Raw genomic sequence first — 103,522 nt, forward strand, 5'->3', positions numbered from 1 at the left:
AGAGACTTTTCTTTTAACTCAGTCGGGTGTCCACATTTCAGTTATTTTTATTTCTGTTGGCTCTACACTAAACTCCTTGCACCAAGTAATTAATTTCAGACATTCTTTCTGAAATTTTTTATGCATTGAGAGTCAGTCAAATGGAGCCGCGGAACAGAAGAATTCAGCAGTGACGCAGAACACCAGAGCCCGTTACCCAGAAAGAGTGGCGGAATTCAACGTTAACAGTAAAGCTCCAGCCCACAATGAACCCACAGAATAGTGGGTTGACACTTGCAGCTGCAGAATATATATGGAATTTCTGCTTATACTGTTACTACAAAACAGGTTCTACTGCAAAGATCTATTCAAGACTGCAGGAAGGGCTTTTGGAAAAGCACTCAGTCCCCTAGAGTCCTACGAGACCTCAGGATACAAATCATTTCAAGATAAGTCAGGACAATGTTTGCATTGTTGAAAATAAAAACCAGCTGCAGGAGACAGCTTCAGCAAAACCTATTGCTCAAGTTTTGAAGGAGTCAACAATTTTGTAACAGATTATAAGTACCAGTAAGGAAAAGGAAAGCTTGCATTTCTATAGCGCCTTTTACGACCACCGGACGTCCCAAAGCACTTTATAGCCAATTAAGTACTTTTTGGAGTGTAGTCACTGTTGTAGGAAACACGGCAGCCAATTTGCACACAACAAGCTCCCACAAACAGCAATGTAAAAATGACCAGATAATCTGTTTTAGTGATGTTGATTGAGGGATAAATCTTTGACCAGGACACTGGGTCTAACCCCCCCTGCTCTTCTTCGAAATAATGCCATGGGATCTTTTACATCCACCTGAGAGAGCAGACAGGGCCTTGGTTTAACATCTCATCTGAAAGACAGCATTTCTGACAGTGCAGCACTCCCTCAGTACTGCACTGAAGTGTCAGCCTAGATTTTTGTGCTCAAGTCCCTAAAGTGGGACTTGAACCCAGAAACTTCTGACTCAGAGGCGAGGGTGCTACCAACTGAGCCACAGCTGACGGTGGTAAAAGTCAGTGCAGTCCTGGCAGAGGTAAATCGTGCTTGAGCTGCTTTTTTGAGTAGCAAGAGGCCCACAGTTTCTTGGGCCAAAAGATGCTCCGCTAATTATATGCAAGTCACATTATGTGGGTTTAATTCTTGTAATGTCAGCAGCATTTTAAAAAAGGTTTGCGGCAGACTTTGATACAATTATTTCAGAAAAACATAATTACTAACAAAAGGCTTGGGTTTCATTGCCACCATCATGCTTTAGTACTTCAGTTGGCTTTGTTTACCCTGATGGCTAGCAAACACTGGTGCAAAGAAGATGGTGAGGAAAGAAAAAAAGACAAGTGAAGAAAAGCAAATTAAATGAAGAAAAATTAGAAATACAAATCTAATGAGTAGGGCAGTATTCTTAAAGTACCATTTAAAAAAATTAATCCGTTTCAATTTAATTGCTGATTGATGGCCATTTGATTCTATAAACCCAGAAGACTAGCTTGCATGATAACACCATTACCTCAATCTGCATGAAAACATCACATTTTGTTCTGTAGCTCTCAACGCAATTCTCCTGTTAACTCCTGTGCGTCATTCAAGGCAATTATCAGATTACAAAAATGCAACAAAGTTACTGCGCACATTATCAGACACACAGACCCCAACACACATTATCTGGGAGGAATGTTTTATTAAGTTATGAGAATTTTGTAGTAGTCATGGTCTGAAGGTTGGGCTCACTAGAAACTTGTGACTTGCAATTTCCCCCCTCCCCCCAGCTCTTGACTAATGAGCACAACATTCTCAACCCTTGCAAGAAAAAAAAGTGAATGGGCAGCACTTAGCAAAGTGCAGAGATGGAGTTAAAAACAGGGAGCAACTTCACAAGAAAAGGAAGCTGAAAACAAAGTTAAGCTGGAGAAACTAAAGCTCAGTATCCTAATTTAGGGTAATTAGAAAAATCATAGCAATACGTAATTTACGTAGAATTTGTAACTTCATTTATCCCCACTATGGAGGCTCACACTAAGCGTACAGCACAACTTTTTATTTTAAAAGAACATTTTCAAATACTTCTCTTTTTAAAAAAAAACATTTGCAGGCAATCAGGGAAGGGAAAGGGAACAGACAGTAAGTGTACCGTAAAATATGGTGCAATAGTTGCTCCTTTCTACAAGTTGCAGCCTGCAAACATGTGGCTGGTGTTTTGTGGGAGGTTTCCTGTATGTAAAAGTTGTACATGACTAACCATTTAGAATTTACAGGATATTTTGTACATCATATTTCATGAATCACAAGATTTTTTTTAAATGGGTGAAGGATGTGAAAGAAATGGAAAAATGTGTTTTCTGCTTCTGAACAGAATTCCTTGCTAAGATCACGAATACTGTACATTACAAAGAGATTCTGTCAAGCAAAATGGGAAAGAATTCCTGAGGATTAAAAAACCTCTATACGTCACAAAAATAAAAGATGAATGGAAATCCTTTTTCAGCTACTTCACTAAAATGCAACTAACTGTGCTTCATTTTTCAACCCAATTCTTTCCATCTCAGCAAGACCAATCTCACGTAACAAGCCAAGGCAATCCTGGTCTTCTATTTGGGGTTACAAAGGTCAAATTCCATTTCACGAAGCATCCATGTTAGTACAGTGCATCTGCGTTGCTGTTCCTGGGTCGTTTGATTTTCTCAATATTTTTGATGATCATGTCATGTAACGTTACCTGTTGGGGGGGGGGAAAAAGTGATGTTTTAAATTTACAATTTTATTCTTCCCTGCAGACAGTAAGTTGGTATCTTTTAATCTATGGAACCTGGGTGCAAACCGAACCATGACTGCTGGGATGAAAGTCTATCACACATCTACCAACATGAGTTTGGACAGTTACAACTCGGCATGCTTGGAGCAGCAAGCGATCGCATTTTGGCAATCTCATTCATGACGGGAAAAGGACAGCTGGTGTGAGAAGTTGAATAATTCACGCTGACCGATTCAGCGGGAGTCTTTTGAGTTTTAAGTTAAGGCATATTGTTGGGGCAGAGTAGAACAAAGTTGACATCTGACCATAATCTACCTGACCAACGACAATGTATTGCTGACCCTGGTTGCCAGAAAAAGGAAAACCGTCTGTACTAAGAGGCTCACCTTCATGAACAAAAAAAAGCCAGAATGCTTTTAAAAGTTTCTTTTGTGTCCTAAAGTGTGTTCTCAGGCCTTTCTTTGCCTATGTGCTTTCACAGGTGAGCAAGAACAGCCTGGGCTTTCCTCCCAGAAAACATTTGGTATCTGCTTCAGGAATTCACTTGTATGGATGTATCCCACAATTGATGGCATTGCAATTCAGAGATCCTTAGAGTCCAGGAAATTTTATAACCCCCCTCCCCACTCTAAATATCTGCATAACCCAAAAATGTGACTTACCATTAGAGTGCTCTTTTGTTCATTCGACTGAACAAAGCTGCAGGTACCAGAAACTGCAAGTAGCTCACATTTTTGGAGACAAGGACTTCTCGCTGCATTTCCTCTTCAGAGCTATGCACAGAAAGTTGCTTTACATCACCTTGTTTTGGAGAATAAATCAACCAAAACTGTACTTGAATCTTTTAATATCTAGTTTTTTTTTTTAAAAAACTGAACAATATATGAATGCACAAGTTCTAAAACCCAATCTGCATCAATCACGGAATGTGATGTAAGGGAACTTCATAAGCACAGCTCTGCAACAAAACAAAATGGCGTTCCCCCATACTCAAACTCCAGCTCCGTGCAATTTGACACCAGCAGATTTGATTAGACCCAAAAACCTCAGTGGTAAGTGACCTTTCACTCTATCCCCACCCAGCAGAGTGAGGCTATTCTCAAACTGGATGGTATCAACAACATGCATTGTGAGACAGTACAATAAAAGGCATCAACTTACTCATTATAGGAGCAAAAGGTGAAATTATCTTTCCACAACTCTTCCCTCATTTTATGCACGAGTCACAATTTCCAAACCAAATTATTTTGAAACGAATGGGATGGGGCGGGGGTGGAATTAAGGGAGTAGGAGAAAAGCACTCAGACTGTGTGGTTTGGGCTTGCTAGGTTATAAGGATAGAGGAAACTTTCTGGTATCCGGCACTGACGGGACCGAGCTGGTGCTGTACCATCAAAACTGCCGTAGAAACCAGCGCTAATGTTAAAACATACGGAGCTTTTGAGCTCCGGTGAATCAACAAACCCTACAGCTTCAAAACAGTCGGCCGCAGCTTAAAAGCGTCTCTGTAGCTAAGCAACAGCTTCAGCTAGACCTTGCAGAGCCTGACTGGGGAAAAAAAAGCAACGAGAAGTAAAAAAACTTATAGGAAACGGCTCCTGAATTTTGCTGGTAAATAGAGCTTTCCGGACATTTAACCTCCGGTTAAACGAAAGTTTCCTGTACTTCACAGCTTGTTTTGGTCAGTTGGGTGTTTGACATACAGAAAAAAACATCATATGTAGAAGTCTCCAAACCAAACTACTGAGAAGTCTATACAGATAGTTTGCCCAATTTGGAGCACACACTCTCCCTGTAGGGGCCCACCACATTTATCCAAGTCCAGATAGCTTAAGCACAAGCTGGTACATCGTGGCTTAGAGGCCCTGAAGTGTAGTGGGGTAACTGCTGGAGTTTAACCATTTAAAAATCACCATCGGAGAACTGGTAAGCTTCCTGTTGCCTGCCCAGCTAAGACCATCCTACTGGCAAGGGCAATGGTGTGCATGGTTATCTGAAACCAATTGGCAAGAATCCCAACAGGTTTAACCCACCAGGACTGATTGGTGAGCCAGACCGACTAGTCAATCGCCAGCACGCTGGAGATTTGTGAATTTGTTGATCTCGGGTATCGCATTACAGAATCTAAGAGGGTAAACTTGATTCTGAATTTCCACTCGCAGGCATGTGATCTTGAAGCCATCTTAACCTCAAAGAGACCTGCTTATCTCTCTTACCCCCCAGGAGAGTCACTAGTTAGGGGGTCATTACGCAATAGGCAGTGGTAAAAAGAAAAGTAGTTTTCACTTTGCACTTCAATGCTATCAACTGCTGCCATGCATGTATCAGATGTGAGGCAAGGCTTATTCTATACTGCCCGCAACAATGTGACTTTTCCTCAACTTTTGTTGGGAGCCATCTTGCACTGTGCCAAAATGAATTTATGATTTCCTGTACCAGTTATCCTTGGGACTTCTCACATTCAGACTGCAGTGGTTTGATCACCATTAGGAATTGGATTGAAACTGACCATTTCACTTCAGTCTTTAACCGGCAGAGAAGGGATATTCATCCAATCAATCAGTCTGGGTTAAATGTGAACCCAGATCATAAAAACAAAATAACAGTTGTATCATAAATATCCATTTAATTTTCTAACTTAATCGAGGGAGGGATATCGAATGCAGGGTTAGCAACGTTCGTTGAATGCAGTCTTTACATAGGATTTACAGCACAGAAACAGGCCATTCGGCCCAACCAGTCCATGCTAGCGTTTATGCTCCACGCGAGCCTCCTCCCGACTTTCATCTATCAGCATAACCCTCTATTCCCTTCTCCCTCATATTCTTGTCTAGCCTCCCCTTAAATGTATCTATACTATTCGCTTCAACCACTCCCTGTGGTAGCGAGTTCCACATTCTCACCACTTTTTGGGTAAAGAAGTTTCTTCTGAATTCCCTATTGGATTTCTTGGTGACTATCTTATATTGATGGCCTCTAGTTATGCTCTTCCCCACAGGTGGAAACACTCTCTCTGTATTGACTCTATCAAAACCTTTCTTAATTTTAAAGACCTCAATTAGGTTACCCCCTCAGCCTTTTCCCCCCCCACCCCCCAAGAGAAAAGAGACCCAGCCAGTTCACCCTTTCCTGATATGTATACCCTCGCATTTCTGGTATCATCCTTGTAAATCTTCTCTCCACTTTCTCCAGTGCTTCTGTATCCTTTTTATAATATGGCGACCAGCACTGTCTTAGCAATGCATTCGACAAGCTCATAAAGCCAGACTCCCTAATGTAGGAGTTCAGTGTTCTTTACCAATACCATGACCCAGGTTGACAAGCAATAGGTTTTTATATTAAGGGGAGAAAGGGAAAAACGCACTGGCCCTCCCAACATATTGGAGAATTGGAATGCTGATTTGCACCTGCAATTATCCACAGGGCAAATTCCCAATCTCCACTATTAAAGGGAAGCACCCAGCCCACATCAAACAATCCCCACAGGAAAGCCCAGGAAAACGCTATTGGCCCAGAAATTCCGGTCTCCACGGGTGAGTACGCACGGGGTACTCACCCGTAAGCCCAATGGAAGTGCCAGTTTCGTGCATGCACTGCGCAGGAAACCGGCACTTCCGTTCCCCTGAAAGAAGGGGTTCAGAGGTGGAACGCGTGCGCAGGAGAGGCAGCGCGTGCGCATCAAACGTACTTTTTTTTTTTTTTTGCAGGTTTTCCTGGGAGGGTAAGTCTCCAGGAGTTACGCTTTTAAAAAGCAGGCGCAAGGCCTGCTTTTTACAAGGTAAGTGGTGAATTAATTAAAATTAAAACATTTTTTCCACAGGTTTATTATTTTTAAATACTTTAAAGAAAGGTAAGTTTATTTTTAGCCCTGTTAGAAAATGTAATTAATTTTTTCAAAAATTTAAATTATTGTTTAAAAGTTATTTCATGTAATTTATAGTTTATTTTAAAAATGTGATTTAAAAAAAAATTATTTGAAGATTTAGTGATGTTTTGGGGCTTATAGTATTTATAGGTTTGACAGGTCTTCCTGTCAAACTTATGAATGAAGCATTCCCTACTATCATTGGCTCTCCATGGCCCACGTGATCCCAGGGGACGCTTCAAACTAACTGGGCCCCTGGGATACGCAAGCACTGCGCACCGGCAGTTGGAGCAGGCCCAGGATCGGAATCCCACGGGGGCCCACAGCTCAACGGCTGGCGCGGTAGGTAAGTGCAGGTCGGGGGCTTGCACCCGCGGGAAGCCTCCGACCCGAATTTCTGGGCCATTATGTAGTAGCACTCGTTTTTTCTTTTCGGAGCAGCAACACCCTTTTTTGAGGGGGAAAGAAGTGAAAGAGCACGAGATTACTGCCATGCTGAAATAGCATTTTTGAAAGCACAGCTCGAGATATTGAAAAGCAAAAGTGCCGGGAAAAGATTTTTCACTGGATTATTGTAGATCTGGACGGAATTTATTACTTACATATTGATTTCTCAGTTCGGAAACAATTAATCGAAGACTGATGTATTCCTTCTCATCAATTTCAGACACTGTGCGCCGGTAATCTTCCTAAAAACAGAAACGGGTAAATTATTGCTCCAGTTTTTTTTTTAAAAAAGCAATGCTGCAAACTGCGATCAATCCTCAAGTATCCAGCACCTAACGCTACCCACCAATCCTAATATCTTGAATTAGCCAATTTTAGCAGGCTTGGCAACAGTGATACTGCAATTGACCGTAGCATTCTTCGGCGACAGAGGGGAAAGTCAGCCACCATCTCCTGATCACAAAGTGCGCATTGTAGATTAGAGCGGAGGACAGAGTTTGGCTCAGCTGTGAGATACCCCCTCCTCATAGGTGAGGTGCTGTAGGGTATCTGGCAAAGAACCTAGACCCGACAGGAGTTAATGCGAGAGAGAGAGATGGGGACAAAAGAGCCAAAGAATTGCCACAAAAAACCTACTTTGCCCATCTGTGTGGTGTTGGAGAAATTCAAGCCAGTCACCACAGGAAAAAAAATATACCAGCCTTCAACACAAGGAAAATACACAACATTAAGTATTACATGTGGTTCAGTAATATATATGGTGGCATGTAGAACTCTGTTCATCTAGTTAGGGAGGAATGTAAATGAGACAAAATACCTGTGGTAATATTTTTGATGAATTTTGTAGTCCTGGCAGAGTTTAGTGTTGGGAATTTTTATTATTTAAAAAAAATCACTTTTGCACTTAATGTCAGTATCAAACACTCTCAAGTCAGGAACTGCATGGGTTAGATTTGAAGTACAGTTTCTTTTAGTCTGCTCCAACAATGTCATTTAACAACAGCTTCTGAAGGACATCGCGGCTGCCCAGAGTGGGACTGCAATGGACTATCGGCGGGAACAAAGTGGACACTGCCCTAACTCATTCCACTTCAGCTCGGAATATCCCCTCTCAGTTAGTCCGGGCTAGATTTGTACCCAGGCTGCAGAGGCAAAAAAAAAAGTTTTCAAAGCTAGTGCACAAAATTAGCTCCTATCTAATTGGGATTTTATAATGAGTTAATTAGGAGAAGGAATATCAGTGCTGAGTAATGTCAGCTTACAAAATGCTTTTCCTAATGCATACCTCTGCATCTAGCATTTGTGACCAATAGAATGACTTGTTTATAATTTTTTAATTTAAAGATACTATTCAATTGCCTCTGACCACAAGGAACTGAAGCTTCTCTGCACCTTCAATCACCTTTATTTTGAAAATGACTTTCTTTTATTTTAGGGCACACATACCACGCTCCCCCGTAGATCTCTACTTGGCAGTGAAGGTTAAATTTAAGTGGTATTTAGCTTCCACTCCGGGGATCCCAGACAGACTGGCCGAGAGCAAGAAGTCTTTTTTGTTCTCTGCCACAGTATATTACACGGAATTCTTGTTGCCACTACCGTGGATTAAAAAAAATATATACATTAGTAAAATGGACCTTTCTCTTTTCACCATTTTCGGAACAGATCTCTATTCATTTCAATCACAATGTTAGGATAGAATAAATCCTTATCCCGCAATAGCCATTGTGTTAGGAGATCAAAAGGTTTTGTATAAGTCTCGAAAAAAAGAGTGATTAACTATTTGTAATTTTGTAGGGTTTGGCTGCAGGAGCTCGCTAGCCAACTAACTGGCTATGCATGTACAGGAAACTCTGGTATCCGGCACCGACGGGACTGGGATGGTGCCGGTTGATTACAAATTCCGGATGACGGAGGGTTGATGTAATAAAACTCACTACGCACTTGGTTTGAGCATAATGCAAGGCTATAATCAACTTGTTTCAGAACATGGAGGTCTAGTTGTACTTCACTAGTTCCTTGTCTTACAAAATGTCCCTGGCAAGCTGGGGCCAACGCCCGAGTATTTATACTCCTTGGACGGCGCCACCAGCTGGCCATCCAGTGTTATTTCATAGGTAGTTTCTCGATGATGAGATTTATTACAAGGGTTATCTACCGAGGCTATTTTTAACAAAAATAAAAAAATCAAGAAATGTGCAGCATACAGTAATTGGGTACTCACCTACAGAATCCCATAACGCAAGGTGGGGGAGATAATTCACGATAAAGATGGAGAGAGACACAGAAAAATGGCGGATCGGAAGAGACTACCGGCAGCGCGGTAGAGTCAGACTCCTGTTATTGAGGTGTTCAGACTTCCGACAGCGCCAAGAAGCCGAGTAGCGGCAGTTTGGAGAACTACCCCCACTGACCAACTCAGCCACCGCGGGAGACTCGGACTCGGCAACATTGCCGGTTATTGAGGTGTTGTTTTCGGGGTATGAATTTTGCCAGTTAATAGAGAATTCCGGATATTTAGGTGCCGTTTAAACGAGAGTTTCCTGTACTTCAAAACACTTCCCTGCACCTATTGTTAATTTTGATGACATATACTTTCGCATCAAAATAGTTTCATTTCCACTTACCACATGGGGATACTTAGCTACTTTGGACACCAATTTTGCTCTTGTGATGTAGTATCTGGAAACACACAAATATATGGTTTGTTTTAAATCAGGTTTTGTAGGCTTGTAGAACCAGAAAGCGGAGTATGATTTACACCCATAAAACTCAAAGGTAATACAGGTAGACTACCCTTTATCCGAACTTCCGAAAACCGAAACCCTCTAAAAACCGAAGGTTTTTTCGTTCAGCGTAAGTCGTGCGCACGACCCCCCGCGGACCCCCCCCCCGCCGACCCCGGCCCCTGTCGACCCCGACCCCTGTCGACGCCCCCGCGGACCCCCGCCGGCCCCGACCCCCGCCGACTTATGCTGAGCGTCAGCGTAAGTCGTGCGCACGACCCCCCGCCAACCCCGACCCCCGCGCGGACCCCTGCCGACTTACGCTGAGCGTCAGCGTAAGTCGTGCACACGACCCCCCGCGGACCACCCCGCCGACCCCGACCCCCGCCGACCCACCTTCAGAAATCCGAAATTCTCCGAAAACTGAAACACGGCTGGTCCCGAGGTTTTCGGATAAAGGATAGTCTACCTGTACTAGTTATGCTTGGCACATCAACATAATCACTTACTGCTCTGAAGCTTTTAAAAATATCAAAAAGTCAACATTTTAAACAGAATACATGCAAAGCTATTGATGTTTGTACTCTGAAAAGTTCTAGCTAAAATATACTAATGGATAAATCCAGATAATGATTTACACACCAAGATCTGTACCTACCTGGAGATCTGGTCCAAGTATGAAGCGGCTTCACTTTCAACTGTTCGAAGTTCGGCAACAGTCTCTTCCTTTAATTGTAAGGGGGGAGGGAAAACAAAGAGATCGAGCAAGTGCGATGACATTATGACTGCAAAGTTTGTGTAAAGCATTTAAACTTGTTTTGCCAAGTTTGAATCTTCGTTCAGGTTATCTAATATTGTATTAAAAGCACAGTCACCATTGATTTACTCTGAGAAAATCTCCATTTCAAACTGGAAGAGCAACCATAATATGATAGAATTTTATATTGAGTTTGAAAGTGATTTAGTTCAATCCGAAACTAAGGTCTTAAATCTAAACAAAGCAAACTACGTAGGTATGAGGGGCGAGTTGGCTAAGGTAGATTGGGAAACTACATTAAAAGGTATGATGGAGAGAAGCAATGGCTAGCATTTAAAGAATACATAATTTACAACAAATATACATTCCTTTAAGGCACAAAAACCCCACCGGAAAAGTGGTCCAACTGTGATTAACAAGAGAAGTTAAAGATAGTATTAGATCAAAGGAAGGGGCTTATAATGCTGCCAAAAGTAGCAAGCCTGAGGATTTTAGAATTCAGCAAAAGAGGACCAAGAAATTGATAAAGGGAAAATAGAATGAGAGTAAACTAGTGAGAGACATAAAAACAGACTGTAAAAGTTTCTATAGGTATGTAAAAAGGAAAAGATTAGTGAAAGTAAATGTGGGTCCCTTACAGGCTGAGACAGGCAAAATTATAATGGGGGATAAGGAAATGGCAGAGAAATTAAACAAATACTTTGTGTCTGTCTTCATGGAAGATGATGCAAAAAATTTCCTGGAAATAGTAGAGAATCAGGGGTTGAGCAAGAATGAGGAACTGAAAGAAATTATTAGGTAAAAAAAAAAACAGTACCGGAGAAATTAATGGGACTGAAAGACGATAAATCCCCCGGACCTGATGGCCTACATCCTAGGGTTTTGAAAGAGGTGGCTGGAGAGAGAGTGGATGCATTGGTTGTCATTTTCCAACATTCCATAGATTCTAGAACGGTTCCCGTGGATTGGAAGGTAGCAAACGTAACCCCACTATTTAAGAAAGGAGGGAGAGAGAAAACAGGGAACTACAGACCAGCTAGCGTGACATCAGTAGTAGAATCTATTATTAAGGACGTGGAAACAGGGCACTTAGAAAATAATAATAGGATTGGGCAGAGTCAACGCAGATTTAATGAAAGGAACATCATGTTTGATGAATCTGTTATAGCTTTTTGCGGTTGTAACTAGCAGAATAGATAAGGGGGGACCAGTGAATGTGGTGTACAGTATTTGGATTTTCAGAAGGCATTCGATAAGGTGTCACACAAGAGGTTATTAAACAAAATTAGGGTTCATGGGATTGGGGGTAATATACTAGCATGGATTGAGGATTGGTTAAAGGACAGAAAACAGAGAGTAAGAATAAACGGGTCATTTTCGGGTTGGCAGGCTGTAACTAGTGGGGTACCGCAAGGATCAGTGCTTGGGCCTCAGCTATTCACAATCTATATCAATGATTTGGATGAGGGGACCAAATGTAATATATCCAAGTTTGCTGATGATACAAAGCTGGGTGGGAATGTAAGTTGTGAGGAGGAGGCAAAGAGGCTTCAAGGGGATATAGACAAGCTAAGTGAGTGGGCAAGAACATAATGTGGAGAAATGTGAAGTTATCCACTTTGATTGGAAAAATAGAAAAGCAGAATATATTTTAAATGGTGAGAGATTGGGAAATGTTGGTGTTCAGAGGGACCTGGGTGTCCTTGTACACGAATCACTGAAAGTTAACATGCAGGTAAAGCAAGCAATTAAGAAAGCAAATGATATGTTAGCCTTTATTACAAGAGGATTTGAGTACAAGAGTAAAGACGTCTTAGTGCAATTATATAGGGCCCTGGTGAGACCACACCTGGAGTGTTGTGTACAGTTTTGGTCTCCTTACCTAAGGAAGGATGTACTTGCCATAGAGGGAGTGCAACGAAGGGGGGGGGGGGGGGGGGGGGTTTGTCCTATGAGGAGAGATTGAGTAGACTAGGCCTATATTCTCTAGAGTTTAGAAGAATGAGAGGTGATCTCATTGAAACATACAAAATTCTTAGAGGGCTTGTCAGGGTAGATGCAGGGAGGATGTTTCCCCTGGCTGGGGAGTCTATAACCAGGAGTCACAGTCTCAGAGTAAGGGGTCGGCCATTTAGGGCTGAGATGAGGAGAAAGTTCTTCACTCAGAGGGTGGTGAATCTTTGGAATTCTCTACCCCAGAGGGCTGTGGAGGCTCAGTCGTTGAGTATATTCAAGACAGCGATCGATAGATTTTTGGATAGTGCAGGGAAGTGGAGATGAGGTAGAAGATCAGCCATGATCTCACTGAATGGCGGAGCAGGCTCGAGGGGCGAAATGGCCTACTCCTGCTCCTATTTCTTATGCTCTTATGGAAGGGTTAGTCATTTATTCTCCCCACTGCTCCTTTAACTTCCAATACAACTATATGGGCGTGGAAGTTGATGGGTAACTATGGCGGCGGGGGTGGGGGCGGAGGGTGAAGAGAAGAGTGCTTTCAATCTCAAGTAACCCTCCTCTTAAAACATATGTCTAAAAGATAGCCTACATGAAAAGTGGCATTCTTAAGTTCATAGCAGCCTTAGTGAGACTTGCCACATAGGGCTTGTGCCCTGGCCATGATTAAACTTAACTTTTAGTGCCAAGATTGGCATCGAAGAGCAAGAAAAGTTGCCAGTTCCAACTTAAAATGAATGGCAGTCAGTCAGAAACCAGATATGCACCCAATAAGTCTGTTTGGGTTAGAATGTAACATGGTGGGTTCGTGTGTCTGTTCGTACATTTAAACAGCTAAGAAATTTTACAGTTTTACTAATGTTTCTGGGGAGTACTTTGTATTGGAACTTTTACAATGTTCTACACTTGAATAAATAAGTGTAATGTAATAAATCAAGGGGGCACAATCAGCTAGGAACAGCAGAAATCGAAGTGCACTATTAAAAATTTAATCCACACGCGCACATTCATATATACTTTATGATAACAGAATATATACGCACGCAGTTTGCAAAATATGCGATAAGATTAGCAGTCCTATCACCAAGGTTCCCTGTAATTGTTTTTGGGTGCGCGGCCCCTTGACTGTTTTGCGCATGAGCGAATTTTAACATTGAAAAAGCCGATCCCGGGCTGGCTGCGCGGCTTAGAGGGAACGTTGCCCATCACCCCTTTGTTTTCTTAGCACGACAAAGCAGGGAAAGCTGAGGAAACGGCCACATGATGCAGTGCACTGTCAGGCTGCCTTTTCAGATCTGGGACCAGGGTTTGAATGCAGTCCAGATTGAGGGGAAGGAAGCCACACTCTCACGGCAGCAAAGGTAGTGTGTGAAATGAGTTTGGACAATCTCAATGGCATCCTTTGTGGATATGCAATTCCACAGAAGCTAGCTGCAATTCCACAATTGGAATGAGTAAAGTAGGTGGTACTCTGATTGGCTTGCAGCTGTGGCAGAGTGCAGGCAACTTTACCATGTATTTGGTCACACTGCATGAGCTGAGCGCGCTCGCTGCTGACACGTTGCTAGTGTGGAAAGGCACTCCAATTCCAGCTGACAACTCACCGCTTCATCAGCAGAAAAACTCATCCCGAAGTGCAAAATAAATAGCAAAAAGAGGGGTGCAGAAAATAAGTGGGAGCAAATCTAAAATACTACACACGACAAAAGGTATTACCTGAATAGAAACACCAAAGTTGTTGCCATCTTCTATCCTTGGTATCAATAGCTGAACCCACATTTTAACCTAAAGCATGTTCAAAAGAATGGATATTACACAGCGGCACAACCCACATTTACAGGAAATTTAGACAGCATGAAAGAGCAACGATATAAATAAAGCAAAGCTCTCCCATCTGGAGTAATAATTCCCCCCCCCCCTACCGCATAATAATCCCTTATGGGAGGGGAAAGGAAGGAATTAAATGTTCTCTTGGCTTTGCTTACTGACTATTTGCCAATAACCACAGTCTTTGGTTTCTATTATAATCAAAAGTGTGGAAAGGACTGGGGGCGAGTTTTTCTGCAGTCAAATTAATGAATTTTGCTCATTTTTAGTATTCTAAACCAGTGGTTCTCAAACTGGGGTCCGTGACAAGACCACCCACATCATCTCCAGACACCTGCAGCTGGCCATCCGCGACGACGAGGAGCTCAACAAGTTGCTGGGATGGGTGACCATCACTCGGGGCAGGGGGAGGGGAGGGGGGGGTGCCTAATATCCAAGCTGCGCTGCTGCCAAGGAAAACCTACGCTGGGAGCACGAAGAGTGTCCAAGAATGAACCCAATAACCCAAAGGCTCTTTTCATAGCCACATACAGTATCAGAGGAAGAGCTGGTTACTGTCTGAAAGGAGTCAAGAGAGATCGTTGAGTTAATTTACTGATACACTGTCCTGTTTTAGATCAATCCACATGTTTTCAGTTCCCGATCTCGATGCACCATTGCTCGCACATATCCCCCTCTAGTTCGTGAAAAATTTAAAATTAGCGAAGAATCAACTATTTTGAAAATTCTGCCACCTTTGGTTTTGTGAATAATATTTAAGAGTACATCCTGGTGCACGAATGATAACTATATCAAGATATTTGGAGGCGACGAATTAATTTAGTAATAAAAGGGCCGGATTCAATTATGGTCTGTTTTGCCTTTAGATAGTTTGAATGCTGGTTTCTTTTTCGGAAATTCTGGATCCTTTGTTCAGTTAGAATCTAATCCCAGAACATAGAGTAAGTGCGGGAAGGAAGAGGCCACTCTCGGGCTGTGTGTTTCTTTCCTGGTGTCTATTTGTACCGCACCATTCCCAGACTCGTTTTATTTCAGTTCTTTAGCATTGAATTAAAATTGAGGCTTTTTCCAATTTCAAATGGTATTAAAAAAGGTTCATAATTAGAATTCGTAGATGAGCAGTAGTTTTTTTAGGAAGGTACTTAAAATGTGACAAGTAGGAAGGTGAACACCAAGTGCAGCTTTAAATAAATTGTCAAACATCACACCAAGGATAGACAGTGAGAAGCAGGCACACCCATCTCACTGATATCTGTAAGTACTGTAAATGTTTGTTTTCCTAAAAGCATTAGAACACTCTTTACATGCAGCACTTTCATATTGAGTGTTATAATTTAGATGGGAGTTCTGTGATTACTAATCGATTTGAAAGGGGTCCTTCAACCAAAAATGTTTGAGAACCAGTCTTCATGTTGCTGCTTTCATTACAAACACATTAAGCTACTTAAATACACGTTTCAAGTTGTTTATACAGAATTCAGATTCATGTGACTCAGTCCAAATATAATGCACATTATACACCAACTCCAAGCACGTGCATTAAGATTCTTTACCAGAGGAGTCAGATAGTTTAAAAAAAAAATTTATAATAATTTTTCCTAATTGGCATTTCACTGTTTTAGTTTAAAGGGGTAGGATTACACCGAGACAATCAAAAGCTCCTCGGGGGGGATGGTTCTCATTCTTCAGGTAATACATGAAGGCATGGATCACTGGACATGAGAACTGGTCTCAAGATGAACATTCTTCTCAGACTTCCTTATTTATTTTAAGTACTCCTGGGCATCATGCTGTATAGTCGACAGTGAGCATCTTTGCATCATATCCTGCAATGTGCAATTCATGGGGTGCGGGGGAGAGGAGGACCAATGGCATTGCCTACCCATTTTAGCTTCAGGCTGCTCCAGTTCAATCCATATGGAGTGGACCTTTCCTCTGGACTCCTGCCTCTATCATCCATGCTCCTTCCGTGGTGAATCCTATATTTTCATTCTGTATCCGTACAGTGAGCACAGTTCTACGCGTCCGACAGGACATTTGGCAACATTTTTATTTACTGTGGGACCGATTTACTTGTTCTCCTTTTACTTTTCTCCTCTCTGTTCTTGCAGTTGTTGACTCCTCACTGGGGTAGAATTCCTTGGGTGTCAATCACCTTGTAAGTATCTTGTGCTAGTGAATATTGTTTTAGGAGATGTACAAGGCGGAGTTAGGTCATGATATTCCGGATGAAGAGCAAGAAGCTATTGGTGAAACAATTCTGAAAATATTCACTTCCAATTGCCTGGGGCAGGACAATACAAACAATTTTATCATTCATCAGCAATGGAGAGGAGCAAGGAACAATCTAGAGTGGAACTTCCAAACTGGAATAGGGCTAACTTCAATGGGATGCGAAAGGATCTAGCCAGGGTAAAATGGAACCAAAGACTGACAAGAAAAACTGTAACGGAACAATGGGTGATCTTTAAGGAGGAGATGTTCCAAGTACAGGCTAGGTACATTCCAACAAGAGGGAAGGGTAAGGGAATCAAAGCAAGGGCTCCTTGGATGACGAGGTAGATAGAGAAGATGATAAACAAAAAAGAGGGCGTATGATGAATGTCAGATGAATTCTTCAAGGGAGAACCAGACCAAATACAATAAGTTGAGAGGGGAAGTGAAGATGAAAATAAGATTGGCAAAGAGAGAATGAGTGTGTAGAATGGCGGTTAACATAAAAGGGAACCCAAAAATCTTCTACCGGCATGTAAACAGTAAGCGGGTAGCAAGAGACGGGGTAGGGCCTATTAGGGACAGAGAAGGTGATATATGCTTAGAGGCGCAGGGCAAGGTTAGAATACTCAATGAGTACTTTGTATCGGTGTTTACTAAGGAGGTGGATGCTGACAAAATATCAGTAGAAGTGGAAAAGGTAGAAGCATTGGAAGGGGTGAAAATTGATGGAAAGGCTGGGTATGCTTAGAGTGGATAAGTCGCCTGGTCCAGATGGCTTGCATCCCAGGTTGCTAAGGGAATTGGGGGAGGAGATAGCAGAAGGGCTTGCCATAATTTTCCAATCTTCCCTAGATGCGGGGGAAGTGCCAGAGGATTGGAAAGTGGCAAATGTGACACCATTGTTCAAGAAAGGGTGTAAGGACAATCCTAGTAACTACAGGCCAGTCAGTTTAACATCAGTGGTAGATAAAGTTTTAGAAACAATAATCAAGGAAAAAATTAACAGGCACTTGGGAGAGGTTTAAACTAATTAAGGAGAGCCAACACGGATTTGTAAAAGGCAGATCGCGTTTGACTAATCTAATTGAATTTTTTGATGAAGTAATAGGGAGGATTAATGAAGGGAATGCAATGGATGTTGTCTACATGGATTTTAGGAAGGCATTTGACAAAGTGTAACATAGAAGGCTGGTTAACAAAATTGAGGCTCATGGAATAGGTGGGTCAGTGGCAGCTTGGATAAGGAATTGGCTTAAGGACAGAAAACAGCAAGTTGCGGTAAATGGCTGTTTTTCAGAGTGGAGGATGGTAGACAGTGGTGTTCTCCAAGTGTCAGTGCTGGGGCCACATATAAATAAATGACCTGGCTATTGTAATAGAGTAGAATTTCTAAATTTGCTGATGACACCAAACTTGGGGGTGTGGCAAACAGTGAGGATGATACCAATTGACTGCAACAGGACATAGAAAGGCTAGCAGAATGGGCAGACAAGTGGCAGATGGAATTTAACACAGAGAAGTGTGAGGTGATGCATTTTGGCAGAAGGAACAGGGAGAGGCAATATACACTTAATGACACAGTTTTAAAGAGTGTGCAGGGACAGAAGGACCTGGGAGTTAATGTGCATAGCTCCCTGAAGGTGGCAGGACATATTGAGAGAGTGGTTAGCAAAGCATATGGGATCTTGGGCTACATAAATAGATGTATTGAGTACGTGGATAGAGCAGGGTAATGGGGCTGACTGGATTGCTCTACAGAGAGCTGGCGCAACTCGATGGGCCGAATGGCCTCCTCCTGTGCCGCTATGACTATGACTTAGCGTATACCGATTTGTATCGGTTTAGCTTTTGTATCACTAGAGGTCAGTTTCCAGATATATGTTGGAGGGCTGCAGCGAGAACAGCAGCTTCTTCTACCAAAATACGTGAAAAACTAGGTGGCACACACGCTGTGCAAGCTCTGCATAGCTTTTCCAGTTCGACAGCGGTCCTTAAAGGGGCCACCGAGGAAATGGTAGGGAAAAGTATTTTTTACTGGATGTCTGCAACATGTTTTCTCCACAGTTTGGCCAGTAGAGGAAGTGTCTGGCTGCTGGAATTTCTCACCGCCATGGCAAGTTGGTCCTAGTAGGACTGAGCTTGTCTTCATCGAAGAACATAAGAACTTAAGAAATAAGAGGACTAGGCCATATGGCCCCTCGAGCCTGCTCCGCCATTCAATAAGATCATGGCTGATCTTCGACCTCAACACCACTTTCCCTCCCGATTCCCATATCCCTTGATTCTTAGGGCTGGATTTTGATACTTTCGGGGTTGTAGTCCCACCTCCATCGAGTTGTGGCCAACCCACGCGATTTTCACTTGATTGGCTTTGTTGAGCCCGCCCAGCGGGCTCAGCAGGCCAATTAAGGGCCACCCGGCAACAGGCGATATCACAGATTGACATTTCATCTGTCAAAAGCTTTTGACAGATGAAATATCAATGTTTGACAGTTCTTTGAAGTTGTCAAACACTGACGAACTGTACTCCAAGTTAATTCCTTCCTCTCAGGCTGATTTAGAGATCTCTCCAGAACAGAAAGCTGAATGCTGCAGCTTTTGACAGTTCGCGGCCATTCTGCTTTCTGTGCCGGTGAGATGAGGGACTCCCGAGACCTGAAGGCTGTAAAGGTAAGTAAATGGAAGTAAAACTTCTTTAAACACTTTACACACACCAAACACACTTACCTCTGCACTCATGCACCCATCACTCACCTGAACACCGGACATCTCGAACCCTCCAAGCCCTTCAGCCCGACGGTCCGCCTCGCTAACTTGGCGTGGTTTGGAGCCGTTGGGAATCCCACACTTCAGCAATAAAAATAGGGATTAGGCTAAAAACTGCCTGTTAACAGACAGTTAATTGGCACTAATCCCTTTCCCGCCTCGGGGAGGCGGGTCCCAGCACAGGTCGGGTATCCGCCTCCTTTGAAACTGGCATGGAGGCGGGTTGGGGGTGGGATGGGTTCGTGCCCCCGATTTCGAGATTTTAACCCCCCCCCCACGCCTCCAATCCCGCCTCCACGGCCCAATGAAAATCCTGCCCCTAGAGTCCAAAAGTCTATCTCAGCCTTGAATATACTCAACAACTGAGCATCCACAGCCCTCTGGGACAGAGAATTCCAGAGATTCACAACCCTCTGAGTGAAGCAATTCCTCCTCATCTCAGTCTTAAAATGGCCGACCCCTTATCCCGAGACTATGGCCTCTAGTTCTAGACTCTCCAGCCAGGGGAAACAGCCTCTCAGCATCTACTCTGCCAATCCCCCTCAAAATCTTGTTATATGAATCTTATCTGAACTCAACTGCAGGAGTGCAGCACCATACCACAAACAAATTTTAAAATAAATTGTTTGCTAACTGCACAGTGCCCAAGCTGCACTCAAGGTTACAGTCGCACAATATGCCACTTACTGTATTGCATTTCTCCATAAGTGTCCGGATTTCTGGTTTTATTTTCTCAATCATCTCAACCAGCTGCTGGTTGCTCTTCAGCATTCCATTTGGCATAACAAACACCTTTGTACCTGTAATTGCAAATTCAACAAGACCATCAGATCAAGCAGAGGAAAACCATCAGGGTGCGTTGTGCATTTTTCTTTTATAAAAAAAAATATTTTGTTAAATGCATTTTTTTAAATTACCGCACTGTTGTAGCTCTAGCAAAAGTTTTTTTAACTCCCAAAATTAAAAACAGAAGATGCTGCAAACACACAGCAAATCCAACAGCAGCTGGAAAAAAAACCATTAAGCGCTGGACCTTTACTCGAATAGTTCTGATGCGAGAAACAAACAGCTCATCACTGGACAGATTTACTGAAGGTTTCCAGCATCTGGCACTTTTAATTTGAGAATTGCAGCAATTAGTTTTATCTGTACTGTCGGAATCCCAGCGTACGGATGGCTAAACCCCAATTGTGAGCAACCTTGGATGAACTCACTGACAGGGATTTAATTAAGATTGTGTAATGACAGACAAGATGGCCAAAAACAAAAACATGTAATTTCTAAGAAAATTACATCCCAAATGGGCAGTCAAAAGTACTATTATGCAATATAAAGTACTTGAGCTCTCAGTGAAACACTCCAATCAGGTATCCTGTCACATTTTTGCAGTCTCACGTCCATTAACTGTTTTTAAAAGTCGTCTATTTTTTGACATGGCTTCTGTTGTCCTCATCAAGGCAAGGGATGTAATTGCTAGGAAATGAAACATTTTTCTGGCTTCCACCAGAAAATACTCCCACGCGAGATGCACCAAACACTAGATCGAAAGCAAGGCTTCCTCAGCTCTGTCCGAATGCTGTGTATTATCAGGAGTGCTGGCTACTCCATCAGAGACGCACCCACCTCCCAAACTCACTCCTCTTGCGCTTTTATTGAAGGAGATTGTGAATTTGTAGGAAATTATGGGTAGCCCCGCAGTTTGTACTGGCACCCACTAGGAACTGGGTCGTTTGACCAAATGCCTTTCCACATCGGAGAATCTTGCAACTGCCTGAAAGGGGAGATTTGCGCCCAATAAATCAGATTTGCCTTCAACTTCTGGTCGCAGAGATGAAAACGTGCCAATCGTTCTCACAACTCTTGTTTGAATCTCTCCATCAGGTTTCCACCCCTGCCACAGCACTGAAACCAAAGTCACAAATGACCTCCTCTATGACGGTGACCTTAAAACCCACCGCTTCGACCCAAGATTTTGGTCACTCCTCCTAACGAATGGATGAGGACAGGTCAACAACGTGAAACGTTAACTCTTTCTCTCTCCACAGATGCTGCCTGACCTGCTGAGCATTTCCAGTTTTTATTTCTAACATCGTCCTGTTTGGCTCAGCACATACTTTTTTTCCTTCCATTTTCCTGAGGGAGATCTCAATATTACACAATTGGAAAGTGCAATATGCCATACGGGGGGGGGGGGGGGGAAAAGAGATAATAATGCATAGAATTAAATTCCTTTGTGCTAAAGCAGCAGCGCGGACCTGGGAGGGGCGGCTGCGGTAAAAGGAGAGCCCGAGGCGCAGGTAGGCCCCACAGCAGCAGCAGCGGCAGTGCGGTCCTGGGAGGAGTGGTGGCGGCGATAAAAGGCGAGCCCGAGGCGCAGCTAGGCCCCACAGCAGCAGCGGCAGTGCGGACCTGGGAGGAGCAGTGGCAGTGATAAAAGGAAAGCCCGAGGCGCAGGTAGGCCCCACAGCAGCAGCGGCGGCAGTGCGGAGCTGGGAGGAGCGGCGGCGATAAAAGGCGAGCCCGAGGCGCAGGTAGGCTTACCAATCTCAGAGCTCCGAGAGCGGGAGAGAGAAGTAAAAAGTAATCGAAGTGTGATGTCACCAGAAAGCAGGTAAGTGATTGGTTGGTGAGTATTTCTCTCTCTCGTTTTTTCCAAACTTAAATTTTGTGGTTTATAGTTTCTAGGGTCTCTGTTGTGTAGCGGGGATGGCTGTTAAACAAGGGCCCTTGAGTATATCATTTAATTGTAGTGTAATTGGTGGGATTAATTTGATTTAATTTAATTTGAATTAATTACAGGGTAAGTCATGACAGGACAGCTCGGTGCCATGGTATGCTCCTCCTGCACTATGTGGGAAATCAGGGATACTTCCTGTGTCCCTGACGACCATGTGTGCGGGAAGCGTATTCAGCTGCAGCTATTGGCAGACCGCATTGCGGCACTGGAGCATTCGCTATGCTGAGAACGTCGTGGATAGTACATTTAGGGAGTTGGTTGCACCGCAGGTAAAGGATGCACAGGCAGGAAGAGAATGGGTGACCACCAGGCAGGTAGTGCAGGGGTCCCCTGTGGCCATCCCCCTCTCAAACAGATATACCGCTTTGGATATTGGTGAGGGAGATGGCTTATCAGAGGAAGGCAGCAGCAGCCAACTTCCTGGCACCGTGGGTGGTTCTGCTGCACAGGACGGGAGGAAAAAGAGTGGGAGAGCTATAGTGATAGGGGATTCTACTGTTAAGGGGAATAGATGGGCGTTTCTGCGGCCGCAAACGAGACTCCAGGATGGTATGTTGCCTCCCTGGTGCAAGGGTCAAGGATATGTCGGCGTGGCTACAGAGCATTTTGGAAGGGGAGGGTGAACAGCCAGTTGTCATGGTGCATATAGGTACCAACGATATAGGTAAAAAATGGGTTGAGGTCCTAAAAGCTGAATATAGGGAGTTAGGAGGTAAATTAAAAAATAGGACCTCAAAGGTAGTAATCTCAGGATTGCTACCAGTGCCACATGCTAGTCAGAGTAGAAATAGAAGGATATTTCAGATGAATACGTGGCTAGAGGAATGGTGCAAGGGGGAGGGATTCAAATTCCTGGGACATTGGAACCGGTTCTGGGGGAGGTGGGACCAGTACAAAACGGACGGTTTGCACCTGGGCAGGACTGGGACAGAGGTCCTAGGGGGAGTGTTTGCTAGTGCTGTGGGGGAGGGTTTAAACTAAAATGGCAGGGGGTTGGGAACCTGTGCAGTGAGACAGAGGAAAGGGAAACAAGGATAGAAGCAAAAGACAGAAAGGAGAAAAGCAAAAGTAGCAGTCAGAGTAATCAAGGGTTTAAATCAAACATGTCCACAGTAAATAATAATTCTAAAAGGTCTAAGAGTGTTAAAAAAACAAGCCTGAAGGCTTTGTGTCTTAATGCGAGGAGCATTCGTAATAAGGTGGATGAATTAGCTGCGCAAATAGATAAACGGATATGATATGATTGGGATTATGGAAACATGGCTCCAGGGTGACCAGGGCTGGGAACTCAACATCCAGGGGTATTCAATATTCAGGAAAGACAGACAAAAAGGAAAAGGAGGTGGGGTAGCATTGCTGGTTAAAGAGGAGATTAACACAAGTGTAAGGAAGGATATTAGCTCGGAGAATCTGTATGGGTAGAGCTGAGAAATACCAAGGGACAGAAAACATTAGTGGGAGTTGTATACAGACCCCCAAACAGTAATGCGGAGGTTGGGGACAGCATTAAACGGGAAATTAGAGACGCGTGCAATAAGGGCGCTGCAGTTATCATGGGTGACTTTAATCTACATATAGATTGGGCTAACCAAATTAGTAACAATACTGCGGAGGAGAAATTCCTGGAATGTATACGGGATGGTTTCCTGGATCAATATGTCGAGGAACCAACTAGAGATCAGGCCATCTTAGACTGGGTATTATGTAATAAGGAATAATTAGCAATCTTGTTGTGCGAGGCCCCTTGGGATGGAGCGATCATAATATGATAGAATTCTTCATTAAGATGGAGAGTGAAGTATTTGACTCAGAGACTAGGGTCCTGAATTTAAATAAAGGAAACTACGATGGTATAAGGCGCGAGTTGGGTAGGATTGATTGGGGAATGTTACTCAAAGGGTTGACGGTGGATAGGCAATGGCAAACATTTAAAGATCGCATGGATGAACTACAGAATTTATTCATCCCTGTTTGGCATAAAAATAAAACAAAAAATAATAATAATAATAATCAACTTTATTGTCATTGTTAGTGCACAAGTGCAGTACAACTAAATGTAGGCTTGCGGCTCCCGAGAGTGTACATTTAGATTAAGACATTTAAACATTCAACATTCATTTGGCTTGTAATACATTAACATAAACATAATAAAGTGCATTGGCAGATGTGCAGACTTTAGAGTTTATTTGTGGAGTTCAGTAGGATGACAGCCCTGGGAAAGAAGCTGTTCCTAAATCTGGTCGTTCAGGTGCGAATGCATCTGTAGCGTCTCCCAGATGGCAGGAGGGCAAACAGACTGTGGCTGGGGTGGGTAGGGTCTTTGATGATGGTCAGTGACCTCCGTAAACAGCGTTTCTGGTATATGTGCTCTATGGTCGGTAGCCGGGTGCCAGTAATGCGTTGGGCAGCTTTGACTACCCGCTGCAGGGCTTTCCGGTCATAGTAGCTACAGCTGCCATACCATACTGTGATACAGTTCGTCAGGATGCTCTCTATTGTGCAGCGGTAAAAGTTAGAGAGGATCAGGGGTGACAGGTTACATCCCTTCAGCCTCCTTAGGAAATATAGGCACTGCTGGGCCTTCTTCACCAGAGAGGTGAATCAACCGTGGCTAACAAGGGAAATTAGGGATAGCATAAGATCCAAGGAGAGGACATATAAATTGGCCAGAAAAAGCAGTAAACCTGAGGATTGGGAGCAGTTTAGGATTCAACAAAGGAGGACAAAGGGATTAATTAAGAGGGGAAAAATAGAGTACGAGAGTAAGCTTGCAGGGAACATAAAAACTGACTGTAAAAGCTTCTATAGATATGTGAAGAGAAAAAGATTGGTGAAGTCAAGCGTAGGTCCCTTGCAGTCAGAATCAGGGGAATTTATAATGGGGAACAAAGAAATGGCTGACCAATTAAATACATACTTTGGTTCTGTCTTCACAAAGGAGGACACAAATAACCTCCCAGAGATGTCGGGGAACATAGGGTTTAATGAGAGGGAGGAACTGAAAGAAATCAGTATTTGTAGGGAAATGGTGTTAGGGAAATTGACAGGATTGAAGGCCTGATATTCTACATCCTAGGGTACTTAAGGAAGTGGCCCTAGAAATAGTAGATGCATTGCTGGTCATCTTCCAAAATTCTATAGACTCTGGAACAGTTCCCATGGATTGGAGGGTAGCTAATGTTACCCCACTATTCAAAAAAGGTGGTAGAGAGACAACGGGGAATTGTAGACCGGTAAGCCTGACATCGGTAGTGGGGAAAATGCTAGAGTCCATTATAAAAGATGTAATAGCAGAGCACTTGGAAAACAGTGACAGGATCGGACAAAGTCAACATGGATTTACAAAAGGTAAATCGTGCTTGACTAATCTACTGGAATTTTTTAAGGATGTAACTGGTAAAATAGGTAAGGGAGAACAAGTGGATGTGGTGTATTTGGACTTTCAGAAGGCTTTTGATAAGGTTCCGCATAAGAGATTAGCGTGTAAAGTTAAGGCACATGGGATTGGGGGCAAGGTACTGACTTGGATAGAAAACTGGTTGGCAGACAGAAAGCAAAGAGTTGGAATAAACGGGTCTTTTTCCGAGTGGCGGGCAGTGACTAGTGGGGTACCGCAGGGATCGGTCCTAGGACCCTAGCTATTCACAATATATATTAATGATCTAGACGAGGGAACTAGATGTAATATCTCCAAGTTTGCAGACGACACAAAGCTGGGTGGGCGTGTGTGCTGTGAGGAGGATGCAGAGAAACTCCAGTATGATTTGGACAGGTTGGGTGATTGGGCAGATGCAGTATAACGTGGATAAATGCGAGGTTATCCACTTTGGTGTCAAAAACAGGAAGGCAGATTATTATCTGAACAGCAATAGATTGGGAGAAGGGGAAGTGCAACGAGACCTGGGTGTCCTTGTGCACCAGTCGCTGAAGGTAAGCATGCAGGTGCAGCAGGCGGTCAAGAAGACAAATGGTATGTTGGCCTTCGTAGCGAGAGGGTTCGATTACAGGAACAAGGATGTCTTGCTGCAGTTGTACAGGGCCTTGGTGAGACCACATCTTGAGTATTGTGTGCAGTTTTGCTTGCCTTATTTGAGGAAGGATGTTCTTGCCATGGAGGGAGTGCAGCGAAAATTCACCAGACTGATACCTGGGATGGCAGGAATGACATATGAGGAGAGATTGGGTCGATTGGGCTTATACTCGCTGGAGTTTAGAAGAATGAGAGGGGATCTCATTGAAACTTATAACATTCTAACAGGACTAGACAGACTTGATGCAGGAAGGATGTTCCCGATGGTCGGGGAGTCCAGAACCAGGGGTCACAGCCTAAGGATAAGGGGTAAGCCATTTAGGACAGTGATGAGGAGGAATTTCTTCACCCAGAGAGTGGTGAACCTGTGGAATTCTCTACCACAGAAGACAGTTGAGGCCATTCATTAAATATATTCAAGAAGGAGTTAAGATATATTTCTTAAGGCTAAAGGGATCAAGGGATATGGGGAGAAGGCAGGGCCAGGGTACTGAATTTGGATGATCAGCCATGATCTCATTGAATGGCGGAGCAGCCTACTCCTATCTTCTATGTTTAAAATGATTGTATAAACAAGCCATACATATTCAGACAAAAAACGTCAGCAGCTCAGAGTCGTTATAAAACAGACTTTGCCAAATAATGCTTGGAGATAGAAAGGAAACTTTCTTTCCAAAAAGTAATCACACTGCTTTGTACAAACAGTTCAAGATGTTTGTACAGAGCAGCTTCACAGCCTGAAAGTCTGAATGTCACTGGCCTCACACGAAGACTTCCTTTTCTCTCAAAAAATGTTCCTTTAATGAGGGGAAATATTTAACATTCACACACCTTTAAATGGTTTAAACACATTCCCAGACTGGTTCTTGGAAACGATACCATTTTCCTGAACCTCATTAGTGTACACTCGAGCAGCTATTTATTTATTTATTCTGTTTTTGGAACTCGCAAGTTATTTGCAACCTGGATTTTTTTCAGAAACCGCCGGGATGACAGAAGCATCCTTGGACTAAAATGGGGATTATCCAGTCATTTCATTCCTGACTGCAATTCAGTTGAGTCAAGGTGCGAAACCTGGTTGTGTGGGCATCAAATGAAAACAACAAGTACAATGCCCACCACATTTGACTAGCTTGCCGTCACCCAGTATACATGTCCACACACAGAGAATGGCCAGCTACTGGAGGGCTGCTATCGCTCGGGGAACCTGATGCAAGTAACTGCCACCACCATCAGGGGGAGAAAAGGAGAAAGAAATCTCTTCGCCTGGATGTTTAACATTAAGCAGAATGCAGTCTCAGAACAAAGCCATAAGTGTTTAAACAAATGGAAAAGATTACAAACAAAAACATTATTTGGGCCAGAATGCTGCCAACAGTAGAATGAATATAGTCCCACAGGTCAACATCGTTAGTAAAAATACTCGACCAAAATAAGGTCAGAAAACCACGTGATCTTAAAGAGGCCCTTAAATTAAACAAATGCTACATAGAGTCATTGCGCGACAGGAAGCTTCAAGGGTGGTAATCTACAGGTTATTTCCCCAGCCATGCGCTAGAACAGGGAACTCAAAGGCTTGGTGTTAAGAAGAGGGTTTCTGTTTTATGGGGCGTTAGCACCAGTTCTGAGGAAGATGGAAGTTATTCTGGAAGGATGAGCTACATTTGAACAGAAGAACTGGCAAAACGGATGAATAGGGAAGTGAAGTAATTTAAACTAAGGAGGGGAGGAGAAATAAAAGCCATCAGGAAGAGCAAGCAGACAAGGTAGAAATAGGGGAGGTTAATATCACAAACCGAAAAGAATTTAGCAAAAGGGATAGTACGTAGAAGGAATAAAAGGAAGTAAAGGAGAACAATCAGATCGATCAGTTATAAGTAGGGGAAAGACTAAGATAAAGGACGGCTGTTGGGGTGGACAAAGAGTAGCGTTAAATATGCGTTAAAAAGACAAAGTACATGTATTGTAAAGCCCAAAGTGTGGCAAATAAACAGGGAATTAGAAGCAATTACATCACAGTAATGGACTTAATAAAACTAAGAGAAACTTGGCTGTAAACTAGGTGGGAGTGGAAAATAAACAACGGTTATTATATTTTTAGGAAGGACAAAATATGTAAGGAGGAGTGGCAATATTGGTGAAGGAAGGAATACATGTTATAGAGAGGACTGATGTACACAATTAAAAAACGGTTCAGTCAGAGTCAATAACGTTATAATCAGAAGATAAAAAGGGATTGTTAAAATAGTGGTGTTGTACTACATAGCCCTGATTGTGGGAGGGAAATGACAGAAATCTGTAGACAGATCAGGATGATAAGAGTAACAAAATTATTCTCGGAAATTTTAATTACCCACCCAATTGATTGAGACAGGGAGGGAGTAAATGAAAGAAGAAAGGGAATAGGATTCCTGAAATGTGTGCAGGGCTCCTTCTTCAAGCAGTATGCTGGTATGCCGACAAGGGGAGAAAGGAGCTAAGTGTGGGTGAGCATCTTAGGAGCAGTGACCATAATATGGTGAAGTTTAAGCTCCAAAAAGAAATGTAGGATCCTGTAGTGTTAAAACACACAAAATTTCTATTAATCCAGCTAGGATGACCCCTACACTCAGCAAATAAACTAAGACACATTGGGCCGTATATTCCGACCCCTACGGGTGGGTACGGGCTGTGTACACACCCGTATGGACATCGGAAATGCCGGTTTCAGGCATGCCAAGTACATGTGCTGAAAACCGGCAATTCCGAGCCGTCAAGAATGCTCTTAACAGGTCGCATGCCTGCCCTGGAGAAGGGCCTCTGCGGGCGGATAGTTCCGCTTTCTGGAGACCCTCCGCCCACTGAAAACCCTTAGAAATCTTACGCCCGGTAAAGGCGTAAGGCCTGCTTTTACCAGCATAAGAGTTGAAAAATGTAAAAAAAAAAAAAAACATTCACTCATTTATCATTTAAAAATACTTTAAAAAAGATGGCCCTGTAAAAAATGAAGTTTGAGGAAATACCTCAGAGGCATTTTTGTGCTTTATTTCCTCGTCACTATGACCAAGAAATTGCTCTGTAATTTCTACATTGTAGCAACAATTGATTTCTCAAAAGAAAGCTTACTGATTTGCAAGGGCAACAAATCATTAACCAAAAACATCCATTTACATGCAAGTTTCCCTTACCTGGGCAATTACTTTCACCATCTTCCAGCTTTCTCTTCTTAATATTGCGCTGAAATTAGTTAAAGGAATATTTAAAATCAATCTCCAAGATCTGGGAAGGATTAAATGGAAAGTGTAACTGAAGAACAAAAGTAAAGACTTTGCAAAGCCATGGGGACCTAAAGCAAATGTCAAAATAATCTAAAAGGCCAAGTAAAATTACTTTAAAAAAATACAAGGAAACAAAAAGTGAGGAATGGAGAAATACAATAGTTAGTTAAAGTTGATTGAAATGAGCAAAAGGCAGAATATAAATTGAAAGCAAGAGGATTATTGTCTTATGTTTCTTTATTGTCTTTTATTATATGTTCTACTATATTACACTCATGCTCCCTTTTTGCCTTCCCATCAGTTTCTTGGCATTTCTCTGCTCATTCCTGCAGTTCTTCCATCCTATTCCACCCCTGAATATCGCAGAATATTAAGAACTCGCATTTATATAGCGCCTTTCATGACCTCAGGACGTCACAAAGCGTTTCATTTAGTGGGGAGCGTCTGCCTTGCGATGCACTAAGCATCCCAATTAGATGGGATAGACTAGGTGGGCCGGTGGGTCTTTTCCAGTCCGTCAGTTTCGTACCTTCATGGCCAATGAAGTACCTTTTGAAGAGTAGTCACTGTTGTAACAAACAAACGCAGCAGCTCATGCGCACACAGCAAGGTCCCACAAGGAGCAATCATATAAATGACCAGATAATCTATTTTTGTGGTGTTGGCTGAGGGATCAATGTTGGCCAGCATAACAAGAGAACTCTCCCTACTCGTCTATGAATAATGCCATACAACCTCTTGCGTCCACCTAAGAGGCTGGACAGGGCCTCAGTTTGACGTCTCATCCGAAGGACAGCACATCTGACATCCGAAGGACAGCACATCTGACATCCGAAGGACAGCACATCTGACAACACTGCACTGAAATGCCAGCCTAGATAAGATGCTCAAATCTTTAGAATGGAGCTTGAACCCCTGATTGTTTGATCAGAGGGGAGAGTGCTACCACTGAGCCAGAACTTAAAATGCTTTCTTTCTCCTAATGGCTTCCATGAATTCCTTCACCGTGCAGGTTTGTTTTATTCTCTTGTTCTGTCCTTGATTCATTTGCGATATTGGGCCTCTTCGGTGTAAAAATTATCCCAAAGTTTTCATTTCGTCTCACCATCCTTAAACTAGTTCTTCCCATTTTAATTCTTTCAGTCAGGATTTCATCCCTCAAAGCCTGCTCTCCCGAGATCCAAATTCTGAAGAGTTTTTATTTCAGTCCTCATTTCAAGCTTAAAAGTAACAACACTATCATAACTAAACCCAGAAGGTTCCCCTACTTCAACTTGTCTAATTAATTCCTTCTTATTTGGAGCAAATCCCGTATCTTGCCACTTGTGGGTTTCCCACTTGCTGTTTTAAGAAAAGATTCTTAAAAAAAGGACTTTAATAAAGTGCACAGATGTTTCAACTGCAAGTCTCCATCTATATCAGGAAGATTTGAATGCCCAGGATGGTGGAGGCTTTACTGCAGTATGTCGACTTTTTAAATTCTTTTTATGATGGCCAGTATTTGTGCTAATCTCCAATTCCTTCTTTTCAGCAACATATAAACTTTCTTTAAGAAACACTGCCACCTTCCTTTTGCTATCTTACACATCGCCCCACAGATGTCCCTTACTCCTTTCATACTTTAGGCCAATTTCAGCAACTCCTGTTATATCTATTTGCTCCCTATTACATCCAACTTGTCCATTTTGCCTATGTTCCTGACATTCCTAAACATACATCTTAGATCAATCTTAGTCTTCTTTTCCTAGATCTTTCTGATTCATTCCTAAAACTTAGCCCTGTGATTTTCTCTTTCCCCATAGGTACGCAGTTTAAATTTTCCCCAGTCGTTATTACTTATTCGAACAGCCCAGATGAATGTGCCTCCTCAGTTTAGCAGGAGGTTGTCTCAGTGGCTCAGACTTCCCCTGCAAGTGGTCTCAATGAGCCAAGAACTTGATCCCCTCCTTCCTACATTCCATGTTGAATCATACATTGACCTGCCTAACCTGGCACTGTCTAAATCCAGTGCACTGAGCAGTGCATGGGAGTAATCCCAAGATAACTTAAACTTAATTAAACAAAATTAATTCCCATTTCACTCAGCGACCAGCCAGTTCCAAAGCCACTCGCTCCGTCTTATTTCCCTTCAAAAAAACTAACTCCTTGCTCTGCCAAACTTATGGTCTGCTGCAAATTGGAAATATTCTATTCGGCCAAGTTGGCATAAAAGAGAACAGAAAATGCTGAAATACTCAGCCGGTCAGGCAGCATCTGGAGCGAGAGAGAGAGAGAGAGAGAGAGAGAAAAGAGGAGAGAAAGAAAAGAGAGAGAGGGAGAGAGAAAAGAGAGAGAGAGAGAGAGAGTCTGACGAAGGGTCATTGACCTGAAATGTTGACTCTGTTTCTCTCTCCACAGACGCTGCCTGACCTGCTGATTGTTTCCAGCATGTTCTGTTTTTATTTCAGATTGCCAGCCTCCGCAGTGTTTTGTTTTTATAAAAAGAGAACAGTTACTCAAGGCGCAAAGTGATGTTAAAGAGTTCCTAAACCGTAATGTTGCAACTGTTTAAAAACAGTACAAGAAAATGACAGCATAATTTATGCCCATCACTAGCTATTTGTTCTGCAGTTTGCATTATAAAGGGATTATAAACCCAACTAAAGGAGTAGAGTAGATTAAACCTTACATCGTCATTGATAAATAGAAAGGAGCCGTTAAACTTCTAAAACAATCTCAGAGTGCCAGTGTTGCCAAATCATGATTGAACAACTTCCATCACCCCGGTTATTGATAGGCTCCAAGTGCTTCTTCAAATCAATTTCAATTATCTTTGTTCTCATCTTCAAATGCTTCCACAACCTCGTCCCACCCTCCCACTCACTCGCTTCATTTTTCTGACACTGGTCTGCTGCTTGTTCCTTCTCCTCCACGTTCCATCATTGATGGACAGACTCGCAGTATCATAACCCCTACTCCCTGGGCCTCTCACAAAATCCCTCTGCCTTACCCTGTCTCTCCTGTGTGCTACAGCCTTCGGAGGACATTGTTCAGTTGTTATTTGTGCCCCAATTCTGAGGAACACTATATAAATGCACAATCTTGTTGCTAATAAATAGAACAGTAAGAAGCTTCCCGGAGGCGCATTCATTTATCACGACAGTATTAGTATCCTCACATTTCCAAACTGCTTGGATACACAAGTTCAATCATGCAATATGGTTGGGATGTTATATTTTACTTCATGCTTTATAAATGAGTGGAATAACATGGCCTTTGTGCTGAGCACTGGAATGAATCATTAATTCTAGACTCTAATACAGGTAGAATTGTGCCAAGTACTTTGGCTCGAACCCAATCAACTGATGGGATGAAACGTCTCGTCACTCAGATAGCTAGCGGGAATCCAAGTAAAATTAGTCTGGGCAGTCTAAAATCTAGCTCCCATTAGTCGTGAGTCCAATTCACAAAACTGTCAGTAATTCATGCATAAATTTGCAATTATCACTCAAAGAAGCCAAAAGGGTGGCTGGTGTAAGAAATCAAAATGCAGCAGTAGGAGCTGGCCTGAAGCTAGCTGACACTCGGGCGCTTGTTGAAGCAGTGAATAGGAGGAAGCTTTAGTCTGGACTACACCTGACCGGGGAAAGGTCTTGTGCCAAAAGTGGAAAAGCATTCACAGCTCACCTGATGACCAAAAAGTTTAAGAGTGAGGATGGAGCAATTGAGAAGTAACAGAGTACATTTGATTCATTCATGTTCCTCTTGGGATACTGCATCAGTTCCTCTACCACTCCCTGAATGACAATGACAGCTTAAAGTACTAAAAAGGTAGCTCAAGATCCCCAAAAAGCAACACAAGGTCATATAACAGGATGTTTTTGTTAAAAAATTGTTTGCCAGTGTCAAGGATATCAACAATATAATTGTCATAGGGAAAGAGGATGTAGTGGAGATACTGGATGAGATAAAAATTGATAAAGAGGGGGTACAAGAATGGCTGGCTGTACTTAAAGTAGATAAGTCGCCAGGACCGGATGGGCTACATCCTAGGATGCTGAGGGAAGTTAAGGAGGAAATCGCGGAGTTACTGGCCATAATCTTCCAATCCTCCTTAGATACTGGGGTAGTGCCAGAGGACTGGAGAATTGCAAATGTTATACCCTTGTACAAAAAAGGGTGCAAGGATAAACCCAGCAACTACAGGCCAGTCAGTTTAACCTCAGTAGTGGGGAAACTTTTAGAAATAATAATCCAGGACAAAATTAACATTCACTTGGACAAGTGTGGATTAATTAAGGCAAGCCAGCACAAATTTTTAAAGTCAAATTGTGTTTAACTAACTTGATCGAGTTTTTTGATGCGGTAACAGAGAAGGTTGATGAGGGCAATGTGGTTGACGTGGTGTACATGGATTTCCAAAAAGCGTTTGATAAAATGCTACATAATAGGCTTGCCAGCACAGTTGAAGCCCATGGAATAAAAGGGACAGTGGCAGCATGGATACAAAATTGGCTAAGCGACAGGAAATAGAGTCGCGGTTACCTCTTGTTTTTCGGACTGGAGGAAGGTACACAGTGGTGTTCCCCCGGGGTTGGTACTCGGACCCACGGCTCTTCTTGATATATATTAATGACTTGGACTTGGGTGTACAGGGCACAATTTCAAAATTTGCAGATGATACAAAACTTGGAAGTATAGTGAACAGAGAGGAGGATAGTGATAGGTTTCAAGAAGACAGACAGGCTGGTGAAGTGGGCGGACACATGGCAGATGAAATTTAACGCAGAAAAGTGTGAAGTGATACATTTTGGTAGGAAGAACGAGGAGAGGCAATATAAACTAAAGGGTACAATCCCAAAGGGGGTGCATGAACAGAGAGACCCGGGGGTATATGTGCACAAATTGTTGAAGGTAGCGGGGCAGGTCGAAAAGACATTAAAAAACATACAGGATCCTGGGCTTCATAAATAGAGGCACAGCGTACAAAAGTTATGATGAACCTTTATAAAACACTGGTTTGGCCTCAACTGGAGTACTGTGTCTAATTCTGGGCACCGCACTTCAGGAAGGATGTGAAGGCCTTAGAGAGGGTGCAGAAAAGATTTACAAGAATGGTTCCAGGGATGAGGGACTTCAGTTCAGAGCAGAGGTTGAGAGGAGATTTGATAGAGCTGTTCAAAATCACGAGGGTTCTAGACAGGGTAGATAGAGAGAAACTGTTCCCATTGGCGGCAGGGTCGAGAACCAGAGGACACAGATTTAAGGTGATTGGCAGAAGAACCAAAGGCGACATGAGGAAAAATTTGTTTACTCAACGAGTGGTTAGGATCTGGAATGCACTGCCTGAAAGGGTGATGGAGACAGTCTCAATCGTGGCTTTCAAAAGGGAATTGGATAAGTACCTGAAGGAAAATAATTGGCAGGGCTATGGGGAAAGGGCGGGGGAGTAGGACTAACTGAAGTGCTCTTGCAGAGAGCCAGCACGCGCGCAATGGGCCGAATGGCCTCCTTCTGTGCTGTAACCATTCTATGATTCTCTGTGTAAAGCACAGTATGCTTGATGTTGGTTTTAGTTTGTAAGCAGATTATGTTAAAGATGCAGTAGAATTTCTATGCATTACACATTGTGTTGTTATTGATGCAATCTTAAAAATAAAACTCATATCCCAAAAGATAGCATTGGAATAGTGCTAAATTCACAAAGAATTCTATGAGGATTGCTAAAAACAGCGAGAGAGGGGGCAATCACAAGAAAGCTAACCTTCCATTTAAACTGCTGTACACATCTCGACACAAAGAGACCCTCCCATTACAAACACATGCACTGCACTTAAATGTTGACTTGCTCACTGTGACAGGCAGCCAACGTTTACAGCTTTATGCAGACACTCATACACAATGATGTACTGTCCAAGTTGAACTAGACACAATTTGATAGCTTATCCCACATGTGAACTCGAAGCTATAATTTTCAAACTGTAAATTCGGAAGCACTGAAAAAGAGCCAGAGCTCAGGTTTGTCGTCACAAGATATCCGAAGCGTTCAAATTTGGTTCATTTTGGCAGCTTTCAGGGTCAGTTGCTGCTCCCTTCAGTTCACAGTCACAATAATTGTCCCGAGAGAGGCCTCGCATATTCGCTCCTCTTGAAATACTCACTGCACTATCCAAACCATCATGGCTGTTGGTGAGCATTATAGGTTCTGGCACAGGCAAGTTGAGGTCTGAATGAATGGTAGCCAAATCCGAAATATTCAAGAGGGGTTCCTAGAAAGGATATATATTACAGTTAGTTAATTTACAAAAAAAAAAACACATTGACCATATAATTGATCTCGAAGCCAGTCGGAGTGGATATGGCAATAGTGCAAATTCTGTGATAAAAAGCTAGTTCATTTCCATTTGTATTGGCTACAAGCAATAATGAGATATTTTCAAGAAAAAGTCAAAAAGGTTCAACTTTTACATCACTAGTTACAAATTAAAGTGCTCATTACAATACTATACATATATATAGAACAAACCTCTCCAATGTTTCTATTTCAATACGTTCATGGGTTAGTTACATTGCCTAATTCAAGTTATTGCACAATTATTTGTAGCACAAGAAAGACAATTGAGGATTAGACTGTTAATTTTCTTTATTAGGTAATGAAGTCAGGAGAAAACTAACAGAAAATACACGAGTATTTGAAGTACTGGAGGAATTTAAACATAAGTTCATCATTTAAGGACGGCAATTAATGTAGATCCACACAAAGCAATAAATTCTCTGGCCCGGAATTTGTGGTCAACGGTGAAGCAAAGGCTTCCGCCGCTGACCCCGAAGTACGCTTCGCTCAAAGATCTGCGTCGAGAAGTTTGGGTTTTCCGACGTTCAATTTAAATCAACAGGGCATAGTGGGGATCCCCTAGCACGAGCTGCTGTGACGTCAACAAGTTGTCTCAGCAGCCAATCAAAACGTCGCATTCTCAGAGACAGCGAATCAGTAAGTGGGTAAGGTCTTAAAATTCTAACTTTTAAAAAAATGTTACAGACAGCAAAACAAAGATTGGGGGGAAAGGCATACCTAAATAAAGATGAACAAAGTGGACTAAAAATTTAGATTAAAAAAAAAATGGATAAATTTGTTTAGCAGTCAGTATCTGTTAAAACCCCAGTTACGCCTAATCGCTTTGGGTCTAACGTTTAATGGGGAATTTAACAGCGATGTTACTGCGTAAGAGCCGAAGTGTTCGGCAGTTTCCCTGATTTGAGAGATTTCACAGATTGCCGCCTCTGGGGTGGGGGGGGGGGGGGGGGGGGGCGGGGTCGAGGAAGGAGGGAGACAGCGCAGCCTGTGGAGGAGCAGTGAATGGCAGGCAGCAACTTCAGGATTTCTGCATTCAGGTGCGTATGCGCTAAATCCTAAAGTTGCTGCCAGTTCGCCGTCATCAGGAACACAAATTTCAAGCCACAGATTCCCTCATTCCCAGCAGGGAGCCACACTTGAAGGGAGTGCGGCTAAGAGATTCAGCTCTATGACATTAGCATCCTATGCCCTACCCACATGCCTTTTGAGCGCTTCCCACAGGGATTGGTGAATTTATCCTAAAATCAATAACTTATTCACATCCGACAAATGTTTGTGATTCTTACCTTCAGAAAACCATCTAGTTCCAATAACTTCTTTGGAAAGAAACTTGCAACTAAGTCTTCTGCCTAAAGTGCAAGATAAAAATGTAAATCAGAAAAACCCCCCACATGAAATTGACTGTTTCCATAAATACAGCACTACGGGCTGCAAACTGCATAACTAATGCATCCGTAACACACAAATGCCACGGGGCAATTCAACTGCTTTATTATATTCTTTATGGATCTATTATTAAAATCTGCATGCTTAGTTCATACATTCCCAGGTAGAATACGAGCAACAGGCCAACATACTCAGACTGTTAGTTTTGAAATATTTAACCTTTTGAATACGGAAACATTTTTGTATGCAGATACACTTTCACATAAGTAGGCCTTTTTGGTTAACCTGTAAGAGTGACACCGAGTTGTCCCGTGTCGCCGGATGGAACATAAAATATTAAGGCACGTGCCACAAATATGAAGAATAAAAAAATAACTAAATAACAAATGATAGTTAAATCACAATGTCATTGCAAACATCGATTATCCCCTCCAAAACCCAGTCGCGGAAAGAGCTATGGTTAGGAAGAAAATTCATTTTACCTCTAGCACCTAGAGGCTAGCAGAGATGTAAGGGACGAGCCTCCTCCTTATGAGGACTATAAGGATGAAACGGGTTTGGTTGTTTTTAGGGGCAAGGCCATGAAGCCTGTATTCTGGCCATCAGTCATCTTGCATCATGCACCACCTAGTCATGTGGATGGGCAGGCAACCAATCCTAGTCCTCCACCACTGCGGTTCTGAAATGGTCATAAGGCAGCACATAGAAACATAGAAGATAGGAGCAGGAGTAGGCCATTCGGCCCCTCGAGCCTGCTCCGCCATTCAATGCGATCATGACTGATCATCCAAATTCAGTACCCTGTCCCTGCCTTCTCCCCATACCCCTTGATCCCTTTAGCCTTAAGAAATATATCCAACTCCTTCTTGAATATATTTAATGAATTGGCCTCTACTGCCTTCTGTGGTAGAGAATTCCACAGGTTCACCACTCTCTGGGTGAAGGAATTACTCCTCATTTCCATCCTGAATGGCCTACCCCTTATCCTTAGACTGTGACCCCTGGTTCTGGACTCCCCGACCATCAGGAACATCCTTCCTGCATCTAGTCTGTCTAATCCTGTCAGAATTTTATAAGTTTCAATGCGATCTCCCCTCATTCTTCTAAACTCCAGCGAGTACAAGCCCAATCATCCCAATCTCTCCTCATACGTCATTCCTGCCATCCCAGGTATCAGCCCGGTGAATCTTCGCTGAACTCCCTCCATGGCAAGAACATCCTTCCTCAGATAAGGTGACCAAAACTGCACACAATACTCAAGATGTGGTCTCACCAAGGCCCTGTACAACGGCAGCAAGACAGACTTGTTCATTTACTCGAACCCTCTCGCTATGAAGGCCAAAATACCATTTGCCTTCTAAACCACCTGCTGCACCTGCATGCTTACCTTCAGCGACTGGTGCACAAGGACACCCAGGTCTCGTTGCACTTCCCCTTCTCCCAATCTATTGCCATTCAGATAATAATCTGCCTTCCTGTTTTTGCCACCAAAGTGGATAACCTCACATTTATCTACGTTATATTGCATCTGCCATGCTTTTGCCCAATCACCCAACCTGTCCAAATCATCCTGGAGTTTCTCGGCATCCTCCTCACAGCACACACGCCCACCCAGCTTTGTGTTGTCTGCAAATTTGGAGATATTACATCTAGTTCCCTTGTCTAGATCATTAATATATATTGCACATAACAGTATGGACAAATCTCCCATTAACTTTCTTCTACCCGATGGGAGGTGTCCAGCATCCAGTTAGCATTTCTCTACAAATGCAATGCCGACATCAGCAACTAAGTAGGAGGCTGGAGGGAGAAGAAATCTGTCTGCTGCATTGCCGAGAGCCCACAGGACAAAAGAATCAGGTATCTTCCAAATAACCCCAAAGGCCAGGACTGTGATCGTTCTCGTGTGTCTGCTGCCGCATCACAAATGGGCACAAGGGACCTGACCACCTGCATAGTCTGCCAAAAAATGGACTTATGCTCCCAACAGCAATATCCTTCACATTGATAGTTACAGAATAAAACTCAATCAGGCTTATATATAAAATCAGCGAGCAAGTCATCAACTGCTCGTCTCATGTTCCTAGTTGGAGGCTTAAGGCAGGGACCCGGGAGCTGGTCATCTCCTCACCTGGGGTGAATAATGAATGGTACTGGTTGATTGCAAAGACAGAGTGAAAACAATTGAAGGATATAAACAGCCACTTCACGTGCGATTTGTGTTTTCAACATAAATCCTGGTTAAGTGTAAACCAAATTGCTACTTACTTCAGCAGTGACCCGCTCCCGAAAAGCATCGACCTAAACAGAGAAAAAAAGTGTTATTTTATGGCTAGTGCCATTTGAAAAACGTCACGGTATTGCATAGGGTCTAGGGAGCCCTGTTTGAAAACCTATCTGCAAAGATAAGATTTCTATCAATCTTTCATCAGATTTCTGTCAATCAGGCATCAATTCTTTGTTGGATATGTTGAGGTACTAACAATAAATGCATTTGGGTAGCTGATGACATCTTGCAGAAGGGAGTACAATGGATCCCAGGAATACAGCAATATTTGCTTAGGATCACCCATAGATAGATTTAAAAACCACTGCAGTACAGGAAACTTTGTGCTATCCGGCACCGACGGGACCGAGCTGCTGCCGTTCCCTCAAAACTGCCGGACACTCCAGCGCTGATGTTGAAACATACGGAGATTTTCAGCTCCGTGTGAATCAACAAACCCTGTTGCAACAGCTTCTAAACAGTCGGCAAGCGTCTCTGTAGCGTCTCTAGCTGAAGCTGTTGCTTAGCTACAGACCTTGCAGAGCTTGACTGTTGAGAAAAAAGCAACGAAAAGAAAAAAAAACAGCTCCTGATTTTTGCCGGTGGCTCGAGCTTGCCGGACATTTAGCCTCCAGATAACACAAAGTTTCCTGTATATGTAGTATCGTAAAAAGTTGACAGCAATATAAAAAGTACACAATGATGGCATGAATATGACATATCTCAGGGTTTTAGAACAGTTTCGAGTCCAATCTTTATATGGGGGATGGAGCTGGTCCTAGAGTAAGCATGTGACTTCCCCAAGTCTGGGCAATTTATGAATTCTGACGAAGGGTCATCAACCCGAAACGTTAACTGTTTCTCTCTCCATGATGCTGCCTGACCGGCTGAGTGTTTCCAGCATCCTCTGTTGTTGTTTCAGATTTCCAGCATCCGCAGTATTTTGCTATTCAATTTATGAATTAGTGATTTGATATTAAACACTTCTGCAAATTTATACAATGGAACCTAGTTTGGTTACAAAAGCAAGTTAGGGAGCAACAGAATGATCAAAGTGAGAAAAACGACAACCAGTGTTTACAAAAACCAAATGTTAACATTTGAGAGACAAAGTGCTAATGCGGAAGATTTGATATTAGAAATAGATAAGTGAACTATAGGATTGAGTTAAAGATTTATTGTTATCATTTTTTGTGACAGGTCAATAGCTGCAGTTCTTTGAATATTGTTTGGGAATATAACATGTGCACTCTACCACAAAATCCAGAAATGGTGCCATCATCTTTAAGCATGGTATACAAACTACAGTGTACAAGTCATATCCCATATAAACATTATAAAAAGACTAATTTAAATCTAGGTTTTTTCTTGAATGGAGTAGCAATGCAAGCAATTCAACACAAGTTTGTTTGGGTTTATGATGCCAGACGTCTTGAAAAAAGACGAGTCTTAAAGTCTGGGGATCAGGAATGGAGATTGCGGAAAACCCACCATCACAAAATGGGGATTGAGGAAGACCCACCATCACAAAATGCCTTCCCTACACACTGTCTGGCTCTGGCTGACAACGAGCCCTTCGTACATTTCTCTTTCCCATCTTTAGTTTTAAAAATACTAACAAAACCATAAATTATTCATATGAACAAGATTATTTATTGCCTTACAGACCTTCACCTTTAATAACTACGAATTTATCCTATCCCAGTGCCCTCCATCAAAGAATGAACGGTCCTAGCTCCACACATACAGATGATGTATAAAAATGTTACACATCTAGATTCTGGTGAATTTTCATACCATATATTGAACAACTACATTTCCTTGGACACTCCTGAATAACAGCCCTGTATTAAGCAAAATTGAATGCAAATAAACACATTGCTGACTTATAACCTACATATTGGCTTGTTACAGGAAATGGAGAAACTATTTGCTTCTGTACCTCAACCCATTTAAAGTCCCTTTTCCCCCCCACGTTAAATATAAAACAAGTCTAAAATGAAAACAATCAGACATATGCACACACAATATGATGTTTTGCTGGAGTTCCTCAGAAAATGAAGTCCATGTATGCTGGAGTTTACGATAGTGCAGAAAACACACTGGTGGTGGGACAGATTGTGATCAAGGTGTTGCACCATGACAAATAATAAGAATACTGTCAGAGATTCTACACATTGGAAATAAATGAGAGCAATTCAGTATATTATGATTATCTTGGGATCAAATATATAATTTATTTGCAGTTAATTGCCTTTAAAGTTATAGAATTATTACATAGAATCTACAGCACAGAAACAGGCCATTCAGCCCAACTGGTCTATGCCAGTGTTTATGCTCCACACGAGCCTCCTCCAACCCTACTTCATCTAACCGTATCAGCATGTCCTTCTTATCCTTTCTCCCTGTACTTATCTCGCTTCCCTTGCACCGATGCTATTTGCCTCAACTACTCCCTGTGGTAGCAAGTTCCACATTCTAACCACTCTCTGGGTAATGAAGTTTCTCCTGAATACCTTATTGGATTAATAATTACTAACTTTTCTTTTGACCTTGGGCTAAAGATAGTAGAGAGAAAGGATCTAAGCTCTGAAAATCAAGAAGTAGAATCAGTTTGGGTGGAGCTAAGAAACAGCAAGGGGCAGAAAACATTGGTGGGAGTTGTTTATAGGCCCCAAACAGTAGTTGCAATGTAGGGCAGGGTATAAATCAGGAAATTAGAGGCGCATGTAACAAGGGTAATATATAGAAACATAGAAGATAGGAGCAGGAGTAGGCCATTCGGCCCCTCGAGTCTGTTCCGCCATTTAATGAGATCATGGCTGATCATCCAAATTCAGTACCCTGTCCCTGCTTTCTCCCCATATCCCTTGATCCCTTTAGCCTTAAGAAATATATCTAACTCCTTCTTGAATATATTTAATGAATTGGCCTCAACTGCCTTCTGTGGTAGAGAATTCCACAGGTTCACCACTCTCTGGGTGAAAAAATTCCTCCTCATCTCTGTCCTAAATGGCTTACCCCTTATCCTTAGACTGTGACCCCTGGTTCTCATGGGGGACTTTAATCTACATATAGACTGGGCAAACCAAATTTGCAGTAATAGTGTGGAGGATGAATTCATGGAATGTATGCAAGATAGTTTTCTAGATCAGTATGTTGAGAAACCAACTAGGGAACAGGCTATTTTAGATCTAGTATTGTGCAATGAGAAAGGGTTAATTAATAACCTTGTAGTAAAGGGGCCTTTAGAGTGACCATAATATGATAGAATTTTATATTGAGTTTGAAAGTGATTTTGTTAAATCTGAAACTATGTCTTAAATCTAAACAAAGCAAACTACGTAGGTATGAGGGGCGAGTTGGCTAACGTAGATTGGGAAACTACATTAAAAGGTATGATAGTGGAGAAGCAATGGCTAGCATTTAAAGAATTAATATGTAATTAACAACAAATATACATTCCTTTAAAGCACAAAAATCCCACAGCGAAAAAACAAAACAAAGAAAAAGTGGTCCAACTGTGGCTTACAACAGAAGTTAAAGATACAGGAAACTCTTTTTTATCTGGCACCGACGGGACCGGTGTGGTGCCGGTTGATCAAAAAGTCCGGATTACAGAGAGGTATACTTACCAAGGTACGAGAGCCCCGTACACGGCCACAGGTGCAGGAGCACCGGTTACATGGCACTTGTGCAGGAGTCCCGGTTACACGGCCACAGATCCGGGAGTCCCTGTTGCACGGCCACAGGTGCAGGAACCCCGGTTACACGGCCACTAATATATAGTAAAACTTACCTGAACCTACTCCTGAATTTTGCCGGTTAAGAGAGATTTCCGGATATTTAGGTGCCGGTAAAAAGAGAGTTTCCTGTAGTATTAGATCAAAGGAAGAAGCTTATAATGTTACCAAAAAGAGTAGTAAGCCCGAGGATTGGGGGGATTTTAGAATTCAGCAAAGGAGGACCAAGAAATTGATAAAGAAAGGAAAAACAGATTTTGAGAGTAAACTAGCAGGAGACATAACAACAGACTGTAAAAGCTTCTATAGGTATGTAAAAAGGAAAAGATTAGTGAAAGTAAATGTGGGTCCCTTACAGACAGAAATTATAATGGGGAATAAGGAAATGGCAGAGAAATTAAACAAATACTTCGGGGGTGATTTTCACTCAGAAGTCGGGACTGCAACTTTCGGGGTTGTAGTCCCACCTCCATCGAGATGCGGCCAATCCACGCTATTTTAACTTGATTGACCTTGTTGAGCCCGCCCAGCGGGCTCAGCAGGCCAATTAAGGGCCACCCGGCAACAGGCGACGCCACAGACTGAAATTTCATCTGTCAAGATGTTTTGACAGATGAAATATCAGTGTTTCACAGCTGTTTGAAGCTGTCAAACACTGACAGTCTTACTTCTAACCTGAGTCCTTCTACACAGACTCAGTTAGAAATCTCTCCAGCACAGAAAGCTACAGGCTGTCACTTTTGACAGTTCGCAGCCATTTCTGCTTTCTGTGCCGGTGAGATGATGGACTCCCGAAACCTAGAGGAAGGCTAAAAAGGTAAGTACAGGTATTTTAAACTTCTTTACACACTTTAGACACACCAAACACACTTACCTTTGCACTCATGCACACATCACTCACCTGAACACCGACATCTCGACCCCTCCAAGTCCTTCAACCCGACTCCTCTAACCTGGCGTAGTTTGGAGTCGTCGGGAATCCCACAGTTCAAGATTAAAAATGGGGATTAGGCTAAAAACTGCCTGTTAACTACCTGTTAACAGGCAGTTAATTGTCACTAATCCCTTCCCGCCTCGGGTAGGCGGGTCCCAGTGCGGGGCGGGTCCCAGCCTCCTTTGAAACTTACACGGAGGCGGGTTTTGGGCGGGATGGTGTCGGGACCCCCGAATTAGGGGCTTTAACCCCCCGCACGCCTCCAAGGGTCAGTTAAAATCGAGGCCTTCGTGTCTGTATTCACGGAAGACGCAAAAAACTTCCCGGAAATAGTGGACAACCAAGGGTCTAGCGAGAAATTAGTATTAGCATTAGTAAAAAAAAAAAGTACTGGAGAAATTAACGGGACTGAAAGCCGATAAATCCCCTGGACCTGATGGCCTACATCCAAGGGTTTTGAAAGAAGTGGCTATAGAGATAGTGGATACATTGGTTGTCATCTTCCAAAATTCCATAGATTCTAGAATGGTTCCTGCAGATTGGAAGGTAGCAAATGTAACCCCACTATTTAAGAAAGGAGAGAGAAAATGGGGAACTACAGACCAGTTAGCCTGACGTCAGTACAGGTAGACTATCCTTTATCCGAAAACACCTTCGGTTTTTAGAGGGTTTCGGTTTTCGGAAGTTCGGATAAAGGGTAGTCTACCTGTAGTAGGGAAAATGCTAGAATCTATTATTAAGGACATGGTAACAGGGCACTTAGAAAATAATAGGATTGGGCAGAGTCAACACGGATTTAGGTAAGGGAAATTGTGTTTGTCAAATCTGTTAAGAGTTTTTTGAGGTTGTAACTAGAATAGATAAAGGGGAACCAGTGGATGTGGTGTATTTGGATTTTCAGAAGGCATTTGATAAGGTGCCAAACAAGAGGTTATTAAACAAAATTAGGGCTCGTGGGATTGGGGGTAATATACTAGCATGGATTGAGGATTGGTTAACGGACAAAAAACAGAGAGTAGGAATAAACGGGTCATTTTCGGGTTGGCAGGCTGTAACTAGTGGGGTACCGCAAGGATCAGTGCTTGGGCCTCAGCTATTCACAATCTATATCAATGATTTGGATGAGGGGACCAAATGTAATGTATCCAAGTTTGCTGATGATACAAAGCTGGGTGGGAATATAAGTTGTGAGGAGGATGCAGAGAGACTTCAAGGGGATATAGACAGGCTACGTGAACATAAGAAATAGGAGCAGGAATAGGCCATTTGGCCCCTCGAGCCTGCTCCGCCATTCAATATCATAGCTGATCTTGGGCTCAAAGCCACTTCCCAGCCCGCTCCCCATAACCCTTCACTTCCTTATCTTGCAAAAATCTGTCTATCTCCACCTTAAATGTATTTAATGACCCAGCCTCCACAGCTCTCTGGGGCAGAGAATTCCACAGATTTACAACCCTCAGTAGAAATTCCTCCTCATCTCAGTTCTAAAAGGGCGACCCTTTATTCTGAAACTATGCCCCCGTATTCTAGATTACCCCATGAGGGGAAACATCCTCTCTGCATCTACCCTGTCGAGCCCGCTCAGTATCTTATATGTTTTGATAAGATCACCTCTCAGTCTTCTAAATTCCAATGAGTATAGGCCCAACCTTTCCTCATAAGTCAAACCCCTCATCTCTGGAATTAACCTACTGAATTGTCTCTGAATTGCCTCCAATGCAAGTATATCCTTCCTTGAATAAGGAGACCAAAACTGTACGCAGTACTCAAGGTGTGGCCTCACCAATACCTTGTACAGTTGTAGCAGGACTTCCCTGCTTTTATACTCCAACCCCCTTGAAATAAAGGCCAACATTCCATTTGCCTTTTTGATTACTTGCTGTACCTACATGCTAACTTTTTGTGTTTTATGCACAAGGACCCACAGGTCCCTCTGAACTGTAGCATTTTGTAATCTCTCTCCATTTAAATAATAGTTTGCTTTTTTATTTTTCCTGCCAAAGTGGATAACCTCGCACTTTCCCACATTATACTCCATCTGCCAAATGTTTGCCCACTCACCTAGCCTGTCTATATCCCTTTGCAGATTCTTTGAGTCCTCTGCACAACTTGCTTTCCCATCTATCTTTGTATCATCCACAAACTTGGCTACAGTACACTCGATCCCTTCATCCAAGTCATTAATGTAGATTGTAAATAGTTGGGGCCCCAGCACCAATCCTTGTGGCACACCACTAGTTACCGTTTGCCAACCAGAAAATGACTCATTTATCCCGACTCTCTGCTTTCTGTTAGTTAGCCAATTCGCTATCCATGCTAATATATTACCCCCAACTCCGTGAGCTCTTATCTTATGCAGTAACCTTTTATGTGGCACCTTATCGAATGCCTTCTGGAAATCCAAATACACCACATCCACTGGCTCACCCTTGTCCACCCTGCTTGTTACATCCTCAAAGAACTCCAGCAAATTTGTTAAACATGATTTCCCTTTCCTAAAATCATGCTGACTCTGTTTGACTGCAGTGTGTTTTTCTAAATGCCCTGCTACTGCTTCCTTAATGAAGGATTCCAGCAATTTCCTAATGACAGATGTTAGGCTAACTGGTCTATAGTTTCCTGCTTTCTGTCTATTTCCTTTCTTAAATAGGGGTGTTACATTAGCGGTTTTCCAATCCGCTGAGACCTCTCCAGAGTCCAGGGAATTTTGGTATATTGCAACCAATGCATCCACTATCTCTGCAGCCACTTCTTTTACGACCCTGGGATGCAGGCCATCTGGTCCAGGGGACTTGTTGTCTTTTAGTCCCATTATTTTACCAAGTACTATTTCCTTAGTGATAGTGATTGTCTTTAGTTTCCCACTCCCTGTGGCCCCTTGATTATCCATTACTGGGATGTTATTTGTGTCTTCTACAGTGAAGACAGATGCAAAATATTTGTTCAGAGTGGGCAAGAACATGGCAAATGGAATATAATGTGGAGAAATGTGAAATTATTCACTTTGGTGGGAATAGAAAAGCAGAGTATTTTTTAAATGGTGAGAGATTGGGAAATGTTGGCGTTCAGAGGGACCTGGGTGTCCTTGTACACGAATCACTGAAAGTTAACATGCAGGGACAGCAAGCAATTAGGAAAACAAATGGTATGTTGACCTTTATTAAAAAAGGATATGATTGATAGATTTTTGGATATTAAGGGAATCAAGGGATATGGAGATCGGGCAGGAAAGTGGAGTTGAGATAGAAGATCAGCCATGATCTTATTGAATGGCGGAGCAGGCTCGAGGGACCAAATGCCTATTCCTGCTCCTATTTCTTATGTTCTTATGGAAGGGTTAGTCATTTATTCTCCCCACTGCTCCTTTAACTTCCAATACAACGATATGGGCGTGGAAGTTGATGGGTAACTATGGCCGGGGGGTGAAGAGAAAAGAGTGCTTTCAATCTCAAGTAACCCTCCTCTGATCTTATTGAATGGCGGAGCAGGCTCGAGGGCCAAATGGCCTACTCCTGCTCCCATTTCTTATGTTATGTTCTTGTCCCATTCTGCACTTGGCACCCCCTCCACACCTACATTCCAGCTTGCACCCTCCAGCCAACTCCATCATATCCATAGCTCAGCAAGAAGTCAAAACTTACATTCCCTGTGAGCCTGGACAGCGAGTGTCTGCAACAACTTTCATTTATATTATAAACTTGAGGTCATCCAAAACTCGGCTGCCCGTGTCCTAACTCGCACCAAGTCCCGTTCACCCATCACCCCTGTGCTCGCTGACCTACACTGGCTCCCGGTTAAGCAACGCCTCGATTTCAAAATTCTCATCCTGGTTTTCAAATCCCTCCATGGTCTCACTCCTCCCTACCTCTAATCTCCTTCAGCCCTACCCCTTCCTCCCGAGATATCTGCACTCCTCAAATTCTGCCTTCTTGAGCATCCCTGATTACAATCGCTCAGACATCAGTGGCCGTGCCTTCAGCTGCCTAAGCCCTAAGCTCTGGAACTTCCTCTTTAAACCTCTCCACCTCTCTCTTTAAGACGCTCCTTAAAACCTGCCTCTTTGACCAAGCTTTTGGTCACCTGCCCTAATTGCTTATGTGGCTCGGTGTCAAACTTTTGTTTTATACTCCTGTGAAGCACCTTGGGACGTTTTACTACGTTAAAGGCACTATATAAATAGAAGTTGTTGTTGATTTAATGTACCTTATATGGGAGTGGGTTTTGACACTGAGTGGGAAATGGGGGAAAGAGAAGGGAGTTTACTGAAGGCATTGTTAAAGAGTTATACAATAGCAAAATACTGCAGATGCTGGAAATCTGAAACAACAGAAAATGCTGGAAACACTCAGGTCAGGCAGCATCGAGGAGAGAGAAACAGAGTCAACGTTTCAGGTCGAGGATCCTTCATCAGAACCCATTGTTAAAGGGTTACTTTTTGAGGCGACTTCTGAAAGTGGGAGGTGGAGTAACCGTGAGGAAAAAGGAACCCCTACCAATTGTGCAAATCACCATTATGATGAACGAAAAAGTGAAGCATAGTAAAACTGCAAAAAAAAAACCTGCCCTGCATTTAAAGCAGCTTGTGCAGCATGAAGGGCCATATTTAATTCCATGTCTGGTTGACAGCAAGTAGGGCTGAAAAATTAAATTGAATAAACTAGAACTGTGCTGCTGCTCTTTTGTCGATTTTAAAGCCAGTGGTGATGCTGTGGGCTGCTGCAAACACCCCACATGTATCAGGCCGCTCTGCCCCTCCACCACATGTGGGCCCTCGGAAACAAGAGGCCGAGGCCGCCGGTTGAGAACTCCGGGTTAGCGCCGTGGGGAGAGGAGGGGGCGAGAGCGTGCAAGCAAATTCAGCTTTAACTCTCGAGGCTCGGGCACCCCCGACAAATGAAAACCAAGCGAATAAAGTTTAAAATCTAAATAAATATATATTATTTATATTTATTTATATATATATATACATAGGCGCCTGTGTAAGGGATCGGAGGGGGGACACGATGCCCCCACACACAGGGCGGCCTGCCCCCGGGCGGATCGCAGGCCCAGGCCCTACCTTGGTCCGGAGCGCATTGTCCAGCTTCAGCAGCCCCGACATGTTGCAGAGAGAGAGCCGCCGAATCCTCGCGAGCCCAGGCAGCCTGACGTCAGGCGGCTCTCCCGCCCGCCCATTGGCTGCCGCAATGTAGCGAAGCAGCGGCGAGGAAGCCGGAAGTGTTGTCATCACCGACCCCAGGAAAGAAACATCATCGGAGGCGGAAACTGCAGAGCGGAGAAACCCGATTGAGCTTTATGTTGAACCAGGCGGGCTAGAGAGTGAGGTGAGACATGTGAGAAGGGGCTGAGGGTTCAGCAACACCTGGGTAGGAGGGCTGTGCGTCTGTTTCAGTTTCTGCGTGTATGTGTTTGTTTCTTCGTGTCTATTTCTGCGTGAGTTTCTGTGTCTGTTTCTGTTTCTTCATGTCTGTTTCTGTGTGTGTGTGTGTATGTGTCTGTTTCCCTCCACAGGGGCGCCTTCAGCATTCATTGGGCTGAATAGCAAAAGGTGTGTTCCAACTGGCTTTGTGTGGACGCTCTGTTTGTTTTCCGCCACAGTTTATGCTGAGTAGGTCTGTCCCCAATGGCTTTAGGTCTGCAACCCAACTCTTCCCCCCCCCCCCCCCCCCCCACAATTTTATCTTTTATTGGGGAGGGGGAAGCAGTAGGCAATAGTTTAGTCATAAAGAACCAAAATGTTGGCAGTCTCTGAAAGTGAAATCTAGATTAAATGTTTCAGATGGGCTCTTTCACTAGACAAGGGGCTGGGAGAACAGTGGTTAAAGGTCAATAATTTGGGTATGCTAGGTTGATTTAACAACGAATTCTGATGTTGATTGAGCTGTGCATTTCCATCATTTTCTAGTTATATTTTAGAGTTCCAACATTTATAATTTTTTTTCTTTTTACCTTTTAAATAATAGGGATGCAAGGGTGAGGAACAGTACCTTATCTTCGGCACTTTGTAGTCATCTGGCCTTAATAGTAACTTTAATAGCTTCGGACCTTAACTAAAGCTCTCACTTACACTCCATCATCAGAGATTGCTGGTGATGTGGAAGGGTTGTGGTGGTGTTTTGGGCGAGGGAAGGGATGGGTTGGTGCTTAACCTGTTGGAATACCATGCTGGCAGGTGGGTTGGCATCATTGGTATTGGCCTACTTTTCCCCCCCCCCCCCCCCCCCCTATTCCCAAGTTCCTAGGCTGGCAGAGCCTGCTCTGTTTTGCCAGTTTATCCCACTTCTATTTCTATCTGCTTTACCCCCAACTGCCTTAGCTATTTAGATGTTCTCTATGTCTCACAAATGTCTATTATTTCTCTCATTGTGCCTCCTATTGTCTCCTGTTAATATCACTTCAGTCATTTAACCATCTGCTATTTTCCATTAAGCCCTTTATAGGGTGTGTGTGTGTGTGAGCATATACTTTATTCCCTTTCCTTTTCCCTTTGTCCTGTTCATTTTTAAATCCTGTGCATCTGTAATCTCATAGTTCTGATGAAGTGTCTGTTCTCCCCACAGGTACTGACTTGACCTGTTGCGTGCTTCCACCATTTTCTGTTTCAGATATACAGTATCTGCAATTTTTTCCTTTATGTTTTTATGGTTGAATATTCTGTAGCGTTACTTGTTGATTGTAATTAGAGGGAATTCAAGTAGAACTTTCCCACAGATAAATTGGTCAGGGAGAGTGCACAATGGGGAAAATTGTATATGGTCGAGGACGGGATGGGCTTGATGGGCCAAATGGTCTTTTCATATTCCATGCTTTCTCATCTTTTATTTTTGCATAGATATGGAGGGGTCAAAGTCTTCGAGCTCCACCATGCAGGTGAGCTTTGTGTGCCAGCGCTGCAGTCAACCCCTAAAACTGGATACATCCTTCAATGTCTTGGATAAAGTCACAATTCAGGAACTTACAGGTATGCAGTTGTAATAACTTTGCTGTTTCATTATTGCCAGCTGTGGTTCAGCTGAAGGTTGTGGGTTCAAGTCCCACTCCAGAGGCTTGAGCACAAAAATCGAGGCTGACACTCCAGTGCAGTGCTGAGGGAGTGCTGCACTGTCGGAGATGCTGCCTTTCGTACAAGATGTTAAACTGAGGCCCTGTCTGCTCTCTCGGGGACATAAAAGATACCGTGACACTATTTTGAAGAGCAGGGGAGTTATCCCTGGTGTCCTGGCCAATATTTATCCCTCAATCAACATCACTAAAACAGATAATCTGGTCATTTTTACATTGCTGTTTGTGGGTGCTTGCTGTGTGCAAATTGGCTGCCACATTTCCTACATTACAGCAGTGACTACACTTCAAAAGTACTTAATTTGCTGTAAAGTGCTTTGGGCATCCTGAGGTTAAGAAAGATGCTAAATAAATGCAAGTCTTTATTATTGACAATATTACTTATTGGAGCAAAACTGAAGCTCCTTTAAGTTGTAACCTGGAATTAATAGTACAACAGGAACATAGGAACAGGAGTAGCCCATTCAGCCTCTCGAGCCTGAATGAGATCATGGCTGATCTGCGACCTAACTCCACATACCCGCCTTTGGCCCATATCTCAATACCTTTGGTTAATAGAAAGCTATAAATCTCTGGTTTAAAATTAACAATTGATCTAACATCAATTGCAGTTTGCGGAAGAGAGTTCCAAACTTCTACCACCCTTCGTGTGTCGAAGTGTTTCCCAATTTCACTCCTGAAAGGTCTGGCTCTAATTTTTAGACTAAGCCCCTAGTCCTTGAATCCTCAACCAGTGGAAATAGTTGCACAAATGTCAAATGATGCACCGTATACTTTTTTAATGACTTCCCCTCCTCTTGCATCCGTGTATCACCCATTGCCATCCTTTGCCCTTTCTTCCCCCAATCTCCTTTCTTCCATTGCTTAAGATACCCTGCCTCTGATAGTTGAAGGCATTTCAGCCCAAACTACAAGTTTAAAGCTGCCCCTGCAGAGTCTACTGCCCAACCCCCGGCGTGTCTTTGTCCTCAATGAGATCTTTCAACTGCCGGAACTCTGCTGAAACTTGACTTCCATCACTGGATTCCTCGTGAACAGGACTTCGTTGCTCTACTGACTACACGGTTTGACTCCGTGGCTGTGGCTCTGCTCTGCTTTTCAGTAATTTCAAGTCTTAGGCTGCTGAATTCTTTCTTCAAATTGGTTTCCATTTCTCTGGACCTCTGGACCTCTAGATGACGTTTCTGCTTTGAACTCCACTGGATTACACCACTGCGCTTCTGCACTGGGTTACACTGTAAGACTTACCTGCTGTGTCTCTATCTCTGCTGCTAAACGGTTTTTTACCTTTTAAGCTGCAGCTGTGTCTCTGCTGAACTGGTTTTACTGGTTTTTCAGCTCTGCTGGCTTGTAGGTGGCAGCTCCACTTGCTGTCCGGTGACTCGTTCTACCAGTTTTCAGCTTTGTTGTTCGCTGGCTTGTGGTTTTACTTTTTCTCCGCCGCTTTGATCTACGGTGACCACCACCTTGCGTCAGTTTCACCATCATCTTTCTGCATCACTACCGACTCTCTACTACGGCAACAACCTCCGTCCTCGAACTCTCTACCCTTCAAATAGCTTCTGGACTTCTCTCGCCTGCTTTGGACAGCGGTTCGTCGATTCTCCATACCGGCCCCATCCTGCTTACGTCGGCTTGTCCTTCCATGGGACCTCTGACTTTGACCCTGGTCTACCTACTATTGTCTCCAACCTATTCCCTGCTACCAGGAAATGTGTGTCCAATTAATTACTACAGTTCCTCAGGGCAGTGTCCTAGGCCCCAACCATCTTCAGCTGCTTCATCAATGACCTTCTCTCCAACATAAGGTCAGAAATGGGGATGTTTGATGATGACTGCACAGTGTTCAGCGCCATTCACAACCCCTCAGATAATGAAGCAGTCCATGCCCGCATGCAACAAGACCTGGACGACCAAGTTCAGGCTTGGGCTGATAAGTGGCAGGTAACATTCGCACCACACAAGTGCCAGGCAATGACTATCTCCAACAAGCGAGTGTCTAACCACCGTTCCTTGACATTCGACGGCATTACCATCGCCGAATCCCCCACCACCAACATCCTGGGAGTCACCATTGACCAGAAACTTAACTGGACCAGCCACATAAATACTGTGGCAACAAGAGCAGGTCAGAGGCTGGGTATTCTGTGGTGAGTGTCTCACCTCCTGACTCCCCAAAGCCTTTCCACCATCTACAAGGCACAAGTAAGGAGTGTGATGGAATACTCTCCACTTGCCTGGATGAGTGGGGCTTCAACAACACTCAAGAAGCTTGACACCATCCAGGACAAAGCAGCCCGCTTGATTGACACCCCATCCATCACCTTAAACATTCACTCCCGCCACCAATGGCGTACCGTGGCTGCAGTGTGTACCATCTTCAAGATGCACTGCAGCAACTCGCCAAGGCTTCTTCGGCAGCACCTCCCAAACCCGTGACCTCTTCCAGCTAGAAGGACAAGGGCAGCAGGCGCATGGGAACACCACCACCTGCAAGTTCCCCTCCAAGTCACACACCATCCTGACTTGGAAATATATCGCCGATCCTTCATCGTCGCTGGGTCAAAATCCTGGAGCTCCCTCCAGAACAGCACTGTGGGAGTACCTTCACCACATGGACTGCAGTGGTTCAAGAAGGCAGCTCACCGCCACCTTCTCGAGGGCAATTAGGGATGGGCAATAAATGCTGACCCCGTGGACGCTGGCACTGGGGCAGCCATGACCGACCCCCTCTGCATCTCCCTCCAGAATGTCTGTTCACTTGCAAACAAGGTCCTCACCATCCATGAGCTCATCGTGGATGATTGCATCGACATCATGGTCCTGACGGAAACTTGGTTGAGGGGTGATGACACCTTACCCTTAAATGAAGCCTCCCTGCCTGGCTATACCTTCCACCACTTGCCCCGCTCAGACCGCCGTGGTGGCGGTGTGGCTCTTGTCACCAAATCACACCTTGGTCTGTCCCCCCACTCCTCCGACACCTCTCACTTCTCATTTAAAAATCTCGGTCTGTACCGTCCACCCAAGTACCATAAACATTTTATTACTGAGATATTTTAACTGCTTTCCTCCCTGAGCCTCTGCACCGAATGACTTCTCATCCTCGGTGATTTCAACCTCCATCTCAGTTTATCATGCGCGCGCTCTCCTCCGAGTTCACTAGCCTCCTATCCTCCCTTAATCTCTCCCCAACCCAAATCCAGAGCCACCCCCTCGACCTTGCCATCTCTCGTGGCTTTGCTACTCCCATCGTGTCAATTACAGATAAGGCCATCTCTGACCACTTCCTTGTATCGCTTTTCACCCCTGCCCGCCCCCCTCCCCCGAACCCTACTTTCTTCTGTGTCCAACGTGGAAAAAACTTTCTCCCAACTCTCTCACTACCGCACTTATGAAATCTCAACTGTCCAGCCTTTGGCCCTCCATTCACCATGACATTTCTGCAGCTACCAATCTGCTCAACCACACCCTCACCACCACCTTTGATGCCCTAGTCACTATTAAACAATTACTCTCTCTCACCCTGGCCGTTCCCCCGGTACGGCCCTCATCTTCGCTCTCAAGTCCAAGGGATGCAGACTTGAACGGATATGGCGGACAACTGGTTTAGCCATTCACCGCCAGATCTGGCTGGACCACATAAAGCATCATCGGGCCCTGCTCTCGTCTGCCAAAATTACTCACTATTGCAGAATCATTCTGGAAAGCAAAAATAAACCCCGGCTTCTATTCTCCACTGCTAACCGTCTTCTTAAACCCCTCTTCCCCTGTCTCCTCCACCCTCACCTCCGACAACAAGTGTGAGGAGCTCGTGGACTAGATCGAGACCATCCATTCGGCTGCCTCTGCCACTTTTCTCTTCCTTCCCCTAGCCCACCGAGCCAAACCTCCTCTACGGTTCCCCCCTGCCCTAGCCCTGACATTGCATCTTTCTCCAGTTTCTCTCCGATCTCCCCTCATGACCTCTCCGCACTCATCTTGTCCATGAGAGCCACTTCCTGCTCACTCGACCCTATTGCCACCAAAATGCTGACCACCCAACTTCCTTTTCTGGCTCCCATGTTAGCTGACATTGTTAACGGTTCTCTCTCCTCTGGTACTGTCCCCCTCTCCCTCAAATCTGCCGCCATCGTCCCTCTCCTCCAAAAAAAAAAACCCATGCCAACTACCCGCCCCATCTCCAACCTCCCTTTCCTCTCAAGTCCTTGAATGTGTTGTCGCCTCCCAAATCCATGCCCATCTTTCCCACAACTCCATGTTTGAATCCCTCCAATCAGGTTTCCGCCCTTGCCACAGTACTGAAACAGCTCTCAGCAAAGTCACAAATTACATCCTTTATGATTGTGAAAAAGGTAAATTATCCCTACTCCTTCTTGACTTGTCTGTAGCCTTTGACACAGTTGATCACTCCATCCTAGTCTAACGCCTCTCCACTGTCGTCCAGCTGGGTGGGACTGCACTCACCTGGTTCCACTCTCTTTTATCTATAATCGTAGCCAGAGAATCACCTGCAACGGTTTCTCTTCCCGCTCCTGCATCATTACCTCTGGTGTCTCCCAAGGATCTATCCTTGGCCCCCTCCTATTTCTCATCTACATGTTGCTCCTTGGCGACATCATCCGTAAGCACAGCAACAGTTTCCACATGTAGGCTGACGAAACCCAGCTCTGCCTCACTACCCCTCCGCGGTGTCTAAATTGTCAGACTGCATGTCCAACATCCAGTTCTGGATGAGCAGAAATTTTCTTCAATTAGATATTGGGAAGACCGAAGCCATTATTTCCGGTCCCCGTCACAAACTCTGTTCCCTAGCTACTGACTCCATCCCTCTCCTTAACATCTGTCTGAGGCTGAACCACACTGTTCGCAACCTTGGTGTCATATTTGACCCTGAAACGAGCTTCTGACCACATATCCGCAGCATAACTAAGACCGCCTATTTCCACCTCCATAACATCACCCGTCTCTGCCCTTGTCTCAGCTCATCCGCTGCTGAAACCCTCATCCATGCCTTTGTTACCTCTAGACTTGACTATCCCAATGCACTCCTGGCTGGCCTCCCACATTCTACCCTACGTAAACTTGAGGTGATCCAAAACTCGATTGCCTGTGTCCTAATTCGCACCAAGTCCTGTTCACCCATCACCCCTGTGCTCACTGACCTACATTGGCTCCCGGTTAAGCAACGCCTCAATTTCAAAATCGTCATCCTTGTTTTCAAATCCCTCCATGGCCTCGCCCCTCCCAATCTCTGTAATCTCCTTCAGCCCCACAACCCCCCGAGATATCTGCGCTCCTCTAATTCTGCCCTCTTGAGCATCCCTGATTATAATCGCTCAACCATTGGTGGCCGTGCCTTCTGTTGTCTAGGCCCTAAGCTCTGGAATTCCCTGCCTAAACCTCTCCACCTCTTTCCTCCTTTTAAGACGCTCCTTAAAACCTACCTCTTTGACCAAGCTTTTGGGCACCTGCCCTAATTTCTCCTTATGTGGCTCGGTGTCAAATTTTCTGTCTCCTGTGAAGCACCTTTGATGCGTTTTACAACGTTAAAGGCACTATATAAATATACGCTGTTGTTGTTGTTGCATCCAGTTTCATTTGTGTTCTTTGAAAATTGCATTTATATATGTATATAACAGAAAAGTTGCATGACTAAACTTCATCAAACTTAACAATACTCAGCAGTATGTTATAAATAAATAATGTGCTTTTTTTTATAATATACTAATAGATCTGCAATCTCATTGCTCACGGGAATTTGCAGGACATGTTCAGTTTCTAACCTGTTTGTGTTGCTGGTGGTGTTTTTGTGAGTTGGCAGTGTGTTCTCCGTTAGTTTTTCTTTATGTTGATTTAGGCAGGACGAAGTGCGAGTAGAGTTGAATTGAAACCGAAGGCTTGTAATAGCGTGGGAGTGTTACCCAGGAATGGTTGGGATGAGGTGGGCAGGTGGCCGGAGACCATAGACCTGCAATGGCTGGAGAGGCAATTGCCAGGAATGGGTAGAAAGGTTACTGTTGTGATCGGGCCTAAAGTATGGCTGGGAGGGAGAGCAAGGCCTTGTAGCAAAGGTGGAGGAGATGCTAGATGGGAGTGGGTAAACATAGTGTGGTAGTGATTGGGTAATCTTTGTGTGGAAAATTGGTTGCTGGTTGTGAGACTATTGGGAGGTGGGAACAATGGGCGAAAGGGGGAGAGGGCTATGGGATTTAGTAATTCTTCATGAATTTATCCCACATCTTGCCCCTCACCACCACCATCAGCTTAGAATGATGTTTTCCCAGCCCTGAATTGGGAAGACTTTGTTATTTAAAATACTACCCTAAATAACCATACTATCCTCGGAGTCCACATCACGGAAGACCTCTCCTGGTCCCTCAATACCTCCTCTCTGGTGAAGAAGGCCCAGCAGCGCCTATATTTCCTAAGGAGGCTGAAGGGATGTAACCTGTCACCCCTGATCCTCTCTAACTTTTACCGCTGCACAATAGAGAGCATCCTGACAAACTGTATCACAGTATGGTATGGCAGCTGTAGCTACTATGACCGGAAAGCCCTGCAGCGGGTAGTCAAAACTGCCCAACGCATTACCGGCACCCGGCTACCGACCATAGAGCACATATACCAGAAACGCTGTTTATGGAGGTCACGGTCCATCATCAAAGACCCTACCCACCCCAGCCACAGTCTGTTTGCCCTCCTGCCATCTGGGAGACGCTACAGGTGCATTCGCACCCGTACGACCAGATTTAGGAACAGCTTCTTTCCCAGGGCTGTCATCCTACTGAACTCCACAAATAAACTCTAAAGCCTGCACATCTGCCAATGCACTTTATTATGGTTATGTTAATGTATTACAAGCCAAATGTATGTTGAATGTTTAAATGTCTTAATCCAAATGTACACTCTCGGGAGCCGCAAGCCTACATTTCGTTGTACTGCACTTGTGCACTAACAATGTGTGGTAAACCACTTTTATCGTTACACTATAGTTATCACTGTTGTATTGTTATCACCGTTATCACTGTTGTATCACGATACGAGGTCGCCTCTTGTCGCGCTGTTATACCTGGGCTGACCACCTCCGACTCCGCCCATGGCTCCACCTACCTGCCCAGGTATAAAGGTAGTCGACTGGCTGGTATTCCTCCTTGTTGGACCCGATCACCCACGAGGGTGGGCTCTGTTATTTAGTCAATAAAAACCTTTAGTTACGTTCCTAACTCGTCGCTTTTTATTGGACGAATTGATAGGTATATCAATTTTATTGACTAAATTTTAAAGATGTCTACTACTGGCCAGCCAGAAGCCCTCCCAGAAGCACAGCCACAGCAGCTTTCAGACACCGGGCCACACCAGCCGGCTTGGCTGCAAGCCCTCAAACCACCGTACCTGGATCTAAACCCACAGGCAGCAAACTCAGCCCTCAACTTCAAACACTGGCTGGACTGCTTCGAATCCTACCTGGAAGAATCCGGCGCCCCGCAGAGATCCAAACTAAAACTTCTGAACGCCCAAGCGAGCCCGAGAGTATACGCACTCATCCAGGACACGACTACATACGAGGCCGCTATCAACCTACTGAAACAGCAGTACCGCAGCCCGGTAAATTACATGTACACCAGGCACCTCCTAAGATCCCGCCCGCAACAGCCAGGAGAGTCTGTAGCTGAATTTTTACGGGCGCTAAGAGCACTCGGCAGGAACTGTGACTTTAAAGCGGTGACGGCTGTTGAAAATATGGAAGATAATATCCGCGATGCCTTTGTGAAAGGCCTACGGTCCGACTACTCACGGCAAAGACTGCTTGAAGCTAAAGACCTCGACCTGGACAAAGCTGAAGCCCTCGCTCTCTCCCTGGAGGTGGCCCATCAGGACCAGGAGGCGTTTTCCAGGTACTGCTCGCGACCCTGGGACTCGGGCCCGACCCCTACCGCAATACCCTTCGCAGCACCGCCCCCGGGACCTACCTCAGCGTCGGCGTCCCGGACCCGACCGGGCCCGCCACCCCCGGTACCGGCTCCGACATCGGGCACCCGCGATCGGGCCGCCGGCTGCTTCTTTTGCGGCCAGGAGAAGCACCCGAGGTCGCGCTGCCCAGCCAGGAACTCTACCTGCGCAACCTGCAGGAAGAAAGGCCACTTCTCTAAGGCCTGCAGGAGCGGATCTTCAGAGGCCAGCAGTGCCTCATGCGAACTGTGGGGGCGGCCATCTTCTTTCACGGCAACTGAGGCCAGTATCCCCACACGTGAGTCATGGGGGCGGCCATCTTTGATCAAGGCAACCGACCCCAATAGTGCCTCATGTGAGTTATGGGGGCAGCCATCTTCTCCGCCATTTTGTCCTACCTCGTGGGAGACGCCATTTTACCCACCACGCCCGACTGCCACCGGGCCCCCGGACCCGACGACCGCCTCGCCCGCAGACGACAACGACTCGCTTACCTACACACTAGCCTCCGTCACTCTGGATCAAGCCCGCCCACACCACCTGTCCAAGTCAATGATGGACATCAAAGTAAACGGCCACGCCACGACCTGCCTGTTCGACAGCGGAAGCACGGAGAGCTTCATCCACCCAGACACGGTGAGCCACTACTCCCTCCCTGTCCTGCCAACGCGCAACCGAATCTCGATGGCATCGAGGTCCCACGCCACGGACATTAGCGGCTACTGTGCTGTGACCTTGTCGGTTAAGGGTACAGAGTATAAAAACTTTAAACTCCTCGTCCTCCCCCAGCTCTGCGCTGCCGTCCTACTAGGGCTGGACTTCCAATCCCACCTCCAAAGTGTAACCCTAGCATACGGTGGACCCCTCCCCCCACTCACAGTCGACAACCAGCGAAGGTTAAACCGCCCACCGCGTAACACCTGCAGCCTATCCACCCTCAAGGTGCCGCCACCTTCCCTGTTCGCTAACCTCACCCCCGACTGCAAACCCGTCGCTACCAAGAGCAGGCGGTACAGCGCTGGGGACAGAGCTTTCATTAGCTCTGAGGTGCAGCGTCTCCTGAAGGAGGGCATCATCGAGGGGAGCAACAGCCCCTGGCGTGCCCAGGTCGTGGTCGTTAAGACCGGCGATAAAAATCGCCTGGTCATCGACTACAGCCAGACCATAAACAGATACACCCAGCTGGACGCATACCCCCTTCCCCGCATATCTGACATGGTCAATCAGATTGCACAATACCGCGTATTCTCGACCATCGACCTTAAGTCGGCCTACCACCAACTCCCTATCCACCCCGAGGACCGCCAGTACACCGCCTTCGAGGCGAATGGGCGCCTATACCACTTCCTTAGAGTCCCCTTCGGTGTCACCAACGGGGTCTCGGTCTTCCAAAGGGAGATGGACCGGATGGTTGACCAGAACGGACTGCAGGCCACATTCCCCTACCTAGATAACGTCACCATCTGCGGCCGCGACCGGCAGGACCACGACGTGAATCTGGAGAAATTCCTCCGTACAGCCCAACGGCTGAACCTCACCTACAATAAGGAGAAATGTGTGTTTAACACCTCGCGCCTTGCCATCCTTGGCTGTGTAGTAGAGAACGGACTCATCGGCCCCGACCCCGAAAGAATGCGCCCCCTCATGGAGCTACCCCTCCCCCACTGCCCTAAGGCACTTAAGAGAACCCTGGGGCTCTTCGCCTACTATGCCCAATGGGTGCCCAATTATGCGGACAAAGCCAGACCCCTCATGAAGTCCACATCCTTCCCCCTTACGGAGGAAGCGTGCGCAGCCTTCTCCCTCATTAAGGGAGACATTGCCAAGGCCACTATGCACGCAGTGGATGAGTCCATCCCCTTCCAAGTCGAGAGCGATGCATCCGACTTCGCCCTAGCCGCCACCCTTAACCAGGAGGGGAGACCGGTGGCCTTCTTCTCAAGGACCCTACAGGGCCCTGAGATCCGACACTCGTCGGTCGAGAAGGAGGCCCAGGCGATTGTGGAGGCGGTACGACGCTGGAGGCACTACCTGGCAGGCAAACGATTTACCCTCCTTACCGACCAACGTTCGGTCGCTTTTATGTTTAATAACAAGCTGAGGGGCAAAATCAAGAATGACAAGATCTTGAGGTGGAGAATCGAGCTCTCCACCTACGATTATGATATCTTGTACCGGCCAGGTAAGCTGAACGAACCCCCCGATGCTCTGTCACGAATTACATGCGCCAGCGCGCAAAGTGATAGACTTCAGACCCTCCACAACGACCTCTGCCACCCCGGGGTCACCAGACTTTACCACTTCATTAAGGCCCGCAACCTGCCCTACTCCATCGAGGAGGTCAGGACCATAACCAGGAACTGCCAGACCTGTGCCGAGTGCAAACCGCACTACTTTAGGCCGGACAGAGCAAGCCTGATCAAGGCCACCCGCCCCTTCGAGCGCCTGAGCATCGACTTTAAGGGGCCCCTCCCGTCCTCTGACCGTAATGTGTACTTCCTCAACATTGTTGATGAGTACTCCCGTTTCCCCTTTGCCTTCCCCTGCCCAGACATGACCAGTACCACGGTCATTAAATGCCTGAACGACCTCTTCGCCTTGTTCGGGTTCCCAAACTATATACATAGTGACCGGGGCTCCTCTTTCATGAGCGAGGAACTCCGTCAGTTCCTACTAGCGAGAGGTATTGCAGCAAGTAGGACCACCAGCTACAACCCCCGAGGGAACGGCCAGGTGGAAAGAGAGAACGCGACGGTATGGAAGGCCGTCCTCTTAGCCTTAAAGTCTAAGGGCCTCCCAACCTCCCGCTGGCAGGAAGTCCTCCCGACCGCGCTGCACTCCATCCGGTCACTACTTTGCACTGCCGTTAACGCCACCCCCCATGAACGAATGTTTGTTTTCCCCAGGAAGTCGACTACGGGAACCACTCTACCAACCTGGCTGACCTCTCCGGGGCCCGTCTTGCTGCGAAAGCACGTGAGGGCCCATAAAACAGACCCCCTGGTCGAGAGGGTGAACCTCCTGCACGCCAACCCCCAGTACGCCTACGTGGCTTACCCAGACGGGCGGGAGGACACTGTCTCCTTACGAGACCTCGCACCCTCGGGCACTCCGGAGACACCACCTTTACCCCCCCCCCCCCACCACCCCCCCAATTCCAGCCCAGGTAGACGGCATGCCGGAACCCCATGAGCCTTCGCCGACCACGCAGACACCAGCACTAACACCGGATAATGCAGCACCGCCGCTGCGACGATCGGAGAGGCTTACGAGGCCTCCGGACAGACTGACATACCAGAACTGGTAGTACACTTCACCCCGCCGGACTCAAATCTAAACAAGGGGTGAATGTGGTAAACCACTTTTATCGTTACACTATAGTTATCACTGTTGTATTGTTATCACCGTTATCACTGTTGTATCACGATACGAGGTCGCCTCTTGTCGCGCTGTTATACCTGGGCTGACCACCTCCGACTCCGCCCATGGCTCCACCTACCTGCCCAGGTGTAAAGGTAGTCGACTGGCTGGTATTCCTCCTTGTTGGACCCGATCACCCACGAGGGTGGGCTCTGTTATTTAGTCAATAAAAACCTTTAGTTACGTTCCTAACTCGTCGCTTTTTATTGGACGAATTGATAGGTATATCACAATGATAATAAAAAGTTGATTTGATTTGATTTATTCACTTAGTAACAGCAAAAAAATTATATAGTGCTTTTAGCGCAGAAAAATGTCCCAAAGCACTTCACAGAAATATAAGGGACGATGAGCCAAAGGAGAGATTGGTGACAAAAGGTTTGATCAAAGAAGTGGGTTTTAATGAGGGTCTTGGAGGCAAAGAGGGAGATGCAGGGGTTCAGGGAGGGAATTCTAGAGGCTTGGGCCTAGCTGACTAAAGTCAATGGTGGGCGATGTGAGATGGGGTGCACAAGTGGCTGGTATCGGAGGAACAGAAAGTTTGGGGGGGTGGGGTGTGCGCGTAGAGCTGGAGGAGGCTACAGAAATGAGGACGGATGAGACCAGGGAGGGATTTAAACACAAGGATGAGAGTTTTAAATTTGAGGTGCTGGGTGAGTGGAAGCCATTGTAGATCACCGAGGATGGGCGATGGGTGAACAAGACCTGGTATGGGATGGGATACAGGCAGCAGTATTTAGGGTGGGAGTTTGGCAAAGAGAGCATTGAAATAATCGAGTATGGTTGAGGGTTTCAGTGACAGGCTGACGTACGGGTAGATGGCACTATGCTGAACAGTGCCAGCTAGCTTTGAGACGGAGCTGGAAGACTTGAATCAGAGGTAAGGGTAATAAATGGATAAGTTTAAGTGTGATAGAGCAGCATGATAGAAATAGCATTACAGGAAGTAAGTGTTATGCACTGGTTTTCATATTAAACTATCTGAAAAAACTGCTCTACTGAAGCACTGGTCACGACCATAGCAACACTGCCCTGAAAGTAGCTGGTGCTCTGGTAGTTGCTCTGCTTTATGCAAGATTTTTTAGTATATGATGTATATCAGTTTTTTTCCTCCTCAAAAATGTATTCCAAAAATGTATTCCAATCAGTCAAGTATTAGACAATGCCATATGGCTCATTCAAGCTTATCATTGCACATTGAAATAAAAAACAATGTTTAAAAGCATTAAAAGGCCAGTAAGATGAAAATTATGTTTTTTTTCAGCTCCTTTAGTTACAGTTACTCCTGTAAAACCAGAAGAAGGCAGGGTGGAAGATGGCAGCTTACCAGAGGTAAGAACTGAACCAGACATTCATAAATAAATGTCATATCTCAGGTATTTTAATCTAATTCACTGGGCACCTGACAACTATTTAAGTGTTAAATATATTCTGGAATGTTGTGTGTTGCTGAAGCATGTTGAGTGTATCATGTCCTGGGAGTAATCTTGTAGGCAGTTAAACTTATGGATCGTGCCATTTAGAATATGCATTGAGAACGGCATTATGTTGGTATAGTCGTGTTTTGCAGTTTCTTTATGGTGCAACCAGAAATAATAAGTTTCCCATTGCGCTTTCCAGATGTGTACAATACTTGCTTCCTTTTTGTACAGTTGGTACGCTAGGCAAGGGAATACTTTTCAAATTCAAATGCAGAAGAAAAGCTCAAAATAGCTGTAGCTCAAGAGGCGATATTAACTGTTTTGCCAAAAAGAACAGCAGAATGAGAGTGTGCTGCGTTGTTGGCGATGTCATTAAAGATGGCAAATCAAAGTCGGAGAACCCATGCCACTATATGGAGAAGAGCAGGGATTCTCTTGGTGTTCTGGGCTATATTTCTTCCTATATTAACACCACCAGAACAGATGAATGAGTCATTCATCCAGTTGTGTTTTGTGGAATCTCGGTGCATGTAAATTGGTTCACCTACATGACTAACTGCATATTACAGTAGCATTTATTCTACATGTACCTAATTTTATGTCAGTTCCACTAAATATAATTTTTCTTTTAAAACAAATTCCTTGACAAAATGTGCAAACATTTGATCTTCATTTTCACTCTTCAGTTCATTTGAAATGCTTTATTTTTCAGGAAACTTGCACAGAAAATAAGCCAGATGGCGTGTCTAGAAAATACATTCCTCCAGCTCGGTAAGGGTGTGCAGTTTCATTCTTTTAAGAAGTAATTACTTGGCAAACTCTTCTTTTGGTTTATAACGGGCAATTAAAATATTAATAAACTGGCAATGCTGATGGTCTGAATTTGTGTTCTGTGTGCTGTGCCATAAAATGATAGAATTCCCCCCACCCCCACCCCCTCCCACTCGAGCACTTCTTCACAAGAAGGGAGGGAAAATCAGAGGGCAGGTCATATGTCTTGTTCCTGGCTTAAGAACAGCATTCATAGGGGTCTGGAGCTAGTTGGCTTTCTGCCTTCTTGACCAAAGAATGGTGACTTGGGGAAGAAAAATAAATTGAGCAAATTGGTGTTGTGCATTTCTCTGCAGTGTGATAAAATAGTGACTTTTCAAACTATTAGTATTTTAATTGGCATTTATCGTGGATAATCCTCACTTCCAGAATAGCCCTGGTGTTTTATTGAGTAATTGTATTACATTGTGTGGTGCTGAGCTGTAATATGTCAGAAAGTTCCCGGTTTGACACCTATGCTGATCTTGGGCGAGGTGCCAATAGAGATGCTATTTGGTCTCTGCATCCTTGGGATGAGGGAAGGGGTGCCTATGACTGTAAACCAGTGGCCTCTGGTGGAAGTGAGAATATGTTTAAACATGGGCTGAAGACTGGCTATAGCTCTGTTGTGATGTCCACTGCTGTTGACTAGCCATTGTTTGAATTTACTTGTATTTACATAGTGCCTTATCATCTCTATATGGTTCACATACAACAAATTACTTTGAAGTACATTATCTGTTATGTCGGCAAACTATATGTATTCCGGAACTTTGTCCCACCATGAGAAATTGACTTCTCCTTTCCAATTATTCCCTCTAACTATGTACTAGAGAAAGCCTGCTTTCTATGTTAAGAATCTGTAGATTTTCTTGTAACAGTTTGCAATGAATTTATGAAATTATTCAATATTGCCAAATAGATGGAAAATTATAATTTCAAACCATAATTTTTTTTGAATATTTTAACTTTTCTCGATCTGCATAATCTGGTATTTCTTTATCGGGTTGTCTATATTGTAGATGAAAACAATGGCTAGCTATATGTTTATCTTCCTCAGTTCGAGGAACTGCATCTAATGCTGTAATTTTAAAATAGAAAATATAGTTTCCTGAGCTTTGTGATCCTTTGGAGAATTGTTATAGGACTGTAATCTTTTGTAGGATGTTGTCCACAGAAAGTGCTAATAGCTTCACTCTAATTGGAGAAGCTTCTGATGGCGGTACAATGGAAAACCTAAGCCGAAGACTCAAGGTGGGTTTGTACTTTATTTGGCCTGATATATAGATAGATAGATAGATAGATATAGATAAGAATAAAAATAAGATTTGCATTTATATATCGCCTTTCACGACCACCGGATGTCTCAAAGCGCTTTACAGCCAATGAAGTACTTTTGGAGTATAGTCATTGTTGTAATGTGGGATACGCGGCAGCCAATTTGCGCACAGCAAGCTCCCACAAACAGCAATGTGATAATGACCAGATGTTTTGTTATGTTGATTGAGGGATAACTATTGGCCAGGACACCGGGGATAACTCCCCAACTCCTCTTCGAAGTAGTGCCATGGGATCTTTTACGTCCACCTGAGAGAGTAGACGGGGCCTCGGTTTAACATCTCATCTGAAAGACGGCACCTCTGACAGTGCAGCACTCCCTCAGCACTGCACTGAAGTTATATATATTCATAGCTGTTCACTCACTTTTATACAGTAAATATTTTTAAATTGTACTTTTTATAATGTGTTTTACAAGGAAAGTCTACTGTAGGTGAAACCATGCGCATCTCGGTACAATATATATACTGTACTAACAGATCTCATGGTGTTGCTGATGGTGAGGTGAAATAGTGTAGCAGGAAGTAAGTGACACTTGCAAGGAAGTGCACATTGTACTCGAGACTTTCAATATATCGTGTATATTTTTCAGAACCGCTTATTTTTATTTAAATCAATTTATAACACACGAATATTCAGACAAGATCCTCAGTATTGTATTGTTTTATTAATTTCAAAAGGTAGAAATCTGTGAATTTTAGATTCCAGAAACCGTTTTTAAAATTGAACAGTAGCCCATAGTCCAAAAGGGAATATATTTATTCTTCGGACTGATTTCCCATGGTTTGCTCACGGGTAGTCTGGGGTCTGAACATGATTGTGATGTTTAGTCACCAAGATGGAGCTGTTAACCTCATCTTCCCCTGTAAGACCATTGCTCAAGTACTCTAGCGAAGTGATCTAAATGGGCATATCCCGAGTCAGTCTAGTGGATAATGGCTATGGGATGTGTCTCTGAAAAATTAGCATTCTCCAAATGCAATATTGGAGCCATTGTGTGTTACTTGGTATAACACCCCTCGCATCACACCGAACAACATTTTAAAAAGTTGTAAATCCCAATTCCTGGTCTTGGGGAGAGGCCAAGCTATCGAGATCAGAAAAAGCAGCTGGAAATTATGAATGTTCTGTCTCTTTTTTTTGAAAGAGTTGCTCAGTTTGAGTGTGATCAATGTACGTAGGACTTTTTCTATACTAGATGCCCTGTGGTCTTGCTGCTGGTGCGGTTAAGGATACACCGTCATGGGAGTGCTGTCATGTAATGCACAATGGCTCCCATAATACTCTCGGTACTGCTGGAGGAACACTCATTTCTCAGATGCTAAAAGAGAGGAAAACTGGGCGCAGACAGCATTGCCCCAGGATTTCTAGGGCTTTCATTAAGGGCTGGAGTAGAGTCTATATACTTGCAATAGGTATCTGCCCAATGTTGGCATATCAATGAGATTGGGAAGGCTTCTTGGCCCTACCTCAATGTCCTGCCCTTGTGTCCTGGGGTGTCCATTTACATTTCACCTCTTTTCCCCCCCCCACCCCTGCCCCCCCCCCCCACCCCCAAAGAAGCTGGCAGTGGGCTGTGTTCTGGTCATTTCTCAGATTGAGGGCCAGGCAAAAATCTGAAAGATCTCAAATGTTGGTTGCCTACTTCTTTCCTAGGGAGGTCATCTGGCAGCTGTTCTTCAACGGTAGCCAGAAATCTCCCAGCTCCCTGTGACAAAGCCCACAGCTGTTTCTGCCCTTGATTACTGATGCAAGGCCTTGTTGGGGATGCGTCGGGGGTGTGCAGTCAGCTCACTTTACTGACCCGACCTACTAAATTTTAGAACATCTTGGCCTGGCCAGGTGGAGTGCCCTGTTGCTTTCTGCCTGTCCAGTGCTTGGACAAGGTGGGAGCAATATCAGAGGCACAATGTGTTATCAAGGTTACTGACTCATAGAGACTGAATAAGTCAAATTTTGTTCTGTGCAATCAACATTATTACAGGAAGTAAGTGTGACACAGGAAATATGTGCTATACATAAGGTTTATATATATATATGTTCTTGAATTCTGTGGGTACTTGTTTTTATTAGGTGACTAGCGATCTGTTTGACATCATGTCTGGACAGACAGATGTGGACCACCCTCTGTGTGAGGAATGTACAGATACGTTGCTTGACCAGTTAGACCAACAACTGAATGTCACAGAAAACGAATGCCAGAATTACAAGTAGGTTATTAAAACTACTTCTATTATAGCCCCAAATTATACATGGTTTATTATCCCGGTCCATTCCAATTGAAGAATATAAGACCTCCATCAGCAGAACCAAGACTATAAAGTTCCAGACAATGTTGTAATGCAATTAAATATACCCAAGAACATTGTGCTGTAGTGTTTTTTTTAATGTCCTAGAATAACTAACTTTTTCAAAGCTACATTTCTAAAGATGGTTGTACCAGGTTTTGAGTGAAATGTCATGCCTGCTGACTGGAAAGTGTGATGAAGTGTTTATATGTTCTTGATGCAGGAACTGTTTAGAGATACTTGAGCAAATGAATGAGGAAGATGAGGAGCAACTGCTGGAAGAGCTAAAAGCACTGAATTCTGAAGAGGACCATCTAATCCAGGAACTTGAAAATGTAGAAGTGAAACGGAAGAAGGTAGCAGATGATTTGGCCAAGGTTAAGGCAGAGACTGAGAGACTCAATCAAGAAGAAGCCCAGTGAGTAGACCAGTTTAATGCAAAAGTACACCAAAGTATCTTCTCTAACTGACGGCACACTGTATTCATTGCTTTCTCACTAATAGAGGGGGCAGGTAAAACAGTCCTTTTGTCACAAGGTCTTTTATATTCTCGTACCTAAACCTAGTGCTACAGGAGGAGAAAGAGGAGGTATCGGTTGCATATCGGGTAACCAGGTAACCCACTTCGCCTCCCAGCCCAAAAAAAAACCCTGGGCATGATCTTGTCAGCCCTAGGGAGGCGGGACTGCCGGGAAAATGGCAGTCCCAACCCGTCCCCAACCTGCCTCCGTGCCATCTTGCCAGGAGGCGGGTACCTGACCCGCGCCGGATCATGTCTTCTTGGAGGCAGGAAGGGGATTAGTGCCACTTATCAATTCAATTCAATTCAGTTTTTAATAACAGATAGTTGACAGGCAGATAAGAGGATTATCCCCATTTTACCCACTCAAGTGTGGCTTCCCAAAGGCACCGAACCCCGCCAGGGTCACCGAGGCGAGTAGGGGATCGGAGGGGTGCAAAAGTGCGCTGTGAAGGTAAGTGATGGATGCAAGTGTGGAGAGGTGAGTATGTGAGGTAAGTGGAAAGTGATAGAAAAAGTTTACTTACCTTTGTTTCTTCCTGCAGGCTTCAGTCGGTGGGGATGCGGAGAGTCTCGCACCTCCGTGGCAGAGATGACAGATGGCCGTTGCATTCTCCAAAGCAACAACCATCTAATTTCTGTAAAAGAAAGAGGTTTGATGAGGTCTTGAATTCAAGAACTCATCAAACTACAGAGAATGTCAGTGTTTGACAGCTTCGCACAGCTGTTAAACGATGACAATTCATCTGTCAAAAACTTTTGACAGATGAAACGTCATACGCTGACATTCTCTGTAACCGGCTTCCCCTTAATTGGTCTGCTAAGCCCGCTGGGCAGGCTTAACAAGGTCAATCGAGGGAAAATAGCATGGGTTGGCCAGAAGTTGATGGAGGCAGGACTGAAACCCGACAAGTGGGAGTCCCGCCTCCAAAAGCCCCCCATTGGCAAAATCCAGCCCCCTGAAATAAATTCTGATGCATGTATAAGAGTGACCTAAATTTCTAGTCTTTTATAAGTTCATGTATGGTAGCCAAGGATGGATTTGGTCAGAGAGAGAGGCTTACAGAAATTGACCGTTATTTTTATCCCTTTGCATTACATGCACAAATACCGGAGAATCTCGGCATTTTCTCACTACTGCAGTTTATATTTGTTCTAGCCTGAAATCTAGGTTTAGCATAACAGAACAAACTCACTAATTGCAAACTAGTGAAAACGTTTGAGTTTTTGGCACCCTGTGATAAACTATAGTAAGATGCAAGAAATATGCTACACTAAAATTTCTTGTTGTTTTCATATAAAATTCCAATACAGGAAACTTTGTGCTATCCGGCACCGACGGGACCGAGCTGTTGCCGTCCCAGCAAAACTGCCGGACAAACCAGCGCTAATGTTGAAACATACGGAGATTTTGAGCTCCGTATCTGGCAACAAACCCTGTTGCTTAGCAACAGCTTCTAAAGAGTCGGCCATACCTTGCAAGCGTCTCTGTAGCTTAGCAACAGCTTCAGCGAGACCTTGCAGGGCCTGACTGGTGGGGGAAAAAAAAAAGCAACGAAAAGAAAAAAAACCTAACTAAACAGCTCCTGATTTTTGCCGGTGGCTCGAGCATTCCGGACAGTTAACCTCCGGATAAACCAAAGTTTCCTGTAACTTGTAAGAAAGGCTGTGAGTGAATGTGACCCATTCCAAGCTTGTACAGTTAGCACAGTATTTTGTTTGTGCGAAAGGTATCAGAGGGAGTACTCTGAATTCAAAAGACAGCAACTGGAGCTTGATGATGAGTTAAAGAGTGTTGACAACCAAATGCGATATGCTCAGATCCAGCTCGACAAACTCAAGAAAACTAACGTTTTCAATGCTACATTCCACATATGGTAAGAACTAGTCAGCTTTTTCTGTATTTATTAGACTGATAATGAGTTTTGATTGCTACAGTTGTCATCAATGCATTTCCTCTGCTTGGACCAATGTGTTCAGGGACTGCATTCTAATCAATTACAGGAAACTTTGTGATATCCGGCACCAACGGGACTGAGCTGTTGCCGTCCCATCAAAACTGCCAGACAAACCAGCGCTAATGTTAAAACATACGGAGCTTTTGAGCTCCGTATCTAGCAACAAACCCTGTAGCAACAGCTTCTAAACAGTCGGCCGTAGCTTGCAAGCGTCGCTGTAGCTAAGCAACAGCTTTAGCTAGACCATGCAGAGCCTGACTGGTGAAAATAAAAAAGCAACGAAAAGAAAAAAAACTTACTGAACCGACTCCTGAATTTTGCCGGTGGATCGAGCATTCCGGACAGTTAACCTCCGGATAAACCAAAGTTTCCTGTAAACGACTTGAACTTACAAATTAGATGAGTCCACGTTGATGCACTAGTGGCATTCAAGGAGAAGTAGTCTATGCTACTATGACAGGACAGCAGATTCTGCATCATTTTTGACTTGGTTCTGTCTTTATACGTGTTTGTTTGCGTTTACTTGCTGATCATCCAGGAACTGTGGAACACTGGGGCAAGAGGGGAATCTGTTTTTTAATATGGAGCTATATTGACGGACCTAGTGGCAAATCCTTGAATGGAGAAGAGGTCATATGGTCAGGCCACCCACTTCCTCTGGTCAGAAGTAACAAGGAGAGAAAAGCCGATGTTCATGGTCAGTTATCCGGGATAGTCTGCTGAAAGGCATAGGCAGTTTTATAAAAGAAGAACTTGAATTTGTATAGTGCATTTCACATTCTCGGCATATCCCCAGATAATCTGTTTTAGTGGTGTCGGCTGAGAGATAAATGTTAGCCAGGACATTGGTTTAACTTCTCATCTGAAAGACAGAACCTCTGACAGTACAGCACTGCCTCAGTACTGCACATAAGTTTATTGTAAGGTTAGTGAATAGAATAGAAATTTACGGCACAGAAGGAGGCCATTTTGGCCCATTGTGTCTGTGCCGGCCGAAAGAGCTAACCAGCCTAATCCCACTTTCCTACTCTTGGTTCGTAGCCCTGCAGGTTACGACACTTCAAGTGCATATCCAAGTACTTTTTAAATGTGCTGAAGGTTTCTGCCTCTACCACACTTTCAGGCAGTGAGTTCCAGATTCCCTCCACTCTCTGGGTGAAAACATTTCTCCTCAACTCCTGTAATCCTTCTACCAATGACTTTAAATCTATGCCCCTTGGTGCTGACCAAACCCATGTAATACAGAAGCCTAGACTAATAATCCAGAGGACATGAGTTAAAATCCCACTATGGTAGTTTGAGACTTTAAATTTGAGGCTTTTAAAAAATCTAGAAATTTAAAAAAAAAAACAAAAAAAAAAACTGGAATCAGTAAAAGTGGCCACGAAGCTGTCGGATTGCTGTAAAAAACCAACCAATTCACTAATGTCTTTTAGGGAAGGAAAGTTGCAGTCCTTGCATAGTCTGGCCTGTACGTGACTCCAGTCCCACACCAATGTGGTGGATTCTTCACTGCCACTGTTAGCCCACACCACCTACTCAGAGCAACTAGGGATGGGCAATAAATGTTGGCCTTGCCAGCGACGACCCAAGAATGAGTTTAAAAAAGAAAAACCTGTCTGTTTCAATGTTGGACTGGTCCCACAGCAAGGCAGCATTGTTTATTATTTTTCTTGTTCACGGGGAGGGGTTTGAAATTAAGTAAAGTAAGTGAGTTTTAATTCTACCTGTTACTCAACACGTTCATTTCCTGTCTGTAAAAGTAAAGCAGTTTAACAATTTGTATGTGGCCTAATCCCACTGAAGTGTTTTCAGATCACCTACTGAAAGATTGAAGCAGCACGTAGTAAAATGTACAATATCCATTTCAGATCACACGGGTGGGTACAATTGTTAAGCTCCTGGGTTATGCTAAGATTAGCTATTGGGCAGTACAGGCACACTCCTGAACACAAGACGCAGGAACCACTTACGGGAGTGACTTGCACATCTGAACTTGAGAAATCTAAGGCAGACCCAAAATTTGTAAGTCAGAATATAATCATTTCACCTCTGGGATCTGGACATGAATCTAGGATGATGGCATGAAATCCTTTTTTTCCTGTTAAGATCTCAGCCATTTTCCTACAAGGATAGTTAGTATGGGAATGTCTAACTGATGCAGTAGCGCAGGGATATCCGACCTACAGCTCCCAAGCTTTGCAACCTGACTCTCAAAGCCCACGCAACTTGGTTCTATTTGCATTTATATTTATTTACTATCTTTTTGTTTTAAATTTTGTGGGCCTGAAGGTTTGGAAAGGGCTATTTTTAAGCATTGCTTCATTGATACACAAATCCTAAATAAGAAAATAAAGACCTATTCCTATTAGCAACTTGAGATATATACAAATTAATGGGAACATGGATTTTCCACCCTCCCTCTGCCGATATTTCAGCAGGACTGGAGAGGGCAAGGATGGGAAATGGGTCAGGGACCTGTTCTGTTTGATCCACTTTTTATGGCCCTCCCACTTCTCACCAGAAGTGACTCATTACATATAATATGCCCAGCCATCTATGGGCCTATGTATAGAAGTGATGGAAATGCATTATTCAATGAAAGCTGAGCAGTCTTCTCAAGGCAGATTCAAAAACACAATGGAGCATCTTGAATGTGATGCTGTTCACGCCCCATTCAGGTGTCGCATACCCAGGAAACTGCTAGTTGCTGTAGATCAGTGGTTCTCGAACCTTTTTGGCTGAAGGACCCCTTTTTTTCAAATGGATTAGTAATCACGGACACATTCCCCTCCTCCCCCCCCCCCCCCCCCCGCCATCTAAATTATTATTGCCCTTGTATTGATACTGTACCAGGATCTTCTGACAATGAATTGCAATATAGCTATGGTGACATTTACAAAACAGGAATCCCTCAAGTATGTATGTATGTATAAAATGATGATGATTTTAAAGTATTGATTTTTTTTTAAAATTACAAATGCATTGGTTATTCAGTGTATTCCAATGCTGCCCAGATTATTCTGTCAGATTTGCTCCTTGGCCAGCTCTTGACCGTGGACAAGACAGATCTAATGTAATGTGTGGCTTATGGGGCCTGTTCTCTTGGCCCTCTCCCAGTGCTGCTGCAGCCGGCCGATGGTCAGGATGGGATCTTTGTTTACAGACGTTCGGTTCCTTTCCGAACAGCTTTTCCACCTCCGACTCCTGTTGCTGGCGGTGGTATTGTGGCTGCTGCTGGCCCGCAGTCTTTTTCCCCTCCCTCCCTCCTTTTTATTCCTGGAGCGCACAGCCACTGCTGCCATCGCCATGGCAACCATTCACCACCCCGTTCGGCAGCGCCCGGCTGCGCCGCACCAGCTCGCTGTCCGTCACCAATTTTCCGCTGACGTCCTGGAAAGTCTCTACGGACCCCAGTTTGAGACCCACTGCTGTAGACAACAGATCACACGCTCTTCATAAAAACATGGTTTCCACTAATCTGATAAAATAACATCCAAAAAGTTTGGCCTGCTTTCTCTGACAGTTACTGAGGCATCAATGATGGGAGAATTTCTGTGCAATAACCTGTGATGACTGCAGTCAACATTGTGTACTTGATCTACAAGCTTTCAAGTCAAAAGAACAAAGCAAAACAGCACCATAATTTTCCATGTTAAATATCCTAGTGTCCTGGCCTGGCTATAATTAAAATGGAATATGTAAAGTATTAATGTTATAATTTGAAATGTGACTGATACCTGTTTTTGTTGCACAATGTATAATTCCTATGAAATTTCACTCAAGAGGTTGCAAAGGGATTCTTGTTCATTTCTTCCAGCCGGTATTAATACAAACTAACCAATCATTCCTCACCCTCTAAACCCACTTGATATTTGACTCCCCGTGTGTAACACCACGAGACTGACTAGGAGTGCTTTAAAGTCTTTGGGACTAACTCTATTGTGGGCAAGTTCTTTGACGAGACACAATATAAGCATTCACATTTTATGTGCATGCACAAATGTTACATCTTTTCATTCATTTTTTTAAAAAAAAATCAATGTCATCAAATATTTTCCCATCCTTCACTAATTTAAGTTGTATGGCCTTTAGATTAGATTTGAAGCTGGGCTAATCATATCTGGATTTTGTATGTATTTCCATTTTACCTTTATTGTGGTTTAGTTTTTCATTACTGGGCAATATGAATTTCAGGCACAGCGGACAGTTTGGCACGATCAATAACTTCAGATTAGGGCGTCTACCTAGTGTTCCTGTGGAGTGGAATGAGATTAACGCAGCCTGGGGACAGACTGTGCTACTCCTGCACTCTCTGGCCAACAAGATGGAACTCCGATTTCAAAGGTATGCAGTGTGATTGTACACTAACGACTGCATTTAGTTTGCGCGTACTATAAGACGTGTAATGATGAGTTTTGAAGTGAAACCTTTTCGATTAGCACCTTAAACACCAGATAAACAATTATTTACTGAAGAAATTGAGAACAAAATTGGTCTAATTCCTAATAAAGAATTTCAAATATGAGGTAAGAAAATCGGGGCGCAGAGAAAACTGAATCTCGCCCTCGGCCCACTTTTTAAAAATTTAAATACAGGAAACTTTGGTTTATCTGGAGGTTAACTGTCCGGAATGCTCGAGCCACCGGCAAAAATCAGGAGCCGTTTTGTTAGGTTTTTTTTCTTTTCGTTGCTTTTTTTTCACCAGTCAGGCTCTGCAAGGTCTCGCTGAGAGATGCTTGCAAGGTACGGCTGACTGTTTAGAAGCTGTTAAGCAACAGGGTTTGTTGCCAGATACGGAGCTCAAAATCTCCGTATGTTTCAACATTAGCGCTGGTTTGTCCGGCAGTTTGGATGGGACGGCAACAGCTTGGTCCCGTCGGTGTCGGATAGCACAAAGTTTCCTGTATTAATATCCCTCCCCCAATTATTTTTGCTTAAGCAATGTTTGATGCAATTAGGGAACTGAGGATTTACTAATGCCAAGACTGGTAATTAATATATTTAGTGTTTACCTGGAATACGTTGGCGATTCTGTCATTTCACTGTTTAGCTCGGCTTCCTCGTGCTTGATTGGGACACCCCTCCAGCAGAGCTTCCACCTGTTCTTGAGATACCCCCTGGCTCTGGGGTCATTAACATATGGGAGGTGGCCTCCCTGGCTTCTGGGGAGTCTTGCCAGTGTGGTAGGGGGGTCAGAGACTACTTGTGGCAGGCCTGGGGCCTGTGGCAGCTGGAGAGGTGTGGCCGGCCTACTGCCCAATAACACCTTTTTTGCTGCAAAAGTTCTTTTACTTGATGGAGCCTGTGCGGGGCCATCCTCGGAGAGCGCTTACACAGGCCCTCTTCCAGTGTTCCCTCAACTGAGCTCTGAACACTGGGGCCTAACTGGCAGCCCCTGCATAGAGTGTAAATGGCAGCAGAAGCCATGTCTCCCTGATTTGCACGTCTTTACTGAATACCCACCTACACGTGTGGAGCAGTTTCTCCCGAGCAGATCTGCCACTAAACTCAGCAGTGGGTGGTAACGCAAATGATAGTATCCCCAAATTGCTTCCTCCCTTTGACCAACCCAGATCTGCTGAAAACAATGGGGTCAGGGAATGGAAAGCATAGAAACATAGAAGATAGGAGCAAGAGTAGGCCATTCGGCCCCTCGAGCCTGCTCCGCCATTCAATGAGATCATAGCTGATCATCCAAATTCAGTACCCTGTTCCTGCCTTCTCTCCATATCCCTTGATCCCTTTAGCCTTAAGAAATATATCCAACTCCTTCTTGAATATATTTAATGAATTGGCCTCTACTGCCTTCTTTGGCAGAGAATTCCACAGGTTCACCACTCTCTGGGTGAAGAAATTCCTCCTCATCTCTGTCCTAAATGGCTTACCCCTTATCCTCAGACTGTGACCCCTGGTTCTGGACTCCCCGGCCATCGGGAACATCCTTCCAGCATCTAGTCTGTTTAGTCCGGTTAGAATTTTATAAGTTTCAATGAGATCCCCTCATTCTTCTAAACTCCAGCGAGTACAAGCCCAATCGACCCAATCTCTCCTCATACGTCATTCCTGCCATCCCAGGTATCAGCCTGGTGAATCTTCGCTGCATTCCTTCCATGGCAAGAACATCCTTCCTCAGATAAGGCAACCAAAACTGCACACAATACTCAAGATGTGGCCTCACCAAGGCCCTGTACAACTGCAGCAAGACATCCTTGTTCCTGTACTCAAACCCTCCTCGCTACGAAGGCCAACATACCATTTGCCTTCTTAACCGCCTGCTGCACCTGCATGCTTACTTTCAGCGACTGGTGCACAAGGACACCCAGGTCTCGTTGCACTTCCCCTTCTCCCAATCTATTGCCATTTAGATAATCTGCCTTCCTGTTTTTGCCACCAAAGTGGATAACCTCGCATTTATCCACGTTATATTGCATCTGCCATGCTTCTGCCCAATCACCCAACCTGTCCAAATCATACTGGAGTTTCTCGGCATCCTCCTCACTGCACACACGCCCACCCAGCTTTGTGTCATCTGCAAACTTGGAGATATTACATCTAGTTCCCTCGTCCAGATCATTAAGATATATTGTGAATAGCTGGGGTCCCAGGACCGATCCTTGCGGTACCCCACTAGTCACTGCCTGCCACTCGGAAAAAGACCCGTTTATTCCAACTCTTTGCTTTCTGTCTGCCAACCAGTTCTCTATCCAAGTCAATACCTTGCCCCCAATCCCATGTGCCTTAATTTTACACGCTAATCTCTTATGCGGGACCTTATCGAAAGCCTTTTGAAAATCCAATACACCACATCCACTGGTTCTCCCTTATCTATTTTACCAGTTACATCCTCAAAAAATTCCAATAGATTAGTCAAGCACGATTTACCGTTTGTAAAGCCATGTTGACTTTGTCCGATCCGGTCACTTTTTTCCAAGTGCTCTGCTATTACATCCTTTATAATGGACTCTAGCATTTTCCCCACTACTGATGTCAGGCTTACCGGTCTGTAATTCCCCGTTTTCTCTCTACCACCCTTTTTGAACAGTGAGCTAACATTAGCTACCCGCCAATCCATGGGTACTGTTCCAGAGTCTATAGAATTTTGGAAGATGACCAGCAATGCATCTACTATTTCTAGGGCCACTTCCTTAAGTACCCTAGGATGTAGATTATCAGGCCCTGGGGATTTATCGGCCCTCAATCCCATCAATTTCCCTAACACCATTTCCCTACAAAAACTGATTTCTATCAGTTCCTCCCTTTCATTAGACCCTATGTTCCCCGACATCTTTGGGAGGTTATTTGTGTCCTCCTTTGTGAAGACAGAACCAAAGTATGTATTTAATTGGTCTGCCATTTCTTTGTTCTCCATTTATAAATTCCCTTTATTCTGACTGCAAGGGACCTACGCTTGACTTCACCAATCTTTTTCTCTTCACATATCTATAAAAGCTTTTACAGTCAGTTTTTATGTTCCCTACAAGCTTACTCTCATACTCTATTTTCCCCCTCTTAATTAATCCCTTTGTCCTCCTTTGTTAGATCCTAAACTGCTCCCAATCCTCAGGTTTACTGCTTTTTCTGGCCAATTTATATGTCCTCTCCTTGGATCTTATGTTATCCCTAATTTCCCTTGTTAGCCACGGTTGAGTCACCTTTTTTGTTTTATTTTTATGCCAGTAATTCTCAGCCCGTTACTCTTGGTGCTAGTCAGGGTTGTCCTGAAGTGGCTAGTGACATTGAGCAAGGCAGCGCCTACAAATCTGAGGCCTGGTGCTCAAGTTGAAGCAATACTGGGTGGTAGTGGCACTGCGGATTATTCTTCCTATTTATTTACTCCAATATTGCAGAGAAGTGCTGCAGGTTGTCCCACCTGGTGCAGTGAAAAATCTCAACGCTTAATGGAATAATTAGTTTCACCTCTTGTCCTGGCCAATATTTATCCCCCAATCCACATAACAAAAACAGATTATCTGGTCACTATCACATTGCTGTTTGTGGGAGCTTGCTGTGCGCAAATTGGCTGCTGTGTTTCCCACATTACAACAGTGACTACACTCCAAAAAGTACTTCCATTGGCTGTAAAGCACTTTGAGACTTCCAGTGGTTGTGAAAGGCGCTATATAAATGTAAGTCTGTCTTTTTCTCTTGACCAGCAGTGGAGAAAATTTCTCGTGCCCATCTGCTGTTGTGAATACTCGAGCATTTCTTGCAGTGCTTTGAGCTGCTTCTTGAAAGTGTGATTTAGTTTTGACAAACTAAGAAATAAAACATACAATATCAAATGAGACAAAAGTAAGGAATACAACAATAATTTGCATTTGCATAGTGCCTTTAACGTAGTAAAACATCCCAAGGCACCTCACAGGAGCGTAATCAGACAAAATGTGACACCGAGCCAAAGAAGGAGACATTAGGACAGTTGAACAGAGTTAGGCTTTAAGGTGCATCTTAAAGGAGGCGCGGCATAGAGGTTTAGGGAGGCAATTCCAGAGCTTCGGGTCTGGACAATGGACAATGGCTTTGTTCTTCCCAATGAGGAAATTTCAGCTCATCAGGACTGGATGTCGGACAAGCAGTCCGACAACAGAGGCAGTGGAGGGGTTGAGAGAGGTGGTGGTGAGGTAGAACTATCGTCCGCGTATGTGTGGAATCTGGCCTTGTGTTTTCGGGTGATGTTGCCGAAGGGCAGCATGTAGATGAGAAATAGGAGAATGCCATTGATTGTTACCTCTGGAGTCCCCAAGGATCTATGGGTGCGAGAAGAGAAGCCATTGCAGAAGGTTCTCTAGCTATGACTGGATAGGTAAAAGTGGAACCAGGTAAGGGCAGTCCCACTCGGCTGGACAACAGAGGAGTGGCGTTGGAGGATGGTGTAACACATTAGGTAGTAATTATTTATTCAGTGGGGAAAAATGATCTGACACTTCCAGATGTGCCCAGCCTTGTTTGCCACATGGGAATGGGAGGGTCATGTGGGTGACAATCCTTGATGTCTAAAGAGAGATCATTCTGCCATGACTTTCCCCATCAATCAGTTCCAGTTCACCCCAGTGGTGTGTGAAGAATGCCTGAAAATGAAAAATACTTCAATTTTGTTGAGTAAACACATAACTGTCTGCAAAATGTTTTTCCATTTTATAGGTATCGTCTTGTCCCTTATGGAAATCTCTCATACTTGGAATCACTTACAGATAGAGCCAAGGTCTGTACTGCAGTAGTAAAATAACCTTTCATTTTGTTTTGTTAACAGAAAATTACTTTGTGAGAATGTTCAGTACTATTTTCTGCCAATAAATTTGAATTTAAAAGCTGAAATTTTAAATGGAAAAATGTGCAGTTTGTGAAATAGCTTTCAGAAAAAATTATGAGAAAACTTGAAAAGGGGGGGAAAGAAGAACAGGATTAAAGACGGGGTAAAATAACTGATTAGAATACTGGTCTTTCTGCTGTGACTTGGGTTAAGATCCAGTCCAGATTGCTGAGATGAAAGCCTTAGGACTATAAATTAAGTGAACTGGGATCAATTTCAACCCATTTCTATTAGACCAAAGTCCACAGCACCCATCATTTGGCATTAATTGACTGCCTTGTTCAGAGAAGCCACAAGGTGGTGTGTTTATCTTCTAAGGTTGCGATTAAGGTATCTAATTGGGGAAAAAATTTGTTTTAGCCTGCTGTCTATGTTGTACATTATCTAGGGAGTGCCTTAGGCTGACATTAGATCTAAAAATGGAAAATGTTCCATTCCCACTACTGACATGCCTTTTATAGACATATATAAGCATACCGGGTTTATCTTTGGGATAAGACTATCTCAGTAGGTCATTGAACAAATATGAAAGAGCAGCATAACTTTATTATTTTTGGTCTTTTAAATGCACATATTGCACTTGCCCATTTTTTTCTTAAGTTAGTTTTACATGGATTAGTTCATGTGATGCCCTTTCCTATTATTAGTTAGTTTTCTGTTGTGTTGGTTAAATGGATGCCTAATGATTAAAAACAGAATAGTAGTGGTGTCATGGTAATGTAGCACAATGGGCCCATGTATGGTACCATGGAATGCAAGTTTGACTGTTTTTCTCTCCCCACTGATTTCCCAGTTTTAGATTGTGGGAAGGAACTGAATGGAGGTCAGATGCTTCCTTCCAGGGAGGAAGAGTAATCCTTGGGCTCCTCTTGTACCTTTTCAGCAATCTGTTCAAAACAGCATTATCCATATTCTCGGTTGCAGTTGGTTCCGAGAATTGGAGAAGAGGGAGTTTACCATCCAATAAGCAAGATATCAAGCAAAGTGGAGTAGTGCGTTTTAAAAACTTGCATTTTAAAATGTTGTGCCTGCTGTTGTAGGAGCTGCCCTTGTACTGTTCTGGCGGATTGCGATTCTTCTGGGATAACAAATTTGATCATGCTATGGTGGCTTTTCTGGATTGTGTTCAACAATTTAAAGAAGAGGTAGAAAGAGGTGACACTGGCTTCTGCTTGCCATACAGGTACTAAGTAGATTGGTTAACTAGTTAAATCTAATCTTATTTAATATAAGAACAATGGATTACATAGGATATACGGCACAGAAACAGGCCATTCGGCCCAACCAGTCCATGCCGGCGTTTATGCTCCACTCGCGCCTCCTCCCGTCTTTCCTCATCTAAATCTATCAGCATAACCCTCTATTCCCTTCTCCCTCATATGCTTATCTAGCCTCCCTTTAAATGCATCTATACTATTCGCTTTAATCACTCCCTGTGGTTGCGAGTTCCACATTCTCACCACTCTGAGTAAAGAAGTTTCTTCTGAATTCCTTATTGGATTTCTTGGTCACTATCTTATATTGATGGCCTCTCGTTATGCTCTTCCCCACAAGTGGAAACATTCTCTCCCTATCCACGCTATCAAAACCTTTCATAATTTTAAAGACCTCTATATTAGGTCACCCCCTCAGCCTTTTTTCAAGAGAAAAGAGACCCAGCCTGTTCAATGGAACATTTCCGTTCAAAGGAGAACGTTACGCGATGATAAATGTGTATTCATAAATTATCCCTGAGTTTACTTAAAAAATATATATTTTTTAGAAATTGGTATTTAATTGGAGTTATGCGTCTCCATTTTGGGCAACATCTGGAACAGGGCAGAAACACAAGGTCCTTTACTGCACATCCAGTCAGTCATTGTCTGTTAGCAAAATACTGCAGATGTTGGAAATCTGAAATAACAACAGAAAATGCTGGAAAAACTCAGCAGGTCAGGCAACATCCGTGGAGAGAAATTTGAGTTGACGTTTCGGGTCGAACCCTTTTTTTGAAGAAGGGTTCGACCCGAAACGTCAACTCAAATTTCTCTCCACGGATGTTGCCTGACCTGCTGAGTTTTTCCAGCATTTTCTGTTGTTATTTCAGTCATTGTCTGTGTTTGGAAGAGACTGATTCTAGACTGTGCGTGTGTGTATTTAAAAAAAAAAAAAAAAAAAAAAAAAAAAAAACTCCCATCCCTCAAGAAACCAAAAACATTGATGACAGTGATTCCAAGCAAATACTCTGCAAGGGATCTTCCTTAGCTTCCATAACTCTTGCTTGTGTAATCCTTCCTGTGATACCTCCTATTGAGTTGTTTTTTAGTGATATGGACAGGGAACCTGATATTTCTATCGTAGATAAAGGATCAAAAAATGTTAATTTACTGATTTCCAGTATTAGTTAGTCCAGTTTTACAGTTAACATTGTTAACCACCATTTTGGGTGACCAGCATGAGTTGCATCATCCTTATGTCAGCTTTATACATATATGCTACAAACAAATTGCATGCTTACTGTCGTAGGGGAGTCAATATTTGAGTGAAGGATATGCAATATGAAGGAGCTACTTTTCATTGGTCTGGCATCTGATAGGTACTGAAGCTGTAAAAGTAGCACAATTCCTTTGTACAAATGATATATATATATGTATAAAACTGCTGTCCAGGTTGTGTAAAGTGCCCACATAATATGGGTGATGTTGATTTTGATGTATTGTTTTGGAGGGGCTAATCTTTTAATAATTACCCCTGCCCGTTGGAATTTTTCAAAATGACTGCCTTGCTACCCCTCTCCCTGCCTTCAAAGGTCACCTTAAAGCCTAACTCTTTGGTTATATCTTATGGTATCCCAGTTATTGCTTCCTGCATGCCCCACCCTGCCATTGTCAAATTCTTTCAAATGAGTACCATATAAACACAAGTTGTTATGCATGTAGTGTGGTATATTCATTTTATAGTCCAGTTTTACAGTTAACATTGTTAACCACCATTTTGGGTGACCAGCATGAGTTGCATCATCCTTATCCCCACAGGGAGGAAGAGTAACCCCTGTTCACAACTTGTACTCTTATACTATGGTTAATTCAGTAAATCTGACAAAGAAGTAATAATTGAAAGGAACCAAGTTGGCAAAAATACCAAATGGTTTGTGAGACCAGTGACGAAAAGCCAGAAGTTCAAATAGTGACAGATAAACAATTAATTTCTGCTTTAAGTAACTCTTTGATGCTTTTTTTTGCTACATAGAATGGATGTGGAAAAGGGAAAGATTGAAGACACAGGAGGAAGTGGAGGATCTTATTCTATAAAAACTCAATTCAACTCTGAAGAACAGTGGACAAAGGCACTCAAGTTTATGCTTACCAATTTGAAATGGGGACTGGCTTGGGTGTCTTCTCAATTCTATAATAGATGATTATAGACTGCTTCTTTATTGAATCTATACTGCATTTGCTGAACATTGTTCCAAGGTTTAACCCAATGTTACTGCCTGTATAAGGTGATTCACTCTGCTTTTATGTATGCTTTCCTTGAGAAATAAACCACAAAATCATCAAACGTGACAAATTGGAGAACTGGCTGGCACTGGGTTAGACACTAGCCTTTCACCTCTGGACCTAGCTCCAAATCTGATGGGATGACGGTTTCCCCTGTCTTTTGGCTATAAGGGTCTTGTGTGAAATGGGTTCGGCTAGTTTTGATCCAGTTCCTAATGAGCACGAGTCTGCAGCACAAAGCTGTCCCCAGTTCTGCATTAGTTGGCAATCTCGCACCGAGGCCATAGGATGACTGGTGTGAGAAATGGGGAAGGAATGTCACATTGGTGCAGTAGGGGGTGATGTTCTGACTCTGGCATATACTTCCAGCAGAGAGCTTTCCTCTGCACCTGACCTGAGAGTACTTGATGCTGACAGTGCTGAAATGAAAAAAAGATCTATTCCTCAGCACTGTTATTTCTCTTTTGCCTTGGTGAGTACAAAAATGGAAAAAAAGACAATAACTTGCCAACCTTTTTATTTGTGGTTGAAATGTACACCTAGATCTTGAGGGCATGATCTACTGAATCACCGTGTGCTGCACCAATGCAATAGATTACTAGATGTTTGAACTGATTAGGAAAATGTTATGCTTACTTTTTCAATGGATGTTAAATGACTGATAATTGCGTTGTGGAGGACTTCAAATCGAACTTTGTTCTCTGTGATGTAACATTTAAATAGTGTAAAATTTTGATGGGCAGGTGGACAGATACAGAGAGGTTTTTGCTGTTAGTCCACAATTTATTGGTAGCTTGGCCTCTAGATCACATTGGATTGAGTTGAGGTGAGATTTCACAAACCATGTATGTTTTGGTGTCGAGACATTAAAATGAAAGTACATGTTAACTTTTAAGTATTAGCTTTTATTGCAATGCGCTGCATAGAGTGTGCTCTTCACTTAACCTGCAGCTGGGCTGGAGTATGTTACATAGTGGGTTGGAGTGATTACAAGAAAATAACCACGCATTCAGAAAATGTCAAACCACAAAAGCAATGTACGAGCAGTTTGCCATCCGAACCATGGGATGAGATTACAGTCATTATAATTACACCCACACACACACACTTTTTAAATAATTGTATGTGTATATATAGCAGTTTTATTTATAACAAATGAAGTCTGGCGTGTTGTGCTGCTGTTGTAGAGGATGGAATGGGAAGAATTTTTCTTTTACACTGGTGTCAGGGCTGACTGTGGGTAGGATGCTCTCTTCAGTAGAGACATGATGACATCCACACTGAAGGATTAAATTTACAATGTAATTATTGCATAATTTCTAGAATTTAGTCTATAGTGGATTACTGTAAAATAACAGTGCTTTTTATAGCCTAAAGAATATAATATACTTCTGTGAAATTGTGTATTATTTCTCAGTAAAAGCCTGTCTACGGATCCTGTTATACACCTGGTCTAGCTTTGAAATGTCGTAAAACAGCTCTTTATATCCCATCACTGAAAAACAAGTGAAAGCTGTGAAATGGATTTACAAAATTAAATACGTATAAAATAAACTCGAGTTTATCCAAAGCTGTAACACAGTCTTTGAACATTGTTTTAACTCAAACTTCTGCACTTTGATATCCAAACACCTTGAATATATTCCAAACATTACTTAGTCGCTACCATAAATCGAGTTCAATCTGGTGGCACTCGAGCAGTTTATGTGGTCGGAATCCCAAATCTGTTAAGAGCCTTTGGGGATTGAGAAGCCTGCTATGATGTTTGAAGACCTTTATTATGTTGCATGACAGGATCTGGGATTTATCCACTTATGATTAAAGTCTTAAGTTACATCACATCATGTAAGGACAGCGATCTGGGAAAACATTTTAACCATTTAATATGTACACAATTATAACAGGTTTTTTTTAGTACCAAGCATTTTTTGTTAGAATGAGATGTATGCTATAGTGGCCCATAAAATAGCATAGAATGTAAGATGAAAAATCCAGGAATTGAGATCCAGTGCCTTTGGAGCACAGATAATGTTGTACCAGAGCTTTCATGAGGGTGATGGTGTATTCTTTAAATGCTAGCAGTTGTAGTCATATATTGCATCTTTGAGTATCCGTAAGTTCATCTCAGTAAGCATTTTGTGTTACTGAAAAAACTGATGGAAAAGCAGCTGTTTTATATCAAGTTGAGATAACGTTTTATTGTATAATCTTCAATTGGTGCCATTGTGTTGATGAGTCTGGAACTTTGGAAATTGCAGTTATTATGCATTAATGTGTAAATGTTCTCAATCAGATATATAAACAGAATTGTATTTAAGTATTACTCGATGCAGTGTATTGCTGTATATTGGTGCACTGAATCTTTTTAAGGTTACTATATGATAAAACTATTCAGTACTTTGAACTGCTGTATACAATAAAGAGGCCATAAATTGAAAATTTTCTAGACTTGAGTTGCAGAATTAGTATAATTATTTGCCTTCTCTTTCCTCCAGTGGTTGGCCAGTACTTCAGAAGAACTGTTGTAACAAATAACACTGACCGTATAAACATACTATCACTGAAAATGGTGAGGTTTGATGTCATTCAGTACAATTTCAGATTTACTAGTCTCAAACTCCACTTAAAGATGAGCTGCCTTGACCGACGGCCCCTTTTTATTCTATGCATGTATTGGGCTGAGTAGATTAACGTGATTGGGAATGGCTGTTTAAACTGTCATTATTTTGAACATTGTAAACAAACCTTCTAGCTTTGACCCAGAAACCCGCTCCATGTGATGAGCACTGATGCAATTTCTAGTTGCAGCTAGTTTTCCCAACCATAACCTAGCAACTTAAAAAAAAAGCTTGAAGAAATAATACTCAAAACATCTTGTGCTATGTAGCTATAATCTATGCAGTGTAAAACAAAACCAGGTTTGCTTGAGCAAATCCTCAATCTATGGGTGCTAATGCCATATTGACTGAATCTTCAGTTCCAGCATGAGGTCCAGTTGCGTAAGAATGCTGAGCTGCAGTCTGTTCTCTGCAAGTTATGTATAATAAATTTTCTGTTTTGCATTATGAAAGATAAATGTCCTTTTTATAAGAAACGTGCTGGATGGTTCTCGGTTTCTGATCACTGTCTTGCCAATGTTCATGCAGCTTCAAGCATCTTCATTTGCACAATTCAAAGCTACACCATTCTAAAGTATGAAAACATTACACCTGTGTTCCTTTTATTGCATTTAGCTGTAAATCAGTTTTTACCACATAGGGTCAGTCAAAAACGAAGAAAGACACTAACAAAATTAATGTTAAATTTGCACCTGACGCTCTCCTTGTGTCTCTCACAAATCTACTTGAACAGATTACAACCAGACTTGAGTAATTACAGAAAAGTACCTCTGCCAAATATGTTGGAGCTTGTGGAAACAATAGCAACTAAGAAGCTTTGTGAAATGTTGCTTGTTATCTAATTGCCAATTGAGTTTTGAAGTAAATTGGTGACTTCAGGCATTCCTTAACTAGTATACCACAAAATTAGAACCATAACCATTGGCATTTCCAGAGGCTTCAACAGGGCATGACATTCTAATATTGAGAAAACAGCCTTTTGTGGCAAGCCCTGTGAGTCACTGAATTGGCAACAACTTCCTATTAGAAAATAAATCATAACTTGAATTTATATACCATCTTTAATATAATAAATGTCTCAAGGTGCTTCACAGGAGCTTTATCAAACAAAATTTGACACCGAGCCACATGAGATGTTAGGACAGGTGACCAAAAGCTTGGTCTAAGAGGTAGGTTTTAAGGAGTGTCTTAGAGGAGAGAAGTGGAGAAGTTTATGGAGGGAATTCTAGAGCTTAGGGCCTAGGCAACTGAAGGCACAATGGTGGAGCGGTGAAAATCAGGTATGGGCAAAAGGCCAGAATTGGAGAGGCGCAGAGATCTTGAAGGGTTGTAGGGCTGGAGGAGTTTGCAGAGATAGGGAGGAGTGACTACATGGAGGAATTGAAAGCCAGCATTACATGACCCATTCTGAGCATGTTAATTGTGTTCGCTGTATTGAAAATGTTTCAAAACTTATTTTATAAGATCCTTATTGAGATTTTATATGCTTCAAACAAATGAGGGTGCGGTCAAACGGCAAATAACCATTTCCCCTTCATTTACAGTACTATGAGCCGTAATAAGAGATTGTTTTTGCCCTTTGTTTATTTCCTGACCTGAAAAACAACTTTTTCTTCATATTCTTGAAATTGTATAAAGCATTAAAACAAACCTATGAATTTGAATTTAAACATTTAATTAAAAGTATGTGATGTTATTTAGCAGCATGTTAAGTGTCAGAATATTCCACATCTATGCACAAGATTACAATTTTTTCCACAGATTATTTTAAAATTAATTGTATACTTCACATTAGTGATGTGCAAAGTGAATTTAGAATTTACAGAACAACTAACACCACTGCACTGACAAAGCACAGTGTCCACTAACATTGAAACTTATTTCAGATGGTTTGCGCCTGGAAAAATGTGTTTTAATATTACTTGAGAAAACTCTGAGATGCTTTCTTCTGTTACACCGCTAATTGAGGCCAGCTGCTGCACAACCTTTTTAATAAAAAAAAAGACGCACATAAAATTGAGGTCATATTTGAGACAATCGATTGCTTGGCTTTTGTGCTAGGAAGACAGTTAAGATATTTGAGACCAAAGGACAAAAATAAATTAGCTAACTGATTTCTAGTACAGTATTACTTAAATTATAATTTGTATTGTTTACTACCTTGACCCATGGTGTACAGTTCAGTATAAATGCACTTGTTCCAATGACCCCAACAGCTAGAAGCATGCAATCTTCCTTTACGGACAAAAATTTTGCTCTATGATAAAGTAAAATGTTATTTGATTTGTATTTGTTGATAAGTCTGTATTTCTCACAAATTATTGATGCACTTAACTGTCAACTAGAGGGCTGCCTGCCATTCTAACTTGCTGACTGATGGTGAGTGTATGTTCGCTCTCAACCAGGGTGTTGGATGGAGTGCTGTGCGTGAGCAAGGTACTTCATTATGGGGTTGAAGGCAACAGCTAATAATAACCATTTTGTTCTCTATACTTGCAGTAGTTTGAGTAGAAATTGAGATTTTAAAAAATTTACTTATTTATCTGAAAAATAACTCCTATCTAAGGAAATTATACACAAGTGATACTGTGATGCAGATATGGACATTAAGTTCCATGCAGAAATCCTATATATATTTTAAACTTTTCATAAAATAACCCTGACTTTATCCTACAAGAAAAAATCCCCCAGATTTTGATAGTATATCTTCACATTCCCTTCCCCTAATTTGTGACAGTAAACATTTCCTGCATGGATACACCTTCAATTACAAACAAGGCATTCATTATTACTCTGGTATTATTAAAATAATCATACTGTCATATACCTTCTGATGCTACTTCACTGCCTAACAGGAAGGAAGCTTTAAACTGGAATATTTTTTTGAAAAAGATTTAAGAGTAACAAAATGACTTGAGCTGAAGTGAAGACCGTGTTTTAGACTTAACTTGTAAACTTGTGACATGATCTATCGGAAATATTGGACTAAATTAACTGCTTATCTTAATGTTCGACTAAGGAGTGATTTTTGTAATTTTTTTGTTGCAAAGCTTTATTTTTTTTTAAGCTAAGTTTACAATTTTTTAAAACATGAATTGCAACCATCTTCAATTCCCCGTTTACAATTTTGAGTAAAAAAATTAATATAACCTAAAATAATCATTAAAAAAAAACTATTGATTATAACGTGACAAACAAAAATACTTGCCTCTGGAGTTCACTAGGTGTAGAATTTTCAATAGCTATTCTTAATAAGTTTTCATAGATGGTGTTTCTCATGAGGTAAACAAATTTCAGCACCTTCAGGGAAATACTGTGTAGATACTTAACTGGAACTGATGGATCATTGTACCCTAAAAAAGTATTAAACTGTGTTCAGAACAATTAAGGGAAATTAACAGACTAAGATTTTTGTAAAGATGGTATTTGCACTGATGTTCACACTTGTGTGATTCAGTAATGACGTACATTATGAAGATCCATTCTATTCTAAAGAACACACTTGCATCAACTAATTAAAAAGTATTCGACAGAATTTTATAATCATGACAAACAAAATGCTGAATTCATTTTATATTACAGTATGGGTCAGTAGATTGTTTAAAAACATTTACCCTAATTGCTGGGTGGGTAAACTCAGCACTTGGTGTAGCACGGCTATATAAACCAGGAAGATCACAAGTCTAATCCCCGATCTGTGCTGAACCCAGCCAAGACAGCAATGGGAGCCCTACAATTGATCTTGGTGCTTCTGGGCCAGTAAGGGGATTTAAAAAAAAAAAAAAAAAAACATCAGCCAGGACATCCACATCTGTTTACTATCTCGTGATCTGCTGTAAAGTTTTATTATGGACATCAGGTGAGGGCAGCATTAGGCAAAGCCGCGATATCCTTCTCTGTGGTTGAATAACCTGTTGACGATCACTATACAGATCACATCATGAGTGGCAACATGGGTGAGGTAGCAGAAGGCTGGTGGTATGTGTAGAATGATACCATAGCACTTTCAGATGATGAAAGGAGTTCATTGAAGGAAACAGCACCGTACAATATTTAAAATGAACAACACTGATTTTCAGTATGAAGTGATGTCCAGTGTAAAAGTTGTTACAAATGTTATTTAGAACTAGAATACTGTTGAGGATTAATATGATTCGTTTGTGCCTTACACTAATCAAAGAACTAGATTTTGATATAAAGCACACAGGAATGAAATGTGCTTTATAAAAAAAAAAAAGTACACTTAAGCAAAATGTGTCTACTGTTTTTAAGAGAATTATTACATACTTTGTCGGCTCCATCGTTGCTGTAGAGGTGACGAAAGGGGAATTTAGTTGTAGTAGTACTATGTACTTTGAATTTGCCTTTCTTCAGTCAAAGCATACATATTTGATTTCCCAATGGCTCATTTGCTAAAGGTGCCATGTAACTAAGCCATACTAGGCCAGCTTGACTCAGTTGATAGCACTGAAGTACTATGTTAATTAATTTATATACTGTTAACAGAGAAAACTGAATTTGCATGCTTATCAGGTTCCAACCCCACAGGTTTAATATTTGACTAATACAATCTCAATTGTTATTAACTAGTGATTTACATTTTTTTTCACTCACCCATGACTTCTAACAGTATTTCAGTGTGAGTGAAAGGGGAAGGGACATTGACTTGAAAACTCAGAGTTTCAAGGATAAGGAGCTCTGAATCCAGAAAATCATCTTTATTATATGAGTAACCAAGAGACTGGAGAAATTTCAGTGCCGTACTATTATTAACAATCTGGAGAAAGAGATAAAGAAAAATAGGTTGCATTCCTGGTTCCAGTGAAACATTAAGATAGAATTTGTATTTTACATAATACCCACAACGTTGCACAAGTAAGGTTCTGGTGATGTTCTACTTTACCTGGTAATGGAATGAGATCTTGCTTGCTATTTGAACACAAGACATGATCCGTAGCACAAAATGATCTTGGATTCTAACCTGCAATAGTCCCCAACCAGATTTTTCTGTGTTTTTATCAGAACCTGTGCATGTAGATGAATAGAGTTTTTCAATGTATCGAATCATAAACCTGTGAAATAAAACATAACATGCAAGGAACATTGTAGCTGGTCTCATGACAAAAGTTTAAAAAAAACTACTTAATTATTTTATAAAGGAGGCTGAAATTCAACTATAATAATTATATAAACCCTTGACTGCTCAGTATTTTCCCCCTAAATAGAATTATGCATTTTCCACTAACAATCTATTCAGGTATCTTTAGGGGGAGGGGGGAACTCTTAACTGAGAAAAAGTACTAGGCAAACTAATGGCACTAAAGGCTGACAAGTCCCTTGGACCTGATGGCCTGCATCCTAGGGTTTTAAAAGAAGTGGCTGCAGAGATAGTGGATGCGTTGGTTGTAATCTTCCCCAAAATTCCCTGGATTCTGGAGAGGTTCCAGCGGATTGGAAAACCGCAAATATAACTCCCCTATTCAAGAAAGGAGGGAGCCAGAAAGCAGGAAACTATAGGCCAGTTAGCCTAACATCTGTCATTGGGAAAATGCTGGAATCCATTATTAAGGAAGTAGTAGCAGGCCATTTAGAAAATCATAAAACCATGTTGACTCTGCTTGATTGTATTATGAAAGGGAAATCGTGTTTGACAAATTTACTAGAGTTCTTTGAGGATGTAACGAGCAGGGTGGATAAAGGGGAACCAGTAGATGTAGTATATTTGGATTTCCAGAAGGCATTCGATAAGGTGCCGCATAAAAGGTTACTGCACAAGATAAGAGCTCACGGTGTTGGGGTAATATATTAGATTGGATAGAGGATTAGCTAGCTAACAGAAAACAGAGTTGGGATAAATGGGTCATTTGCAGGTTGGCAAACTGTAACTAGTGGGGTGCCACAAGGATCAGTGCTGGGGCCTCAACTATTTACAATCTATATTAATGACTTGGATGAAGGACCGAGTGTACTGTTGCCAAATTTGCTGACAATACAAAGATAAGTGGGAAAGCAAGTTGTGAGTACAGAGTCTGCAAAGGGATATAGATAGGTTAAGTGAATTGGCAAAAATTTGGCAGATGAAGTATAGTGGGAAAATGTGAGGTTATCCACTTTGGTAGAATAAAAAAGCAAAATATTATTTAGATGGAGACTACAGAATGCTGCGGTACAGAAGGATCTGGGTGTCCTCGTACATGAAACACAAAAAGTTAGCATGCAGGTACAGCAAGTAATTAGGAAGGCAAATGGAATATTGGTCTTTATTGCAAGGGGGATGGAGTATAAAAGTAAGGAAGTCTTGCTACAACTGTACAGGGTGTAGATGAGACCACACCTGGAGTACTGCGTACAGTTTTGGTCTCCTTATTTAAGGAAGGATATACTTGCATTGGAGGCAGTTCAGAGAAGGTTCACTAGGTTGATTCCCGAGTTGAATGGGTTGTCTTATGAGCAAAGGTTGGGCCTATACTCATTGGAGTTTAGAAGAATGAGAGGTGATCTTATTGAAACATAGAAGATTCTGAGGGGGCTTGACAGGGTAGATGCAGGGAGGATGTTTCCCCTCGGGGGGCGGGGGGGGGGGAATCTAGAACTAGGGGGCATAGTTTCAGAATAAGGGTCGCCCATTTAAAACGGAGATGAGGAGGAATTTCTTCTGAGGGTCGTGAATCTTTGGAATTCTCTACCTCAAAGAGCTGTGGAGACAGATTTTTGAAAAACGGGAATCAAAGGTTATGGGGAGCGGGCAGGAAAGTGGAGTTGAGGCCAAGATCCGATCAGCCATGATCATATTGAATGGCGGAGCAGGCTCGAGGGGCCGAATGGCCTACTCCTATTAGGCTATTTGGGCCACTGAAAGTTGTCTCTCTCCAGCTCTTGCAGCCTAGGATCCAAATGTATTTTGCACATCCCTAAAGTCAAATCTCTACTACTCTGAACTTATTGATAAGATTACTGGCTTGAGATCACTCCTGTGTTTGGATTTTGTGGGTAAGTTTTCTTTGTCTTCCTTTTCCTGGTGGTGGACATCATGGTAGACATTGTGAGGAAGCTTCATGTAGCTGATGCATAGTATCATTTACACTGAAAAATTAACAATATGGACATCGTTGCTGTAGAATTACAGTGACAATCCACATTTGATTACAGAAAAATAACACATTTTAAAAACTCTACCTATATATAATACAGTGGAATCTTAATAGGCACTTATTTTCTTGTGAATTACACTGCAGTACAATAATCAATGTGAATTATAAAACTGATCTTAAAGAAGCAAAATCTAGGTACAATATTTTCTATATCAAAAATGTCCAATTCTGTACCACCTAGATACACAAAGAAAAATGCAATGGATCCAGGGAATTTTAGTCAACGACAGGAAAATCTATATTAAAGGGTGAAAGCATTGTGAAAACTGGGAATATCTCCGACTAAGCAGGACATTTTACATTTTTGACATTTCTTAGATGGGTTGTGGGTGCTTTATATTGAAAGCATTGTAAATCTTCCTACACTTTGTCCTTTTTCTTGAAATAGTTAATTTGTTGCAACCAGATAAGATTGTATTTTCTATTTAATTTGGGATAATATATGTAGTGTATGTAACCTGTACCACCTTAAGAGGATACCTTAAGGTGATGGACTACTTTTTGATGGCTCCTGTACATTGTACAGGTAGACTATCCTTTATCCGAAAACCTCGGGACCAGCCGTGTTTCGGTTTTAGGAAAATTTCAGATTTCGGAAGGTGCGCGAAAACACTTCGGTTCTCAGAGGTAATTCGGTTTTCGGGAGTGCGGATAAAGGATACACTATCCCTTATCCGAAAGGGTGGGATAAATAACGACTATAAATACTGTAGTACAGTTTATTTGTAAGGAAAACATTCAGTAAAACTTCAAACATGTACAGGTACAAACTAAGCTAAATACCTGTACATAAACATGCAATAAAGGTACATTACATCTGGCTTGAGGATCTTGGAGAAGAGGGTACATCAGTGTTGGCATCATTGTCATCAGGTTGGAGTTGGACATCTGAAGATGGGCCAGGAACAGGATTCTCAAGTGATGAAGCATGACTACGACAGACGGCCTTTTTAAAGACTTCTTCCAGTGTCATCTGTCTCATTAACATTGGTTTCTGTCTAAGCAGTCTCTCTTTAATTGAGTAAACTTGCATAATCTCTTGCTCACTGATAAATGCACGTTTTTCAAGGCCAGCAATTAACTGATCACACATTGTCACCATATCGTCTATGGGGATTTTTTTCACCTGTGTTCACAATGTCATCATCATCATCACTACTGTCCTCATGCTTGTCTTTATTTAACACCATTTCAGCAATTTCCCCATCACTCAATGAATTCACAACAGGTGCATCATTGTCAATGTTCAGCACTTCTTCGATGTCAGCTTCCTCTAACGTATTTACACTTTCGGATGATAAACCTTTGGCGTAAGTGAGGAGGTTTGATATCATCATCTTCTCCTGACTGACGAAATCCTTCAAACTCGTCATCTGCAGGTCCATCTTCATGAAACATAGTTGAAGGCCAAAGTCTGTGCCAAGCATTTGTTAATGTTGGTTTGTCAACATCGTTCCAAGCATTAGCAACTGCATAAATGGCATCCTTAACATTGAATTCTTTCAGGAAGCTTTGGATTCCTTCGCCTCTGTTGATTGCATCAAGCATAGAGTTCAAAAAAACGTCTTTATACTTGCTCTTCATGGAGCGTAAAATTCCTTGGTCACAAGGCTGTATTAAAGATGTCACATTAGGGGGAAAGTTAATGCCGAAAACATAACTTTTCACAAGAAGTTCAGGAGGGGGATGTGCAGAGCAGTTGTCCAGGAACAATAAAATTTTGCAGTTTTCTTCCAGTCCAACTTGCCTGCAATGAGCTCGTGTCGCTGGTACGAAGTGGTTATTGAACCAGTGAGAAAATATTCCTCTGGTTACCCATGCTTTCCTGCTCGCATAATAATGCACAGGTAAATTGCATACACCTTTCAAACATCTCGGATGTTGGCTTTTTCCAATCACTACCAACTTTAACTTGTGTGTGCCTGCAGCATTGGCACACCCAAGAACAGTCAACCTGTCCTTAGCATCCTTAAAACCTGCTGGTGCACTCTCATCAGCCGTTGCTAATGTTTTTCTAGGAACGAAGCGCCAGAACAGAGCTGTTTCATCAGCATTGTAAATTTGTTCAGGACCGAGGTTTTCATCCGATATTATTTTTGCAAACTCATCTATGTAATTTTCAGCTGCTTCATGATCAGCAGAAGCTTTTTCACCACAGATTTTCAGATATTTTATACCATGACGCTTCTTAAATTTATGCAGCCAACCTTCTGAATATTCACACTCAACTTCAATGTTCAGTTCTTCATGGTATATTCTAGCTTGCTTCATGACCATCAAACCAGTCAGTGGCACACGTTCACCTCTGCGTTGTCGAATCCACTCAATCAGCACACGGTCAAGATCTTCATTTTTTGCCCTATGCAATGTTTTCCTAATTTTCATTAGTTTATGGTCATCACTGTCAACAACTTGTCTTTCTGTTTCTTTAAGTCATATACGGTGGTACTTCCCACACCATATTCTTCAGTAAGATGTCGCACAGACACACCACGATCAAGCTTCTGCAATAACTCCACTTTCTGCGATATCGATAATGAGTGATGCTTCCTTCTCTGCTTCTCACTGTTACCCATTGGGGTATCTGCAGCTCTTTTTAGCATTTTCACAAATTGTTAAAAGCCAGCAAATATCTAAGAGAGCAGCAAATATCACACAGAGCAGCATAACACCTGCGTGGGTCAAGCATCGGCAGCGTCGGGTCATGCTTTGCGCCACTTTCGGCTTTCAGAGGTTTTCTGGTTTCGGATGTGCGGGTAAAGGCTGGTACACTATCTCTTATCCGAAATGGGGTGGGGGTCGGCGGGGGTGAGGTACGGCGGGGGGGTCGGTGGGGGTCGGGTTCGGCCGGGGGGTCGGGGTCGGCGGGGGTCGTGGTCGTGCGCATTTCGGTTTTCAGAAGTCATGCTTTGCTCCACTTTCGGCTTTCAGAGGTTTTCTGGTTTCGGATGTGCGGATAAAGGCTGGTACACTTACGCTGAGTGATTTCGGTTTTCAGAAGTGCGGAAAAATGCTACACTATCCCTTATCCGGCTAGGCCTGTAAGTCGTGCGCCACTCTGGTCATGTCGTGCGCACGACTTACGCTGACCGAAAAAACCTTCGGTTTTTAGAGGGTTTCGGTTTTCGGAAGTCCGGATAAAGGGTAGTCTACCTGTAGTACCGGTGGTGACCACACCGGTATATAAACCCTGTGGAGCAAAGTGTATTCCAGTTCAGCCCTGACCCTCAATTACTAAAGACCTGTTTAATTATTTCTGTAGTCTGTGTCCAGTCATTCAGCATAACTACATTTGGAAACAACAATATATATTGCTAATATAGAGGGATATAGAAGTCTTGAATCTTGTGTGTCCTTCACGCCTGCACCTGATTGGCTCAAATATATTCATAAAAATGCCAAGAATTTTTTTTTTAAACCAGAATGGGAAGCTAGCATTTTTTTTTTTAAAAAGGAGAAAGAATTAACCTTTAATTAATTTCATGTTGCTTCATTTACTATTGGTATTCTTAAATACCTACAGGTCAAAAAACAATACAATGGTAAATTAAAGAACAATAATTTATTTACAGATGGCCCAAAAGCAAGATTTGATTACCTTACTCGATTTCAAGTTGAGCTTTCTGCCTGGTACAGTGCAATTTACTTTTCAGGTCATATTACCTAGATACACTTTACAAGATAGTTTGTCTTTTAATTCCAGACCTGGACGAATCCACTTACATATCTGCAGGTCTTGAATACGTTGGTTGTCTGCAACAACTGATGGTGGTTGTTGGACTTTTTCTCTCCTTTCTGCTCGCACTTTTCAGCTGCTTTCAGGGCTTTCTATCTCTTCTCAGCTGCTCTCCCTCTCTGGCTGTTCTCTGAACTCTCGCACTCTTTTCAGCTGCTCTCCTTTTCCAGGTGGTCTCGGGGCTTTCTCACCTGTCTTGGTTGTTCCCCCACAGCATTGGGCTTCTCCCCACCACTTTGTGGTTCAGGCACTCCAGACTTGGAGATCTTTGCCACACTCTTCCTGACTGTGTCCATCTCCAGTCCAGGCTCTTGCCTCTGCCACTTCCACATACAGGTACTTACCATACCACTCTCTGCTCTCTGCCTCCCTCTGCTTCTGAATGGGTCTTCCACACCAGCTCGCGCCTTGTCGCTTGCTCTTTCTTCCGGTCCTCAGCTTTCATCTCTTTCACTCCCTACTGCTGCTATTCTTCCTGCTTTCAGTCTTTCTCTGTATCTCACTCTCTCAACCTGCCCTTAAGCCACTTCCTACACTCCCCACAATCACACAACCAACAGACACCCTCAAGATGTTCACCTTGTGCTTTTGTTCCCCACCTCAGCTGATTGAGCTTATCGCATACCTCCTCAATATCAGCTTCAGCTTTTAATTGCGGTTCAGAAACTGCTCAAACAGGGTAGGGTGAACTGTTGTGACTCCATGGCCAATTATTTGACTTCTTGGGCACAGATTTTAGGCATCGCTGCTGCTTCCTTTTTATTAAAACAGTTAAAAATTATCACAATCCACTTAGCTGCATTCCACATTAACTGTAAACCGGAATGAAGACTGGTCCAATTTTTTAGTGTCATGTTGTGTTCTTTTGTCTCTCTGCCTACTTCCTTTTATGTTATTTTTATTTTCCATGTGGCAGACCTCCGATGCCGAGTGAAGAAATCAGGCCTGGAGCCGAGACTGAAGTGGGCCTGCCGTGCCAACAGAAATTAGACTTTGTGGCCTTAAAGGGACAGGCGTTTTAAACACACCTCCATTTTAGCAGCAAAATAATACTGTACATGGTATGCCGCTGAAAAAAATCAACCGAGTCAAATAAAAATTAAGGCTCGGAAGTTGCGGTGGGTGATAACAGTGAACGAACCGTGTTTGCTGTTATTACCCCTTTGAAACTGACTGCAACTTCAGGATGTAGCGTGTGTGCATCCTAACGCGGAAATCCTGAAGTTGCGGTCAGTCATTCACTGCTCTGACACGGGCTGTGCTGTGCCCCCCCCACCCCCCATAGATGGCAATCTATGTAATCGGAAACAAGCAAAACTGACAAAAACTTGGGCTTTTCTGCGGTAATATTGCTGTTAAATACCCCATTAAAAGTTACACCTTGTTGGATTAGGTGTAACTGGGGTTTTAACAGCATATTGACTGCTAAACAAACAGTTTGGCCCTGAAAAGCTAATTTTAATTTTGTGGCGTGTCAAATTTCTCCATAATGATATATTACAATTTTAAGAAACTTTAAAAAATTGTATTTTTAAAAAATTTGTTCATATTTATTTCAGGTTTACCTATTCCCCATGTGAGAGCCCCAATCCTTTTTGCTCACTGTACATTTTTAAAAAGTCAGAATAAAAGCAACTTCTTCACTTCCTGGATCCCTGACTGAGAATTCTGCATTGTGATTGACTGCTTAGACAGCTTGTTGATGTCACAGCAGCTCGCACTAGGGATTCCCCACTATTCTACACTGATCTGACTTGCGCGTCGAGAAACTTCTCGCCATGCAGATTTTCGAGATCTTTGTAGGCAGCTTTCTTCAGGGCCAGTGGCGAATGCCTTTGCTTTACCGCTGACCGCAAATTCCAGGCCCAAATAAATAGCACTAATGCCAACCCCACCGTCTCATAAATCATGAGACAAACTCTTAAAAATCATGAGATTTGGTAAGAAATCATGCGTTGCTAGTTTTTTTCAAACACAAACCAATATAGATTGACAGTTGGTTTATAAACCTCCTTAGTGGCTTTATTTAATCTCTAACAGGTCACGGCTCTTTATAAAAACTGTAATTCTGCATCTGAAAATGGTTTGCAAAAGTTTTTAAAAATCCTACCTGTTATCACCTGGTGCCCAACACAACCACCACGCAATGAAGTCCCTGCAGCTGCCAACCAAAGGTATTCAGCCCACAGAAGCTCATCCCTCTAGAACCCTAGCCTATCCATCCAACTTTAAGTTGAACTATGAAATCAATTAAATCATAGAAATGATAGCAATGATGGAGACCATTTGCTCCATTGTGCCATATTATGGTGCTAACCTTTCAACTGGAGCTATCCTAATCCCATTTCCTTTACCCATATGATTTTGTATTCATTCCTTTTCAAATACAGGAAACTCTCGTTTAAACGGCACCTAAAATATCGGAATTCTCTATTAACCAGCAAAATTCTCACTCCGAAAACAACACCTCAATAACCGGCAATGTTGCCGAGTCCGAGTCTCCCGCGGTGGCCGAGTTAGTCAGTGGGGGTAGTTCTCCAAACTGCCACTACTCAGCTTCTTGGCGCTGTCGGAAGTCGGAACACCTCAATACCCCTGTAACAGGAGTCTGACTCTCCCGCGCTGCCGGTAGTCTCTTCTGATCCGCCATTTTACAGGGGTACTGTGTGTTTCCCATGCTGCAGGTAGTCATTGCATTGCATTACCCTCAACTGGCAGTACTGTACTTAATCAAGCATCTTCCACCATCCATTTAACACAACATTCTGTAGGTGAGTACCCAATTACTGTATACTGCACATTTCTTGATTTTTTTATTTTTCTTTGTTAAAAATAGCCTCGGTAGATAACCCTCTCCGTCATCAGGAATTTTTGATCAACCGGCAACACGGCGGTCCCGTCGGTGCCGGATACCAAAGAGTTTCCTGTACTTGTCCAATTTCATTCTAAGTAATGTTACACTGCCTATCTCAACAGCCACTTGTGGTTCCAACAACCCTGTGTGAAAACATTTCTAACTTAGTCTTTGATACTGATAATTATGATTGTTACCAATTCACCAATCTTTCCCCTCTCAAAACCGTCCATAATTTTGAAAACCCTTTATTAGATTCCTCTTTCTTTAACCTGGAGTGAGAAAACCCCAAATTTATATGAAGCTAGTACATGGCAGCACATTACAGTACCCATGATCTGGGCTCCTACCTCACAAGGCTCAGCACTCACTGCTGCTTGCGGGTCTGGGTCTGGGTCTGCCACTCTCTCCATAATGCTGTACTCTCCATAAACTGGATTCAGTTACATAGGATATACAGCACAGAAACAGGCCATTCGGCCCAACCAATCCATGCCGGCGTTTATGATCCACTCGTGTTTCCTCGTCTTTCCTCATCTAACTCTTATCAGCATAACCCTCTATTCCCTTCTCCCTCATATGCTTATCTAGCCACCCCTTAAATGTATCTATACTATTCACTTCAACCACTCCCTGTGGTAGCGAGTTCCACATTCTCACCACTCTCTGGGTAAAGAAATTTCTTCTGAATTCCCTATTTGATTTCTTGGTGACTATCTTCTATTGATGGCCTCTAGTTTTGCTAAGGCTTTAATATTGACTTGGTTCCAAAAAAAACATAGGCTCCACTCTGTAAAAGACGTTGCACGATAGAGATCGTCTGTTCGAGCGTCCTGGCATTTGCGAGAAGGAGGAAGGAGTCCAAGGTCACAGAGTCAATCAACACAACAGGGGCCGCAGTGCTGTTGTCAGCCGGGGCCGGAGGGGAGGAAGCTGAGCGCGGCTCCCTCCGCTCGGAGGAGAAAAGGAGGAGGAGGTAGCTCGCTTGGTTGACCGTTCACATTGGTTAATCCTGGCCCTCGCCTGCGTGTGTTTATGTACGAGGGCAGCCTGATGGCGGCCTGGCCGAGCTGAGCCCGCGGACTCGGATGTGGCGCAGTGAGGAACCCAATGGACGTTATGGAAAGCCCTCTGAACCTGGTGGTTCTTTTTCTCGTGTATGCACAAATCGCGTGGTTTTTCCCCCCCAAAAAATCCTGAGATTTAGGCGTTCCATCTCGAGAGCGCGAGTGGTGCTTTATTTCACTCCAAAATCGGATCTCTCCCAACGGATTTGTGAGAGTTGGCAATACTGCCGTAGTGAACTGTGTAATAAAATCAAAAAATGCTGGTAATACTCAGCAGCTCAGGTAGCATCTGGGGAGAGAGGAACACAGTTAACGTTTCAGGTCCACGACCTTTCATCAGAACTGGTGAACTATGTATTCTGCTTTATAATTGTGGGCTGGCCAATTGGGCTGAATGCTCTTTTCCAGTCCTGTGCACTCCTGTTCTAGCAAAACAACATATCCTCTCATTTTCCCAAAAAAAAATGCCACCAAAGATCCACCAGCAGATTGTAATTTGATTTACCTTTCTAATATTTCCACTGCTTGATATCTTGTAACCGGGTGAAGATCCAGTTGCTCACAAAGAAGGAATACAAATTCTGTAACGCAGAGCAGAAAATGAACGGGGGTGGAGGGGGCAGTTACTTGCAAGTGAAGTTTACACAAAGTTAGCTTTTACACACGACAAATACTCGCACGCCCCACCTATTAATTTTAATTTTTTGAAGCTGCCTGCGTGCTGGGAGAGGTTCAGCAGGTTGTTTTCGTTCTCTTTCGCCACATCGACCAGAAACTCTTCCAGCATCTCGGGGGTAACGGCACTGAAGACCAGCTCGGGTGTGTTTTTGGAGCAGGTCCGGCTTTCAGCCGCATTTACAACCACCACTTTATTCATGGCCCGCAGCACCACTGTTAGACCGCCCGGCCTGAGAGAGAGTCAGAGGCCGCCGCCTGGTGCCAAAGGTGCGAGGCCTGCTGCAAATTTTGCTGGGGAGGGGGCTTTGGGTTTGTCACTAACAAACCCTTGGCGGCTTATTCCGTTTGATGCAAAAATATGCCAGTACACGAGACACGTGAATGCATATTCAATACTTCGGAAAACTCTCGCTGTTTTTGCAAGTTATGAAGCCGCGGCCCGCAGCTTCAGCCTCGCGCCCGGGCCGTTGACATTTTGAATCGGTCGCGTGCGCCCAGCGCCCAATCCAATGGGAGAAAACACAACCTCTTCTGAAGTGAAAGGACAACATTAACTTGCATTTACAATGACTCCAAGCGCTTTACAGCCAATCAAGTACTTTTTTTTTCTTGGAAGTGTAGGTAATGCAGGAAACGAGGCAGCCAAAATTTGCGCGCACAGCAACATCCCACTAGCAGACAACGTGATAAGTGAGCAGATAACCCCTGTTCTAGTGATGTTGGTTGCGGGTTAAACATTAGCCATGGGGAGATTTCCCCTGCTCTTCTTCAAAAATAGGGCCCTGGGATCTTTCACGTCCACTTTGAGAGGAAAGGCGACATAGGATTACATTGGATATACAGCACAAAAACAGGCCATTTAGCCCAACCAGTCCATGCTCCACTTCAGCCTCCTCCCGTCTTTCCTCATCTAACTATCAGCATAACCCTCTATTCCCTTCTCCCACATATGCTTATCTAGCCACCCCTTAAATGCATCTATACTATTCACTTCAACCACTTCCACATTCTCTGGGTAAAGAGGTTTCTTTTGAATTCCCTATTGGATTTTGTGGTCGCTATCTTATATTGATGGCCTCTAGTTTTGCTCTTCCTCACACTTTGTGTCTACTCTATCAAAACCTTTCATAATTTTAAAGATCTCTATTAGGTCACCCCTCAGCCTTCCCTTTTCAAGAGAAAAGAGACCCAGCCTGTTCATCCTTTCCTGATAGGTATAACTTCACATAAACTGAGACAGGGCCTCAGTTTAACAGCTCATCTGAAAGATGTTACTCCCTCAGCACTGGAGCATCAGACTAGATTTAGTGGGTCAGCCTAGATTTTGTACTCAAGTGGGACTTGAACCCATAACCTGCTGACTCAGTGGGTGAGAGTGTCTACCAACTGAGCCACAGCTGACACTGGCAATGCAACTAATATGAAACCAAACTCCTGGGTCCATGCCCCCACAGGGGATACAGTAGAGCCATGAGATATTATTTGCAACATTAATAAATAAGAAATAGGAGCAGGAGTAGGCCATACAGCCCCTCGAGCCTGCTCCGCCATTCAATAAGATTATGGCTGATCATCCACCTCAACTTCACTTTCCTGCCCGATCTCCATATCCCTTGATTCCCCTAGAGTCCAAAAATCTATCGATCTCAGCCTTGAATATACTCAAAGACTCAGCATCCACAGCCCTCTGGGGCAGTGAATTCCAAAGATTCACAACCCTCTGAGTGAAGAACTTCCTCCACATCTCAGTCTTAAATGGCCTACCCCTTATCCTGAGACTATGCCCCCTCGTTCAAGACTCTCCAGCCAGGGGAAACAACCTCTCAGCATCTACCCTGTCAATCCCCTT

General features: G+C 43.2%; 3 protein-coding genes across 8 annotated transcripts; 1 reads left to right on the forward strand and 2 right to left on the reverse strand.

Moving 5' to 3' along the window:
* Positions 1 to 2,250: 2,250 nt before the first annotated feature.
* Positions 2,251 to 49,256, reverse strand: psme3 (proteasome activator subunit 3). 3 transcript variants are annotated; one of them, XM_085966429.1, is made up of 12 exons: positions 49,067 to 49,252; positions 39,333 to 39,365; positions 36,965 to 37,027; positions 35,485 to 35,592; positions 29,255 to 29,303; positions 20,008 to 20,120; positions 19,309 to 19,401; positions 14,227 to 14,295; positions 10,459 to 10,526; positions 9,702 to 9,756; positions 7,230 to 7,316; positions 2,251 to 2,726 (listed from the first exon to the last, which is right to left on the reverse strand). In XM_085966429.1, the coding sequence occupies exons 1-12, from the start codon at positions 49,232 to 49,234 to the stop codon at positions 2,646 to 2,648; spliced, it is 987 nt and encodes a 328-aa protein (XP_085822555.1). In that variant the 5' UTR covers positions 49,235 to 49,252; the 3' UTR covers positions 2,251 to 2,645. The 3 variants fall into 3 exon arrangements, with proteins under 3 accessions (XP_085822555.1, XP_085822558.1, XP_085822557.1); XM_085966431.1 differs by lacking the exon at positions 2,251 to 2,726 and adding an exon at positions 2,768 to 3,535 and having other exon boundaries at positions 49,067 to 49,256; XM_085966432.1 differs by lacking the exon at positions 19,309 to 19,401 and having other exon boundaries at positions 49,067 to 49,246.
* On the forward strand, positions 49,232 to 86,654 carry becn1 (beclin 1, autophagy related). 4 transcript variants are annotated; one of them, XM_085966425.1, is made up of 12 exons: positions 49,233 to 49,331; positions 50,840 to 50,968; positions 63,707 to 63,774; positions 64,576 to 64,634; positions 65,837 to 65,927; positions 68,085 to 68,221; positions 68,523 to 68,717; positions 70,550 to 70,696; positions 74,975 to 75,124; positions 79,922 to 79,982; positions 81,131 to 81,273; positions 83,319 to 86,654. In XM_085966425.1, exons 2-12 carry the CDS (start codon positions 50,842 to 50,844, stop codon positions 83,485 to 83,487), a joined length of 1,347 nt encoding a protein of 448 aa, XP_085822551.1. In that variant the 5' UTR covers positions 49,233 to 49,331; positions 50,840 to 50,841; the 3' UTR covers positions 83,488 to 86,654. The 4 variants fall into 4 exon arrangements, with proteins under 4 accessions (XP_085822554.1, XP_085822553.1, XP_085822551.1 ...); XM_085966426.1 differs by having other exon boundaries at positions 49,294 to 49,373; XM_085966428.1 differs by lacking the exon at positions 74,975 to 75,124 and having other exon boundaries at positions 49,232 to 49,331.
* A 1,191-nt stretch (positions 86,655 to 87,845) lies between these two features.
* On the reverse strand, positions 87,846 to 102,162 carry cntd1 (cyclin N-terminal domain containing 1). The gene is made up of 7 exons (XM_085966433.1): positions 101,683 to 102,162; positions 101,501 to 101,576; positions 91,091 to 91,259; positions 90,802 to 90,964; positions 89,396 to 89,540; positions 88,348 to 88,444; positions 87,846 to 88,172 (listed from the first exon to the last, which is right to left on the reverse strand). The coding sequence occupies exons 1-7, from the start codon at positions 101,870 to 101,872 to the stop codon at positions 88,065 to 88,067; spliced, it is 948 nt and encodes a 315-aa protein (XP_085822559.1). The 5' UTR covers positions 101,873 to 102,162; the 3' UTR covers positions 87,846 to 88,064.
* Positions 102,163 to 103,522: the final 1,360 nt, after the last annotated feature.

Source organism: Somniosus microcephalus, chromosome 24 (assembly GCF_052327205.1).
Source record: "Somniosus microcephalus isolate GS21.2 chromosome 24, FLI_Smic_1.0, whole genome shotgun sequence".
NCBI classification, from domain to species: domain Eukaryota; kingdom Metazoa; phylum Chordata; class Chondrichthyes; order Squaliformes; family Somniosidae; genus Somniosus; species Somniosus microcephalus.

Excerpts from the sequence above, each read along its gene's own strand:
- psme3 (XM_085966429.1), bottom strand. The coding sequence starts at position 49,234 with ATGACAACACTTCCGGCTTCCTCGCCGCTGCTTCGCTACATTGCGGCA. Across the intron at positions 37,028-39,332 it reads GGGAGCGGGTCACTGCTGAA|GCAGAAGACTTAGTTGCAAG; the intron begins GTAAGTAGCAAT and ends CTTGCACTTTAG. Across the intron at positions 9,757-10,458 it reads TACTTGGACCAGATCTCCAG|ATACTACATCACAAGAGCAA; the intron begins GTAGGTACAGAT and ends GTGTGTTTCCAG.
- becn1 (XM_085966425.1), top strand. The coding sequence starts at position 50,842 with ATGGAGGGGTCAAAGTCTTCGAGCTCCACCATGCAGGTGAGCTTTGTG. Across the intron at positions 68,718-70,549 it reads CTCAATCAAGAAGAAGCCCA|GTATCAGAGGGAGTACTCTG; the intron begins GTGAGTAGACCA and ends TTTGTGCGAAAG. Across the intron at positions 75,125-79,921 it reads ATGGAACTCCGATTTCAAAG|GTATCGTCTTGTCCCTTATG; the intron begins GTATGCAGTGTG and ends TCCATTTTATAG.
- cntd1 (XM_085966433.1), bottom strand. The coding sequence starts at position 101,872 with ATGAATAAAGTGGTGGTTGTAAATGCGGCTGAAAGCCGGACCTGCTCC. Across the intron at positions 101,577-101,682 it reads CAAAAAATTAAAATTAATAG|AATTTGTATTCCTTCTTTGT; the intron begins GTGGGGCGTGCG and ends TCTGCGTTACAG. Across the intron at positions 90,965-91,090 it reads AGATCTCATTCCATTACCAG|ATTGTTAATAATAGTACGGC; the intron begins GTAAAGTAGAAC and ends CTCTTTCTCCAG.